This window comes from Cavia porcellus, unplaced genomic scaffold (genome assembly GCF_034190915.1).
Source record: "Cavia porcellus strain 051 isolate PalLab524CR breed Dunkin Hartley unplaced genomic scaffold, mCavPor4.1 scaffold_31, whole genome shotgun sequence".
Lineage (NCBI taxonomy): Eukaryota > Metazoa > Chordata > Mammalia > Rodentia > Caviidae > Cavia > Cavia porcellus.
This window is the reverse complement of record NW_026947514.1, coordinates 1,207,139-1,339,785: the sequence shown is the minus strand read 5'-3', so window position 1 is coordinate 1,339,785 and position 132,647 is coordinate 1,207,139. Positions and strand designations below refer to the sequence as shown.

Here is a 132,647-nt window from a genome sequence, read left to right as displayed (position 1 = left end):
CCCTGCGTTGCCCTGCTGTGTCCTCAGCCTCGGGTTCCTCATCTGCCACATGGGTTGAAATCAGGGCACTCTGCTTGATGGTGATATGAGGAGCCTGGCACGACCTGGGTCTGGCACTCAGGAGCTTGGCGGGCACAGAGTGGGGTCAGGTGTGCCGGCAGGTGGGTCAGGGGCTGCATCTGCACTGGAGTCCTGAGCTGACCTCTGCACCAGGGTGGAGGGCACAGGACTTAGGGAAGCTCTGGGGGCCAGGCACCTTGTGGGCTCGGGGCTGCAGTTGGCTGAGTGCAGGACTCCAGGCCAGACCTTGGCAGGAGGGTCCCAGCACTGCCTGACTTCTTCTGTCTGAGTTCCCCTGGGTATCTCCCTGCTCCTGCGGCCTGTCGGGACCTGTGGCTCCCAGGAGCTTGGACGCCTTCATTTCTGTTCAGAACTCCACCATACCCCTGTGCACTCTTCCAGGCCCTCACTAATTACTAGTTTGAGCCCTGGGAGTCTCGAGGTTGGCCTGGGCCCCTCTCCTGCTTCAGAGCGTGTGTGAGGCAGGTCCCCTGCAGCTGAGACTGGGGTGAGGTCCACACCTGTGGTAGCAGCACAGCTTTGAGAGGGCAAAGGAGGCACAGAGGGCAGTGGAGGTGGGAGATTTTAATGGCAGCCACTAGAGAGGGGATCACAGAATAGTGCTCCTCCCACCCCCATTCTCCAAAAGGGCTCCTTACCCCACAGCCAGGTCCTTATGAGCATCAGTGGATCAGTGCACAAAATGACCAATCAGAAGCTCCCCCTTGGAAAGCTGATCTGGGGTTGGCCTTGAGGGCCATTTCCTGGGGGCAGGGCCATAATGACCATGGAGGGACTGAAATTCCAAATGACAGCAAACCCAGTGTAAAGATCTTGACTGATTTTCTTCCCTGTATTATTTTGTTGGTTGGGTTTTTTTTTTTTTTCTGTATATTCTAGCCTGGCCTTGAACTCATTTTTTAAAATTTGATTTTAAAGAGAATACAACCAAACAAAATAAAACAGAATAAAGTCAATCAAAACAAAACAGTGAAAGTGATACAGGATTTCAAAACAAGATAATAGGAAATCAACAATGGCTACGATAATGACTCTTGTTATCTTCAGAACTGCTGCCCATACCATGAGACATCCTAAAATCAAAACAGAACTGAGTAAAAGCAATCCAAACAGAACACTGAAGAAAACAAAACAATAAAATGGAACAAGACAAAACAGTGAGAACAACATTGGATTTCATAAACAAGACAGAAGGAGATCCCCCATAGTTGCTATACTGCATACTATTATCCTCTAAATGGATGCTCAGACTGCTGGCTTCAGGCCTGGAAAGTCAGTCAAACAACACAAGGCTTAAGTTGTTTTTGTGCCTCAGTTGCTATCAACTCAGCCTGTGTTCCTCTGAATCAGCCGGTTGCTTGGGGTGGTGTGGGGGGGTTCTCCTTGTCTCCCAGCCCTCATGCCTGCTGGCTCATGGGAAGGGTAGATTGGCTTCCTGTTTCTCTTCCCAGCCTGCATGGCCTCTGCTGGCTCAAAGGAAGCTGAACTCAGTTTGTAGTCCAGGCTGGCCTCAAATTCCCGGTAATTCTCCTGCCTCCACTTCCTGAGTGTTGGAATTACAGCTGTGTGCCACTGTACCTAGCATTTTTGTTTTGTTTTACTGTGAGACAATGTCACTATGTAGTTTAGGCTGGCCTTGAACTCACTAAGTAGTCCAGGCTGGCCTGGGACTCGAGGTGATCCTCCTGTCTCAGCCTCCCAAGTGCTGGTATCGCAGACGTGCTCCACTACATCTGGCTGATTCACTGTGTTTCCGGTTGCAGAATCTGGCACCACTTTATCCCATAAAAGAGTATAAAATGTTTCCAGGAGCCTCAACAAAGGAGAGTGACCTTGTGGGCAGAGAAAGGCTGATGAAATCGGAAATAAAGACAAAAGGCAGACAGACTGGTCATTTCAAAGCTGCTTTCCTTGTAAGGTGGGGATGGGGAGAGAGAACAATAGAGAAGGACTTTTCTGGGTAAGGATTTAAAGCCCGTTGACCCAGGCTGTTTGGGAAACCCACCGGCACTTACTTCTCCCCACTCTCAGAAGCCCTGAGAGCCAGGCAGCTTCAGTACGGCCCCTCCACTTTTTCTTCTAGTTGGTTCTTTGGCCCCCACGTCCTCCTATAATTTTTACTTAACAATGAAAGATTAATATGTTAATATTATACTGTATATTAAAATACTTTCAACCTGAAAGTTTATTTTCTCGTGAGGTTGTTTTTGCTTTTAAGGCAGGTCTTGCTGTTGTAGTTCAGGCTGGCCTTGAACTCACTAACTCACTTTGTAGCCCAGGCTGGCCTCAAATTCATGGCTATCCTCCTGCCTCAGCTTCCTGAGTATTGGAAGGACAGGTGTGTACCTAGCTCTATCTTCTCCTGATTTTAAAAGAATCAAAGTCACTTCTGTGGGCTGTGCCACTGAGCTTGCCGGGCCAGGCACCAGCTTCAGGGCCATCAGGCTTCCCCGTCTAGATCTGGAGCCCTCAGATCTGTGCCTAGCTGAGAATGGTGGCCACTTCCTCGCTGGCAGTGACCGCTCATTTGTGTCCCCTGTTTCGAAGGTGTAGATGTGGACAGGACCAAGGATCTATGACAACATTCCCTGTGACCAGGGATCCATGTGCAGGGCTCCCAGCGAGAGAAGTCAAGCAGCTTCCTCCTGAGCCCAGCCCAGCTTCCCTTTCCTTCTACCCAGGGCGAGAGAGGAGCTGGGACAGGTAGAGGGCAGTGGGGACTGAGGGCAGGGACTCCCAAAGCCCCAGGTGCCCACCCCTGGCCCTAGGTCAGCTCCTCCAGCATCTCAGCCCTGTTCTGCATTTAGGCCAGGTCAGCAGAGCTGTCCCCAAGGCCACCTGCAGCAGGCGACCTTTCCTTTGGGTACAGTGGGAGTCCCGTATTTCATGGTTCTCTTGAGGGTGAGTTCAGGCCTGGGCCAGGAGCCACAGATGCTGTCCCTGTCCCTGGGTCCTTGGAGAAACCCCAGGCCCCATGGAACCCATCGGCCTTTGCCCAGAACCAGAAGAGGAGCAGGAACAGGAGGTCAAAGCAGAGGCTCCATCTGGCCAATCTGGCACCGGGCTTCCGCCTACTGGGAGGCTGCGCCCTCTACCCACTGCTCTGCCCCATGGTGCCCCCTGGTCCAAGGCATTAGGGTGGACACTGGTGGGGACACTGTGTTTCATGAGGTGGCCAGACAGGCCCAGGCAGGACGCTGTAGCCTGAGGGGCCAGGTGGGCTCCTGGGGTCTCTCCACCAGGGTCAGGAGTTCTGGCCAATGCCCAGAGGGTGGGCACTGAAGTGGAGAAGAGGAACAGGGATTTACACTGGCCCCGCTGGGCAACTGCAGCCTGCGGGACAGTCCAGTGCCCGGTTCTGGTCTCCCTCTGCCTCTTTCGTGCGAGCTTCGTCCGCCGCCTGGCTGGCACTGCCCTGTGGGGACTCAGGTTCTGCTCTCTCTGGCCTCTGCCTGGCACTCTTGGAAAGGACAGGATTCAGACCAGTAGGCCCGGGCTCCTTTCTGGCCAATTCTGTGGCCAGGCAATGGGGGTTCCTGGGAGTCTCAGCTCCTGCCTTCCTGTGACAGAGAGGAGGGAGGGGGTCGCCCCGCAGGAGGAAGGGCTCCAGGCCCAGTAGCAGAAACCCATGGCTCCCTGGCTGCTGCTGCCCACACTCAGCCCTGCCCCACTCCCAGTCCCCAGGAGCCCGGGGCAGGGCTCTGACATAGCAGCCTGAGGTGTCCTCCGGGAGGCTGGCAGGTGCTTCCTGTCCCTGTGCGAGGTCACTGCTTCGAGTCACCTGTCAGTCCTGGCCTCAGTGGGGCCAGCTCTCAAGTCCCCATCCCTCCTGCTGGCCTGGTGACTCAGGTGCTTTCCCTGCTGCTAAGGTCGTCATTGTGCCTGGGTCACCCCAGCCTCAGCTGAGTGTGAGCTGGGAGAGGGTGGGCTCTGTGGGAATTTGATTCCTGGGCTGGCCTTCTGCCCACTGTGCTCTGCGGGACACAAGTCACTCAGAACATTGTCATGTGGGCCACCCACGTGGCTACTGCCACCCCCTCTGTAGGCAAGGACACTGAGCCTGGTGTGGAGTGAGGCCCGCCTGCCCAGGGCCGCACCTTAGCGGTGGCTGGGGGCCTGGAGCTGGCGTCTGAATGCTGTCTGGGACCAGAGGCAGAGGAGCAGGGTGAGGGGCATCCATGGGCTGAGGCTGCTGGCTGCTCTGCAGAGCCTGTCACTTGCTCCCCTGCAGGGGCCTGCCGAGGGCACTGGGCCGGGTCTAGAGCAGCAGTGCCCTGAGTGATGTGGCCACGCTTCTTCCCAGCCCTCAGATGCTTCCCTGAAGGTGTGTCAGAGGGAAACTCCAGGGCCCAGTGTCCCTCGTGTGTGCGGCTCAGCAGCTTTCGTGCCTGCTGGGGCCACCCCTGGCCCCAGGCTTTCCTTGCCGTGCTGTTGTCCCTTCCTCCTGCCCACTCAGCAGCCTCTTCCCTCACTCTAAAGGCACCCACAGGAGCAGCAGCCACGCAGGCTGGAAAAAACCAAGAAGCCAAACCCGCACCTCTGTGAGCCAGGCAGCACGTGTGCTGGGAGACAAGAAGAGACCCCGCCAGCAACCAGCTGATCCCAAGGGACACAGTCTGAGAGGACAGCAAGTGAGGCACCAAAACAACTTAACCCTTGTATTGCTTGACTGACTTTGCTGGCCTAAAGCCTGAGCATCTGTTCAGAGGGTAACAATATGCAACAGAACAACTATGGGGATCTCCTGTCTTGTTTTTGAAATCTAACACTGTTGTACTGTTTTGTTTTGTCCTGTTTTATTGTTTTGTTTTATTCCCTTAAAAAAAAAAAACAACCTAAAGGCACCCATGGGCTCCACACTCCCTCGCAGCTCCCAACTCAGCTCTGGATTCCCGCAGTCACAGGCACACCGGGTGCTCCCGGGAGGCTGCTGGCCCAGGCTTGTTCTCCCTGGCGCCCTCTCAGACTGCATTTCCCGCTCGGGCTGCCTACACTCATGCTGCTCCCAGGTGCTGGTGTGATGCTTGGGGCTGAGTGACAGACCTGGTGACGCTGTCACGGCCCCCGGTGAGCAGGAGCCTGGGCTGTGGCTGGAGGCTGCAGGACAGGGTCTGAGTGGAGCGGTCTCCCTGGAGTTTGCCGTGGTGTGGTGCGGGCACCCTTGGCTGGCTCAGTCAGGCCCAGTGTTCAGGTGGGGGCAGGCTTGGGACGAGCACTAGAAACGCTCCAGCTGCCCATCAGAAGAACCAGTGCCTCTGTAAGGGCTGGCATTGTCACAGGGCACCCAGGGCCACCCGGGAGGACCTGGGAGGCCACGTGTGGGCTGCAGGAGCGGATGTTTGGAAAGACTGCTCTGGTCATTTCTGGGTTGCTGGAATACTGGTTTGCTGGCCTCTTTTCACTCTTGCTGTACATTTTGCTGTCTGGTTAATTAACTCTGAAAGAAATATTCCTTGATGTGTGGCTGGCAGAACCTGATTGATGGGTTTTAGGGCTTTTCCAAGGAGCCCCTCCAGGCTGGGCACCCTTGGAATCTTCTCTGACTCATCTTGGCTGACTGGAGTTCAGCCTGAGGCCAGCATGCATGCTTGCTGAGTGAATCAGTGACCTCATTGGAGGCGTGGAGATAAGAGCAGCAGGCCAGGAGGGGTGGAGCCCTCATTAGCCACTTAGGGTGTCACCTTCCTTGCACATCTGCAAGAAGGAGGTATTTTAAATTTTATTTACTTAAAATCATACAGTAACTCATAATACGGTCTCATAAAATTTTTTTTCCATCTTATAAAAATCAAAGCCTTCCCAGTAAGGTCCAGATCTCCCTCGATCAGTGCCCTCTGGTCACAGCCCAGGTGCTGGGTGGTCGCTGCTTGGGTTTGGCCTTCATTATGGGGACTGGGCCAGGCAGCAGTTACTGGATGTCTGCACTTGTGCAACTGTCAGGTGGCAGCTGTGTGCCCAGTGTCTCAGCTGGGCATGGGCACATGCTGTAATCCCAGCACTCAGGACTTGAGTTCGAGACCATCCTGGGCTGTTCAGTGTGACCCTATCTCAAAAACCAAAAAGGAGACCAACACAAACTCAGTGTCTTGCTGGGAGCAGGGTGTGAGTCCTGGGGTTCCCCTGGTCGCCACCCGAACTCCCCTCTCTGAGCACGGGCCCGTTCTAGGGGGCCCTGATGCACTAGCTGGGACTCACAGGGCAGAGGTTGCATGGCTCCTCCCTGTGGGGCTGGTCTGCTCTGGGCGCGGGGCAGTGCTCAGGAGCACTGACAGGCGGAGGAGTTCCCCGCTCTGTGCAGCCCTGTGTAGCCGCAGGCGGGCTCCTCTGGGCACCAGACTCCCTGCACCTGCGCTGGTGTCCTGGCCTGGATGCGCAGGGCTGGGTGATGAGGTTCCCGATCTCCGGGACACGCGGCCTTCCCCCCTTTCCACGCCAAGGGGGCCAGGTCTGATTTTCACACCCCGTGAGGCAGTGCCAGGTCTTCCGTGCCCTTGCACCGGGGCCAGGCTGCAGGGTGGGCTGACGGTGCTTACCAGGAAGGTCCAGAAGTCTCTCCTGCCAAGGTGCCAGTTAGGACAGGTGACAGAGGGGGAGGAGAGGGAGAGTGAGGGGGGAGGGGAGGCCCCCACCAGCCTCCCAGCCCTGCTTCCTGGAGGAAATCACCCAAGGGCCCAACACTTGGGGCCCCCCCAGCGCGCGGGCCTGCCCGGCTGCCCCTCCTCCACCCCCCACCCCCCGCCAAGGCCGCCGTGGGGGCGGGGCTGCAGACGCACCCAGGGCCCGCGGGCTGGCACCGCGCCCGGCCTGGCGGACCGCTGGCCCCAGCTGACTGCCCGAGGCCGGGGCTTATTCACTGCCGCCCGCAGAGGCGGTGGCCTGGTCTGGGGACTCGCGTGTCCTCCTGCGTGGCTGGAAAGCTTGTCTACATCCCCTAGGCTTCTTGGGGTAAAGCGGGGCCCCGGCTTCTGGCGGGGTGCGCGGGCGAGACCGAGACCTGTGTCCCCAGCAGGTGGCCCTCACACCGGGGACGGAGGCGCCCCCTGGCGGCCTGTTCCCGTTTGCCGCCCACAAGCCCAGGCCCTGGACTCCCTAGCCGGCCGGGGAGAGTCGCTGGGGAGCATCTAGGAAACTTTCATTCTGGCCCCGTGTGGCAGCCACACCTGTAATCCCAGCACTGGGGAGCTGAGGCAGGAGGATTGCTGTGCGTTCAAGGCCAGCCTGGGCTACAAAGTGAGCTCATGGCCAATGGCCAGCCTGACCTACATAGTGAAACCCTATCTGGAAACAAAACTGGGAGAACAACAAAAACAGCTTTCATTTTGGGAGCTGCCTAACGTTGACATTTACAGTAAAGCTCTAGAGAAGTAGGCAGCACTTACCTCTGTGTACTCTCCCATCATCAACTAGCTGCCACCCATTTCCCATCTTCCATTAGTATTATTAGTACGACTACTACTACTATTTAGCTTTTTGAGGCAGGGTCTTGGAGACTGGCCTTGAACTCACTATGTAGCTCAGACTGGCCTTGAACTTGAAGGCACCTTCCTGCCTCGGCCTCCTGAGTGCTGGAATTACATGTATGTCCACCACATTATTGTGAAGGCATTTGAGGAGCTTTTTGTTAAAAGTGTACAAGGAATTCAGTGCAGCCATGCAGGGTGGCCCAAAAGGTGTTTTAGCAAAGCTCCCAGGGGGACCTGGAGGAGGAGCCAGAGCTGAACACTAGGGGACATGGTGGAGGCTAGGGAGGTGGGTGCAGCAGGGACCCACCAAGGCCCACTGTCAGCGTGATCAGTATCTCCTACAGACTGAGCTGCCACTAAGTGGGGAGGGTCCCTGTACTGCACCCCTGCAGGGCCTGGAGGAAGGGGCTCCCAGCCCTGCCAGTCCCTCACTGTGGGGACAGCCAAGCCCCAGGGACGAGCCCTCTGAGCAGTTAACGGGTGGTGGCAAAGCCATGCCCTGCCCAGGGACTGAGCCTGCCAAGGAGAGCCTGGTGGTGGGGCAGCGGTGGACAAAGGATGCTTTGTTCTTCCTTAAGCACAAACACTTCCCCTGGCTGTTCACTCCGAGTGGCCTCTGGTATAATGTGGGGCCTAAGTTACTATTTAACAGAACAGGGCCCCGGGAGCTCTCCTTACCTGACTTCCTAGAGGGAAGGGGTCACTGGCAGGGGTGTTAACCAGATACCCCTTGGTGGCCTGGGAGAGCTGAGGGTGCTGGGACCAGGACCCTGAGCAGTGGACCACTGCGACCTTCCCCCAGGCCCAGCACCCACATCAGCCACTTTGGGGGAAAACAGCGTGGGGTGCCCCAGCCTCGGGGCCCTCAGCAGCGGCGCCATCCCCCAGAGGTGAACTTCTAGATCCTGGTTGTTGGTTGACAAACCACGACAGGTTGACATGCAGAGATTACATAAAACTGCTCCAGGACTGGGGTAGCTCAGAGGGGTGCACTTGGTCAGCGCGTGCAAGGGCCTAGGTTCTAAGCCCAGCAACAGCAAAATAAACACATAGAACCACACAAAACTGGGAGGTTTGGAGTCAACTTTCATGGGGATTTCAGTGATGCAGAGAACTGACGAGCAGTGCTGTGGGAGAGAGAAATTGCCTGGCCACTCAGAGCTCAGCCTGGGAGGCGGCAGCACGGTGACAGGCTGGCCAGAGACCCACGGCTGCTGCAGAATGTGCTGGGTTCCCCCACCGTCACCTTCTGTGCGGGTGCTGGACCAGGAAGACTGCGGGAGGGCAGTGTGGGCAAATGTCATGTAATCCCACGTACTGTGACACTCGACCAACAGGAGAGAGGAGCACAGTGGGGGAGGGGAACAAGAGAGACAGCATACCTGAGACCCACTTGGGCTCAGACTGGCCACAGCTGGGGCCTGGGGGGCCCGGGGCCCAGGGACTGTCTGGGTGCCCAGGGTCCTGGGCCCTGTAGGACCCCTGGGAGTGCCCTCAGCATGTCTGGGCCTTGGGTGAGAGCACCTCGGGCTGAGCGCCCCTGATCCTGGCATCCGCTCTCCTTCCAGGCTGGGAGCCCAGGGGCAGGAGGGAGTCGGGGCTGCTGCTGGCACAGGAGGGGGGCTAGGGGTGAGCATGGAATGTGGCAGAAACATCAGTTGACCCGTGTAGGCAAGCAGGTGGGCAGTGGTACGTCTGCGGCCAGTTCCCACCACAGGGTAATAGAGGAGAGAGGCACAGGGAGGCTGTCATGGGAGACCAGGCGGTAATGACAGCAGCTGCAGCTCTGCCCTGTGTGTGTACATGTGTGTGTGCACATGTGTGGCTGTGTGTGTGCATGTGAGCCTTTGTGTGGGCCTGTGTTTGTGCATGTGTATGGCTGTGTGTGCATGCGTGCGAGCCTGTGTGCGTGCCTGTGTGTGTGTGCGTGTGAGCCTTTGTGTGTGCCTGTGTGTGTGCACGCGTGTGAGCTTGTGCACGCACCTGTGTGTGTGCACGTGTATGGCTGTGTGCATGCGTGTGAGCCTGTGTGTGCACGTGTATGACTGTGTGTGCACATGTGTGCCTGTGTGCATGCGTGTGAGCCTGTGTGTGCACGTGTATGACTGTGTGTGCACATGTGTGCCTGTGTGCATGCGTGTGAGCCTGTGTGTGCACGTGTATGACTGTGTGTGCACATGTGTGCCTGTGTGCATGCTTGTGAGCCCGTGTGTGCACGTGTGCCTGTGTGCGCGCCTGTCTGTGTGCTGCGCTCCCTTGACACCCAGCTGTCAGGAGAGATTAAGCCCTGTGCCCTCTGTGGACACCGAAGTCAGCGCTGTCTCCCCTGTGAAAAGGGGTGCCGTGCGACGGACCATGAAGTCCCCCATGATCTACATTGTCTGGAGGTGATGGGGACCGAGCGTTCCAGGAGTGCTGTGTGAGGAGCCCTTAGAGGGTACCGTTGGGGAATGGCGACAGGGAGGGAAGTCCACATATGCTTGTCCAGACCTGTTAGCAACGCCTCCTCTTCCTGCGGCACTCTCCCCAGCCATGTCTCTGGCCCTTTTTTATTTTTATTTTGAGGTAGGTTCTTGCTAAATTCCTCAGCTGGCCTCAGACTTGCAACTCTTCCCCAGGTAGCTGCGATGACGGGTGCACAGCATCACTGGGACATTTGTTTTTTTAGACAGGGTCTCACTTTGTAGCCCACTCTGACCTTGAATTAGCAATCTACCTGCCTCAGCCTCCTGAGTGCAGGGATGAGTGTGGGCGATCATGCCCAGCCTTCAGGTACTTTTAATTTGCCATTGGTTGTGTGGATGTGGAGCCCATGGTTACAGAGGGCTGCCCGCAATTATTCTGGGCACAGCATAGGACTGGAAGAGAACCCCTCTCTTAGGAGGAATCACACTAGGGAGGAAGGCAGAATCCAGGAGGCCCTGCTGGATGCTCAAGTGAGTGTTGGAAAGCAGAGAAAGCCCAGCCTGCCAGCCAGAGGGCACTGGGAGAGGGGACACTAGGCTGGCCTGGGGCTGTCCAGGGCTTGCTGAAAGTCAAGCTTATACCGCACACACAGGAGCCCGACCCTGGGCTCTGGTCATATGCGGCTGTGCCCTCAGGGTCAGAGGACAGGGCAAGCATCCCCAGGCTGTGCCTCTGCAGCTGTCCTAGGGATGCCTGGAAGCCGCTGGGCCTTCTGCTTTGCAGGGAAGTGGCCTGCATTAGGGACACAGCCCCACAGAGGTGACAACTGGGCCAGGATTAGGCCCTGCTCTGGCTCCCCCAGGGCAGCTCCTCCACCTAGAGCTCTGAGCAATGCTCCTGGCCTGCAGGCCAGGCAGAGGGGACTGGACTGGCAGACACTGCACCTTCCCAAGAGGACACACTCCCTCCTGCCCGTGGACAGGTGGGCAGGGCCAGACTGCTTAACAGGTGATTTTGAGGTGGACCTTGGAAACACTCCACTCCCTGGGAGGGGTGCTCAGAAGGCCAAGGATGCTAGTTTCACTGGAAAAGTCACTTGGTCTCAAGGCCAGAGTGCAGATGAAAACACAGGCTCCTTCTCTGTCCCTTTCTGACAGAGAGGAAGGCCACCTTTCTAGAGCAGAGTGTCCCCACTGGGCCAGGGAGAACCTGAGCTCTCAGGGACAGCTCTCCATGTGTGGCTCCTCCCCATCCTCACAGAGGTCCCTTTGTGGGGTGAGGTGGTGGGCCGGCGCCAGGCTCCTGGACACTTGAGGACACTGACAGGTCCCAAGTGACGTCCCCAAGCCTCAGCAGCAGGGATCTCGCAGATCACAGGCAGGGGATAGGAAGGGCGAGGCCAGGCTGTGTCCTCACATCCCCTGCTGGGCATGGTGGCTCATGCCTGTAGTCCTAGCATCCAGGAGGCTGAGGCTGGATCCCTGTGAGTTCAAGGCTCGCCTGAGTTACACAGGAAGACCCTGTCTGGAAAGAAAGAGAAGGAGGAGGAAGAGGAGGAGGAGGAGGCGGAGGAGGAGGCGGTAGTGTCAGAGAGAAACAGTGGAGGACCATAGTCCCCAAGACCCACCCAGACACACTAGGGTATTCTACTAATCTGCTAGGTGCAATTCTCCTTCTCTACCCCGGCCCTCCCACACTTACCCCTCCTCTCCTCCTTCTTCTTCCCGGTCTTGGTCTCATTATGTACCCCAGACTGGCCTCAAACTCCTGGCAATGCTCCTGCCTCGGCCTCCTGAATGCTGGATTACAGGTGTGTGCCGCCACGCCCTGCATTCTGCTAGGCGCTTCTTAAGCCAATGAAGTTAATGTACAGATTAAGAATCACAAGAAGTCAGCGAGGCCTGTAAGGTGCTCAGGAGCCACAAGTGACCACAGGGGTCAGGATCACTCTGTCTGGGTCCTCCCAAAGTCCTGCATGCTGGGTGGGAAGCTGACAAAGGAGAGACGTGATGAGAGCGTAGCTGTGGCTCTGCCCCCAGCCAGCCTCCAGGTGAATCCTGTGCTCCGAATGAGGGCGTCTGCCGAAGAGGACTCAGCCAGGAGGAGAGCGTTTCTGGGCGTTCTGTGATCTGTGTCATCACACATGACATGCCCATGTCTAGAATTTCACATAAATGGGTGCAAGAGAGCACCTGGCCACTTCAGGCCAGCTTCTTCCAATGAGCACATGAGATTCACTCATGTTGGGCCAGACTTTTTTTTTTTTTGTCTTTTTCGTTTTTATCGGTACCAGGGATCGAACTCATGACCGCCTGCTTGCAAGGCAGGTGCTTATGCCGCTGAGCTAAATCCCCAGCCCCCTGGACCAAACTTTTTAAAAAATTTTTTTTGAGACACAGTCTCACACTGTACTCCAGCCTGGCCTCCAAAGCACAGCAATTCTCCTGCCTCAGCTTCTTGAGTGCTGGAATTTCAGGCCTGTACCACCATGCCTGGTCCTGGAAGGTTCATGTTTCAGCTCTTACATTTATGCCCATGATGTGTTTCAAGCTATGGTTCTTTATTTTGTTTTATTTGTGGTTCTGGGGATTGAACCCAGGGCTGAAAAACAGTTTGTTACTGAGCTACATCTTTAGCCCAGTTTGTGGGGGTGTGTGCGCACGAGTGTTTTGAGACAGGGTCTCACTATTGTAGTTTATGCTGACCTTGAACTCACAGTGACCCTCCTGCCTCAGCCTCCTGAGTGCTGGGATTACAGGTGTGCACCACACTCATCTGCCATCTTCAGCCCTTTTTAAAATTTCGAAACTTAGGTCTTGCTAAGTTGCCCAGGCTGCCTTGAATTGTGATCTCCTCCCTTGGCCTCCCAAGTGGCTGGGATTATAGATGTGTGGCCAGGCCAGACTATACGTCTTGTTTCGTTTCAGTAACCAGCCATCATGGTGCTGTGTGTTGGGATTCATAAAGACGAGCCTGCCGCTCAGGGGCTCACTGAAAATCAGTCAGCACCTGGGTGTGGGCCTCTTCTGACTCTGGCCCTTGGCTCTGTAGTGACCTTTTCACCACTTGCGTGTTGTTTTGGTTACTGTAGCTTCATGAAGTCTTGAGGTCAGGTAGTCTAACTCTTCCAAATACTTTTTTTTTAAGAAAATATTTTGGTTATCTGGATCCTTTGCACGTATAGATTAAGAATCACTGTGGCCATTTTTATAAGAACTTCAGGAGTCTTACTGGGCTGGTCTTAATTTATCAATGAATTTGAATAAGGCCAACAACCTATGCCTAACCTATGAACACCGCTTATTTCTCTCTGTTTATGTGGTCTTTAAGTTCTTTAGAAATGTTTTAAGGTTTTCAGTAGCCATGCTTTGCACAGTGTTTTTAACCAAGCATGTGTTCTATATAGTAGTAATGCTGTGAATGGAATTTTTGAAAGTTTCCCTTTTCTTTCTTGTTGGGGCCATTGAAGTTGAATACAGGTGCAGGGCTGTGGCGAGGTCCTGGCACGACTGAACTGAGAACGAGGAGACCCTCAGGGGGCAAGAGAGGCCACAGCTGAGGCCACCTGGAGGCTTCCCGGATAGTTTTCCTTAATTACCATTGCCTGTTGCGCTGAGGGGGCCTTGAACCCCTCCTGAGATCCTGCTCAGGTTTCTTCCATTGTCCACTCAGCTCCTTGCTTGTTCTGATTACATACGGGCTGCCCAGGGTCAGCCGGCCGGCTGGCTAGCAGTTACGAGCTCTGCTGAGGATTTCATTTGTCCTGCAGCCCCAAAGACCATGCTGTGTGTCTCACTCCTTTGAACCTGCGCCATGCACCTGTTTGGGCGATTGTGGTCTACACACAGACCCCAACTCTTTTTATTTTCTTTTTTTTTAAGACAGGGTCTCACTATGTAGTTCAGGCTATCCTCGAACTTGAAGTGATCCTCCTGCCTCAGCCTCCTGAGTACTGGGATTACAGGTGTGCGCCAACAAGCCTGGCAAGTTTCTGCTTTCAGAGTTGCTTATTTCAAAACACAACTGATAATTATATATAGCTACAGGGTTTCCCAGACTATTTTGAGTGAGCTTTAATATTTTGTGTCTTACAAGGAATGTGTCTATTTCTTGTGCCCTTTACAATTTCTTGGCATAAAGTGGCTCATATTGCAAATACTTTATATTTTGATGTGTTTATTTTTGGCAGTGTCGGGGGCTGAACTGAGGTCTGAGCTGTGCCCCCGCACTGGTTCTGTTTTTGAGGCAGTGTCCGTAGCAATGTGATGCTGTTTCTCTCACTTTGCCACTGAGTCTTCTGCCTTCGTTTTTTTCTTGATTTGTCTGGCTAAAGGTTTAGTCTTTTTACTGATCTCAAAAAACCAGTTTTGGGGTTCACTGATCTCCTTTTCGTTGTTTTTGATTTCATTGAAATATTTCATTGGTTTTTTTATTTCCTGTCTTTTGCTCTTTTCTTTTAGCTGTATAGCTGGGTGTCGTTTGATTGCTCTCGGCTGACCCGGAGCCTGGCTCAGCCAGCAGAAGTTGGGAGCCAGCTGTGTGAGACTCGGCCCCCAGGCTGCCGAGCTTGGGAGGACCGAGCAACAGAAGGCCCGGTCCTCTGGGCACAGTCCGTGCTCTGAGCCCGGTCCCCCAGCTGGCCTGGAAAGTGAAGTCAGAGCTCACCTCTCATTGCCTTCTCACCAGTATTAATAGCATAACTGTTTAACATAGTCACTACAGATAGCCCTTGTTTTGTCTTGCCAAGCGGTGGGAAACTTAGTTAAAAGAATTTTTTATGAGACAGAATCTGCTGTGTTGTCCAGGCTGGCCTTGCACTTGTGACCTCTTGGCTGGGCTTCTGATTAGCTGGGTTTACAGGTGCATACCACTGCAGCGGGCCAGGAAACCACTTTTTAACTGGCATCTCTATTCAATTAAACTCATTAAAAAAGCAGGGTACCACAACTGAATGCAGATGTCTTGTGCTCTGGGTGAATGATGTGGGGATGACAGTGCACAATGTATGCACCATTGTTGTCTGATTGACGTGTTTTGAAATTTTGAAAAAAAAAAACAAACAAACCAAAAAGCAAACCCAGGGTGGCTACTCTCAGTGCCTGGCCTGATGTCAGGTGTTAGGTGTAAGGAGATGATGTCATGGCCTTTACGTAAATCTGCAATTTGTGACCTCTCACCCTATGGCAGCCTGCAGGTCCAGTCAGTTTTGGATGGAATTTAGGTTCAACATAAATCTGTAAGTCACAGAATTACAGAGCTGGTGAACTCTGGGAGCTCACATTGGAGACAGGGAGGCAGAGGCCAGAGAGGCCGCAGCAGGGTGGCTGCCCTGGGAGCTCAGTGGCCCCAGCAGGCAGAGACAGCCACCTGCAGACCGATCTATTTACTTACTTGGCACTGGAGATTGAACCCAGGGAGCCCTGAGCTACCGGTACATCCCAGCCCTTAAAAAATTTCTTGCAGTGCTATGTGCCATGTCTGATGCTATTATAATGTTAAGTGACACCACTGCTCTTCTTCCACTGTCACTGTTCCTAGTCTCCGACAGTTCTCCAGTTGCTTGTAACACGCCAGCCCCCGCCTGGGACTGACGTCGTGCTTTTGCTGAGGTAGAAATGGCAAGTTGGGCTTCCTGTCAGGCGCTGTCCCTGGCTGACGACCTCGAGTCTTTACGAGAGGCCAGCAGCTACCTCACACCTCACGGGGCCTCCGGGCCTCAGCGAGGCTGTCAGTGGGGTCTGGCGAAGGACTCAGATGCCTGAGCTGCTGGGGGTCACGGAGGTGTCTGGCAGTGAATGAGCCTCTTTCCCTGATGTCCTTCCCTCAGGAGAGCCCACTTCTGCATGCCCCGGTGCCCCCTGCCTGCTGTCCGCCTCCCCAACTTGTCCTGGACCCCCATGCACTGCCAGGGCAGCAAGCACTTGGGGTGGGTGAGGCTCGCTTCCAGCAGCCGGTAGCTGTTGAGCTCTGCCTAAGACAGCCACTGACCAAACACTCACATTTTAAAGAAATTATTTGAATTTATTGTTTGCTTTAATAGGAAACATACATTCAAGTTTTTTTCTCAGCCAAAGGTTAAAAATGTTACTCACCTGATGAAAGCATATGGGAAACATCTCAAACTGCAATGCTTGACCTTTTTATTGCGGAGTAGAATTCATTTTGCAAACACAAAGATGGCAAGAAAAGATTAATGTGTTATTGCTACTGAAGGGAAGAAAACAGACCCAGATGACAGCATAGAAACATCACAAACGTCCCCTTAGAGCTGTGAGTCTAATTCAGCACGTACCTTTTGGTCCCTAAGTAAATGAGTGTTCTGCCTTTCTGGCCCCTCTAGGCTTGTTTGTTAGCCCAGGCCTGTTTCTACACTGCTATCCGAGAGGGCACCAGACATGAGGCTGGCTCTCCTGTGGCTGCATGAACAGGCTCTGCACTGCTGTGTGGCCGTGCCCAGTAGCCTACTCCAGGGCACAGAAGCACTGCTGAGGCTGGGCCGCACAGCGGTGCTTTGCAAACCTGCGTCACGGCACTGACAAAGGCTCTGCTTGCGTGGCTGGTTATTGTTTTTCATTTTTCACTGCAGGAAGCTGAGACGTGTATCAAGGTGGAGGCTCACGTAGCTTGCTCTCATGCATCTGCTCCCAGATTCCACATGTGAGTGAGTCGAATTTTTCTGTCATTTGATCCCACCAGTGGCTGTCTCTCGGCAGTGTTGGGGTCGGGCAGCTGGCACATCCTAGGCAAGTGCTGCACCACCGAGCTCCTTCCCCTGCCCCATCTGTGATTCGCTAGTATTTGCTGATGTATTTTACTTATTAGTGGTTTTTTCTTGACATGACACTTTTGGAAAGTGTCACTATGCAATTCAGGCTGGCCTTGAACTCAGTGATCCTCCTGCCTCAGCCTCCTGAGCCTTGGTGATGTATTTTATTATTTTTATTAGTGATGTATTTTTTAAAGTACTTACTAAATATCATTTAATACCCACATAATGGCATCCACATAACTGAAACTAGGCATCTTCCTCAGTGACAACACCGGTATTGTGGGAATTACTGACCTAATAAAATCAGTTCTGTGGTATCACTTAACTCCATCTATGTACAGTGCCCCTGTATGTACCACAGTGCCTTGAGTAAGGGGCTAAGCCAAACCCAGGGGTCTGAGTTGGCTGCTGGACATGGGCTGGGCCTCTGGTGTCCAAACCTGATGTGTGCCCAGGCTGGACCAGCCCTGAGATCTGCTGTGAGTGGACCGCCAAAGCATTGTCACTACATGTTGATGGCTCTCTCTGGACTCCAAACCTTGGTTGTGAGGGGGCAGTGTGCTCCCTGGCCTCCTGTCCCCAGGAGGGATACAGCCGGGGCCAGACTGTGGCCTGACATCAGGGTTTGGGTCCGGCTCTGCTGTTAACTGGCTGTTCCTTAGCCAGCAGTTATACCCTCCGTGCGAGCGCATTACCCCGTCTTGTCCTCCGTGTTGTCACCGATGCGCTGGTAGCCGTGTGAGCTCACAGTGCTCTGTGAGCTTCCGTGAGTCACTGTTAGGACCTGTTGGCTCAAGGTGCAGCCCACAGAAGGTGGCAGGAACCACACCCGCCACAGCCTCTGGCCGGAGGGCGCATCTCTGCACAGCATGACATCCAGGGATAAGCAGGAACAGGTGCCTCGCCTCCCCCACAGCTCAGCTGAGGAAAGCACACCAGGCGGGATGCTGTCACATGCACGTGTAAGCCCTGCTCCTCCAGGGGCTGAGGCAGGAGGACCTCAAGTTCAAAGCCAGCCTCAGCAACTTACCATGCTGCTGTCTCAAAATTCAAAACAGAAAAGGGCCTGGGACATAGCTCAGGGGTGGTGTTTGTCTAACAAGCAAGAGATTCTGTGTCCCATCCTCACTGCCACATAAAAGGTAAATGAATAAAATGAAATGAAAATAAACTCCATCTGCAGATGCCTGGGCTCTTCATCCCCGTCTGCCTGCCCCTCTTGCTCTCCTGGGACACCGCAGGAGCAAAGGGTGGACAAATGCATTTCTCCCCGAAGTTGGCTGTCTCCCCACCCTTCACCAGGGGCCCCATCGACGCTGCCCCCCCCATCCCCCCCCTCCGCGGCTTCACCAGCCACATCGAACTCCGGCTCCACCTACAGGCCACCTGCGGTACAAGACCTGTCCCAATGCCGCGCGGGACCTTGGCGGTGCTCCTCTGGCTCACGGCGGGCTAGCAGAGCCACCCTGATGCGCTGTCATCCACTACGCACAGGGGATGGATGCTTGCATGTGGTGATCAGTCCCAGGCTGTTCAGCTGCACCCACCGCACCCAGCAACCCCACAGCAGACGATGGGCACAGGGGGAGGGGGGCTCATCCCCACCTTGTGGAGGCGGCTGGGGCCCAGGCAATCCCTGCATCGTATGACAGCACAGGGACGCTTGCTGAAGTGAGGAAGGCCGCTGCTTCTGCTCGGCAGCTACAGTCCCACCACCCCGCTTTCCAGCTGGACTCCAGTCCAACCCGGCTTTATACTCTGTCTGTGGCTACGGGAGTCTGTGACTCCTTAGGTGGAGCTGGGAATTAGGCACCAGTCATTCCAAGTTGGCCTAACTAGACGTAAACATCAATTGGCTTTTTGTACTGTTTATTCTACTTTGCGATTTCCAGAAAAAATTTCCACCTAGAGCCCCGTGTGATCCAATGCTCTCTTATTTCCAAAGCGTTTCACAGGCTAAATGCTTTCCACCAGGCATGGTGCTGCACACCTGCAATCTCAGCACTCGGAAGGCTGAGGCAGGAGGATCGCCACAAGATCATGGCCAGCCTAGGCTAGTGAGTACATAGCTAGACTGAACTACATAGTGAGACCTTGCCTCAAAAACCCAACCCCACCTAAATGCTTTGTCCTCTCCTCTTATGATCCGGAGAATAATTCCAAGTTGGAACTTTACATAATTAACACCTCCATATCTCAAATGTAAGAGAGAGGCTCTGAGAGGCCAAGAGACCACACCAGAGCCATTCGTTAAAGGGACATTTATTGAACATCGGAACCCGACTGAGCGCCTGGACCGGGCACCTGCCCCGTGGTGAGCAGCTGCGTCTGGCTCCTCATTCCTGAGGCTCCTGCAGGAAGGTGGTGGGCGAGGCCGTGAGGACCGCTGCCCCACACAAAGGGTATGGCAGGGGACACAGGAAACAGTGCCGAGCGGGGGTGCATCGCACTGTGCATTTATTCAAGACAGTACAGCGACATTCTGCTGAAATTTACAGGCAGACCTTGTGCACTGGGGAGCGCTGTTAATGATGACCATGAGCGGGCGCAGGACTCGAACCTTTTGAAAAGATACATAATATGGATACAATTTAGGAAGGAAGCAGCAGACTGCAGCTAAATAAAACTTACCTTTTAAGCATCAACAAGTCAGAAACTGGGAACCACAATTTTAGTGCTATCAGAAATCACAGAGGGCTGCTCTCTCCGGAACACTGGCCACGTGTACAGGTTCCTGCACAAGGCATCCGCGTGTGGCAGCTCACTGGCAGGCCCTTGGTCTCTACCAAGGGGCAGGAAAGGTCTCTCCCCAAGCCCATGGAGCCAGCTCTGCGTGTGTGTGATACTCACACGACTAGTGTCTTTGTCACCGGGGAAATGAGAAAGAAATAGCCAGCACCAGAGCATGAAGCTATAAGGCGCTGTCACAGCTCATGACAAACACATGATAGTGAGCCTCGCAGCCAGCGAGCTCACCCGCCCTCTCCCTCCTTCTCTTTTCTGTTCTTTTGAGACAGGGTATCCCTGTTAGTTCAGGCTGGCCCTGAACTTGCAGCCATCTTCCTGCCTCAGTCTCCTTTGTGCTTCTTTCCTTCCTTCCTTATTCCTAAAAAGTTTTACTGACCGAAGACAGTAAACAGCAGTCTTTCTAAAAACTATTCCTTTCCTCTCCAGCAGGCATAGCAAACTCCCCCTAGAGTACATTCACTGCTTTTTATGTACTGGCGGAACTTGTATCAGTTCAGTTCTGAACAGTGATATAACCCGTCTTGAAAAGGTGAAATGGTATCCATTTCCAATCATTCTTTTTTTTCTTTGGTACCGGTAATCGAACTCATGACTTTGCACTTGGCAGGCAGGCGCCTATGCCGTTGAGCTAAATCCCTGGCCCTTTCAATCTTTTTTTTTTTTTTTTTTTTTTTTTTGGTCTTTTTGAGGCAGGGTCTCGCTGTGCAGTTCAGGCTGGTCTTGGGCTCACTTTGTAGCCCAGGCTGGTCTCGAACTCACAACGATCCTCCTGCCTTAGCCTCCCGAGTGCTGGGATTACAGGCGTGAGCCACCACGCCTGGCTCCTTTCAATCATTTTAAGAAGCAAAAAAAGAACAAAGTAAAACTTACCTTTTAGGGCTTTATTTCTTTTATCTAAAATAAAAAGGGAAAATTTGTCATATGAGTGCTTTACAAAAATGGCTTTAGTTGATTTGATTCAGTTAAGGTCCAGATTTCCCTGAAGGTGACATAGCTCAGGAAAAGTATTACACTTGTGAGAAGCTTCCAGAAGGTAACAGTTACTGTAGGTCCAACAGCCAAGAGGTGGTAAAGTGTCTACCATGTAAAACACAGTAATCTTACCTCTTTTCTCTCCTAATCAACGGCTCTGTGATACATGATTAGACCTTATTTCTGCTCCACTGAGAACCCAATGGCTATTCCTTATCTCCAAATCTTGTTATGAGGAAATTTCAAATGTTCAGAAGAGTTGAAAAGCACTATGCCTCAGGACAGTACACGCCTACACAGTTCAGCCTATACCTTTTGAGATGAAGGACACCACCCGTGTATGCAAAATATCACTGTCGCATGCAGGACCACTTAATTCCTGGATGTCAGTCTTGCTCTGCAGCCCCCTGCAGAGCCATGCACAGCTGGCCCACACTGGACCCACTCTACAAACGACCACAGTGCCTTGGTAAATGAATTGTGATTCTCTCGGAAAACTTTTCTTCTGGGTGCAAGTATATCAAACCCGCGGGAACTTACCAGCGCTTCTGATTTTATAAACAATGAAGCTCATCAACCCCATTCCTACCCAAATCTCCTGGTAGACTTGGGTATAGTATGGCTTCATAGGGACCCAGACATTTTTAATTAGGCTTTGCAGCATCTGAAAATGAACAGAGTGTTAGACATTAAGATGACTATTGTTCTCAACCTGATTGCTAGAGATTTTCATTTGTTAATGTCACTATTTGCCACAACAGGGAGTTGCTCTGGGGCTAGAGCTATTCTGCCCCCAGCTGGAAGGGGGCCTCTACAGCTTTTCTACCACCTGGGACTTAGGAACTTGTCAGTCCTTCTCCCAGTGCCTGCCACTATGATGCCCTCCCCAGCACACCAGCGCACTATGCTCAAAAGCACACCCTGCTGTTCAGTAGAACCAGCAGCAGCACATTAAGAGCAGCTGGCGTTGGAGGCTGAACACCTCGTGGAACCAACACCTGTGCCTGGTGCACTTAGACCAGCTGTAGCTCAGTTCTGGAGCCTATCCTTAAATACAAAACAGACGGCACAGAAGGAAGCCCCTCCCGTGAAAGAGCTTATTTAATAAGTATTTAATTATCGGACTTGATGGAACTCATTAAATGCTGAATTTATGGTTTGCTTTTCTGTGCAGGTCTCAATGCTTCTAATTACTTTTGCAACTTACCACCAACTCTTCAGGTCTTTTTAGACAGAGTCTCATGCCCAGGTTGGGCTTAAAAAGGAGATCCTCCCGCCTCAGCCTCCCAAGTGTTGGGGATACAGATACATATACTCCCGAGCCTGGCCCTCACTTTTATCTTAACAAGGCTTGGCAACATCAGGCGATCAGGTGGTCATTCCACCAGCTGTCAGGAAGCACAAGGTCCAAGCACGTCTCCTTTCACTCAGACCCCCCACTTTGCCTGCAGTGGGTTTCTCGACTCAGCCACCCTCCACTGCTCCACTCACTGCAGGGAACACACATAGGAGTCTACTCTCTTCAGTGTTCTCTGGGTTTCCACACGCCCTAGCACAGCACTAGATCCTTCAAAGGCTCATCTTATTCTAAGGTCATTGCCTGACCTCTCATCCTTGAAACTTGGGTCGCTACATCATTTATTCACTCAGCAAATGTGAACTGTGCACGTGCAAGGCACAGATAAACAGTCAGGACCAGCGTGCCCTGCGGTCACTGACGCGCTAGAACCCCGAGGTAAGAAGAAATTTAGAGCTGAGAGGAACGGGTTGGCCAGGGAGGCTGCCTGCCTAGAGACAAAGCTGGCCTGACATTAGCTAAAAGTTACCATGCCCCTGCTCCTCATCGTACAAAGAGGATAAAAACTGCAACCACCTCGATGGGCTGTTACGGCTCTTAAGTGAAATGCATCACTTCCTGCCGAGTTTTCATAGTATCTTGGATTAGTATCACGTACTCGTCGTTTAAAACGGTGTGGATGGACTGTGGGAGGGAAGATGGCCCGGATCGCAGGGTCGTGGGGGTCAAACCCGAATTTAGGTTTTTCTACTCCAAGACGTTCCTCACACTGAGCTTAGTAAGTGCTTCACACCTTATCCCGTTCTACTCCCTCCGGAATGGGTACGCGGAAAAAGGCGCCCCAGACCCTGCCCCGGGGTAAGCAGGCCTGAACTCGCAGCACAGGCCTCATTCCGAGGCTCCGCCTCCAAAGCCGGCGTCCGCTCCCGCGCTCTCTCGGGCTGAACGATGGCCCCGAAGGCTGGCCCCGGCGCTGGGGGCGAATCCCGGCCACCCCTCCCGCACCTCCCTTGGTTCCGCAGCCCAGGGCAGAAGCGTAGGTGCGCCGCCGACGGGCAGACTCGAGGTCGGCGCAAGCCTCCGGCCGCGCTCCCATTCCCTTTGCTCTGCGGACCTCCTCGCCCCGCGCCCTCTTGCGTCCCGGCCGCAGCACCCGCTCTCACCTCGGCAGGATCAACCGTCTAGGCCGCACTGTACCCAGCGCACTCTAGAAGGTCACTGACTGCGCAGGCGCCTCGAGGGGCCTGCCGGGAAAGCGGAAGGAGCGTGGCGTCGAAGGTCAGCGCGGCTCCCAGGCCGCGCCTGCGCACTACAGCGCCCCCGGCGGCCGCCCTGGGAGGCTGCAGGAATGGACCCGGGACTGTATGGCCCCAGTGGGCTGGGGATGGGAGCTTTGCGCTCAGCGTGGTGACACAGTGAGGCTAACCTCCAGATTCTACCAGGCCTGATGGGCTCTGCGGACTCGGGATTTTTTACTGCAGATACTGGGAAAGTGCTAGGCGAAAATCACGGGTTGTCAGCTTTAAAAAAGGACTCCTTGTTAAGAGTGAAGTCTCCCTCTCAGTGGCCTTACCTACTGTCTTTTGGATTGTTACCTTTTTGCACGCATATTTTCATGCTGCTCTTCTGTGCATATTAATTTTTCCAAACAGACGATGTAAACACTTCTGCAGGAGCTCCAGACAGAAGCTGGGCCTGTCTCAAAAGTAACCATGTTTACTATGGAGAAAGTGGGAGATCCAGCAGGTATCTAGAAAAACAAAATCACTTAGCTAATTGGTAAAAAAGAAAAAAAATAATTGGATGGGTTTAGCAAAAGATCAGACCCTGGAAGAGTTAAGAGTTGGAGTCAGGAGAGACAGAGCACAGCACAGAGAGAAGGCCTGTGGCACATCCAGCTGGGTTTTCTTCCTTTATTTTGTGCTGTGGATTGAACTCAGGGCTTCCACTGTGCAACATCCCCAGCTCCAGGTGTCAGTGGAGCCTTAGAAGGAAAGGGACAAGAGTTTTTTGTGTATTTTACAGACAGGGTCTTACTGTATAGTTCAGTCTGGCCTTGAACTCACTCTGTGGAAATAAAAGAGTTGGGGCAGAAATATTTAAAGAGATAATGACTGCTGAGAATTTCCCAAAACTGATATTTAAAAAATCAATCCAAGAATTCAAAACCCCTTATGAAAACCAACCAGGCAGATAAATAAACAATCAACACCTAAGCCTCAGAATAAAACATAGCAAACTAAGGACCAGGAAGGGGTGTAGTTCAGTAGGGCAGTACCTGCCTAGCACATACAAGGCCTGAGATTCAATTCCCAGAACTGAAAAAAAAAAATTAAATAACTGTTCATTTAGAATTCTACATATTCAATTCTGAATTAGCATTCAGTAAAGAAAGTGGAATATAGTTTTGGAGAAGCTAACAATGAGTGAATAATTACCACCAGATTCACAGTGCTTTCTTTGAGTTCAGATAAGAGAAGGACCTCAGATGGAAGGAGACACAGGAAAAAATGAAACATGGTCACAATGTAAAGAGGGACAATGCTACGAATGGAATGAAAGTGCACACAAAACTTGAAAAGCCTGTTATTTAAGGGTACTGGTTCTCCAAGTGTGGTGTTTGACAGATCGCATCATGTCCAGAGGGGCAAAGAACAAACTTTCTTAGTTTGTCACTTATTAAAAGCTTAATTTATGTTTTCTTCTAAGACAATCATGGAATTAAAAATCTATTTGTTTCCTAAAAACTGTGACTTTGTTTGGGTCTACAAATACCCAAAAGGTCACTAAAAGTAGAACAAAGCTTGACCCTCATTTTGCAAAAACTCTGGGTCACATTCTTCTCAGTTGTATGTATGGCACGTTAAGTCATTTAGGGGGAGTCTGTTTAGAAGTAGGCAACACCAAGTTTTATTAGCCCTAAATTTACCAAGCCTGTCTCATGTCCCTGCAAGACACGAGAGAACTAAAGTGATTTCCAAGATTCACAGGGACATACAATTGCCAGCTCTTACAACTTCCAGACCTGCTCCCCTTAGAGCAATGCCTGAAAGTCTCCAGCCTCTACCCTGAACTGGTCCCAGGAAAAGCAGACACACTTGACTGAAGCTGCCACACACAGAAACAATCATTTCATGGGAACAGAATCAGTTTCTTCTCCAGGAAGACTGCTCTGGAGCTAAAAAAACAGCACTCCCGTAATAATGGACCAGACCTGGCCCACCATGGTAACCTGTAGAACTGTCCTTTCTTTAATGAGTGGGCTGGCCTGGAGCCCTGCACCAAAGTGTGATGTCTCCAGCCACTCGAGTTGGGGCACTTCCTCTATTTTCTTTCATTCCAATTAACGCTTTAGCCTGTAAATTCACACTATCATTTTAGTTTTAATTTCTATTATTACTAAAGCAAGATCTGGGCACAGTGGTGTATACCTGTAATCCCAGTACTCAGGGGGTTGAGGCAGGAGGAGTTCTCTGAGCCTAAACTACTAACCAGTGAGAGCCTGAAGGCTTTAAGACCACTGGGCTCTAATCTCCTAAGGTTTGTTATTCACTAGGGTTCCCTCATGGGCAGAGTGATGTTTTCCAGAGGCCTTGTGACTTCTACTGTGGGGAGCACCAAGAACACTACTGAATCAGGTGGGGCATTCTGGAGTCACTGGGTCTGGGATTACACAGAAAGCGAACTGGTGTTTAGTCAGGAAGGCTAGAACCAGCTTCCAAACTGAAAAACATCAAGGCAGTGTCCCTCAAAAGGTCAAAGGGGCCAGATGTCTCAGAAAATGAGCAAACGTGGAAATGGTGGCAGGAAAAACAAAATACGAGTTCTGGAGTTGCTTCATGTGCTTTTATTATAGATGGCTAAGTTAGGTAGAAATATTATAGTCAGGCAGGGCTGGGCCCTTGGGAGAGTCAATACAGAAGGTGAAAAGACATTACTACTGTGGCCAGAGGCGTATCTGTGGGAGGCCAGGCCTCAAGATAAAGCCAGAAAGACTGGCCACTTGCTTCTCCAAGAGATAAGATAAATCGTAACGCTTGGTCCAATAAAGTCTAGATAGACATCATTCACCTTAGTGACCAAGACACTCGGGCCCATCTCTTCCTGAAAAGTTCTTCATTCTTTCTATGCTCACTTGTGACACGGCTTGTTTCCCATTGGATCAATTTACTTAAGTTACTACACTTGTAATCTTATTGGTCGTAATTTTGCCCCACATTGGACCCACCTTGTGACTTTGCTCTCTATAAAGCCTCTGTACAGTGGGGTCCAAGGCAACTGACTCATGTCCCCACCTGCCTCTCAGGAGCTGTATCTCCCTCCATAAAATTTCCTACTCTTAAGCTCTGTTATTCCTTAGACTCATTCTTTGATTTTGGGGAACACGAACTCAGCGTATCAAACATCTAACAGTTTTGGAGTTATATTTACTGAATATTACTTGGTGGCCCTATATCATTCTTGATGTACTTTATGAAATTTAGGATTATGTCTTAGCCTTCACATGAAGTATGAAGGTAATTTCCAACCCACGCTGAACATGCTAAGAATCTCCATGGCTTTGTGTGAGGAGGCTCTTTTAGAGGCAGCAGTGTCGGAAAGTCAGCATAGAAGACCCAGGAGTAGTAACAGAAGTTAGTGACAGGGCTACGATTTGGGGCCAGGATTCCTTGTTTCGACATGTGCAGCTCTTGAGGTTTTTGGGGTGAAGGACCACAAGAAGATGAGAAAATAAAGAGACAAAGCTGGGATCAGGTAGAGCCCTTACTCTCTGAATGGGGGGAAGGAACTGCCCTGTCCCTGTCAGGGCATTTATTTATACATTTAGCAACACAGCGTCACATGGTACCTCTCTGCCTAGCCACCCACTGCTTGGATTGTCTAGGGGCTTGGGGTTTTTCTGGGCTGTAGCAGCTTCTTTATGTGGCTTGCCTGGCCACTCTTTGTTCTTGGGATGGCCATGCCCCAGCCCTGCATGTGTGATCAATTTCCAACTTGAATAGCTCTCCACAATTTCTGGTTTGGAACATGGTTTGAGGCAACAGCAGCTCCCTACCTAGCCTGGCTTCTTCTCTCTGGGCTATTCTCAAGATGACCCTTCTCGGCCCCTTGGGGGCCACTTACTAGTGTGTAACTGACTGAGCTCCATGCCTGGGACCTGTGTGTGTTCTGGACACCCTGTCTGTCATCCATGTGGCTCTACTAGGCACTGAGAATGTGACAGTGGCTGGCGGTTTGTGTCTGGTGGTTCTGTTGTCTTTTTCCCTTTGTATGTCCTGCTGGTTGTTTCTCCCTGATCCTTCTTTTGGGGTGTTTCCTGGTTCTGCTTTCCACCCTTGCTCTCTTAGCTGGCCTGGACCACTGCAGCCTCTTTTGGAGTTTTACATCTCAGCAGCTTTCAGGCTGAACCTGGCCCAGAGTTACTCCATTGTATAAAGCACTAGGTGATCTGAGTTACTCCATCCTGAGCACAAATGTCAGGGCACTCCTTGTATGAACGGGTAAACCACCATCTCTTGGGGATACCACAAGGCACAAACTGGTAACTTATTCATGTTAATAAAAAGTTAACTTATTGAATTCAATTGGAAGCACATGGACATGGGGATATCAAGTCATAGCAGAAAAACCAGACACATGAACTTATCAGACACACCAAATGCAAATCCCTTATCCAAGAGATTTTTCTTGGTATTGTTTTTTTTTTTTATATACTGGGAATTGAACTCATGACCTCACACTTGCCACAGAGGTGCTTATACCACTGAGCTAAATCCCTGGCCCTGATTTTGGGAGTTTTGCTATACAGTTAAGGCTGGCCTTGAACTCATTACATAGCTCTGGCTGGTCTCAAATTCAACAAACTCCTCCTGCCTCAGTTTCCTGAGTGCTGGAATTAAAAGCATGAGCTACCACATCTGGCTTGGTACTGTGATTAAACCAGGGCCTTCAAATTGAGGTACATCCCCAGGGTCCCTCATCCCTTTTAAACAGGGTCTTGTTAAGTTACCCAGGTGAGACTTGATCATAGGTGTGTGCCACAGTGCATGGCTATCATCTGGGACTTATGAGAAACACCTCACAGCTAGCACAGTGGCACCACTGGCCCATCACTGGGTCATCTGCTTACCACAAGCTTTGCTCAGGAAAAGTGCCAGGCAAGGAACCTCCCATCTGTCCCTGGGGCTTCAGCTTGGGATGGTTTCTTCTGCTTATGATGCCACATAGCTTGCTTCAAATCGATACTTTTTTTTTTTTTTGTCTTTTTGAGACAGGGTGTCTTGGTTACTTTTTTCTTGTTGCTGAGACAAAATACTTCACATCCAAAGTGAGGGAAGAAAAGTTTTATTTAGCACATGGTTTGTGGAGGTTTCAGTCCCTGAGCAGCTAGCTGGGTCCAAGGCAGAGTGGCACATGGTAGGGGGCAACAGTTCAAGGTCACAGAAGACAGCACAAACAAGAGCAAATGGGGAAGAGCACAGAGAGGAAAATTTCTGTCCCTTGTATTCTATGTAGGCCACACCTACCTGGGTGTGGTAATCACACCCATAATCCCAGCATTGGACCATTCACAAACTCTAGAAGTCCATCTCCCTGACTGTATAAGGCTTGGGGGACATCCAGACTCAGAGCAGTCTCACTGGGCAGTTCAGACTGGCCTTGAGCTCACTTCATAGCCCAGGCTGGTCTCAAACTCACAATGATCCTCCTGCCTTGGCCTCCCGAGTGCTGGGATTACAGGAGTGTACTAACACGTGCAACTCAAACTGGCTTTTGAAACTGCCTGCCATCCAGACTGGATTTTGCCTTTGCTTAACAGCTTTGTGCCTTTGCCTCCACGTAATGCTAACGGGTTCCAGCCCATAGACTCCAATCTGTCCTCTCAGAGAAGTCTGCATGCCTTATCAGCAGCTGCTTTTTACTCTCTATAGGCCCCTTTAAACCCTGCACTGCGTTTAGCTCTTTATTAACCTTCTGTAACATATAGTATTGTGTGTAGTGTGTGACTTGAGTGTTACAGATATTAAAAATTAAGCCAGGAGGAAGGGTATGGTGGCACATGCTTAGAATCCCAGCACTCAGGAGGCTGAGGCAGGAGGATCTAGATTTTGAGGCCAGCCAGCGTTTTGTATCGAGTTCTAGGGCAGCCTAGACTAGAGGGAGACCTTGTGCTTTGTTTGCTTGTTTTGTTTTTACACTGGAATAAAACAAACCATGATTGCCTTTCTTACTTCTATCACGTGAGATCTAGAATATTTAACCAGTTAATGCTGGTGAGACAGAAGTAGCTTGTGAATTTACTGTTATTCAATACATTCTGAAGAAGGAAGCCTGGCTGGTCTATGTTAAGGTCACAGAGCACCTGGAACATGCCCCCCGTTCTGGTCCAGCTGTGTCTGCTTCTCACTGGCCACCCTGTGCAAGGCTTGCCAGCACAACCAGAATCGAGAGCAGAAGGTAGTGGAGGCCAAAGGTCCAGAAGTGTAGTTTTGGGTCTTTGGAGATGGAAATTTAGAAAGGAAGAGGATCCATGCATTATTTACATCTGTTTTGGCCCCCAAGACCTTCCAGGCCTCCACCCAGACCCAGGGCTTGCTCCTTTATGTCCCTGTGTGGGCTCCCTCGCCTTTGTTCCTGTCCCCCTGGGCCTCCTTCCTGCTTTTCTCCCATGAGTCCATTCAGGGGTTCCTAAGAAGCCCTCCCAACAGCCTTCCAGCCCATCTCCTCCTGCACGGGAGGGTTGAGGAAAGCCAGTGTCAGCAGCGGGTTGTGCACCTTAACCCCACCTGAACCCTCTCTGCGGGGTTTGGGCCTGCAGGTTGCACTGGACCAGGCCCCAGCAGGCACCTGTTAAACGTCCTGTCCCCAAAGGCCCACAACTACGCATCTAGACCCTTGGCCTCCACCACCTTCCGCTGGCGATTCCGGTTGTCCCAGCAGGCCTCGCGCGAGGCGGCCTTGGGAAGCACCCAAGAGGCTTCGCGCGGGCGAGGCAGGAGCCACGCGCCGGCCCCGCCCCCTCACGCCGCTCTGGCCGAGGGCCGCGTGCGGGGCGGGGCTTCTGGAACGGCTGCCTCCGTCCGTCCCGCGTGGTTTTTCCCGCCAGTCGGACCAGGCGGTTGAGGCGGCCGCTAGCATGCTGCGCCAGCTCACCGTCGACCAGATCAATGACTGGTTCACCATCGGCAAGACCGTGACCAATGTGGAGCTGCTGGGCTCGCCGCCAGCCTTCCCCTCTGAGGTGGCCAGGGAGGAGACGCAGTGCAAGGAGGCGCCCCCGTCCCCCACTTCTGCTTCTACCCCGCGGGGCCTCCGGAGGTGGGCGGAGCACCCTGGGAATGGGGTGCCCTGTGTGGGGTGTCCTGGGGGGCGGAGTGTCCTGGGGGTGGGGTGCCTCGAGGAGTGGGGTGCCCTTGGGGTAGGGGCCCTCTCGAGGTGGGGTGCGGGGGAGGCGGAGAGGGCCGGGCCGCCTCGTGCCTGCTGAGCGCGAGCCCTTTCAGCTGCCCCGGAGGCCACCAGCTGTCGCCCCACAGGTCCCACCCCTGACTCGCGCAGGCTGGCATTTCCCCACAGCAAGCAGTCTCCCCAGTATTCAGTCAAAAAATTCTCAAAAAAATTATGAACAGTGCCCGTAAGTTTGAAGCTGCTTTTAGCTTTCCAGAAGCACGGAGCAGCGTCCCCGTGTGACCCCTTTCCCTCCCACTTCCGGTGTCACTGCTGCCTGCGTCAGTGAGGAGCTAGTGCGGGCGACGGCAGCTTGGCGCTGACCTCGCGGTCGATCTGGGCGTGCGGACTGCGGCTTTGGCGATGGGTGCGGGGCGTCCGTCACCGTCCTGGCCGCCTTCGGGTCGGCCTCCCTGCCGAGGCAGCGCCTGTGCTGCACAGGTTCGCGCCCCGCCCCCCCAGCTGCTGGCGCCTGATTGCAGCCTCCGCCGCAGTAGCGCCTTGGCCAGCGTGCTGCGCAGCTGGAGTCACCGCAGTGTGTGAGCCGTTCGGATCGGCTTCGTGCGCTGCACCTGAGCGTCCTGTCCATCACACAGCTTTCCAGTCCCGCTGGGTGTACCACCCTTCCCTGCGGAAGCAGGTCGGGCAGCTTCCGAGTCTGCTGATTGTGAATAAAGGTGCTGTAGTCTAGGTGTGAGTTTTCGTGCGGACGTCATCTTTAGCTCATTTGGGTGAATGTCAAGGAGCAGGGATGCTAGGTTTTGGTTCCATTTTACTAATGCTCCTCCTCATGATTCCATGGCGTAAGTAGTTGCTCTGTTACTCTGCATGAATTTCGTGCAAATAAAAAAAAGGCAGGAGGACACGCCATCTGTCCTGTCTAGAACAGAGGTTTTAAGGAAACCCAGTATGAGAAGTCCCTCCATCTTGGAGCAGCTCGTCGTGTCCCTCCACTCAGTTTAGCACCCCGGGGGGAATTTGATTTAGTTCGTTAATTAAAAATTTTTTTTGAAGTAGTAGAGGTTGAACTAGGGAATCTCGACCAGCGAGTTCCAGCCCTTTTGTTACTTTTCATTCTGCGTGTTGCACAGGCCAGCCTGAACTTGCTGTCTTCCTGCTGTAGCCTCCCTAGTGGCCAGGATTACAGGTGTGCGGGTTGTGCCCAGCCATTGAAAAATGTTTAGTAGCCCTGGTTTTTTCTTTCTCTTTTTTCCTTTATTTTTTAAAAACATTTTTGGTGTTGAGGACTGAACCCAGTGGTTCACACTTGCCAGACAAGTTCTACCACTGAGCTAACTTCCCAGCCACATTTAAAAGTTTTTTTTTTTTTTTTTTTTAAAATGGGCGATTGAACTCATGACCTTGCCCTTGCTAGGAGGTGCTTAGGCCACTGAGCGAAGTCCCCAGCCCCTTTAAAATTTTTAAAAGTTACTCTTGTTAGGTTACATCTAATTAGGCCCAGACTGTGGATCAAGTTTTTGTGTGTTGCTGCAAGAGTTCTTTCAAGTGGAACCTTGGATCTTTGATAATTTTCTTCCTTAAAGGCATGGAGAGGACAAAGGAATCCCCTTGTGCAGCTCTAGAGTGGGTTTTTACAATACTTTTTTGCATAATTTGTTTCCTTGATTCATTCTGGTAAATGATCTTGTACCACCTCTTCTACTTATGTTCTAGTACGTCTTTATTTTTATTATATATTAGTAACATTTAACACATTATGGAAATTGACCACTTTTGTACATACAATAATGAATATATAATATTCATTTATGTATTAGTATAAATACTTTCTTCTCCTTCTGTTAAAGGATTGGTTTATTGAAGATCTTAGCCTTTCTGAAATAAAAATGAAGTTGTTATTTTCACTTAAAATATCCCAAATGTCAATATTTTTCTTACTTCTTTAAAACAAAACAAAACAATTTGTAAACTTTGGAAATCATTCTCCAGAGAACACTTTGTTAAGCTTAGTGGCCAAAATGTATTTCTTTAAATAATGGACCATGAGATAGGAATGTAATTATTACTGACCTTGTCAGAAACTAAAGTACTAAAGTAGAGATTAAAATGTTAATTTAAGCACTTGGGATTGGTTTTTAAAACTTCTAGTACTTGGGGCTGGGTGGTAGAATACTTACCTGGTATGAGTGGGGACTAGTTCTATCTCCAGCATTGCAAAAAAACAAAAACAACCCCCCCAAGACCCCCCAAAAGATTTCTATTCCTCTATCCCTACCTTTCCCACTCCAGAAACTGAGACTTTTGTAAAAAGTCAATAAAATTAATTTTAAAAAATCAATAAATTTTCAGGTTAATGAAGTGAAGACAAAATAAAAGCCCTATTTTGAGGGGCAGGTGGCACATGCCTATATTCTCAACACTTGTGAGGCTGAGGCAGGAGGATCACCATAAGTTCAAGGCCAGCCTGAACTACAAAGCAAGAACCTGTCTCAAAATTTTTTTTGTGTGTTATAAGATTCAACATGTGTAAAATTTCTTGGTAAAGTTGCCATGAACATTTTAATGAGGTGCTTAGTTACACGCAAACAGGTCCTGTCTGAGTAGTGCTGGCTGAGCACTCCTCAGCGAGTGTCTTTTCTTCCTGAGCTCTAGACAGATGATGCTTGGCATGCAGTTAGTACTCAGCTGTATGGTTTAGCTTTGGGTGAGGAACTGATTGTGGTGGCAGAGTCACCAATTCCCATATATCCCTGCAAAAAGTGTAGTTAACATTCTAAGTTAACCTATGGTGTCTGAGAAACAGATAGAAGCACACAGGCCTTTAAAAGGAGAGAACTTTCTGCCACGGAAGCCCTGAGATTTGCATGAATTGAAACAGTGTTTTTGGAAGGGTCTGAAGGGAAAGCGCAGGAGAACTGAGTCAAGCTGTCACTGAGTCAAGTGACAGCTTGAAGGAGCTGTCCGTCAGAATGCAGCCCTGCTCAGACCTTGGTTTTGGCCTTGTGGGACCCTGAGCAGAGAGCCTAGCTGAGGCCATCTGGACTTGTGAGATAATTTTTGTGGGTGTGTGTGTGTGTGAGTTTTCCAGTTCTGAGGACTGAACCCAAGGCTGTCTCCCCAGTTCTTTTTTAATTTTGAGGCAAGATCTTACTGAGTTGACTTTGAACTTGTGAGCTTCCTGCCTTGGCCTCCTAAGTAGTAGCTGGAGTTCCAGCATGTTCCCTGTACTTGGCAGTTTGTGGTGTTTTAAATTACTAGGTTTGTGGATGTTTGCTGTGGCTATATTGCATTTAGGTCACTAGCATGATGGTAGAGCTGGGGTTCAGACTGAAGGTGGGTAAGCCATGAAGCATGGCACGCACTGGGGGCTCAGATGGGACTTGATGTCTTTCTGGTAAGGGAGAGTGCCCCCTGAGGCTTGGACAGCAGAAGACGTTTGGCATGGGAGAAGGCGAGCTTCCTGGGTCCAGCTATCCTGTTTAACATGTGCGTGAGCCAGTCACCAGCATCATCCACGGAGCCAGTCAGCTTAACCGATAGTGACCACTAGCACTGAAAACAGTGAGCCGAACCAGCATGCATATTGCTCTGCACGTGTATGCTTGTGAGTAGATGGTCACCTTGGTTTGTTTCTTTCTGAAAACAATGTTGCTTAATTCCTGTAGTGGGCTTAGAGAGCTGGGAGTGGCAGGTGTTGGTGGACTGCATGTGAGTCCGGTGGAATGCTTTGCTGATTAATATTCCAGCAGTTGCATGGATTTCCTGGTTTCTCTTTTTCCACATGACACTGTATTGTAGTTTACATTGGACTGGTTGTATGTTACACTCTTTTGTCCTTGCTTTGCTGTTTCATTTTTTGTGATTAACTAGAAAAGTTAATATGTTTGCAATCCATAGCAATTATATGCATAGTGAGGAATTGGTACCACACACAACACGTCTCGGTTCTGACTTCCCCTCACTTTCCTGTCTCTTCACCTTGACTCATGGGGAAGACCTTGGTGCCATGTTGTGTTGCTTCATGTGTTGGCCCAGGGCATCAACTCTGGGTTCAGTGGGTCATGCTCTGTAGCCTCAGCTGTGGCTGGGAGCCACACCTCCTACCATCCTGCTTGTGCTGCTTCATGCCCACACCTTCTGCAGTGGAGCGTGTGGTGTCTTCATGGCTCTCATTAGCTCCTGGCTCATGACAGTCTTGTTTTTTTGTGTCTTTGACTCAACATCTTAGAATGAGGTTTGTTCCAGAGAGAGCTTCCACATGGAGAGCTTTCCCATCCCAGCGTCTGATGGTTTTTCTCCCAGATCCCTTGTTCCTCATCTCAGCTTGCACTTGCCATGTTTTCTGGAAGCAGAAGGCTGGCCTTGCTGGGCATTGTATCTGGTGGCAGGCTCTCAGCAGACTTTGAGGAAGTCAAGGAATAGCGAGGTTAAGAAGCTGACCCTGTGTATTTTAGAGAATGTGGATGTTTGATTCCTTTAAATTTTGTAGTGTTGCCTTTCAGTATTTAGTCTTCACTCAGATGTTAGCATAGCTCTGTTGCCCTCTGAGGATTTCTGTTTTCTTGTCACTGTACTGTAGTATGGATCTTACATGTCCCCAAAGGCCTGTATGTCGAAGGCTTGGTCTCCATAGCAGTGCTGTTGGGAGATGGTGGAACTGCTGAGAGGAGGCCATGGGAGGTGCCGAGATCATCAGGGCTGTGGCCTTGAAAGGGATCACAGGACTCATTTTTCTGGCTGTGAGCCCAGTGGTTCTACTCTCCATGTAGCTGCACTGTAGGGCGCTGCCCTGCTACAGGACTTCAGTATAGGGTCAGATGGTCATGGACTGGAACCTCTGAAACTGAGCTAAAATAAACCTTTTTTAAATTACTTGTTGAAGACTGGGCATGGTAGTGCATCTCTGTAATCCTGGCGCTCAGGTGGCTGAGACAGGAGGATCACTGTGAGTTTGAGGCCAGCTTGGGCTACATAGTGAGTTCAAGGCCAGCCTGAACTGCATAGAGAGATCTTGTCTCAAAAAAAAAATTATTCAAGCATTTCGTTGCAATGGTAGAAAGCTAACACAACCACAAAATCTATGTTTTTTTTTTTTTTTTTTTTTTATCGGTACCAGGGATCAAACTTACAACCACCTGCTTGCAAGGCAGGTGCTTATGCCGCTGAGCTAAATCCCCAGCCCCCAAAATCCATGTTTTTAGAAGACTTTTTTGTCCGTTTAATGGAAGGAATTTCGTGGATAATTTCTCCATTGGTTAAAAGCATTGCTGCGTTTCTCCTGTGTCTTCTGAGTACAGCCAGAGTAGAATGATTTGGAAGATAACTAGATGAGGTTAGAGAGATCATGGGCTTTGAGTTGTATGTGAAGTCATTGTAAAGCTTTGCCTTGCTGCTTTGTCTTTGGCAGTCCAGAGCCCCTGGAGAAGGCTTTGGGTCTGCATGGTGAGCTGTGATGTGGTGTGACATGTGGCTCTCACAGGACTGCTGCTGTGTGATTGAAGGGTGGAAACAGAGAGATCAGGGATGGTGCCACCTGTGCTGGCCAGTTTATGTCACGAAGGCTGCACCATAGTGCTCTGAGGACTCCTGTGGAGGTGTTTCAAATGAGATGGATGCTTGAGGTGATGGACTTTGAGTAGAGCGGGTTACCCTGGAGGATGTGACTGGGCCTTGTCTAACCAATGAAAGACCTGAATATAACAAGACCAGTCTTCCTTGAGCAAGAAGAATTCTGCAGCTCTCTCCTAGGTGTCCAACCTTCCAGCTCAACCCATGGCCTCTGGACTTGCACGTCTATAATCGGATGGGCTGACTCCTTAAAATAAGTGTCTGCCTGTGGGGTGTGGGTTTTGTTTCTCTGGAGAACTTTGACCAGTACATCATTCAGGCAAGAGAGAGGATGGTGGTTAAACTAAGAAGGGAGTAAAGTGGTAAGCAGTGGCTGAGTTTGGGATTTGTGCTTAGGTAGAACAAGGACATTGTTGCTGGACGAGTTACAGGACATGCATGGGGAAGTGTTCACAGGGGACAGGAAGCTTTTCGACTGAGCACCAGCTGCTGGCATCTATGAGGAAGGCAAGGTTTTGGGAGGCTGAGTGTGGTGGTGGGTACTATAGTCCCACGCAGGTGGACAGATCTGTCTGGAGTTGAAGAAAGCAGTCTGTCTACAACTAGATGGGTGGGGATTTCAAGCTTTGAAAGTCTGGAAACCAGTGAGATGAAACTACTCCTACTGTAGGTGCCAGATCTTAGTAGATGGGCATAGAGAGAGCAGAGGTCCAGGCCCAGGCAGGGTACTTGGTGTTTAGAGGTTGGTCAGATGGAATGTGCAGAGGAGCTGGGAAGGGGCAGTTGGAACAGTCAGGCGATCCAGGGAGTGGGCCTTCCTCCACACACAGCTAGCCAAGCATGGTGATAACAATGTACTTGTAATCTTAGCACTCGGGAGGCTAAGGCAGGCGGGTCTTGAGTTCAAGCCCAACTGGGTAGTTTACCAACTTAGCATGTCCCTGTCTCAGTATCAAAAATAAAATGTCTGGGGATGTGGCTTAGTGTAAAAGTCTCAGGATCAATCCTCAGTGGCACAGAAACAAAACAAACAAAGCAAGTAGACAGCAGCTTGCTTAGCACCCTGTGTGCTTTGCATTTTATGGGACTTGTTCGTTGTTGCCTCCAGGAGATCTTCCTGAGGGTACGGATTGTCACTGTATCACCATCACTTAGTGTTGTGCCTGGGGTCAGGGTGCAGATGTTCCAGTGAATGAGTTGCCCGAGTCAGGCCCAGAAGACTAATATGCCAGATCCTTGTTCCAGACACAAGATGGTTCCACTGTCTTGCTCCTCTGGCAGTGGTTGATTTTTCTAAGGGGTGTGTGTGTGCGTGTGCATGTGTGCATGTGTGTGTGTGAAGGGACACAATAAAACAGCATAGTAAAAGCCAGGATGTCCTGGTGAGTGTGCCACGTTTCTGGCATTAGTGTGGCTCTCAGCTTCTTCTTGCCTAGGCTATTACAAGCACTTTCCGTGTTGGCCTGCTGGCTTCCTACCCTTGTCCACTAGTAATCTAGCGCTTAGAAGAATGCCTGGTATAAGGAGACTGCTCAGTTAATTTTATTTATTTATTTTTGGTTTTTTGAAATAGGGTCTTGCTTACATGTGCAGGCTGGCCTTGAATTTGCTTTTGTAGCCCAGGATGGCCTTAAGCTTACGACAGTCTTCCTGCCTCAGCCTCCCAAGTGCTGGGTATACAGGGATGTGCCACCATGCCTGGTGCACTGTTCAGGTAGTATTTATGGAGCGAACAGACTTGAGCAGATGCTCACCCTTGAGGCTATTTGAATCCCCGTGTGCCTTTCTGTGGCCCAGGCTGCTGCTGGTTCAAGTTAGACTCAGAATGATGGCTTGCCATGCGGTGCTCCCTCAGCCGATGGCTTTTTACCGCCTTCTGCATTTTTCTCTGTCTTGAAGTTACTAACTTCATGGCTGCCTTGCAGTTTCTGCTTTTAACCTTTCCTTTCGTGTGGAGCGGTTCCATGAAAGGCTCCTTTCAGTACTGCACCCTGTGCAAATGTCCACATCCTAGAGAAGTTTCCTGCGGTCCTTAAGAGCTGAAGACTCCCTCCCAGCTTCTCTCCTGGTCTCTAGTATTTCGCCTCCTTTCCTCCTCTAAGCCTAAATTCCTGCTCGGAGTAATGGAAACCCAGTTCCCCTCCTCTTGCAAGGCTGTGGTCGCTGTTTCAGCTTTCTTGGTCTGAAGGGCACCAATGTGATGGTGATGTTCTGCTTGTAGACTTGGGTAGGTAGGGAGTGCTGTCATTTACCGAGATGGAAAATGCTAGTTGGTAAAGAATGAGAAGAGTTATGCTTTACGTATGCGGCTGGATTCTTTTGTTCTGTTTTGTTTTTTGAGACAAGGTCCCCATTCAGTTCAGTCTGGCCTTGAACTCACTGTGTAACCCAGGATGGCCTTAAGCTTGTGATGCTTCTGCCCCAGCCTCTCAAATACTGGGATTATTGGCGTGTACCATTATGCACAGCTGGATGTTTTGATGGTGTATGTACTGGTTGGTTCCTCTTTTGAATTTTAATCCTTCAGAAATGAAATAAATCTCTGTTTGGTTTGTTTGTTCCTTGAGACAGGGTTTGTGTAGTTTAGGCAGGCCTTGAACTCACAATATAGCTGAAGTTGGCTTCAAACTTGTGGCAGCCTCCTGTGGCAGCCTTCTGAGTGCTGGAATTACAGGTATGTGCCACCATATCCAGCTACTCTTAAATCCTAAGATAAAATAAATGTGCCATACCAGCCTTTATAATTTCTGTCTGAGCTTGTTGATTTTAAGTCACCTGTGAACGTAAGAGGGAAGAGTAAAGCTGGCAACTGGTTATTTGCAGTCAGCACAGAAGGTAGGTAGAGTCTCAACACTGCCAGTTCCCTTGCACTGGGCAAGACACTTTATAAGTTAGAGGCTGTTTTCTCTGCCAGTGGGAACAGCATCACTGAGTACCAGGGTTAGGATTAAATGTGAATGTATGTGTGCCCAGTAAATAGAAAAATTATTTTAACATAATTGGGTTGCACGGGTTAGTAATGCCAATGGTTGACAGCTTGCCCTGTCAGGTAATATGCAGGATGCTTTTACATGGGTTTACTTATTCTTAATATTTGCACAAATTTAGCTACTACGTTCACACCACTTGCCCCTGATACAGTGTCCTGAGCATTCCCAGTAGTCCTCCCCCTGTTCATTCTTCGTATTTTTGACCTGGATTGCTTCACCAGTTTTAGGTATTATAAACAGTCCAGTGCACAAAAACTTGGATCTTTAATATTCAGAAAGTTGCTTTAAATTTTCTATTTGACTTGTGAATTTTATAGAAATGTTAAAACTTTTTAGACTAAAACTCTTGCAGTTAACATTGGTTTTTAGGTTCTTTCAACAACAAATTGAGAGAGAGAAACTCAAAACTCAGTGTGTTCTTCCCTTCCCCTTGCAGTCTGGTGGTGGAGTGAACTCCACCCTGGTGACCCGGGTTGCGAGGCGCCTTCCTGTCCTGGCTGGGGGATGACCCCACTGCAAGCTTCCTGCCTATTTATTTTTGAGCTGATGTCTCACTGTACTTCCACGCTGGCCTCAAGCTCCTGGGTGCAGGTGGTCCTCCTGCCTCAGCACCCTGAGGAGCTGAGACAGGAGGAGCGTGCTGTAACAGCTGGTGCAATTGATGAGGGTTTAGAGCATCTTGTCTGAGTGTGGAGCGCTGCTTGCTCAGGAAGTGCTGACCAAGGGGTGGAGGGTGATTGCAGTGCTGTGGGCCCCTTTGGGGCGCATCATTCCTGCCTGAGTTGGATGCTGCCTACCTTAGTACTGGATTTCAGAGGCAAGCTCAAAGGGGCTTTTTAAACAAAATTTTGTTGTTGCCATGAAGGATGGTATTTTCTTAAAGCTCACATTTGCTACTTCCTGTGTTCTCTGCACAAGAAGCAGTTGTGTGCTTTTGAGACATTTATCTCCCACAGATGGTTTCCACTCTAAACAATCTTGCTGTGATTGAAGAAGCCCAACGTAGTCACTCATGAAAACAAGAGAAAAGAAGCAGCAGTGAGAGGTGTCTTTATTTTAGATGCCCTTAGGATTATGCTTCTTTTTTCCTTGCCTTTGAAACTTGGCCAGATGGACACTATTTATGACATAGTTGGCATTTAAGAACAAACAGAGCCGGGAGTGGGGGTGTACTCCTGTAATCCCAGTACTTGGGAGGCTGAGGCAGGAGAATTGTAAGTTTGAGACCAGCCTGAGCTACAAAGTAAGCCCAAGGCCTGAATTGCATAGCGAGACCCTGTCTCAAAAAACCCAAGAGCAAAACCAAACCAAACAAAAATGAAACAAACAAACAAAAAACCCACCAAAAATCAAACAAACAAATAAACAGAAAACCAAATTGAGACCTGCTGAAAGTGGTATAGAGCAGTGGTGGTGAACCTATGACCTGCCTGCTGCAGTGGGATGTTTGTATCATCGAAGGCTCTGAGAGGTTTGGCATCGCTGGAACAGAAGTAGTTGGCCAGGAGTACAAGGAGAAAAGAGTTAGAAGTGTGCTTTAAAAAGTTCATTTTTAGTTCTAATCTTGAATGTTTTCTTTTTAGATGAAAGAAAACCAAATCTAAACATAGAAAGTATAGATGTCCTGAAGGTGTCAAAGAGTTTTTGATCTTATCTGCATTAGGAACAGTAAAGACTCTTAGCTAGGCATGGTGGCACACACCTGTATCCTAGCATTCAGGAGGCTGAGGCAGGAGGATCCCTACAAGTTTGAGGCCAGGCTGGGTTACAAAGTGAGTTCAAAGCCAGCCTGAACTCTACATAGCAAGCCCCTGTCTAAACAGACAAGCAGATTCCAGCTCTTTATTAAAAATAAAAACCTAATATATAGTTTAACGAGGTTACAAAATGAATTTACATATATATATTTTAATTTTTTGATGTATTTATAAGTATTTTATTATGAGCATAGTATAGATTTAAATTACATGTCAACATTGAATGTTTTCTTTTTTAGACTGTTTGTATGTATTTTGAGATAGGATCTTGCTGTGTAGCCCAGGCTAGTTTCAAACTGAGCAGTCCTACTGCCTCAGCCTCCAGAGTGCTGGAGTTGTAGGCATGTACGGCTGTGTTGGGCAGATGTTTTTCTTTGATAGTAGCAGCTACTACTGGTTAATTAGAACCTTTTTTAAAAACTGAAATAGTATAGAGCTGTGCTTTTAAAATATTTTCCTTTAATGTTGAGGTAAAAGTTATTGTGATTAAAAATTAATCTGGGTGTCTAGATAAAAAACTGCTCTGTTTAAATTGAGTGCTATTTCCTCCTCACTGCCCTGTCTCTGTCTCCACTGGGAGTGACGTGTGACACTTCTTTCAGTGGTGTAAAGGTACAATTTACATCAAGCATTTATTCTGTATGTAGTTTTTCAGAATCAGAGTCAAGATTAGCTAAGTCTCACTCAGAATATATCAGACTTGATACTAAATTGCCTTAGTGAGATGTGTTTGAGGTATAACAAAATACTTCAGACATTTTTTCAAAATATTTAGGAAAATTTTTATTTAAAAGTGTATCATTAAGTGGAACGTTGCATATTTAGAATGGTTAAGACAAGACTGTTATTTAAAATAGGGTACAACCATAGGAATTTTAACTTCTGGCCTTGAAACAACAAACTTGAAGTTGTACTCAGTAAGGGCTCTGATTCTAAGTTGGTTGTAAAAATTGCTGGTGATTGGTGCCTTTCTAACTTGATGGATAATAATATGGTAGGTTCCATATTCTGTGTGAACATGGTGGGAACCTGTTGTTTGTGTTTCTGTCTACATAACTAGAGATAGTGGGTATTTCGTCTTTGTCTGTCCTCTGGGCATGGTCACCTGGCAGTGCAGAGGCAGAGGGACAGCCTGTCTCCCCGGACTCCTGCAGACTCTCTCCAGGACTGCCTCTGTCCAGGCTGCTGAGGAAGTCTTTCAGCACTTGCTTGAAGATGTAGATTATTTCCCATGGCAGTACGTCATTTTCTGCCAAAACTTCTCGAAATCTAGGGGGAAAGTGGGAATGATTATTCACTTCAGCAAACTTTTTTGGCATATCCCTTCATCTCCAAAATACAGCTTATATAACATAATTGTGTACTACTTACTCACCTTTTGAATAATGGCTCAGTATGTCTCTAGTTAAATTTTGGTTGTAAGTTTAAAAAATCTCATCAATGAGATACATATAAATATTTTGGCCCAGTTTATCTCTAGTGATTTTGTGATTTAGTACATATGATTAAAGAATTTACATAATAGATTGCAATTTTCAGCCTAAATATGTGAAGCAGTTAGACTTGGCAGTAGCTCATAACATAAGAAAAAGACAGTATTTTTACCTGCTGAGAATAGTTCCAGTTTGGCAAGGTTGAACTTGTGAGCAAAGAACTTCGAGTTGTCTTTGTTCCATGGCTGGGATAGTTGTGTGAGGATTCTGGTAGTTTCTCAGCCAGCTGTAATCCACACCTGTTTTTCTTACTTTTTCTTCATTTTCAATTTCTTGTATTAATCTCTCTCGCTCCTTTAGATGCCATTTCAATTCCCGAAGTAGAGTCTTTGTCACAACATCTGAGCCGGTGTAGTGTGTGGGTTTGTAGGAATCATTTTTTGGCCATTTCATCCAACCAAAAAGTGGCATTTTTAGCCTGTAGAGATAGTCTTACTTGTCTATTTGCACATAATTCTATGGTTCTGATGAGCAAATATTTGTTGACTTACAATGAAAGTGCCAGAAAAGTATGTGAATTTTTCATTGGCTAGATATGCAGGTCAGTATAAGATTAGAGCATGGATTAAAGTCTTTTCATTTTTAACTAGGTCAGTGCCAAAAACCAAGCTTTGAAAATACTTCTGTATTGCTAAACAGAAATTAAATATATAAAGTCAGGGATAATCTACAGACTGAACATTTTCTGAAAGTAACATTTTCTATTAAAATTATTAGGAAAATTTAAAATATTAGTGCATTGGAAAGTACATTTGCTGCTACTTTTGATTTATGCTTTGTACAGAAGGGCTTAGCACTTACCTGCCAAGCTGGTGAATCGGATGCAGGGCCGTTGCCAGAGTTGACTCGGATTGGTAATGAAGCTGTGGTTCACTCAGGCATCTCTCTTTCTCCTGGCTGTGTTCTCTCTCGAAGGAAGGAGCCTCCCAATTTACCCACTGAAACTGTAGTTGAAATAAACAACTTTCTATTTAGGAACGAGGTTGTGATGTCTTCACTTGGAGAGAATGCTCATTAATTCACCTTGTAAGTAAGCTAGAAGAAATGACAAAAATAACTTACTATTGAATCTTCACATATTTCATAATGGTCTACCTTCAGAATGCACTCATTCTTTTGAAAAAGGTGTCCCCAGCGATGGGTGCTGGTCCCAAGCACATTGGACGTGTGTCTGGTAATGAAATGAGGAACCCCGTCAGAAGCACCACAGATGCGCTCCTCGCGAAAGCGGCACTGTCGCATGATGTGATACGTGGCTGTGCATAGCTGTAGGTCACAGTTTAGTGCTGTATTTTTATGCCTGTAGAGATCTAAAAATAACCATGTTGCTTTTATTCTTCAGCTTAACTTCCAGGCCATTTAGAAGCCAGGTCACTGTCCCCTCTAATGAAAGCCAGAAAAATAGATCAGACTTGACTGTGTGCAAAATGCAGACTCTGAGGAAGCCTGCTGTAATTGAGTAAAACAGGCAAATCATGCTGATATCTGTCATGTGTAAATATTTAGCAAATACAACATCCTGTGTTCATTTTTGATGCAAAATAGTAAATTTATAGAAGAATGTTGAAATGCTAGAGGACATTATAAACACTTTAAAATGTACTTGGTAATCTGTTTAAATACATGATATTAAGGCAGTAATGCTTTATCAGTTCATCATAGACAACATGTTAGCATTTTGTCTTGGAGCTGTGGATGAAACTGACTCTGTGTTTAGGTGAGTTGGTGTGCAGTGGTCTTTATTGTGCTAGTTTTCTGTTAAGGATTTTCTTTTAGACTGGATGGACTGTAACAGCTCAAGTCTGATCTGTTTTTCCTGATTTCAGTAAAGAGTCTTTTCCTTTCTGGCCCTCTTCTAAGTAATTAGACAGTGGTTTTTTCTTTTATAATATTTGTTTTTTTCTGTTGCTTTTCCTTCCAATGAGCTGTGAAGAACAGATACTGTTTACATCAGACCTGTGTGCCATATGTAATCAAGAGTGATGTGTGTGGTCATCCTATAACTCCTGTTACGCATGTGCTAGAGGAAGACAGACATCAGGATGCATTAGCCTCAACTACAGGGTCTTTACATTAGATTGTATGTAGTTCTAGAAGGAAAAGCATGGATTTTATCATGATAGAAATGTCCTATGAATTTTTATACTAAAACTACAGAGAATATGCTTACTTCTTCCTACTTTTGTTGCTGCTTAAAAAATTATTTTGCTCTGAACTTTTAACAGAAAATATCAGAGTACATTGAATAAGGAACATAACCCAGCTTTACCTTCCAAGCCCTCTGCAGTTTGAGTTATCATCCCTTCTTGCCTAGTTTTCCCTCTTGCACTACCCCAGGGCTCCACTTAACTCCCCATTTTGCAGAAATTACTTTGCACACTTTAACTGTGGTTACACCGGCTCTTCTCAAAGGGCTGTTCTTTGTTTTCCTTGTAGCCACATTGTAATTCTCCTTCTCAGGTCCCTTACAACTCACATTTCAACTCATCTACCTTCTTTTGTTGACTCTGTTCTTCCTCTGAACTCTCCTGCTTCCCCTTTTTTCTCATGCTTTCTGATTCGTTGCTGCTCTATGCTGAACTGTAACTTCTGGCATTCAGTGGGTCAGCAGATGTTTCTGGGCTTGATACCATGGGCTGGAGGGTTACGGGGTGTGGGTGTGGCAGTGAACTTGACAGCTGTAGTCCTGCCTCGAAGGGCCTTCGAAGGACATGAGGAAGTGATTGTGGGTCACCATGTGCTACTTCACACACTCCAAGTGGCTCCCCATTTAGATCTGGAGGACAAGAAGGCCTTCTAGTTACGTACTGTCCTCTGGGCAGAGATGGGAAGGTCATTGACAGTCACCTAGACAGCTTCTGGGAGGCCATATGCTCTGCACTTGGCTTAGTGGACACCTGCCTGCCATTGAGACCCTTGCCCACATCTGACCTTCTCAGAACTTGTCTGTCTTCCTCATGCCTTCCTGTGAACTTACTTGCTTAAAACAGTTTTTCCAGGACTTGGTGTGCATTACTTCTATTGCTCCGCACTTTGCTTCTCTTTATCCTGAAATTGATAGGTTGAAGCAAAGACCAAGCATCATTCTCTGGAGCTGGGGATTCAGCTCTGCAGCGCAGGCCCTGCTTGGCAAACGTGAGGTTATGAGTTTGATCCCTGGTACCAAACCAAACCAAACCAAACCAAACCAACCAAATACCATTCTCTGTAGTATTTCCCTTACTGCCATATAGAAAGAGAACATAAGTGGTATTTGTAAATTGAGATAAGATATATTTTATTAATTTTTCCTGTTTATTAGGATAAAACCAGGTTAACATTGGATTTTATTTCACAAATATTTTAATAAGTTCAATAAATAAATTATTTCTAACGAATCACAACCTTATTAGAATATTTTGTGTGCAACATATATAAAGCTTAAACTATTAAACTGTGAAGTCATTTTCATTTGGTAGTTGTATTCTAGGCCATATCTTACCTAAATGGTATAATTTTTTTGATTCTTCATTTGCCAAGTGATTGATGTGTATCCCGTTTAGAATGTTTTGTGATGGAACTCTGGTTCCTGTCTAAATCCTGTGAGATTGCAGCCGGCCTGGATGTGTTCAGGGCCACAGTTCCAGCCTCAGGCTGGTTCTTACGACCCTTGCTGTAGCCTGCCTGTGTTCTGCCTGTGTTCTGCCTGTGTGCCCCCTGGTGGCCATTCTGCCTGCAGCTCAGTGCTGAGTCTGCCAGTGCTTGAGGATCAGGCCCTGCTGAGCAGCCCAGAGGTGAGCCCAGCATGTGGCAAACAGCCTCAGCGCTGTTTCCTAGGCTCTTCCCTTGCCACAGCTGACAGCATCCCAGGCGTCCCACGGCAGCTGTGTCCTGGGCCAAGCGGCGAGAGGCCTGGGAAAGGTGGAAAGGGCTTCCCACCTGCAGGTCATAGCTCTTCTCGCTGGAGAGGGGCTCAGGCCCGGTGGCACTGCTGTAGCTTTTGCCACTGCTGCAGTATTACTTACGGGTTGGGGGTAAGAGAATAAAGAGAAACAGGAAAACTGGTGGTCATCTTGATTTCAGGTTCTCAGCAGCCCCTTTGCAGCCCTTGAGGAAGAGCCATAGAATGCTCTTGGTGCTCTGCCTGGCTGATGACCTTGCTCAGGGGCGGGTGCAGGCCAGGAGACACCACAAGAAATAAGTGGCAGACTCCCCTGGTCTGGTGGGATGTGTGGCCGCCAGGCCTCTTCCCTGGTGTGTCTGCTGCTATTCCCTCTCCAGATCCCTTGGTAGCTGCCCACGCACCTCCCCAGGGCCCCGGGTACCTGCATCCTCCTACCTACAGTGGCCGCCTCAGACTCACTCTTGATTTCCCTTTGTGGCTCCCTCTGTGCTCTAACAGGTCAGCGTGCGCTGCAGTGTCCCAGGGCACTGTTTTGCGGCTCGCTCTGCCGCTTTTGTCCTCACTGTAGCTGCTGTGGCCTTGGGGGTGGTGGACTGGGAGGTGGCCTCTGATTCCTTCTAGCCTGTCCCCCTTTGCTCTGATCTTACATAGTTTATGTTTGATTTCATTCTTTCTCCACAGCTGTGTGTGAACTCCGTGAGGGAAGTCGGTGCTGGTGACTGCTCCATCCCCAGTGCCAGGAGGAGTCAGACTGGAGTCAGACCACAGTTATTTGCTGAGTGAATTAGCGATTATCAGTCAACAGAGTAATTGAAAAAGTGTTGACGCAATTACTTATGTCAGGCAAAAACAAACTCTAATGCAACAGCATTTTATTAAGGTTATTAATCAGAGTTCTCCAGGGAAACAGAACCTTAAGATTATGATTATTAAAATTGGCTCCCAAGATTATGGAGACCAAGAAGTGTCACAATGAGGCAGATACAAGCCAAGGAGCCAGGACAGCCAGGAGTATAATTAAGCTGTAGTTTGAAGGCCTGAGAACTCGGGGTAGAGAGTTGCTACTGTAGGTCCTAGAGCCTGAAAGCCAGAGAAACAGGTGCCCCAGTGTCTGAGGGCAGAAGATGGGTGTCCTGGCCAAAGAACTGAGAGAAATTCACTCTGTTTGGGTGGGTCCTCGTGTTGTTCACCTTTCCCGTCCCTGAGATAGAATAACCAGCATACATAGCTTAACGTAGGGGAGGGTGGATTTGGCATGGTGTCAAGGGATTCAGTACATGGTCAGCTGGTGCCAAGGTAGGACCATCATGGTAGGAGAGTGTGGCAGGGCAAAGTTCGTGGTGAACAGGAAGTAGAGCAGAGGCACAGCTCCGAAGGAAGGGTGCCGTGAACATAAGGACCCACAGACATGCCTCCACCACCCACCCAGGAATGTGCTCTGCTAGTCTCTAGGTCACCCAAGACACAGTTAAGTTTAATAACCACAGCCCTCAGGTGTATAGTGTCTTCTCAGCCAGATTGGTGAAGGTGGATCTTCTTTAGTCTGTTGTTTCAAATGCTAAACTCTTTTGGAAACACCTTCTCAATAGGGCATCTATTACCCCAGTCAAGTTAACATACAAAATTAACCATCTTGTTCTCAAATTTTAAGAATCAGTATCACTGAACCTGTTCCCTGACAATAATGTACTTAAATTTGTCATTGATAGAAACCATATAATTAGTAGCATGTAGCATGTTACATCAATCTGTAATCAATATTATGAAAATGTCCTCTTTCTCCCTTTCTCCTTGGAATTCTTTTTTTATTTTTTGTGGGGAGGGGGCATGGTACCAGAAATTGAACCCAGAGCCTTTATTCTGAGTTACATTCCTATGCCTTTTTATTTTGAGATTGGGTCTCAGAAAGTTACTGAGTTTCCCATGCTAGGCTCAAACTTGTGATCCTCCTGCCTCAGTCTCTTAGACTGTGGGGATTATAGGTATAAGCCATCGTGCCCAGCTCCTCCCTCGAATTCTTTATACCCTTTTAAACATTTTTTTCTACATCACTAATTAGTACCTTGCATACAAGTTAGGTGTCATTCATTAGAATGGCAATTTCTTTAGGGCATGGTATTAGTTTTGTTCACTGTGGTATTCTTTGGTGTCTCAAATGATGCCATTGGTGTAGCTGGTACTCAGTAATATTTGCTGAGTGAGCAAATACTTCCATCCATATCTGTGCACGTGCCTTGTGGTGGCTGGACTAAGTATGATTTGAAGAGAAACTTAGATATTAAGTGGTATACCGTTTAGGTTTTAGTAGATACTGCAGATTTCCCTTTAGATGGCTGTATGTCCATTACCACCCTCTGGCAGTAAATATTCTGAGAATATTTGATGTTTTTGTCAACTCAGTGGGTGAAAAATGGGTGCTCATTGTTTTACTTTGTATTTATCTGGTAATTGAATTTTAGCATCTTCTCATTTGCTTATTAACTACTTGGATTTTCCCCTATGGCTAAACATAAAATAATGATGCGGGAACTCCTTTGAAGACAGGAGTTTGGTCTTTTGGAAATGGCATGCTTACTGAATAGTCAGCTTTCTGTCACTGGTTCAAAGTACATGGACATGGGCAAGTAAAAGAAGAAGATACTTAGCTTGTGGCTTCAGAGATTCAGTCCAGGGTTGGCTGGTGTTAAGTGGAAGGCTTCGGCAGAGAAAAGCTGCTCACCCACATGGAATCGAGGAGGCAGGGAGCTGGAGAAGAGCCAGGGACCAGGTATAGTTCCCAAGATCACTTCCCCATTATGCCTTCCTCAAGCAGGCCCCACCTCCTCATAGGATGCTCAGCTATCAGTAGGTTGGTGCTTGACAATCCCGTCCCTCTCCAGAGGTCTTTTAATCCAGTCACGTAGACAGTCAAGGTTATGTGGCACTCTAACCTTTATTCCTCTTTTAGGTCCCTCAGCGAGAGGAGTTCAGAGGTAGACTATATTGACAAATACAGACAACTTGAAGCACAAGAATTTGACAGGTATGGCCGTGATCAACCAACAGGTGGGCAAGGTAAGCAACTCTTTTTAAATGCCTCATAATTGGCCGCAGTGGTGCTTGCCTGTAACCCCAGCACTATGGAGGCTGAGCCAGGAAGATTGCTGAGTTCAAGGCCAGCCTGAACTACAGAGTCAGACCTTGTCTCAAAACAGCAACAGCAAGGTTGGATGGTAGGAACAGCCATTTTGGAGAAAACAAGACATCATAATAGGTAGTGCTGATTTAGTATCCTCTTGTTTTGAAGTCCCATCAAGCTTTTGTTCTTCTGTCTCCATCGGTTTTAACCTGTTGTATCTTATTGGATTTTATTATATGTGATAATATAAACAAAAACTTTTATAGACAAGGAGATTATACAGAAACCATTGTTCATTTTCTGTTAGTTGATTCTAAATACCCTGTAATACTGTCATTCTCTTGAATGGTTTTACATTGTCTTGATATGTTTGATGCTACAGTATACAAAGTTATACCCAAAGATTTTAAGGAAAGAGACACTATGCTAACTACTTTTATGTCAAGATTATCTTGTGGTGAAACACTGTGTTGCTTAAATTGTTCTGTTCTGACCTGTGCTGTTTTGTTGTTATGCCCTCTTTTTTTTTTATCTCAATCTCCTTTTTATTATCTACTTTTTCATTTTTATCCTTTTAATTAAGGGAAAAATAAATAAAAAATAGCAGGATATATTATAGCAACCCACATTTATTTCCTATTAACTTGATTTGAAACCCTGTATTGCTCTCACCATCTTGTTTTGACTGATTTTACTCTATTCTGCTTTGCTTGATAGTACCAAGTTCGAAAGTATAGGCAACAACTATGAAGACAATAAGATTCATTATGACGCCCATTCTGGTTGATTATTATCTTCTTTTGAAGTCCTCTAATGTCTCCAATGTTTTGGTTTTATTGTTCTTGTTCTTTACTGTTTTGTCCAATTTTATTATAACTGATGATATAGGCAATTCTTTTTAAGATAGCAAGAGGCATTGTGGTAACCATTGTTGATCACCTTGTATTTTGTTTTTACATTATGTATTATGTCCATCCTTTTGATTTGACTGACTCTGTCCTGTTATGTCACATTTGGTTTTACTTTCTTCAAAAAAAAAAGTAATAAGAACTGTGGGAGTAATAAAACCCAAAATGTGTAATTGTCATTGTACAAAAGAAAGGAAAAGAAAGTGCTCTAAAGGATATAACTGCATGTACATTTAAGTGTATAAGATAGATAACCATATTACTGAATTTTGTTGGATCATTGAACAGAACTGTTTGCAGTCTCACTGTTTCAAAGTCCCCTCTATATGCTTTAATTTTGTAACCTGAACAACTATTTCTAAGATGACAATATGTAATTAGTGATTTCCTACTGTTTATTTTTTCTGAAATTCTGTATAACTTGTACCCTTTTTGTTTTTTTCTTTTTTCTCCTTAAATAAAATTAAAAAACAAAACAAAACAAAAAACAGCAACAGCAACAAAAGCCTTAAGTATGATGTGTGAGTGGTTCATACATTAAAACATTATGTGCTTAAAATGTGTAAGAAATAAGTATTTTGGTCAAGGTAAGAAATCTATACCACTTTTTAATACAGGATCTTTTTTGGAGTAAGTGTGCAGTAGCTTTATATATTTTATTTGAAAGCTTATAGAAGTTGAGTTTTTTATAGTAATAATTAAAACAAAATAGGAAAAAAAAAAAAGAGGTGTGTAAAGTAAAAAAGGTCCTGGGCTGGGGATACAGCTCAGTGGTGCAACACCTGCCTGGCAAGTGCAAGGTCCTGAGTTTGATCCCGGTACAAAAAAAAAAAAAAAAAGAAAGGTCCTTTGCACCCCTGAGTCCATGGCCCATTCTGGAGCATGGGGAGCAAGTTGCTTTCGTTATCGGATTGGACTTTAGTTACACCGTGAGTGGCGTGAATAAATGGAGTCTTTCCTAATAGTAAGACTCTGGTTTCAGATTGTAGCCTTTGCTTCTTTTGCTTGTGTTTTTTCTGGGGTAGAGTCTTTGATTGTTGATGAAGTGCATAATGCTACCCCTTTTTAAATCTAGTGAATGTTTTCATCCCTTTCTGGGCTTTTCTTCTGAGCCTTTAAAACACAGCCTCTTTGGAGGGTCTGAGAAGGGAAATAGTCCTCCTCTTCAAGGCAGGCTTCTTTCTGGGTGCAGACCATCATCCCATCCTTGGGGAAAGTAGTCTATAATTATGCATTTCAAGATTTAATATTATGGTTAAATCAGAAGTGCTGTAGTTAGACTTTTTTCTGTCATGTGCACAGTCTAGATTTCTTGTTTTTGATACTGGGAATTGAACTTGGGACGCTGTGCTTTCCAGGCAGCTATTATGCTGCCGAGCTAAATCCCTGGCCCTATGTTGTCTCTATTTTAAGATAAGAAATACTGTTCTTCATATATGCTGACAGACATACTGCTTGCTCCTCAGTTAAAATCCATTATATACCAGTTAGAATTTCTGACTGTGGAACTTTTCGGATAGGGCTGTGTGTGTGTGTGTGTGTGTGTGTGTGTGTGTGTGTGTGAGTGTGTCCTTTTTGAGACAGGGTTTTGCTATGCATTTCAGGCTGGCCTTGAACTTGAAGGGATCTTCTTGTCTCAGCCTCCTCAGTGCTGGGATTACAGGTGTGTGCCATCATGTCTAGCCTTGGTTAGGTTTTAAGTTTGGTTGATGATGATGTTTCATGAAGAGAACTAGCAATTTTTATAGTTTGTATTTTTTCCAGTTCATGTAAAATACTGATGCCAACAACCTAGAATAGAGACATAGTGAGAAAATGAGAACAGCAAATTTAGAGGTTGTGGTATTTCTCATGCTATTTTGACCTCCTTTTGTCCTGTGTGGGTTGTTGATTTGCCTTAGACCATCCTGGTGCTTTTCTTTTTGTTTGTTGCTAATGTGAAGCCAACAAAGCTACACAGTTGTGATGTCTCTGCTCTCTGGTCCCAGCCGCCCTGGGGCTGCATGCAGCCAGTGACCTGGAAGTGTCAGGTGGCGATCTGTGGCCCAGGGAGAAGGGCTGTGGACTAGACAGCGCTGCGAGGGCTTTGGGCAGTTTTCCTTGTACAGTTTCTGTCTTTAAGTAGCAAACCTTCAAAATACATGTAATCAAGTTATGTAAGACACATTACTCTTGTCAGAGTAACAGGATTCGCTTAGCAGTACTGTGAACCAGGGCTTAAAGTCTCTTAGCAGGAAGATTTAGCTACTTGTTTTTTTGTCTAAAAGAGCCATAATAGTTACTGGATGTGGCAGCAATGGCGGCAATTTCAGCACGCTGGGAATTTAAGCTCAGCTTGGGCAATTCAACTAATCTCTGTTTCAGATATTAAATAAAAAAGGTTGGGGATATAGCTCAGTGCAAAGGCTGTGCTTTCACTCTTCAGTACTGGGAACAAAACAAAGCAGAATACAAAAGAGCAGACATCACACTTTCCCGTGGATAGCTCTTCCTGCAGTCCTGCTCCTACTCATCCCCAGCCACTTGCTTTTCTCCCTTTGCCCCTGCTGTGAGTGGCTTTTCTTGAGTGGCTTTTCTCACAGAGGCCTGTGGTTTCTCCTCCATCACCTGACTGTTGTCAAGGCTAGGCATGCCCGCTGGGAAGGAAGGGGACTTTGCTGCTGGTGTTCAGAGCTGGCAGGAGTGGCGGATGACAGTGATGTGTGATGGGGCAAAGCAAACCCTCTTTCAGTGAGCTCTGCAGGGGGTGGAGAGGGAGCTGAGAGGCCTGGAGGACTTGGAAACTGTTGTGTGGACCCTTAGGAGCACTGCTTCCCGCAAAGGAGCAGGGTTTGCTTTGAGATCTGGCTGCTCTGGTTGTGAAACAGAACAAGGCCCACGCACCTTGATTCCAGCACAGGAAAAGAGGAGCTGGGGGAGCGGTGCAGTGGCAGAGTGCTTCCTAGCACTCACAAGGCCCTGGGTTTGACCCCAGCACATGTGTATGCATGTGCACAAGCCTGTCCTGAATATATATTTACTTATGGTATACAGGATAGTAGCTACATTTTAATTGTATATTATTAGGACAGTTCCAAAAGAAAGCTTGATGGCTGTGTTTATAAGGCAGGACAGTGGCAGGAGGAGCTGCTGGGGCAGAAGCAAAGAAGGGCGGGGAGAGGGAGGAAAGGCGAGAGGAACAGAGCAGAGAGTAGTGATTTAGCAGAGTGGCAGGAAGCCTTCAGAGTTTATTCTGGAAGTGAGGCTTGTCTCCCATCAAAGCCTCCTATCCAACGAACATTGCTGCTGCATCTGTCTGAGGAGTGTAGCTGAGACAGTGTGTGTGTCCACAAGAGGACCCTGCACAGGGAGAGCTGGAAAGCCTTCACACCCAGCAGCCTTTGCTTCCTCTTCACTGCACCTGTAGCTTGTAAGTTGAATTAGATTTGTTTTTTGCTATTGCTAATTTATTTCATTAGCAGAGAACATGCTCCTTTTTGGCATTGTTTAATCAAGTAGTGGGTCTTGCGTTTCACAGGTGGTCGCTGCAGGCGGTGCTGTGAACCTCTGGCATTGGTGGCTGTGAGGAAGAATCTGAATAGTCAGTTTGATGGTCTGGATCATGAGTGTTGGGCTACTTAGGGAAGTTTCTTTTTTTTTTTTTTGAATTGTTACCAGTACTAGGGATCGAACTCATGACAGCCTGCTTGCAAGGCAGGTGCTTATGCTGCTGAGCTAAATCCCCAGCCCCCTTATGGAAGTTTCTAAGAGACGACTGGCCCAGTTAGCCTGTGAAAATGTCTGGGTGTACATCTCTGTGGCCTGTACATACCATATGTACACATTAGATATAACATCAGGCTGCTTACTTTATCTTTTTCCAGATAAGATATATCATCATCATATTTATTTGTTTTGTCTGAATCTAGGTCCAAGACCATCTTCAACTAAATTAAGCAATGTGACATGTATCCCAGAGACAACTTACAAATATCCTGATTTGCCTATAAATCGATGTAAGGAAGAGGTAAAGTTATTCTTGTAAAAGTCATTTTACAGGGTGAATAAATGCCTGAGGCCCAACCTTGTTTTTTAACAATGCGGAAATTGCTAGGTGAGCACACCTGTGATGTGGAGGGCTCTGAGGCAGTAGAGGTGGTTAGCCAGGGGCCGTAAGGAGGTGGTTTGTATTTTTTTATTTTTATTTGCCGAGACAGAGTTTCTCTATGTAGCCCAGGCTGGCACTGACCTTGTAGTCCTCTTGTTTTAGCCTACTGACCGCTGGGATTGCGGCTGTGCACCAGCATGGTGTGTGGGGCTATGTAATGCCCGTGCTGCTGATTTTCCTTTGGGCTTGCGCTTACCGTGTCTAGCCTTCACCTGAGTGTGTCCCCTGGCATTGTGCTTGTCACCTGGCTTTTTCTGTCTGCATGTGCGCCCCACCCAGGAGAGCTTCCTGTTGAGAGGCTCACTGGATGGTCTTGTTGAAAAGAAACAGCGCACCCCAGCATCTCCATTGGTGTCTTTTCCTTTTGTAGGGCGTTGGGTATGGCTGGCAGGTGCTCTGCTGCTGAGCTGTCTAGCCAGCCTTCCCTTCGGTTTTCCTTGTGCTGGCATTCCTTTTTCCTGCTTGTTGATTGGTCAGTCATTGACACATCATTTTGTTAGCAATGCCAGCTCAGGTCTAGCAATAAGATGGCTGGGTTTTAATTAATTCATGCTATTGAAGACGGTTAAAGAAAATGGTTTCAATCTTTATTGCCTTATTCTAGTGGGAAAAGTAGTTACAGATAAAACAGGAAATTTCCAAATTTTATTTTACTTAAGATTAAATCATATAATGTTTATGAGATAGGTACACTTTATTAACTTTTAGAGGGCAATGTTAGAATTAGTTTGTGTTCCCAATCATATCTATTTCTAGAAGGAGAAGAGAACTTTAACTAAGTTTAGAGTATCAGTGGGGAAGTTGTGTGGGAGGAATGGAATTAGAGTTTTAGAATACTTTGTATAACCTGTAAATGGAAAAGTGGAAGTTAACTTTTTAAAAGTTTACCTGAATAATTTAAAATGAAAAACATTTTTGAGACAGAGCCTTGTTACATAGTTCAGGCTGGACTTGAATTTACTGAGTAGCCTTGGCTGGCATTGAACTCACGACAGTCCTCCTGCCTCAGCCTCCCAAGTGCTAGCATGACACATGCACCACCACACCCAGTTTAAAATGAAATTATGAAACTACTAGAATTATGAAACTACTAACTGTTTTCATGTTTTTCAGTAGAATTACAATGCAGGTTTGTTAGAAAAATTCAAAATAATAGAAATTTAGATTTAGAGACACAGATATCTAATTTAGTATTTTCATTTTTATGGAGGAAATTAAGACTAGAGAGTTGCAGTTAATTTGACCTGGCTTCTGCAGCTGTTAGTAATTACTGTAGTAGAACTAATTCTAAAGTAGCAACTGTTTGGTAGTCTCCTTGCTCTTTGTTGTGATGTTCAGGTCGTTATTTAGTCATTTAACATGAAGAAATATAAACCCTGAAGGCCTTTCTAAGATAGATGATACTTTTTAATTGCTGGTTTTGTGCCAATATTGAAAGAAAATTATTTTTTTAATTCCAGGTTATTTCTTTGATAGAAAGCAACTCTGTGGTCATTATCCATGGTACCACCGGAAGTGGCAAGAGTACTCAACTCCCACAGTATATCTTGGATCATTACATCCAGCGCTCCGCCTACTGCAACATTGTGGTTACTCAGCCTCGGAAGATAGGGGCCAGCAGCATTGCCAGGTGGATCAGTAAGGAGCGCTCATGGGCCCTGGGTGGCCTGGTGGGCTACCAGGTGAGACAGACAGGGGAAGCAGATTCGCTTTCTTGCCAGTTCCTTACTCTGGATAAGTTGACAGGAGGGCTTGACTTTTCTGTTGAAAATAAAAATGAAACCATTACAGAACAGTGACATAATCTACAGAAATAATGAAACCAAATTTATCGAACATAATTTCTTTCCTGGTTGATAGAACACAAGTGTGAACTCTCAGGCTTAAGGCTTTTGTAATTCCATGTGTTTGTAGTTGAGAAGGTGTCTTCATACACAGTGGTGTTACATGAAAGCACCATAAGCAGAAGTGTGACTTAGATAACCCGCTCCCCATGGAAATGTCATCTGGAGAACTTGACTTTTAATTTGGACTCTGTGTATCTTCTGAGATAGAGTAATCTTTATTCTTACCTCCCGTTATGAAATGGCCATAGCCTCTTTGAGTCATTAGTGGGAGCCATTTAAAGCTGAACTCTTGTCCCTTTTTCTTTTCCTTCCCTGGTGTTAGGTAGGGCTGGAGAAGATAGCAACAGAAGACACCAGATTAATTTACATGACCACTGGAGTCCTGCTTCAGAAAATAGTCAGTGCCAAGAGTCTGATGGAATTCACGCATATCTTCATTGACGAAGTGAGTGTCCTGCACTGGTCCTTGCTTTTACCACGATAGCAGCTTCCCTCAGTGTGACCTCTTTTGACAGGTTGGTTAGGACTTGGGTCTGTGTCTGCCCTGTCTGCAGAGGAATGTAAATTTTGCTTTTTTTCTTTGTTCTTTGTCTCAAATATGGGCAATATGTTGAAGAATGATTTAGAAAAGGCTCTTTGTTTAGAGCTGGTACAGGAAGGCTTTGGCCTCGGCTCAGATCTGGCACCCACCTGTGTAAGTGAGGTTTTCCTGGAGCAGTGTCACTCCCTAGTTTCTGTGCCTCTGGGGTTGCATAGAGCCCTGGAGGCCCCAAAGCTAGAGGTAGCCATTGTTCTGCCTTTTGTTTTTCTCTCTGTGAGCTGTAGCTCTGCCTGTGGTAGGACATTATGCAGGACTCCCCAGCCAGTGTTAGCTTGTTACTTCTTTATCCTTGTTTTGGTTACTTTTCTCATTACTGAGACAAAATAGCCAACACCCCAAGTTAAAAGAGGAAAGGTTTGTTTCACTTCACAGTTTGTAGAAGTTTCAGTCCATAATCAGCTTGTTCCAAGGCAGGGTGGCATGGCAGAAAGGCAGCATGGCAGAGAAACTGTTCCTGGCAGGTGAAAGGCAGCAAAAGCAGCAAGCAACAGGCAGGGACAACAGCAGCCTCTTTCTGTCCCTCGATTCTATCCGGACTGCCCTGTGGATAGCACTCACACCCAGGCGAGCACCGTTAATCCTGGTATCTCACTATGATTAGTCCAGTGTCACATCCTTAATCCCGACAATAACTCTAGATCCAGCCACTCCAGAAAACACCACCCAGGAGCTCATGAGACTTTGGGAAACTTCTAGACACCAGCCATAACATCCCTGTATTTGCTGAAATAACATTGAGCTTTTAGACCATGGCAGAGGGCTGAGGATTTAGCTCAGTGGCATAAGCACCTGCCTGGCAAGTGTGAGGTTGTGAGTTCAATCCCCAGAACCAGAAAAAAAGTGTTTGGACCCTGGCAAAGGGGTCAGCAGGTATGTAGGGAAGCCACGGGCCTCCAACCACAGGCAACAGGCCTGCCTGGGCAGCACTGAGTGAAGAGGAACCGTGCTGGGCCACACATGTAAATAGTCAGTATATGTAAGAATTTTCTTTATTTTCTGATACATTTTGTTGCCATGCAGGTATGTGCAGCCCTTTGGCTGCAGAGAGGTTAGCAGAGGGTCCAGGAACTTGACCCAGTGGTCTTCTCTGCTTGGGAAGTCTAGGCATATGTTGTTTACCACAGAGACCTGGAGAATCTGTTAACATTATGGAGAACAAGTAGGGATACTCAGCATGATTCTGCTCCAGTGCCAAGGCCCTAAAGAGACACGGAAGTGACTATGAACCACATGTACCCTGTGGTTTGTGGGCACATGCCCTTTGCTTCCTCTTAACCAGGAGCGTGGCTGTTTCTATGAAGAGCTACATTGCACAAGAACTGGTTTGGCCTCCTGCCCCCAGGAGTATGCTGAGCCTCCTTTCCCTCCATTCACTCAGAATGTGTGTTGCTTGATGCCACGTGAAGTGACCCTCTTTTATTTTGTAGGTGCATGAGCGAACTGAAGAAATGGATTTCTTGTTGTTGGTAGTCCGCAAACTTTTAAGAACAAATTCACGTTTTGTGAAGGTAAATAAGATTTTCTGAGTAACAGAAATACTTGAAATTTATCGTCTAGTTTTGTTTCTCCCTATTTTAACAGAAACAACTGGGCCCAGTCTCTTAAAATTGGCCCCCGTGTGTAGTGTTCTGGGTCTTGCTGTGGAGCAGACAGGAAGCTGTTCTTTTATGGATGCACTGTGGAATCCTTCTTGGTTATTATATCGTGTTCTGTTCTGCCACTTTTTCTAGACTGTAGAAAATGACCTAAGAATAGTTGACTATAAGGAAATGCTCGGTCTTAGAGCCCTGCTTTTGCTTGAATAAATACCACAGTATAAAGGGAAGCAAATTATTCTGAAATCACAATTTTGCAGATAGCATCAAAGTATGAAAGGGTGTTGAAGTTTGAGGACAGTATGTGCACAGCTATGGTAGGGATGTAGGTCCTGAGTTAACTGAAAGTCATGGAGGAATGGTTATTCTTTTTCACTTGCACAAAGAAGAGGAAGATGGGAGGCCAAAATAGTGAAGGATTTAGAATAATTATGCTATCTAAAAGGTCTGAACAGGACTGGGGATTTAGCTCAGTGGCATAAGTGCCTGCCTGGCAAGCAGGAGGTCGTGAGTTTGATCCCTGGTATCAAAAAAACAAACAAACAAAAAAAGTCTGAACATAATCACTCTCAATCCAGCCATGCTAGGTAGAGTTCTTTGGTAACCAGTTTTGGTAGCAGTATTTGGGAATGTGCGTTTATATTAGCATGGAATTGTTAAGCACTTGTTATTACTGGAAGGCCGTAGCTTTCTGAATCATGAGCTGTTTGGTCTCCTGGGGTGTAATCTGCTCGTTTGTCCAGAGAGAAATCACTCCTCTTCTGCCCCAAAGGTGACCGTTTTTACTTGGTGCTGCGTGAGTGCAGCCTGAGTGTGGCAGTGGTTGCTTTGCTTTTTTGGGTGGCTGTGAAATGTGTGACACAAGGGCTCTTCATTCCTGGTTAGGGATCTTGACTTTGAGATGGTACTGAAGATTGTTCAGCAATGGATTTCTTTCCTGATTGTCATTTTAAGATTTCTTTTTTACGCAAGTGGAGATAATGACTTGATTATGTATTTTTCAGTTGTCAGTGATAGAGTATGGATAGATTTAAAAAAGAAGTCTTCCACACTTTGAAAACTGTGGTGCAGAGTGCAGCACCTAGCAGCACCTAGCCAACAAGCAGTATCAAGTAGTTTGTCAGTTCCAATGTTTGTGGTTTATTAAAAATAAATATGAAGCCACGTGTTCAAAATATGGGCTATTATATGGTGCATGTATTTGGGATAAGTAATTAAAAGCAAGTTCTAAATGGCTTTGTAATGTTTTTACAAGAATGCTGCCACTAGAGGATTTAGATGCAAAAACAGAGACCCAGGGGCCTCAGGTGCTTTCATGCGTCTGCCTCCTCAGGTCTGCCCTGGGCTCCTCTGCCCAGGCCCCTCTTTGCCCCTACTTGCCTTCCTTTAACCTAGGCTAACCCTGTATTAGGACATCTTGGACAGTCTCCTCTGTCTGCAGGAGAGCCCAGGCTGCATGGGGAGGCCCAGTAGTACAGAAATCAGTCGGGCATTGGCCTTTGTGTGCCATGCTCAGCAAAAGCCCCATGGTGGTTGACCTGTTGTCCTTTAGGTGATGGCTAGGGATTTACATGCACAAGTTTCTAACCATGGAGGCAATAGGTAGTTGACTGCCAGCCAGAGAGAGCTGTGTAAGTGTGCCCTGTGTGTGAGCCTGGGGGCTACAGGTGCCTGGTAATGCCGCACTTTGGTGAGCATGTTTCCTGTGCTGTGGAGACTGTGCCTGGCATTTGTGGCTGACTTTCTTAGGGACACCATCTGATATTTGCTTTATTTTTTCTTCTGGGTGTGATTTTATTTAGTAATACAGAATAATGAGATTTAGGTATATTGGTAGATGCATGCAACATATTTTGATTATTTTCATTCGTGTTATTCTCCTCCTGCCCTGATCCCCATCTCTAAAAGTCTGCCTAGTTTTCTATTTCCCCTGCCTGCTTCTTTCTTTATATATGGCTCATATAAGAGAAAATGTGCAGTATTTAACTTTCTGACCCTGGTTTATTTTTTCCATGCGATGGTCTCTAATTCTGTCCATTTTCCTGCAAATGATATGATTTTGTTCTTCTTTATTGGACATTTATATTTATCATTTTGAGAATTCTCTGTTCACTTCTTTTGTCCACTTATTGATTAGATTTTTTTGGTGTTCTTTATATGTTTCAGGCATTAATCCTCTAGATTAATAAAAGGGTAGGTTGGAAATACTTTTCTCCAATTCTATAGGTTATCTCTTTACTCTTGATTGTTTCCTTTGCTGTGCAGAAGATTTTTAATTTGAAGTAGTCTGTTGATTTTTTGGTATTATTTCCTGTTTTATTGGGGTCTTACTCAGGAAGTCTTTGCTGTGCTTATGGCTTCAACTGTTTCCCTCTAGCAATTTTTCCTCCAAATTTCTGGTTTTATGTTTAGGTCTTTGCTTTATTTTGATTTGGTTTTAGTACAGGGTGAGAGATTGGTCTCTCGTTTGAGTCTTCTGTGCGTGGATATCCAGTATCCCTAGTACAGTTTGTTAAAGAGGCAGTCTTCAGTGTATATTTTTGAGTCTTTTGTGAAAAACCTAGTGGCTTATAGGTGCATGGGTTTGTTTCTGTGCTTCTGTTCTGTTTTATTACATGTCTGGTTTTATTTTATTGTATGTCAGCTTTTGTGCCAATACCATGTTGTTTTTGTTACTATGATTTTGTAGTATAATTTGAGATCAGAAATGGTGATGCCTACAGCATTTTTTTCCCACTCAGGATTGCTTTGGCAATTCTGGCTCTTTTGTGTTTCAATGTAAACTTCAGGATTTCTTTTAAAGTTCTGCGAGAATACTCTTGACATTTTTAATAGGAATCACACTGATTCTGTAGATTACTTTTGATAGCATTTTAATAACATTAGTTCTACCTATCCCAAGCACATGGGAAATCTGTGCATTTTGTGGAGTCTTAGTTTCTTTCTTCAGTGGTCTCTAATTTCTGTTATAGAGGTCTTTTGCTTTCTTGGTTAGGTTGACTCCTAGGTATTTTTGAAATTTATTTTTTGAAGCTAATGTGAATGGAATTGTTTCCGTGGCTTATTTTTTTTGGCAGGTTAGTTATTATTGTATAGAAAAACTATCTGCTTTTGTATGTTGATTTTATATTGTTGTTTTTCTTTTTGGCAGAACTAAAAACTTCAGTCAGTACTACTGGGCCTGCCTGGTCTTGCTGAGCTCTGGGCTGGCTCCCCAGGGCTGCTGCATAGCTCTTGGCTTGGGACGTCTCTGGTTTCTTAGGGTACAGTCAAGGTTTTCTGGATCTCTTGTTTTTGTCTTTGTTGGTTTACTCATTTTTCTAGAACACATTATCTAGTGCTTATTTGTTTAAATTCATTTACTGGTGTAAAAATTTGTTTTAGATAAATGGTTATAACAGGTTTTCAAGGGATGGGTTTTCTCATTTGCTAAAATAATTTAAGAAGAATTGTAAAAGTTGGTATCTCTGATCATTCTCTAAACTATAATAGATTGTATAACATATGAACTTAATTCAGATAGTTCATTTAGAAATTAGAAAAGTTACTAAATACATAGGAATGATGCAGAAGATATGCCTGGGATTGTAAGTGCTTTCATTTCAGTGATTGTGCATGACATCGTCTGTATGTTTGGCCTCTCTTCTCGATAGGTAGTCTTGATGTCAGCCACCATCAACTGTAAAGAATTTGCAGACTATTTTGCTGTCCCTGTTCAGAACAAGATGAATCCTGCATATGTTTTTGAAGTGGAAGGCATGCCCCATTCGATTGAAGAGTACTATCTTAATGACTTGGAGCACATTTATCATAATGGGGTATGTTGGAATGCATTGTTTGTTACATTGAGTGGGATTTTGTATTTCATCAGACTAAACCTGTGTACTACCATCTATGGCTTAAAGTCAGAATGGAGAGATGGGAGGGAAAGGGTATGGAGAGGAATAAAGAAGAACTCCTGGGTATGTTGTCATAAGCTATGAACACAATACATACATTTGTACTGTGACAGTGAAGAATTGGCAGAACATATGAAGAGTTGCAGTGGCTTTCCAATTGCTCTATGGGTATCACATTTAGAGGTCTCAGAAGTCAAAAGGTCAAAGCGGGTGTGATAGTTCTTCTTCTTGCCCTTGCTGGAGCCCAGCCTAGTACTAGAGGACTTGTTTAGCAGGTGCAAGGTCCAGGTTTGACTCGGCACTGTAAGAGAAGAGAAGAGTGCAGCAGAGAGCCACTTTGTCCTACCTCCTCTGTCCTTTGTCTGCCCAGCAAGAGCAAACTGTTGCAGGTTCTTTTTTTTTGTTTGTTTATGTTAAGTTTCTTTTTTTTTAAAATTGTTTTTTGGTCTTTTTCGTTTTTATCGGTACCAAGGATTGAACTCACGACTGCCTGTTTGCAAGGCAGGTGCTTATGCTGCTGAGCTAAATCCCCAGCCCCTAAGTTTCTTTTTTTAAAAAAATTTTTATTTAAAGAGAAAAAAAAACAAAACAGAAAAAGGGTACACGTAATACAGAATTTCAAAAAAATAAACAAATCATTAGTTAATAGATTACATATTGTCATCTTAGAAATAGTTGTTCAAGTTACGAAATTAAAGCATTCAAAGTGAACATTCAAACAGTGAGACTGCAAACAGTTCTGTTCAATGATCCAACAAAAACTTAGTAATATGGTCGTCTATCTTACTTAAATATACATGCAGTTATATCTTTTAGAGCACTTTCTTTTTCTCTCTTTTTTACAATAACAATTACACATTTTGGATTTTATTACTCCCACAGTTCTTATTACTTTTTTTTTGAAGAGAATAAAACCAAATGTGACAAAACAAAACAGAGTCAGTCATATCAAAAGGATGGACATAGTACATGATGTAAAAACAGAATACAAGGTGATCCACAATGGTTACTATAATGCCTCTTGCTATCTTAAAAAGAATTGCCTATATCATCAGTTATAATAAAATTGAACAAAACAGTAAAGAACAAAACCAATAAAACCGAAACATTGGAGGAATTACAGGACTTCAAAAGAAGATAATAGTCAAACCAGAATGGGCATCATAGTGAATCTTATTGTCATCAAAGTAGTTGCCTATACTCTCAAACTTGATACTATCAAGCAAAACAGAATAGAGTAAAATCAGTCAAAACAAGATGGTGAGAGCAATACAAGGCTTTAAATCAAGTTAATAGGAAATCAAAATGGTTACTATAATATATCCTGCTATTTTTTAAATTTATTTTTCCCTTAATTGAAAATAAATAAATAAATAAATAAATAAATAAAAAGGAGATTGAGATAAAAGAGGACATAACCACACAACAGCACAGGTCAGAACAGAACAATTTAAGCAACATAGTGTTTCACCACAAGATAACCTGACATAACAGTAGTTACCATAGTGTTTCTTTCTTTCAAATATTTGAGTATAACTTCTTATACTATAACATCAAACATATCAAGACAGTTTAAAACCATTCAAGAGAATGAAAGTATAACAGAGTATTTATAACCAACTAACAGAAAACGAACAATGGTTTCTATATTACCTCCTTGTCTATAAAAATTTTTGTTTGTATTATCACATATAATAAAATCCAATAAGATACAACATGATAAGACCGATGGAGACAGAAGAACAAAAGCTTGATGGGACTGCAAAACAAGATGATATTAAATCAGCACTAGCTATTATGATATCTTGTTTTCTTTAAAATAGCTGTTCGTACCATCACAGACAATAAAATCAAACAACTCAGAATAAAACCATTCCAATTAATGAATGAAAACATTATAAGGCTTCAAAGCAATATAATGGGGAATCATGATTACCACATACTGTTATATATTCATATCATTTCTTACACTAGGAAAACTTTGGTATTTATACATGTGAGTTTGATTTATTTCACTTATGAGTATGGTCTCAAGCTGTGCCCATTTATTTATAAATAACTCAATGTGATCCTTTGTTATAGCTGAGTAGTATTCCATTGTATAAAAATACCACATCTTTTTTATCCATTCCTCAGTGGATGGACACTTAGGTTGTGCCCAAGAGCTGGCTATTACAAATTGTGCTGCTATAATCATGGGTGCATATATATCACTGTGGCATGATGCTTTCAGTTCTTCTGGGAATATGCCTAGAAGTGGAATAGCTGGAACAAATGGGACTTCCAATCCCAGCTTTTTGAGCTTCTTATGATTCCTTGCACACATTTTTATCCCTGGGCAGAGAGTATGAGTATGCTGTTTCTCTCTTTTTCTGATGTGGTAGCATTTTGTGTTTACCTTGCTTTTTGATTTAATTTTCCGTATCTCTTCATATTGGTATGTAGTTTTCCTCATTTTCTTTTTAAAGATACGTAACATTTCTTCATGTGAATATATGATTTTTTTGGTGTTTTTTTGTTTTGAGACAGGTCTCTCTTTGTAGTTCAGGCTCGCCTTGAACTCATGGTGATCCTCCTGCCTCTGCCCTGAGTGCTTGAATTACAGGCGTTTGTCACCATACCTGACAAATATACCATTCTTTTTTGTTTTGTTTTCTGTTTCCAATATATCATTCTTAATCTCAGATATTTCTGGTCTTTAAAAGTGAATAACTTTACCCACATATAATTGCATGTGCATCAACATCTGTCTTGTATGTCAGAGTTTCTGGGCCTTGGGATTCTTGGTGTTCTGTGTGGCAGCTCATGCTGCACATTGTAGGGCATTTACTCCTGGCTCTACCCACTGGATGCAGTTAACGTCTTACACTCTTCTCCATTATGATAACTAAAAGTGTTTCTAGAGGTTGCTAAGTGTTCCCTGGGGAATAATCTCCCCAACCCCTGTGAGAACCCTGTGAGCCCCCTACGCTGTGTCTTCTAGAACATGCATTCCTGGAAGGAGAATTGCTGGGTCAAAGAATGCATGTATTTATAATGTTGGTGGATGTTGCACTCTGAGAGGCTGAGCAGAAGGATTGGAGGTTTGAGTCCAGCTCGGACAATTCAGTGACTTAGGCTCTGTCTCAGAGTATGAATTAAAAAGGTCTGAGGAAGAAGCTCACTGTGAAGGCCCTGGGTTCAGTTCCACTACTGCAAACAAAAGCAACCCAGCCCCAACCCCAGCTCCAGCCCCAACCCTGACAGAGACAAGATGGGACAGCAGCTGGCAGTGGGGCCCAAAGGGTACAGCTTAGTGGAGAACCTTATCTGACATGTGCAAGGTTTTGGGTTGCATTCCTGGCATCCACCACCACAGGTGCCTTCTTCTACAGTGGAGGTTTTACCTGACTTACAAATACAGATTTTCAAAGCAAATCAGGTCAGAGGCAGACCAGTGATAGTTATTAAATGTTGTACTTCTTTTCTTCTAATTTTTAAATTATTCCATCAAAAGAATAGAAAAACGGAAAGAATTTTATGTAAACACTCATTTACCTATTATAATCTTTTACTTGTAACACTTTAAAAAACTCTCCTCTGGGGCTGGGTATTTAGCTCAGCGGCACAAGCGCCTGCCTTGCAAGCAGGCAGTCGTGAGTTCGATCCCCAGTACCGATAAAAAGGAAAAAGACAACAAAACAAAACAAAAACCTCTCCTCAGGGCTGGGGCTATAGTTTAGTGGCAAAGAACCTGCCTGGCAAGTGCAAGGTCCTGAGTTTGATTTCCAGTACAGATGTAGGAGAAAGAAACTCCCAACCTACTAGATGTCCAATACAAGTTCATGTTCTCTAAAACTGAAGAATGAATTTTAGGAACAACAGAGGTTGAGAGCACAATATATTTATTGAAAGAAAACTTCTGTCTGAGAGAGTGCGACAGAAGAGGGTTCCAAGTAAGTTGCCAAAGACTGTCTTTTTTAGGGAATTTCATAGAGCAAAAGCCACAAAATGAAGCAGGTCTAAGGTGGGGAAAGCACTGGAACTCACAAGGTGGGCATAAGGTGGAACAGAGATTAATTGCTTAGGTAAAATTGATTAAATTGGGGACAAATGGGGAATTGAGTCATGTAGCAAGCAGGCATGCATAAAGAGAAGTGACTTCCTGTAGGGAGTTGGGATGGTGACTCCTGGCTTCCTTAGGGTGATACAGAACTAATTCCTAATGCTTATCCTTAGGGATATGCGAGTGCATTTGATTTGTCTTTTGTCTTGTGATCTGGTCCACAGCAGGAAGTGTCTGTCTCCTGCAAGTGTTGCAAGATACGTGGTCTTTTGCACTGGCTCCTTTGAGGGCCTAGCTCTGTCTTGACTGATTGCAATATTTCTGTTTAACTCAGCTGCCTGTAACAGTACCAAATCAATCAGTCAATCAGTCACCTCTAGGCTGTACCAGCTTCTCAGGCTTTGTTCCCTTTTTGATGACCTTGACTGTCTCCTGATCAGGTGTTACACAGGGTGCGCCTCTATTGGAATCTGACTTGTGTTTGTTTTTCTCTTGGTTAGACTGGAGACCACAGGATAAAGTACCATTTTTGTCACTGTTACCATGGTTTATTGAGGGCAGTTTTAACCTTGAGGTGCTGGCTAAGGTTGTGTTTGCCAGGTTTTTCCAGGGTAATGTTACTTTTGCTTTTCTTTCCACACTGTTCTTTAGAAACAGTCACCAAGTTTAGTGACTGTTAGGTTGGGCAGGAGGGAGTACTGATTTATGACATTTGGTTTTCCCGATCATGTGTGAGATGATGGTTTACTAGTCTTCCTTCAACAGGCTAAAGTTTAATTAATTCTTGTTTAGTTTTGTATGTCAGAGCTCACAAGTATTCAGACGATTCCTTGTGGACATGCCGAGGAGTGGGTCAGACCTGGGCTTTTGCTGTCTGAGCCCCTGTGGTTAGGACAGACTGGCTTCTAGGCAGGCAGGGACTCTGTGGCTTATGATGAGTATGTTTAGCAGGCTAGAGAGCACCCGGATTTAGCATTACCTGTGAAACATCCTGTCTGTGGTCCCTGAGAGGCACAGAGTAACTATTTGAGTGGATGAATATGAAAGACTGAGCACCATGTATATATGCAGACCTAGAGCCTTCTCCTCACTCAGCATGTACTCTACACGGAGCTGCACTTCCAGTCCCTATGTATTATTCTTAAGCTTATCAAATGGCGTTCTGTAGAGATTCTGTACGTGGTTTTCGAAGTCAGAGCACCCTTGTCCAGGTCCCAGTTGAATGTTTTTCCTCCTGCCATCACGCTGCTTCCCACTCTGTGCGAGCTGCAAGGGAGAGGCATCTTGTGGTGTGGAACACAGCCTTTCTGCTCACCTTTATCTCTCATCCCTTCTTCCAAGGGATCTTGACCCATCCATGTGCACCCTCTTCTACCTTAATATCATCTCCTTTGCTTATCCTTTGTTGTCCACATTTAAATATAACTGAGTCTCTTTCATCTTCAAAAGCACACTTCTTGGATCCTGAAGAGTCTCTGCATGCTTTGCCAGACTTCTTGTGGATCGTGATATCTGCTTCTCGTCACCCGTGGTTCTCAGCGGGCCTCTGCCCTCGGCTTCCTTGGCCTCTCTGATGTCTGATACTGCTGGTCACTGATGCTCTCCTGCATGTTTTGGGGCTGGTTCTGGCTTTTTTCTTTCCATGTTCTCTCATCTTTTATTTTCATCCATACACACTTGCAGTAAATAATTAGTTTATTGTGCAGAGTTGGTGTTGCAGAAAGGTACATAGAAAGTCAGCATGCAGGTGAGTGAAACTGAGGCACAGCCAGGTCCAGAAGTAGAGCGTCCTACAGGCCCCTGTTTGTGTGTTGTTTGGGTCCACACCCCTCCACCCTGAGGCTCAGCCCTGATGCTTGCCTGACAGGGGCTCCTTCTTATCTTTAGGAACTCATCCACTTCACCTGGACACTGGTTGTACCTGGCATCATTTCTTTTCCCACTTCCTGAAAGGCCTGCTGTCTTACCTCCTGCATGCGCCCCCCTGTTGGGGTGTTTTAAGGGTCCTCTCTAGTCTTGAGCTCTAGAACTCAGTGGAGTTCTTGTGATATACGTTTTGCACAGCTTGTCTGTGGGTTGGGGCTTGTGGGACATGCACCTTTTCCTTCTTTTTATGCAGTTGTGGTATGGTAAATTGTGGTCATTTGGTAAAGTGGAACTATTTAAGATGGGGTTTGTATATCAGGAATGTATCAGCCATTTTTTAAAAAGTGATTAATAAACAAAGTGAACCTGGCATGCTTGTATCACCAGAGTTATAGTATTAATGAGAAAAGGGTTGTTAGATGTTTTTCATTGATGTTATTAGTAAGAAGACTGGTACGTGTGATTAGATCTGTTTGAACCACATGTGGTTCCAGGCCAGCGGTAACTTGTTCAACAATCAGCTCTTTTTTTTTTTTTTCTTCTTTTGAGACGGGTTCTCACTATATAGTTCAGGCTGACCTTGAACTCACGTTATAGCCCAGGCTGGTTTTGAGCTCTCAAGGATCCTCCTACCTCAGCCTCCAGAGTGCTGGGATTACAGGTGTGTCCCACCACGCCTAGCCAAACAGCCCTTTTTACTCTTGGAAAAATTCAGAAAGGTTGTGGCTGGATTTTGTGGGATTTTGGGGTGGCTGCTTGGAGGGCATTGCAGAGATGCACTCATGACTGCTGCCTGTGCAGATGATGGTTTCTGCCCACCCGAGGACATTGTAGACATGCACTCAGCTGCTGCCAGGCTCTTGGAAAGCTGTGGATGCTGGTGGTTGCTTCTGCCTGCCGAGGCCATGGCCATCTGTGCTCGATGCCCAGTATTCTGCAGAGGCATTGAGGTAGATTTTAAGCCACCTGGGCCTGCTTTGGCTTTGTTTGAATTCACAATTAAAAGTCGTCCAGTGATCTAAGCCTGGGAAGACCATGTCCTCACCACGTGGCTGTTTCTGACAGCATGATGACGGAGATGTGGTCCTATCTTTCCTGGCCCTCCCCACATGTAGGGATGTTTAGACTGCAAGGCTGGCACCGAGCAGACAGGCACGGACTGTCCAGCCAAACCTCCTCCTCTCCCGACCTTGGGTGCAGCTGACCCTATGCCTTGAGGTGTCTTGCCAAACATGGCATCTCTGTTTGGGCTCTGCTCTCACCCTGCTGCAGGGACAGGGAAAGGTGGCTGCTGAGGACAGCACTGTATTTTTTAGGTGCCTGAGCCATGTTCCACATAGCTACTGGTCAAGCATTGGCTGCAAGTGGTGTTTTGCTTGGAATATTTGTTAGAGCATTATACCAAAGGGGAGAGTCACCCATCCAGCATTGCATTTCTTCTGTGACCCTGGTTTGGTGTTCCACCTTTTTTTTTCTGCTTTCAGCTCTCTCCCTGTCTCCTGGAGGAGCCAGCGATAACGAAGGGCATCTATGAAGTTGCTGTCTCCCTCATCCAGATGTTTGATGACTTGGAGGTGAAGGAGAGTGGGTAAGAGGCACTCTGTCTGTGCTTCAGTGTGTACATGACTTGAGGTCCTTGTCACTCACTTGAAGCTTGTCAGTGTTTTCCACAGTGTGAAACTGTAACTGCAGATACCTTTTTAGTATATGTATTTGAAAGCCAAACTAGTATTTTGCAAGTGTTTTACTGGAAATTCCTACTTAAAGTCTATCATGCTGAGTGCAGTTTTAGGGTTAAAAGTTAGACCTGTACCATGGAAGTAGCTGTCACATTAGTAAAAACTCTCAGAAGCCTGTTTTTGTTTTTATTTGTAGTAACGAATTTTTTTTTTTTTTTTTTGCCTTTTTGAGACAGGGTCTCGCTATGCAGTTCAAGCTGGCTTTGAGCTCACTTTGTAGCCTAGGCTGGTCTCAAACTGTCAACGATCCTCTTGCCTCAGCCTCCTCAGTGCTGGGATTACAGGCAAGAGCCACCACACCTGGCTGCCTTTGTTTTTATTTGTAGTAGCATGATATGTTCCTGATGCTCAACAGGCCTCTTTTATAGTAGTTGAGGCATTGATTTCTTGAGCTGGTTCTTTGAAACCTGGGACATATTTTTTCTTTAGAAGGATAGTTTTAGGTTGTAAGTGGTAGCTGGAATCTATATAATTTTAAAACCATTACAAATCTATTATTGAAACTTTATGTGCTAACTTTACTGCAGCTTCTTAGTAGTACTTACATTTCGAGACAACAGACAATGAACATGTAGATTCCACCTCTTTCTGGCAACAGGACTAGCTTGCTGCGGTGGCTGCCGCCTTATAGGCCAGCCATACGCCCCCAAATTAGTCCCTAGGTGTGAAACTTAGGCTTCCTTTCTTGGATCCCTTTTATTGTTTGAAGAGTCTGTTGGAAAGTGTTTTCACTGTTTATATAGCTAGAATTTTCTTTGTCTTGCTCAGTCTTAAAATATTTTTAAAGTGACTGAAATAATAACAAGTATTTACATACACAGCACAATGCTTTGAAGTATGTTTTGACATTGTGAATTCACTTAATCTTGCTATTTAACATATTCATTTCCCTGATTTTTAAAATTTAGTTTTATTAGATATGAGTTAAACATCCTATCTGAAATGCTTGGAATAAGTATTTCAGATTTTGGAGTTCCTTAGATTTTGAAATATTTGCATAGATTTTCTGGCTGAGCATCCCTAATGTGAAAGCTCCAAATCTGAAATGCTCCAGAATCCAAAGTTTTCAATACTGGTAGCAGAATTTTGGATTTTGGGGCATTTCAGGTTTTCAGGGTAGAGATCCCCAACCTGTATACAGTTCTAAGTTGCTATGTACTCCTCTCCTTATAGTTCCTTTGTCTAATTTTACTTAATAACAGAATTGAGCTGTGACTTACTATGAGACAGCAGAGTACACCTATTTTTATTGCTCTTTCTATGTCTTGATGATATTTCCCCATAACCCTCTGGCTTCTATTATTGCAGTGAAAAGTAACCCTTTGGTTTTATTGCCCATTCTGGGTAAATCTGTCTTTTTAGTCTGGCTGACTTGCAGTTAGATTCTTTGTCTTGGATGTTCTGCAGTCTCACTGCAGAGAGTAGTGTGGATACCTTTTATTTATCTTGCTTGAGTTCCAGAAAGCTTTCTGAGTCTTAAAAGTAGTGGTGTCTGTGATGTTGCCTCTGTGTGTGTGTGTGTGTGTGTGGACAGGGTCACTATGCAGTTCAGGCTGGCTTTGGGCTCACTTTGTAGCCCAGGCTGGTCTTGAACTTGCAACAATTCTTCTGCCTTAGCCTCCCGAGTGTTAGAATTATAGGCATGAGCTACCACGCCCAGCTATTCTTCTTCTGGTATTTTTTAACACTCACTGATGATCTTGTCTGAGTCCACTGTTATATTAATGGTGTTTTAATTTTACTTTGCTTTGTATTTATTCTATAAAGTATTTTCCTCTTATTGTTAGGTGAGTTGGAATACATTCCTAGTACTCAGGAAGCTGAGGCAGGAGGATCACCATGAATTTGAGACCTGCTTGTGCTACATAATGAGTTCAAAGCTGAAACTACATAGTGAAATCTTGTCTCAAGAAAATAAAACAAAGTATGATGGTGCATATCTGTAATCCCAGCATTCTGGAGGATGAGGCAGGAGGATTGCCACAAGTTTGAGGCCAGCCTGGGCTACATAGGGAAACCCTATCTCAAAACAAAAAACAAAAAGCAGAACAAAACAGAAAACCAAAAACCAAACCAAACTATGAATTACTTCTTACTACTCTGTCTTATTTTTTTCTTCCTTAAAAAGTTTCTTAGTGGTCCATGTTGGTAATGTGTAATGATTACATTCCTTGTGGGAGCTGGTACATGGGTGTAGCGCAGCTCCATTCTCTCTTTTCCCTTCTCTTCTATCTGTTTTTAAAGAATTTTTTCTTTTTCACTAACATCAGATTTATGTATTTTATAGGCTTTTGTCAAGTTAATTATAATAAACACAGCCAGTTAATAGGCTAAAAATATATAGAACGTATACAACAGTGATACTAAAGCAAGGTACACTTTTAAATACATTGAGCATCATGGATCACAGCATATTTTTTCTCTACTTTTTTCTATTTATTTTTTGGGAGACTTATTACATATTTTTAATTTCTTTTTCAGTGTACTTCCCAAAGCTTGTTTCTTTTTAACTTTTTTATTAGTGCATGTTTATGTACTCAGTGATTACATTCATTGTGGGGAGCTGGTGCATATGTAATACAGCTCAATTCTTTTTTCCTTTCTCCATTACATTCTTCTTTAAAAATATTGGTTTTTTTGCCAGCACCAGATTCATTTATAAGTTCTTATCAAAAAAAGTGTTTATCAAATTAATGATCATAGAGGCAGAGTAACAGCCAGACTGACGGTTTTTGTTTGCCTGGGGAAGTCTGTTTTCCTTTGCTGGTAAAGCATCACTCTGCTGAGTGCAGGCATGTTCCTCCCCAGTCTGTCTCGAGCACTTTGACTGTGCCATGCTTGTGCTTTCTGGAGTCCATTGTTCCCCTGTGAAGGTGGCTTACTCTTTTTGGGGTTTCATTTGTATGTGGTGTATCATTTTTATCTTGTTGCTTTCAAAATTTTTTCCTTGTATTTGACTTCCTTCCTTTTCCACTTTCTTAGTAAAGATAGTGCTTTTGGTAAGACCGGTAACCCCTGGGCAGTCTCCTAAGCCCATCGACCCCCTAACTGGTCTCCTTTGATGGCCTTGCTGTGTGGCCACCTGTGGAAGTAAAAAATGCACCTGCAGGTCACAGAAAGTACAACAGGAAGCTGGGGTGCAGGGAAGCACGCTAGAGTCCAGAATGGAGGGAGTCCATTCTGTCCCCTTTGTGATGGAATTGGTTTATCATCAGGGCTGGGCTCTGGGGGAATGACGCTGTGTTTAGGACTGCGAGTTGGCCCCCTGCAGGGTGTGTCATCAGCAGCAGTGGCCAGCGCTGGTCAGCTTTGGTCAGGGAAGGCGCATGTTGTTGAGTCGGGAGGCCCGCACATTGCTGCCCTGCCGCCGCGCTTTGTGCAGCCCCCGGGGAACTGGAGGAGGCTGCTAAAGAGCACACGGCTCTGGACCGACCATCTGCCTGTTAAGGTCTCCTTGCAGTGATCAGAGTAGGTGTATCCTTGATGCGTTCACTCTCAGACTCCTTGCCATCAGAATTCCGGCCTTGTCACTTCCAAGTTCCTGCCCACCTGGCCCACCTGCTGGCTTCCACCTGTTGGCTGGGACGGTCACACCTCGCGGTCACGTCTCCTACCTGAAGTAGTGTACTGGATGTGCCGCTTGGTGTCCAGCTTCCTGGGGGTGGGCCTTCTCTGGGTGGCGCTGTACAAACCAGACCTACGCTTTTAATCACGGCGGCTGAACCAGACGGTAGCTCCAGGAGAGGGGGCTGAGAAGCAAGGCAGGCACATGGCACACTGAGCCAAATGCGTTGCCATCAGTAGTACACCTCGCGGAAGCTTTCTCCTCTGCACTTACTGTTCCCAGGCCAGGCTGGGTTGCTCTTCCTTGGCTTTGCTGTGGCTGCCTCCGTAGTTCTTATTAAGTCCTCTGCAAGGCCTCCCTGACCATTCCTTCTGAACAGGCACTTAGTATGGACCCCTTCTCCAGCTCTTTTTACTGTGTGCTTCTGTTTGTTCCTGCTTTAATGTCCACTTGGTCATTGTCTGTCTCCTGGTAGGTAGCTCGTGGAGGAAGGAGAGTTCTAATTTCACACAAAAACAAATGTACTGGCAGTAGTAGGGCAATGAATGAATGCTTTCTGCAAAAAAGGTTTCTAATGATAATTTGGCCTCTGATAACTGTTCTCATTATTTTAAATGTGTTCGGTCTGGCTCTTGGGTTATAGTAACTGAAGTCCAGGAAAATGTTTGCAACCAGGGCATCCCCCCAGGTAAGCAGGTGGAGTCAAGGCCTCTTAGTGCTGCTGGGGCTGGGCACGGTCCCTTGGGCTCACTTCCGTGCAGAAAAGGTCATCACATGGCATAATGTGCAGGGACTTTCAGCAGGGTCACAGCAGCAGGGTCAGGGTTCTCGTAAAGGAGCAGATGTGTCTTTTTTTCACTTTTGTGCACCTTCATTTTGACAGGAACAAGACATCAAGGCCCCTATCTGTGTCAGAGAGGAGCAGTGTGTTGGTGTTTTTGCCAGGTATGAATGTTGTATATAGTCTTACAGTCTAGATTTATAGCACTTCCTGGTACCAGTAAGGAAGCAGTGTTCTTCATGTCTGTTTTTTCCTTTCAGACACCGAGAATGTAAACAAATGTGGCTTTCAGTTTGATTTCCTGCTTTAACCTTTACATTGTTAAAAAGATTTCTTATTGTGTCTTTAACTTTTTTTCTTTATGAGACAGGATCTCGCTTTGTAGTTCATGATGGCCTTGAGCTCACTACATAGCCCAAAGTGGCCTTGAACATGGCAATACTTCTGCTTCAGCCTCCGGAGTGCTGGGGTTATAGGTGTGTACCACCATGCCCAGTTGAGAGTTTAATTTTTTGTTTGTTTGTTTGTTTATTTTTGTCCTTAATTTTTACTCCTTAGGATGCCTTTATTTCTTTATTTTTTTAACAAACCTTTTTTATTTCAAAGATAAAAACGAAAAAAAAAAGAAAGAAAAACTACAACATTTCAAAACATGGCAATCGGGGCAACAGTGGTACATACATTGTGTGTTGTCAGCTCCAAATCATTTACCCAGGGCACAAGACATCTGCATTCAATTGTCTGAACAATACCAGTACAAATCTTTCTCTTCAGTGGACTTAGAGAAATCAGTAGTATAACTACCTTAACTATTTTTTTATATCCATGTACATGTCCATATTCATGTTGTTCCTTTCAGCTTGTCACACTAATGAAATAATGCGAAGTTTACACGTGTGTCTTACTTCACTGATGAGTATGTTCTCAAGTTGCATCTATTTACCTATAGAAGTCTCCAGTTGAGAGTTTAACTGTTTACTGGTTTTTTTTTTTTTTTGGTACCAGGGATTGAACTCACGACTGCACGCTTGCAAGGCTGGTGCTTATGCCACTGAGCTAAATCCATGGCGAGAGTTTAGGTTTTTAAAGGCAGTCTTACCACCTTCTAAATTTTCATTAAGGCAGTTACTGATGCTTTGTTAAACTTGCATTCATTTATTTGGTTATAAATGTGAGGTAATTGTTATTAGTCTGCATTAAATCTTACTTGTAACAGTAAAACATGTTGTAATATAATGGGAATAGGTTAGTTTTTGAGTTCTTTCTTAGAATTGTTTGAAAAAATAGTCTGTTTTCCCTTTTTGAAAAGATTTGTGCTCAAATGTACTTCTTCAAAATGATTTTTAAATTAAATAGTATAGTTTGATGAAACATGACAACAATTCAGATCTTTTCTACTAGTAGTTCATGTATAGAATAGATTGGCATTTGTACTTGTGATGGAGAGCAAAAAGCACTCATTGAGAGGAACATTTAATTTTGGAATGCAGCATGTGAGTTTCAGATGTCAGTCACTTTTTCCTTAGAATATGGGTTCATTATTATTAGCCATTAGCTGACAATGGGATAGAGTTACAGTTGTATCCATAAGTATTATCAAATGACTACTATGTACTATGTTCCTCCTTATTGTAAAGAAAAAAATCACCAAAGCAGAACCATATTGTTACTCATTTAGAAATACCTAAAGTAAGAGATAAACACCTTTCCCGGCAATACTGGGGACTGAGCCCAGGACTTTCACACTGAGCTATATCCTCAGCAAGAGAGAGACAGACAGACAGAGACGGACAGAGACGGAGACCTTAGAAAATGTGTACACACTTCAGCAGTTCACCATACTAATAAATATCTGGAAGCTAATGGTCATCACTTTGAGTACCTCTTGTAATTGTAAAGGCCAACTGGATCTTGTATTAATCTCATGATGTCTCAGTAAATTTAGTATTAAAATATTTATACAAGTTTTTCTTTTCCTGATGTATACATTTTTTGATGAATTCTGTGTATATGGCAAAGTCATACATGTGTGTGTATATATATTTTTTCATTCCCAGTGCCTCATGTATACTAGACAAATAAACTCTTTAATACTGAATTACACTTCCAGTCCCAAAATATTGGTTATTTTATCAAGAAGAGTTTGTACGCTCATTGTAAAAAATTTGGAAAATCAGGGCTGGGGATTTAGCTCAGCCGCATAAGCACCTGCCTTGCAAGCAGGTGGTTGTGAGTTTGATCCCCGGTACTGATAAAATAAAAAGAAAAAGACAAAAATTTTGGAAAATCTGAGGAAAGAAAAGAAATTAAAACTACTCATACATCAAACATCTATATATAATCACTGCTGCAGAAAGGAACACACTGGAGGAATATGACTTTTTCTGTATTTTTTATACTATTTTTGGGGGGCAGATTTGAGACAGGGTCTTACTGTGTGGTTCAGGCTGGCCTTGAACTTGCTTATGTAGGCCAGGATGGCCTTAAACTCATAGTGATTCTCCTGCTTAGCCTCTTGAGTGCTGGGATTACAGGTATTTGCCACCAGACCCAGCAGCTTTTTCTGTATTTTTAAGCTACTAGTTAAAGTCATTGTGCATTTTTACTTATAATTGTGATATACTTAGGCAAAAAGGAAAAAAAAAGTCAAAATGAATTGATGGAGAGTTCTTGAAAAAAGATGTCATTTTATCTTAAAAGTTGGTTTTTGGCAATAAATACAAATCTTTACACCCCTCCTTTTTTCTCTGTAGGTCTAGGTGAAATCAACTATATGCACGGACTTCTCACAAACATGGTTCACAAAAGGTGCGCTTACAACAGTGCAGCCCTGTTGCTGCTATAGACCATTACTTCATTTGCTTTACATAATTCTTTTTTTTTTTTTTTGTCTTTTTCCTTTTTATCGGTACCGGGGATCAAACTCACGACTGCCTGCTTGCAAGGCAGGTGCTTATGCCGCTGAGCTAAATCACCAGCCCCTATTTTACATAATTCTTAATGAGTAGTTACTTGTTTTTATAGCACATGTATTGTGTGATATTTACTTTAGTAATTTTTTCTTAGGTTACAAGTCTATCCACTCCATTCCAGTGTGACTTTAGAAGAACAAAATAATATATTTTTAAGTCCGGTCCCTGGCTACAGAAAGGTAGGCAGGCTGGGAAGACAAGCGCTACGCATGTTAGGTGATTTTCTTTGGAAACTGCGCTTAGACAAGGTGCTTCTTTCTCCATGTAATTATGACTGGTGGCGTCTTACCCAGTACTCACTGGTGAACTAACTGGCTGTGACTTGTCCTATTTTATAAAATGGTTTGCTAAAAGGTATTGTTTTTTCTAATCTTATGGAAAAAAGGTAAAACAAAATTTCATAACAAAATAATAGAATAGCAATTGTTGATACATTGCGTGTTGTTTTCTTTAGAGTAGGTGCTCCAGGTTGGTCTCACTTTGCAGTGCAGGCCGGTTGTGCTCCCTTGTGCAGCCCAGGCTGTTCGCCCAGGGTGTTGTTGCTAGTGGGTTTTGATGTCTTCTCATTATTCTTCGGTCCCTCAAGTTTTGGAACGATTCCAGTGCCCTGACACTACTGGGTGACTTCAGTTAGAAGCTGTGGTCTACGTCCTGCCTGAGGGGTTGCTGATTTCCTTAATCTCAGGTTGTGTGTGAATATCGAATGAATGTTGGAGTTGTCCCTATCCTTCAGAGCTGCCTAGGAGGACCAGGGACCAGGCCATGAACTTAAGCCCCAACTCTTGGTTCGGGGAGGAGGTCTGGAGCGTCAGGGAACGTATCACTGGGTGGTATTCTAGGGCACTCGCAGTGCCTTGCTCTGGGTTGACCTGTTTGGCTTCTTGCACCTGGTAATTGCAGGTAATTCCAGGACCCCCAATACTTCCACAGTAGGTCAGGAGGAACTCCTTGCGTTTATCTTGCTTGCTACTTTTAAGCACCTAGCATGTTGTGTATGGCTTGTTTTCCACACATCATGGGTTTCCAAGTCAGTTGTGACCTGCATAAAGTGGGGAAAAGGCTAATTTCAAAGTTTGATTAAGTTTAGTGTTTACACCAAGAAATTTTTAAGTAATTTTCAAGAGGGAGTTTTTGTTTTGCTTTAACTCTGCTAATGATGTCCAGAACCAGATGGATGATGTCAGCTTCTTTTCTTTGGTATTTGTCAGATCATTCTGTCCACCAACATTGCAGAGAGTTCTGTCACCGTTCCGGATGTTAAGTATGGTAAGTATGGTAAGTATGGTAAGTATGTAAGTATGTGGTATCGGGAATTGTCCTCTTCCTTTTGGCCCTGTGTCGAGGAGAAACTGGAGAATCCTGTCAATTCAGCATTCCCTGCACTGAGCAGCCACTTCACTTGCACTGGTGCTGATCTTGGGTGGGTTGGAGCCTTTTTAGGCCCTGTAGCAAGCAGAGCTTCAGAGATGCCCAGATGGAGTGCCGTGGCTAGAGGGAGGCAGGTGTTGGAGAGGACCTGGTAATCTCTGTTCTTGAAGGCAGTTTAGAAGGATATTGTGCCAGCTCCAGAGCCCAGCACTGCACCATTTAGGCCTCTGCATGTGTGTCCTTGAGAACTGGGACTGCTCCACTGAGTCCCCCAAATTCACTAATCTTGTTTGAAAACTAAACAGTGCTTAGCAGTGTCAGGTTGAGTAGGACAAAGTCCCCATCCTCATGTTGACTACATTCTGGTGGGATAGACAGATGACAGGCAGTAACACATATAGTTTCAGGCAGAGATAAATATTAAATAGGGAAAAATCAGGAGAAGGGTTAGCATTGTAGAGGAAAATGGTATTTTATATAGAGTGATGTGGAAATGTGTCCTTGAGGAAGTGACATTTGAACAAGAACTTGAATTGAGGAGGTGGCTGGACCTGTACGTGCACCTGTACAGCCAGCAAGAGAATCACAAGTCTGAGGTCAGCTTGGGCAACTTGGTGAGATTCTGCCTCAGAATTTTAGTAAAAGGGCTACAGGTGGAGCTCAGCAGCGAAGCACTTGACTACCTCATAGGAGGCCCTGGGCTCCATCCCCAGTATTAAAGTGGGGAGAAAAAAGCAGTGAGCCATGAAAAATGTGATTCAGACATGGGGAACAAGATTCACAAGGTAGGAGGGCGAGCTGGCAAGTGTTCTGTCCCTGTGCAGGAGGCACACATGCAGGGATGGAGGTTGGGAAGATAAGGGAATGAGATAAGTTCACATAAGTGGTGAGTGCAGTGGTGAGGGGTGCAGGGAGGGGAGGGCAGGAGAGTGAGGAGTGCTGGGCAGGCTGTGACCCCGGAGTTGGCCTGGCCAGGAAAGCTTGTCCCAGGACATGGAGCCCTGTCCTGCTGGAAGGCAGGGAAGGAGGCGTGTGACTCGCCAAGGCAGAGTGGAGGTGGAAGAACTCGGCCACAAGGCTGCCTGCAGTGGGTGGTTGGTGCCCTCAGTCAGCGAGGAGGTGAGCACAAGCCAGGAGGGAAGGTCAGAGAGTCCGTTCAGGTTCTGAGGAATAGACTGCAGTGAGGAGAAGGAGAGCAAAAGGAGAAGGGGCATTTCTGATAACCTGGGTGAGAACTCGTGGTGATGTAGCTTAAGGCTCTGTGGTCTTGGTGGTCCTGGAGGTGCCTGCACCTGCCGGGTGAACCGGAAGGCCCGGCCCTCAGCGGAGAGAGTGTGAGAAGCTGCAGCAGAAGACATGCAGGTGGGCAAGCTGTCAGGAGGGAGGGGCCAGTCGTGTTCCCCTCGGCACCCCAAGGCCGTACAGGCTACACAGGCCGGGCAGATTGTCAGGTGCCTCAGCAGAGTAAGGTCAGCAAGGAGGCTGAGCTACATGCAGCAAGTCCCCCAGACTTGTGGTTGGGTGACCAGGAGGGAAGCAGGGTGGGGCTGAGGGCAGCTGACAAATGGTCATTTTTGGGTCCCAGGAGGAGGATGGCTAGGGAAAGAGAAGTTCCTGCTCCAGATCACTGTGGTGGGGCGGGGTGTATTTTGAAGGAGTGGTGATAGTAAGGAGTTGTGAGAGCATGTGGAAGGCAAGGGTGTTGGGGAGTGGGGCTTTAAGGCATAGGGCTTTGTTTACATGGGTAGTGAAATCTCCAGAACTTAGGTGAGGGCAAGTGCTTGGAGCGGACCAGGGAGCTGGGGGCTGGGGCAGGCAGCACTGGCGCAATCCGAGGAGGACAATAGCAGTGAGAGTCCTGAGGGTAGAGGGCAGAGAGCCATGTCACAGAGAACAGCCACTGTCCTTGTGCCTGCTGGCTACTGGCCTTGGAGCACAGAGACCAGACGCGTTGTGCTAACCCCCCTCTCCCACGGACACAGGCAGAGAGAGAGACAGACACAGAAACAATTTGAATCCTGGCAGCCCAGGACATTAGCTGCTTTTCTCTGTTTCTGCCCTGATGATATTCTTTTTGGGTAATCATAAACTTTGGATTTGGGCCTCCCTGTTGGCTCTTCTTAGGGTACGTTAGGCGTTAGGGGTTGTATATTGTTTGTGCGCAGAGACCCCAGTGTTTAGTAAGAAAGAGACTGTGGCCTCCCTGTCTCGTGTCGTAGTGATCGGAGCACATTCCCAGAGAGTCCCATGCCTTTGTGCGTGTGGTGCTTTACCACTGTGCTTTCTGAGTTGTTATACAAGTCTTGTGTGGTATTAGCATGGTGTTTACACTCCTTTTTCTCAAATGACAGTTATAGATTTTTGTCTGACTAGAACCCTGGTTTGTGATGAAGATACCAATTACCAGAGTCTGCGATTGAGTTGGGCCTCCAAGACCAGTTGTAACCAGAGGAAAGGTAGGTGTCTGTGGCAGAGCACGCTGCGGACTTGCAGGTAACACAAGGCACAGTGGACAGTGTACTAAAAATGTGAGCCTTGCACTGTTACTTGTGTACTTTATTAGGGCCAGTTTTAAATTTAAACATCAACCTCTCATGTCGTCAGAGTGTCCCGTAACTCTGTGTTTCCTCTTGCAGTGTATCTTGTGGCATCCTTGAGTATAAGGGACAGAAGTGCTGTCATCTCAATCCTATTGTTTTTCAATAGTGATATTTAAATTTTTTGCTGCATTGATAGCCAAATGCATCACTTCATTAAATATTGACAAGCCTTCCCGTGACTTCCTCCGAAGTTTGGTGACCCTAGTGTACTTTTCCTAAATGGTTTCCGCAGGGGCTTAGCACTTGCTTTGTCATCAGCATGTGTTGCTCAGCAGAGATGACATTGTGGGGTCGACTGGGGGCTGGGTGCTTAGGCTGCAGTGGAGGTGTGTTCACGGCGTGCCTGCAGGGATAGCATGCTGCTGGAGGCATCACGGTGTCTAGGAACCTGCTGAGAAGTGGTTGTGTTTCGTAGAGAACCTTCTGGAGGGCGGGTAAAAGACCATTCCAAGTGTACCCGTTGGGAAATAGAGTACCACATCCAAAATAAAAAGCAGTGTGTGTAAATGCTTACAATACAGCAGCCACTATTCTAAGTGGTTCATTTCTTCACTTAGTCCTCAAAACAAGCAAGAGGTGAGTGTGCAGTCTCTTTATTAATTCTGCCTTCTGAAATGCGAAAGAGTAATTGCCCGGTTCTGTGGAAGGGAGGAGCTGAGGTTTGGGAATCTGAGAACTCTGCTTTGGTCCTCATGGTTGGCTGCTCTGCTGTGTGGTGCTGGTGGAGGTGCTGCTCCAGCCTGGCCGTGGAGTGCATCTCGTCACTGCAGAGGCCAAAGCTGGGTGCTGTTACACAGATGGGGAAGAACATTCAGCAATGGCCATGCCACCGCGTCTTACCTGCTTTTCTGACCCTGACGCTCTAGAAAAAACAACTAGAAATATGCAGGAACATTAAAAGTAATTTTATGGGGCCAGTTTTGAGATTATCTTTTTCTGCCTTTTTGTATGTTTAAAGTTTTTATAGTTAGAAAAATGTTTATTAGGGCTGGGGATATAGCCCAGCAGCATAGTACCTGCCTGGTAAGTGCAAGGTCATGTATTCAGTTCCTGGTATCAAAAAAAAAAAAAAGTTTATTATACAATTTTCCTTTGTAGAAAGTAGCAAAAATGTGCCCCTGAAGTCTCATGTGCTCAGAGGTGAAGCTTTTGAAAGGTAGTCGGGTTGGAGGGTGCTGTGAGGGACTATTCCATGGGGAGCTTATGGCCGCATGTGCTCTGGGGAGGTGGGGTCTGGGTGGAAGAGTGGGTCAGTGGGGTGAGACTCTTGGAAGTGCTTATTTGTGTTCTGGGTTCTTCTGTTCTCTCTGCTTCCCGGCTGTCCTGAGGTGAGTAGCTTTCTTCTGCCCATCCAAACATACTGATTGCCTTGAACCATGAACCAAATTAAACTTTTCTTCCTTTAAGTCGAACAAGGAGTCCAATTCCAGCTCTCCTGTAGGTCACGGAAGTGGATATTTTGTGGTGAATGTAGCTGATTCGAATGTCTCGGGTGGACTGCGGACTGTGATAGTGATTTCTAGTTGTCTGGAGCCTGGGATGATTCCTCTGGAGGGATTTTGCCTCCTGGCTACTGGTCTTTTATCCTGCACTTTGTTGAATTCCTTATTTAGTTATAGGAGAGTTTTTGTTTTTGTGGGTGACTTGGGATCTTCTACTTAAACCTACTTTTATTTGCAGACAGGGCTGGGAGGGCATAGAGGAGGAAGTCCAGACCCTTCAGTCTTTCCCCACCTCACAGTGGGGAAGGACAGCTCCTGGGGCCACCCTGTTTTTGAAAGTTGTATGTTTATTGAGCTCCCACCCCCAATTCCTTGAAAAGTTTCATTTGGTTGTGGCGTGGGCTCTGAGGGCTGAGCTTGGCTCTGAGATTTTGCATGTATACCTGCAGTCACATGGTGTGGAGCAGCTGTGTGGAGGGACACTCGTGCACAGGTATCGGGACAGACAGCAGGAGCAGCTCCTTACATCTCTGACCAGTGCACATCCCCCTGGATGAGCTGTCACTTATGTCAGCTGCATATCTTCTACTGGGTATTAACATGAACCTGTACATTCACAGGAAATGTGCTATTTAAATTAAATGTGGTTTCTAATGTATATGAGGCCAAGGTTGTTTCCCACCTCCCTTTCTCTCTTTCCTTTGCCCTTTCTCCTGCCTCTTCTTTTCATGTTCTCTTTTTCTTTTCTTTTCTTTTTTTTTTTTTTTTTTTTTTTTGTCTTTTTCGTTTTTATTGGTACCAGGGATCGAACTCAGGACTGCCTGCTTGCAAGGCAGGCGCTTATGCCGCTGAGCTAAATCCCCAGCCCCAATGTTCTCTTTTTCTTGTGGTATTGGGGATTGAATTTGGGACCTTTACACTGAGCTACACCCCTAGCCCATTTTTATTTTTTGAAACAGGATCTTGCCAAGTTGTCCAGACTGGTCTTGAGTTTGACGAGGATGCTCCTGCGTCAGCCATCTGAGTGTTGGAATTGTAGGCCTGTGTTGCTATATTGGCTCAAGTTTTTTTTTTTTTTTTTTTTAAATAAACACACATTGGAGCTGGGTGTGGTAGCACACACCTTTAATACCAGCACTGGGGAGGCTGAGGCAGAAAGATTGCTGTGAGTCGGAGGTCAGCATGAGCTACATAATGAGTTCAAGGCCAGCCTGAACTACATAGCAAGACCCTGTCTCAAACAAACAGAAATATACATTGGACTTTATAATATTCATCACTGAGCAGAAGTTAGAACTTAATCTTATTTTAACTTACTCTTTTTCTGGTACCAGGGATCAAATTCATGACCTCGTGCTTGCTGGACTGCTGCCTATGCCACTGAGCCAAATCCCTGGCCCTTAACTTATTCTTTTGAGGCTGTTCTTATTTGAACAAATTCAGATTAACTTATTACTTTGCATGCTGGCTTATTCTGAAGTTGTGAGTGACGAGTCTGGTAGAAGATAATTCTACTTTCTTATTGCTGTCTGACAGCTGGGCTCACCTGTCCCTTCGAGTTCCAGTAATTGATACCACGTGGTGCTGAGTGTTTCTCCTTTGCAGGCCGCGCAGGACGAGTGTCCAGAGGGCACTGTTACAGACTGGTGTCCCGGGATTTCTGGGAGAAGTGCATCCCCGACCATGTCGTTCCAGAGATGTTGGTAATGTGCTTCAGTCTTTGTCAGAGTTAATTTTTTATAGATAAGCAATTTACCAAACAATTCAGTGTAACTTTAATGGCACGTAAAGGGTCGCTGACTAGGGCGTCAGATCACAGTGCTGGCTCACCCCGTCTGACTTGGCAGCGTGGGAGAGTGTGTCCCGGAGGGAAGCTGCTGACTTCCTAAGTGCTGCTGTTCTCTCTTACCTTTGCAATGGATAATTGTGGGTCAGCTTTTTTCTTTCTTCTGTCCCTCCTCTTTCTTTCTCCACTCTCTTTCTCTTTCTGGCCCCTTTCCCTTGTCTTTTTCTTTCTTCTCTCTCTGCCTGTCTTTGCCTTTCTCTTCTCTTTTCTCCTTCTGTCTCACCTTTCTTGTTTTTCTCCTTCCTCTCTTCCTTTTCCTTCTAGAGCACCAGTCATGTGACTAGTCTAGCTTCGCTCTCTTCTTGTCTCTAAACTGTTTTGTTCTCCTCAGCGCTGTCCACTAGGAAGCACAGTACTCAAAGTGAAGTTACTTGACATGGGTGAGCCGAGAGCTCTGCTAGCCACTGCCCTCTCGCCGCCTAGCCTGAGTGACATTGAGCGCACCATCCTCCTGCTGAAGGAGGTAGGGCTGTCTGGAACTTTATGAATGGTTGAAAAGCAAAATGTTTAGTAGGGGAACCTAAGTTTCACAATCTTGGAGGTGTTGTGCTGTTGTGAATTGTCAACATGTGCTTGGAAAAGCCTCCCCTGCCTGAGGAGTGACTTCCAGTCCTGTGCGTGTTGTTTAGACCAGCTCTGTTTGGGTCTTCCTGCGAGCCACTCTCTCTTCCTTTGCTGTGTGCCTCTGGCCTGATGCATGCGCTCATCTTCCACTATCCCGTGCTAGCTCCACATGTCCCCTTTGTTCTGGCTCTCCGTCCTCTGTGGGGACCCTGCTCACCCTGCTTTGGACTCTGTGACCCACTCCTGACTCATGCTGTGCTCTGCCGACATGCAGTCCCGGTCTCAGGATCAGCAGTGTCCTTGTGTACACGCTTTCCACCCTGGGAGCCCAGGACACTGCTGCCATCTTAGCCTCAGAAGCCTGCATGGGTTTCCATGCAAAACAGTTTGACGAGTTAAGAAAAGTGGTTTTTTGCCTAGTTTAAGCTTTTATGATGAGTGACCCTGTGGTGTGGATGTCGGGTCATTTACTTATACTGTGTATGCTGTATTTGTTAAGCTGTGAGCTAAGAGGACATTTGCAAACCTATTGTTACCCAATACCATACCTTTTACAAAACAGTGAAATTTAGGAGAGCAAATTAAAAATGTTTTTGTGGGCCAGGAGTGGTGGCACACACCTATACCCCTAGCATTTGGGAGGCTGAGTCAGAAGGGTCACCGTGAGCTCAAGCCCAGCCTGCTCTACATAGTGAGACTTTGCCTCAGAAAAATACTTTTATGTGTGTGGTACATCAACCTTGCATAAGTTGACTTTGGTGTCTTTTAGAATATTAGTTACCAAATTTGGCTTTTATTTCCTGTTTTGCACTTTCTGCCTTAAGGATGAACAGGGCATGAATGGATGGGTACTTGCTAACAGGACTAATTATTTTACTAAGGTGGGAGCACTTGCAGTTAGTGGGCAGAGAGAAGATGAGAACCCGCATGATGGCGAACTGACCTTCTTGGGAAGAGTATTGGCACAGCTCCCTGTCAGTCAGCACCTGGGCAAACTCATAGTGCTCGGACATGTGTTCGGATGCTTGGATGAATGTCTCATCATTGGTAAGTGCATGCACAGGTGAGCCCGAGGGGTTCCTGGAGCCCCCTCAACCTCTTCCTCTCTGTATTTTCCATCAGCCGCAGCTCTTTCACTGAAGAACTTTTTTGCGATGCCTTTTCGGCAGCATCTCGATGGATATAGGTATTTATCATTCAGATTGTAAGGGGTTGCTTGGTCTCTATGCTGTCGAGTGATGCTTCTCTTCTCTGTGTGCAGGAACAAGGTGAACTTCTCTGGCAGCAGTAACAGTGACTGCCTCGCACTTGTGGAGGCATTTAAAGTGAGTCTCTGCACTGCGGCGAGGCAGTGCCCTAAGTGGACAGTGCGTTCCCATCCCAGAGCTGTAGGGGCGGAGAGAGTTTAGGATCCTTGACCTCAGGTCTTAACAAACTGTAGGAAAAAGAGCTGGGTGGGGGTGGGGGCCAATTTCATGAAATTGATTGAAAACATTAAATCAGTAAATTTTCTGTGCTCAGTGTGGAGCTTTAAATTTTAATCCGTAAGCCGTTTTGAAACTGGTCATTTCCTTGTAGATGTGGCAGGCCTGTCGACAGCGAGGAGAGCTGCGGCATCCCAAGGTTAGTCTCACTCTCTTGTTGTTTACTTGTAGACAGCTGCAAGGGATCAGATAGCCTGGGATTCTCTCCCTACTTCATCAGTGCGCTGGACTTCATTGGTCCTAACGCCTGAGCTGCTATCTGAGGGACAGGCCTCGATCTGTTTGCAGCACCTGTGACTGCTCACTGCCAGCCTGCAGGGCAGCAGTACCACACACCTACAGCTCCCCTGGCTCACCACCCTGTCTGTGGTGGGTGGGTGCATGCCGGTTCAGATTAAGTACCCTGTAGCCTTTGCTGCTTTTAACTTACATGATATTTAGTCCAATAGTCTTCATTTTATTTCTTCTTTTGGGTCACATTTGTTCTCTTCAAAGACTGTGGCTCGATCTGGCTGGCTAGTTCTGTTGTGTGTGATAGGTTTTTTACTAGGGAGCATGTGCGCTGCCCTGTGAAGATGCCCTTTCGTCTGGCCTTGCAGTGCATGTGTGTGATCCTGGCTATTTGGGAAAATGAGCCAGGAGGAAGTTAAAGGCTGGCTTGGGTGATTTAGCAAGACACTGCCTAAAAAATGCCAAGATGGAGCTCAGAGCTACAGCACCTCCAGAGCATTTCCCAAGTAGCTCTGCAAGGACCTGGAGTCAATCCTGAATACCAGGTTAAAAAAAAAGTGGTGGCCCTTAACACAGCCATCGTGTCTTCCTTATTGGTGTTCCATCTGTCTTGTGTTTTTACCAGCCTCGTCAGGTTGTGTCTGTTTTACTTTTTGGGACAGGTGAATTCATAAGAAGAGCTGTCTCTATACAGGGTTTGAAGCTGGTACCTGTGTTTTGTAGCTTCAATGTGAGTTAGAAGAGCATGTGCCGTGGTCCCTCGAGGGCACTACTGAGCGGCATTAGTTTGCATTAATCTGGATTTACTAGGCAAATGGAACGCTAAAGTATTACCTTGACATTGAATATTATGCTTTGATGTACTTAAAGGATGAACTCGACTGGGGACGATTAAATTACATTCAAATCAAGAGAATTAGAGAGGTAAGTCACAAACTCCGATTAAATGGCCCAAGAAACTGAGTTGTCAGGCTGAGCACCAGCAGGAGGAGCAGTGTCTTCACCTCTATACATGGCACCTGCTTGTGTACCCTAAAAGTCAGGCGATGCTTCCCATGTATGAACAAGGAATGGGGTGTTACCTTGTCAGACCCCTCTTCCCGTGTCAAGATAAGCATGTGGTCTTTTCACTGTTAACTGAATGTTACAACAAAGTACATCGCCAAGGTTTCCTACTGTTGATCCAACCTTGTATTCTTGGACTAAACCTCCTTGATTGTAATATTTTTCTGTCAAAACATTGCTGGCTTTTGACCACCAGTGTTTTATCTAGAATTTCCACAAGAGTACCCAAGTGAAACTGGCTGGTGGTTTATGGTGTTAGTGTGCACTATGTGCACACGCGTGTACGTGATACAATCAGGCTTTGAAATAGAGTGGTTCCATCCTGGCAGGATGAGTGTCTCCCATGCTCAGGAGTAGCCTAGCTTGTGTAGTAGCTGGGGGTGTGTTTATTTTAAATCAATAGGACTCATCTATAAAAGCACCTGGGACAAGCTTTTACTAGTAGTGTATGTTTGTGATGATCCATAATAATTAGTCATTTTGGGACTTGTACATATACATAGCACATCTTGGTCCTTTTTACTCTCACACCCACCCTCCCCTCTCCCACTGACTGAGGAGCAACTTTTAAAAAAATAATATTTTAAGTTTCCTTGATAGTAGTTGGTCCTTTCTGGTTTCTATCTCTTTTGAAGTTATTCTTGGTTAAATATATTTTTATTCAATAATTCATTTTATGTAGATCTTCAAGTTATTGGTTATGCAGTTATAAGCAATCTACTTATTTTAATTTCAGATTCGTGTCCAGGTAACAGCTTTCTCATAGGAGTATCGTGTGCTTGGGTATTCTCATTCTTCCTTGACCGTGTGAACGCTTTAGGGATCCCCAGCTATACCGTCAGTGTCAGGGGTCCATGTGCTAAGGCTTTCCACAATGGGCATGTCTTTTTCCAGAGTCTTACACAGATTTCAATGTGTTTTTCTTAGGTGGCTGAGCTATATGAAGAGCTGAAGAGCAGAGTCTCACAGTTCAACATGCATGTGGACCCGAGGCAGCCCATCTTGGACCCAGAGTACCCGTATAAGCAGCGCTTTATCCTGCAGGTATGCCCATGGGACTGCACGTGGCCTGTGGTTGAAGAGGGGATATCTACTGCTACCAGCCTGACTTCAGGGCAGGTTTTGAGAGTCACACTGTGTTGAGAAAGTGGGAGTGACTCCTGTCTTTCCCTTTGACACCACTGGTGTCAACACCACTGGAGCTGGTGCCGCAGACCTGCTTCTCCTTCTCCAGTGTGTTTCTGGGGAGCACCAGCTGCATAGTCACTCCCAGGGAGCTCTCAGAAAGTGAAGGTGCCCTCCAGGTGGTCCCATGCCTGCAGCTATTCCCTCCCATTGCCCTTGCAGGCAAGGGTGGAGAGGCAGAGCTGTGGACGGAGCCTCACAGGCGTTCTGTAGGAAAGTGCGTCCTTGCAGTGGCAGGTCCTTGCAGGTTTCTGAGTTGGCTGGGGCATACAGAATTGGGTTTGAGGCAGAAACCTGTGAGCTGGGCATGCTGGGAGTGCAGATGCTTTCTAGGGTAAAGTGGCTACCAGGCTGGCGTGCATATTTTGACCGATGAAGGATCTCTTCATGAGTGCCTTTTAGATGTGAGCATTAGATGCCAGCCCTTGCCAGATGCCACACTGAAGTTCCGTCTACACACCTGGGCAGGAGTCTGACCCATTGGACTGAGTGTCGGGCCAGGGTGGAGAATGTGAGCCAGGGCCTAGGCTTTGTGCATGTGACAGTGTACCTTGCTCAGACCACCATTTCGTGAGCCTCACTCTAAGAAGTGAAGGAAGGGTGCCTGTAGGGTGTGCCCTGGGTGTGACTTGCTTCATGGGTGAGAGGTCCCGTTTCCACGCAAAACAGGATAACAGTCTTTAACTTGTTAGGGGCAAGAATACCTGACAAAGCGACACTGTTTCCTCGTGAACTTGAGCTTCTCTTCTAGGTCGTATTGGCAGGTGCTTTTTACCCAAATTACTTCACCTTTGGACAGCCTGACGAGGAGATGGCAGTGAGGGAGCTGGCTGGCAAAGACCCCAAGACAACCATTGTGGTAGGTGCAGAGGAGCGGCTGAGTCATGTTCCCGCAGGGTTTGCATAGAGCGTTGTTTCTTTTTGTAAGTGCCATCCGGTTTCTTCTGTTGTGAGGACCTTGTGTGTTGGCCTTGCAGATGCTGCTCTCCAGGCCTCAGGCTTTCCCTCCTTTCTGACAGATGCAGGCTTATGCGAAGGCCTGGAGAATGGTGTGTTCATGGCAAGGCCAGTTACAACACAGACCGTTTCGAAGGGTTTAAGATCCTTCTTCGTAAATTTGAGGACATTTTATTAAATTAACAACTTAATTTTACACAAAAGAAAGTGGCATTGCTTGGTGGCTTAGTCTTGTGGTTTAAACCAGTGATCCCTTAATGTTTATATGATTCACTTTAAAATTCAGATTGGGGCTTCCTTAAAGTCTGAGCTGGAACGTCTAGCCTAGAAATCAGCATTTAAATGGCCTGTGCTTTGGACAGCTCCACTGAGCAGCCACTGGCACTGACCAGGGGACAGCACCCTAGGCCATTTGTTCACACCCTGCACAGTGCCATTCCTACCTGGGGTGAAGTGTCTGGGAATTGGACCTGAGCAGCCTGCTTGGCTGGTGTAAGCCTGGGTCTGATCTAGGGGACGAACAATATGTGGGGAAGTTGCTCCCACCATGCAGTAAGCGCTGGTGGCTGCCTGCTTGTTCTGAGCCATGTTCCACCTCTCCTGTTGCCACAAGGGAAGGCCTGGAGCACTGGGGGGTGCTGCTGGTGTAAGCACGAGGGTTTTACCTCTAGAGGCAGCCACTGGCTTCTGTACTGGAGCAGCGTGAGCTGGGGCCAGCGCTCTTGTTGCTCCTCAGGGCTGCCAGAGGCCTTTGCAGCCTTCTTGTCTCTCCTTCCGCTTGTGGTGCCCTTTCTCAGCTGTGTGTTATGGAGGGGCCCTAAGGTCCTCATCTTAGACATTGTCTCCTTATGCCACCAGCTAGCCAGTTACCATGCATTCTGGGAGCTAAAAGCTAGTAATTGGGCATCATAAACCTAAGTCTGAACTGGTTTGCTTAGCACTTCTGTGAGAAGCTATGTACAAAATACTTTCTGTCTTCTCTAAGCTTACACTATCCCTCGGAGTTGAGAGTTTATTGTCATCCTAATGTGACAGCCATCTCATAATTTGCCTAAGGAGCCACGCAGCTTCAGGGAAAGATGAGGTGGGAGTGAATTTGTTCCTGCATCTAAGCTGCATCCTCATTGGCATGGTGCCCATTGCAGCTCCAGAGGGCCCCAAGGTCAACAGGGCCTGATGCCAGGCAGGGGCCCCCATGTGGAGCCAATGCCCAGAATGTGATTGACCCTTGAGACAGGCAGAGTGCCTGAGGTCTTGACAAGCAGGCACCATTCCTCTGATCAGGAGCATGTTTTCCTTAATCAGCTTCCCAGTAAGTCTTATTTAGAGATGTGACATTTTACAAAGATGTGTTTGGTCAGCTCAATTATTTTAAGATAAAATGATACAGAAGTAAGCAGAAATTTAATTTTGCTGTTAGACAGTTTTCATTGTTTTTTCTTGCACAACCGTAGGGTACTGGGTTGAGCCCAGAGCCTTCATACTGAGCTACATAGCCAGCCCTTTCTAAAATTTTGAGATAAGGGTACTCAGTTAGAGTTGTCTAGGCTGGACTCTTATCTCCCAATCCTTCTGAAGCTGCAGATGCATGCTAGTTTAGTGTGGGAAGCATTAATCATTATTGAACATACTAATTACTAAGTCCTAGTTATGATTTAAAAGCCAAATTTTAATGCACTGACAGTTTATCTGTTATGGTGAAAGACAGTGAACTGTGGTTTTGCTAACTAGGATGGTGAGCAGCAGCTCCAAGATCCAGTATTGGGACTGGCCCATAGTCCACGAGGGACACTGTAACCACCATGCTGTGCTCTGTCTTACAGTTGAAGCACATTCCTCCCTGCGGATTCCTGTACTATAAACAGCTGCAATCTCTCTTCAGACAGTGTGGGCAGGTCAAGTCCATCGTATTTGATGGTGCGAAGTAAGTAGCACATTTTTGTAACCAGCCTTCATTCTAACAGGGCCCGGGGTAGTGTTTTAGCCATTGTAGGGTCAGGTCTGAGGCCCAAGGCTTGTGTAAACCATCTTGGTGGGCCTTCCTCTAGTGCCTGGCTAGGTCCTCAGTCAGTCGTGGGGGTTGCTCTGGGATGGAGGGTGGCTGATCATAGTTACTAGGATGTTTTTGTCCCAAATCATTTTGGGTAAAACACTGTCAAAGCTCCATTCATACGGCCCTATTTTATTAGCAGGTTGAGAATGAATGATGTGATGGAGAATCACTGGGAGTTATTTTCAATGAGAAGTGCTTATGCTAAAAAAGATGACAGTTTTTAAATTGATTTTCAGTTTTTAAAGTTAGAAATGTTTTTCACATGTTCTGTCCATGTTTAAAATTTTTTTTTTACACTTTTTTTTTCTTTTTTCTTTTTATCGGTACCAGGGATTGAGCTCACGACCGCCTGCTTGCAAGGCAGGTGCTTATGCTGCTGAGCTAAATCCCCAGCCCTAAAATTTTTTTAACTTGACAAAGCATTATAAGTCTAGTTAAGGAGAACACTTTTTCTTTAATGTCCATTTTACTTGAGTTGAACATAATAAATACATTTCAATTTGCATTAATTCACTCCAACATTTTAAGTTCCATTTCTATGATTAGTATATTGATTTTCTTTGTAGGCGTGTGAATTCCACCCCAGGAATCCTCCCATAATCCTAACAAAGAAAACATTTCTAAGTACACTCAACAATCATAGGCTTTTCTTTTTCTTTTCCTTCTGTTTTTTTTTTTTTTGAGACAGGATCTTGCTATATAGTTCAGGCTGGCCTTGATTTCAGGCTGAGATGCAGGTATATGCTTGGCCAGCCTTAGAGATTTAATAAATTAAGCTACGGTGTTGGAAGTTTTCTGATGTATGGTGTGAACCACGAGCAGTTGGAATTGTCATCACACCTGCAAAAACACTGGCCCTGGCTGGCTCCTCACAGGCATGCTGCTGTTTGGAGCATCCAGAGTCGGGGTGACCATCCCTGGGTGTACCCCATGTTCTCAGGGTTAATCTTGATGGTCAGAAGGTAGCAGTCTCTTTGTTCAGTAATCTCTATCTGGCTTAGAGTCTGTGTTTCATATTTTTCCTGTCTTAGGCTGGGGATATAGCTCAGCGGCACGAGCCCATGGGAGCTGTGGAGGGTCTCCCAGATGCAACTTTGCACTTTGTGGTGGGGAGTGACATTAGCGCCACAAACATTGCCTGTTGTGAAATGTCACAGGAGAGGCCCAGAGTTAGGACCAGTAATGCTCCTCTCAGGCTGTGGGTGAGCAGGTCCTGGGGCAGGTGGAGGCTGCCAGTGGGACAGGGTGGTTGGGGCTGCAGCAGGAGGAGGGTAAGGCCTGACTCATGGCTATGGAGAGCTTGGGACTGAGCAGGCCTGTGGCAAGTGGCTTGGTGGGAGCTGGGTGGCCAGTGTCAGGTGAGTCTGATTTGGGGTGTCAGGCTCCGTCTTCACAATGGTCTTTTCTGGCAGACTGATGAATAGGAACGTGAATAGGTGGACCCTTGGAGACCCCCAAGTATTCTGCTCTTATTCATGTTCTGTGGGACTTGTGTGGGTACCTGAAGGCAGATCAGACTCGGGAGAAAAAGCCAGTCTGGGGCAGTGGAGATGTTGGGGCCAGCCTGGGGCTAATGAAAAGGAAGAGGCAGCAGTTGGGGTGTGGAACTCTTGGGTTTGGCTGTTGATTGCCCATGGGGAACAAGGAGAGAATTGTTGAGGAGGCTAGGGCTTCCAGGGAAGGCACACAGGCTCGCCACAGAGCACCCAGAGGAAAACACTATGGAATTGAGAGCTGGCAGTGTGCGCCAGAGTTCAGGAGACGTTGTTTCTAAGGAAAGCCTCAGGAGCCTCCAAAAGGGTGATAGAAACAGAAGTGCACCATTTACTATCTGATTATTTAGGTACAGGTGACCACAAATGGCGTTTTTTGATAAATTTTATAACAAGAAGCCAGAGATTTAGCTCAGTGGCATAAGGCCTGCCTTGCAAAGGCGTGGTCGTGAATTTGATCCCGGTACCAGAAAAAAAAAAAAAAAGATAACAAATTTATTCAATAATTTTTCTGTGTATGGTATATCTTAAAACATCCTCTAGTCTCGTTCTGAATTCTTTTTGCATTATTGTCTTTCTCTGAACAGCACGCTTTACACTGTTATATTGGCCTTTTTTTCTGTGGTTGCTCTAATTTCAGTAAAATGTCTGCCCACTAAACTTAATGGTGAAGATGTCAATGATGGATGTTCTGCCTAGTGTTTTTTTTTTGTCTTCTTTCCTTTTTTATCGGTACCAGGGATCGAACTCACGACTGCCTGCTTGCAAGGCAGGCGCTTATGCTGCTGACTAAATCCCCAGCCCCTGGCTAGAGTTTTGTTATGTCTTATTTTTCAATTATTTGGTCCTATTAGACCTAATCTAAATAGTAAATGACTTTAGTCCCCTCATTTGGAATAAATAACAAAACTAAATGAGTTCCACATTGTTTGATCTAGAAGATACATAAGTATTTCATGATAACTTTTTTCCTCACTTTTTTGATTACAGGGTAGCTGTTAGATGTAGGTCAACTCGGGCAAAACCATCCATTGAATTGCTGTAATCACTGACCACTACTGCAGATTTTTAGTTTCATTTCTTCTTTCAAGTTCTGTCATTTCCGCATTATGAATAGTTGACAAACACGAGACGTCTTTTTTGTCTTTCCATTTCATAACATAGGCCTTTCCTCCCTGATCTGCTAACATTTCTCCTTTTTCACTTTTGCCTTTCACAGATCTTTTGGCACTTCTTCCCTCTTCAGCCTCAGTGTCCCAAACATGTTAGTTTTGAATCATAAAAGAATATCACTGAATTCTAGAGAAGTGTAAAAATTATAACTAATGTACTTTCAATAAGTTTTTATAGATTATAACACAAAATTATAGGTTCTTTTTCACAAATAAACACAAATTAATAAAAGAAAATAATCAGAATTTATTATTAGATTTTGCTAGAAAAAAGCATCAAGGTGAATACAACATTCTAAAATTAAAAGGATGCAAAAAATAGTTGGTGTAAAACAAAATAGCAGCTGTATACATGCCTCTCATGCACGCAAGAACTGGCTGGCTGAAGTGATAGCGGGCCGTGCCTGAAATGGTGTACAGCCAGCACGCTGCCTGAGCGGGCTGAGTGAACTGGGCAGTGCTGGACTTGGGCGGCGGGTAGGAGGGAAAGCCATGTTTTACCTGGTGGTGAGGGGAAGCCAGGAACCTGCCGGGCGGGGTGAGAGGGGGACCTGTGGGTATGAGAGGAGGAGAGGAGGGCTTGGGGGGCGCAGCTGCCGGGCTGCTGCATGCACCCCTCAGTCCTATGCACTTTTTGCTCAGAGCCCTTCCATGTCACCCAGAGTGATGCGTGCCCATGACAAAGTGCCACAACGTGGCTGGGGGGGGGGCTCACTAGTTGTCTACAGGGCTCCTTCAGTGGCACATATCTCTCCTCCATCCCCCTGGGGCCTATGCCCCCATCTGCCCTGCTATGAGCCTGCTTGTGGCTTTTTTATTTATTCCAGGAATAAAGTGTGTGGGTGTCCTTGCTCGTGCTCAGTTCTCATTTCCCCTAGAGGAAGGGACAGAGGAGGACCCTGAAGTATGTTAGGGGCGTGGGGGGTGGGCCTCTGTCAGTGTTAATTGGCGATTCACTTAGTGGTTGTTTTGGGGGCTCACAGGACCACTGCACAGTATCTCTGTGGTTTTCTGTGTTTGCTTTATAGCATGACAGTTAAAGCAGACCTTGCATTGTAATTAAGAAAGTTAAGATGTCTTGGCTGATATGTCTATGTAGATTTAGTATTTATTCTACAGTATCCTGTACAAGGATGATACCTGGCTTCAAGTTAATGAATTGTCATTGTAACTTTGATTTTCCCTAGTGAAATTTTCTTTAAATCAGTCAATCGATGTTTTTTATCAATTGATTAGGTCAAAAACTTACCGAATATTGCAGAGTGAAGTCCAGTGAGATTTTTTTTTGCCAGAATTGAGAGAAATTAACATGTGATTGTTTTTAAAAATCAGATGCCTGATAAATTTATTTTTATTTGTTTGTGTGGAACAGAGCCTTTGTGGAGTTTTCCCGGAATCCGACAGAGAGATTTAAGACCCTTCCTGCAGTGTACATGGCAGTGAAGATGGCCCAGCTGAAAATGTCCCTGGAGCTCAGTGTCCATGCTGCTGAGGACATAGAAGGGAAGGTGCAAGGAGGGGTGGTGTCGAAGCTCAGGAACACGAGGTATTTCCAGAGGCCGCCGTGGCAGCAGCTCGCTTTGTCAGCGGCTTTCTCAGCACTGTCAGCCTCGCCTGTGCTCGGTTGCAGGCTCTGGCTTCATAGTCAGGTGTCTGCACTGGATGTGGTTTTGTCCCCCATGTGCCGACCGAGTACTTTACTTAACCTTTCCTTGCTTTTCACCTATTTAATAGATGTGCCCATTGTACATGGCTATGGAGAGGACTGAGTAAAAGCATTCACATAGTTTCCACTTTATTGTAGAGATTAAACCCTAATGTAAACTTTATTTCTTCCTTCCTGTGTTTATTGTTTCCCTTTGAGAGCTCTTTGTATGAAAAGCAGAGTTTGTCTTGGCCTTACCAGGGCCAAGGGTGGACGCATAGTGTGCAATTGGAGCGCCTGTGCTTGCAGCTTGCCCTGGTCTCCACTTCTGGGGTGCGGACTGGGACTGCTGCCCTGGCTGTGTGTCTCAGGGTGGAGTGTCTCAGGGCGGGGCAGTAGACATGGTGCTCCCAGCTCTTCTTTGTAATAGGTTCCTTGCCTCCTGGCCACAGAGGTAGGAAGTATGATTTATTGCTTCTCATACATGATCTGTGGGATTCTAGGGTGAGTTTGGCAGGGGTCTGAGGAAGCATGCTCCACCTGCTGTCATCCAGTGCTCAGTGTTTTGGCTTCTGAGCCTTCAGCAGGTGGGGGGCCGTGTCCTCGAGAGACACGAGAAGGCCATTCTGTTTCGCAGAGCCAGCTTCAGCTCAGTGCTGAAGCCTCTCACGTGTGAAGGAGATAGTGGATCCTGGTGCTCCTGCAGTTCATCCCTTCATTTAGAATGAAAGTATGCTGAAGGGAAAGTTTCGTGTCTACCCAGAACTTTGGATATGGAGGGAATTTATTGTCTTACTAAGAGATGGATGACATTCCTTGGGCTTATTAGACATTTGTGTGTGTGTCTCATGACATAGCATTGAGCCAAGTGTGAAATTTCACTTTTCTAAATTTAGACCTGCTCCTGAGATCACAAAGTAGGAAGCATTGTAGGTCCTAGATTGAAAACTTATGCCCTTCCAAAGAAGATACTCTGGAAGAGTCCTGGTTTTTCCAGTGTATTCCCAAACAGTAATGCATAATTACTAGGATATATATGTATTCCTCCCAGGGAAGCTCAGGATGCCACCAGAAATTCACTTTTTAGTTTATTGTTTTGAGAGCTGGGCAAGTGTATCCCATCACTCTGGAGGCTGAGACAGGAGGATCACTGTGAGTTCCAGGTCAGCCTAGCTTACACAGTGAGACTCTGCTTCAGAAAAACAAAGAAAGGATCCAGGGTTCCAGTTATGTCCTTCAAGGGCACATCTGAGTGCCCTCATGTCCTCCCATCTTGGCTGTCTTAGTCACTTTCTTGTAACTGGGTCAAAATACCTGACCCCCACAGTTTAAAGGAGGAAAGGCTTGTTTTTGGGAGTCCTAGATCGCATGATGGAGGGGTGGGAGAGGAAAGTGAATCCCATCCTGGTGGCCAGGACACAGGGAGCCAAGGTTCCTCAGGAGCTGGGAAGTGAATCAGGCTCTTCTAGTTCTGCCACAGGGGCTGGAGTCCACTGGACAGCAGGGCAGCAGCCACCCATGGCCCAGCAGGAAAGCCCTGCCATGGGTATGTGTGGCCTCGGGGAAATTCTTGATCCAAAGCTCTCCCACCTCCCAGCAGGCTGTGGGCCTTCAGGAGGGACACCCAGAATCAACACCATAGCACAGACATGGATATTTTATTAAAGTGCCTTTTGCTTATGGAAATACAGTCTAGGTCAGTGATAATGTTATACAGGTAAGGGTATTTTTTAGTAACTCTTTGATTTTTATTGCCTTTTTTTCTTTTAAACATGTGTTATGTAGAGTGAATGTAGACTTCCAGAAGCAGACAGTGGATCCTATGCAAGTCTCATTCAACACCATGGACAGGTCCCAGACAGTTACAGATCTCCTCTTGACCATCGATGTTACAGAGGTAAGAATGATGTGATTGAGTTTTAGAAACATTGCGTATGTCTATGAAAAAAGCCAGGCTGGGGATTTATCACAGTGGCATAAACAGCTGCCTGGCAAATGCAGTCATTAGTTTGATTCCCAGTACCAAAAAAAGAAAAAAAAAAAGTAGTATGAAAGTTGTTGTGAAAGTTGTTAGCAAACATGAGTAAACTTGAATTATTGCTCTTATTAAATTGGAATGTATCCAAAATATAAAATGAAACAAATATTTATTCTGTAATCAAAGTTAATTTGTATAATGTTGAGTACGTTTAACATGCACCTGAAGGGCCATGATCCATTTGTGTGTCTCACTGCTAGGAGGCTCCGAGCTGGGGCTACAGGACTGAGCATCTTATGACCTCTCTGGCTTGGACCACCAGCCCTACATGTGTGACTATCCCCCTGACTGAGTGGCACTGACAGTGTCACATGGACCACTGGTGGTCCAAGCCGGCAAAAAAGTACTGAAGTAGACATATTTAGCATGATAGGTTTTAAAAATATTAATTCGCATAATAATATGTGCCTGTATGATTCAGTTTATATCAAGACTAACATTGTCTCCATTGTTATTTGGGTTTGATTTTACTTTTAAATTTTCAGTTAAGGGGCTGGGGATTTAGCTCAGCAGCATAAGTGCCTGCCTTATAAGCAGGCAGTCATGAGTTCGATCCCTGGTACCGATAAAAACAAAAAAGACAAAAAAAAATATTTTTTTTTTCAGTTAAAATACTTGTATGCTTTGTGGTAAACCTGTAGCTATACCCACTGGGAAGCTTTATTTATAAATGTGGATTCCTGACAGCCTGGGCCCTTGAGGTCTGTGGTAGCATAGGGCAGAAGCTGCTTGACGAGACTTCCACTCTTGCATGCCAGGCCCCACCTGCCAGTATGGGCTGTGCACTGATCCTCCTGGCCCTCACTGGCCTTGGGGACAGCTGAGGCCATGTGCTACTGGCCCATCATCTGGACTAAACAGTCTTGCGAAGTGCTGTGTGACCCACTCCTAGGCTTCATCCCTGCCTGTCCCTCTGCCCCTCTTCTTTTCAGGTGGTAGAGGTGGGACACTTCTGGGGTTACAGGACTGATGAAAGGAATGTAGAGCTTCTGCAGAAGCTGACTGCTGAAATCAACAGGCTGGAGCTGGTGCCGCTGCCAGTCCACCCACACCCCGACATGGTCTGTCTGGCACCTTTCATGGAGTTTGATAAGAAAAGCTACTTCAGAGCTCAAATCCTTTATGTTTCGGGAAATTCTGCTGAGGTATGTTTTTTGATAGAAAATCACTCAAAAAGAAAGACAGACTCTCAGCGATTTGTATAAAACTGTTTGAGAATACAGATGGAAATGAGGTATCCTTGCCACTATAGGAGGACTGCAAGGTAAAGCAGCAGGTCACCCAAATTCTGTGGCTGTGGAATTAGAGAAGACCACTGTGTTGCCGTTGCTCAAGTGGGACATTGTTTTCACCCTGATTCCGAGCATTTCTTTTCTTTATGTTCTAGGTGTTCTTTGTTGACTATGGTAATAGGTCTCACGTAGACCTCGATCTCTTAATGGAGATTCCCTGTCAGTTTCTTGAGCTTCCATTCCAGGTAAGGTGGAGGAGATCCTGGGGAGTATGTGTTGACTACTAGAAGGGATCTGGCTGGAGGCCTGGGACTCCCCTCTCACCTGAACCATGGGACAGCTGAGCTCAGACTGGGAAAGGGACCGTGCCGCACTAGCTGGATTTGGTCTCTGCTCTCAAAAATATATATTGCGGGCCAGGGATTTAACTCAGTGGCACAAGCACTTGCCTGGAAAGCCCGGGGTAGTGAGTTCAATCCTTGATACCAAAAAGAAAATCTATGTATCTATCTATATTTATCTGTGTGTTTCCCTAGGTACTTTGGCTATTACAGATTTTGAAGTATGGAGGATTTCAACCTTAGCATAAGAACAGTTGTTTGAATGCGTTTTCTGATACTATTTCTAAGCCTTCGAGTTGCGTTGGCTGGAGCCAAGGTGGGCTGCAGCGCCCTTGCTGTCAGGTTACACAGCCTTGCGGGTGTTGGTAGCCAGGCAGGTTTCCTTAGCTGGGAAGCCTCCCTTCCCCAAATTGTTGTCAGGAGTTTTGTGAGGACTTGAACAAAGATGCATGAAGAAGGTCACATTTATGCAGAATGCTTTGCTTATTTATGAAACTGTTTCAGTGTGTCTCTCTGTCCTGTAGGCACTGGAGTTCAAGATTTGCAAAATGCGGCCCTCGGCCAGGTCTCTGGTGTGTGGTAAGCACTGGAGCCGCAAGGCCGGCAAGCGGTTTGTCTCGCTGGTGCGCAGATGCGCTCTCTTGGTGAAGGTCTTCTCGGTCGTGCATAGCGTCCTGCACGTGGACGTGTACTGCTGCTTGGGAACACTGGGCACCATCAACATCAGAGACATTCTCATCAGCGAGGGCCACGCCGAGCTGGCAGAGGAGTCCTACGAGTCCAAAGTAAGCGCCTGTGTCCTGAGGAGCACCTGTGGGTGGCTGTGTGTGTGGGGCCGAGGTGCCTTGCTTCTTCAGAGGCCAGCTGCATGGGTGGAGTCGCCCTGTGTTATGTGATGTGCCGTGCCCAGATCTGTCTTCAAGGTTCCCCGAGACTAAATTGTGGTATTGTGGGGAGGTATTGTTTTTGTTGATTTCCTATTCAATTTGTTTGTTTTCTCCTTGAAATGGAAATCAGATTTGAAAATGTGTTTCATATTTAATGGATCTAAACATTATCTCTGATTGAAATGATGAATATTTATTTTAAGCCAGACATGGTGGCATGCACTTGTAATCCAAACTACTTGGGAGGCTAGGCAGAAGGATCATGAATTTGAGACCATGTCTTAAAGTAAAATAAAAGGGCTGGAGATATACTTCAGTGCAAGACCCTGGATTCAACCCCCAGGATTGAAAGGAAACCACAGCAAAAATGAAAACCAAATACATTTATTTCAAGCATTTCAAAAGTGTTAAACTGTTTCTTTTAAAATCAGCAATAAACATTGCTCTTGGTCAGAATGTGTCAGAGAGGCTACTTCTGGGCCTGATACTAAAGGTCTGTCTTTGTACTCCTGTAATTTGTGCTGGAGATGAAGAATGCTGGAATTGGAAAAGGACAGTCTAGTAAAATACTAGCTGAAAAGCTGGTTAAATTCTCCACTTAATATGTGAAAAGCAGGGATTATGGTAGTATTCCTCGGTTAACCAAATGTATATAAGAAAATTCTTCAAGCAAAGCTTCTTCCTAAAATTCTCTGAGGGCTGAAATTAATACTTTTTTATTTCTTTTGCTTTATTTTTAAAATGAACTTTATAAAATTGTCTCCCTATAACTTGATATAAAGGTCAGAATAAGATTATGCCTAGGAACTATTTTGACTATGTTGGGATAATGTCATTTAATTTAATGTAATTTTTTTCTTTTAACAAAAGAAATTTCTGGTTTCATTCAGCAAAGCCATGAAGTTCTCAAGGGCCTCTTTTCCAAATCAGTAGAAAACGTGGTGGCTGGATCTGTGCCTTCTCCCGTGAAGGAGGATGAGAAGCGTCTGATTCAGATCTTGCTGGAGAGTTTCTCCTCCAATAGGCTGGGTGCCCCGAACTGCAAGGTGATGTGTGCTGTTGGAGCTGTTTAAAATATAAATGAAATGCTTAGTGCCATTGTATGTTACAGGCTGGGAGCTGGGTTCGTAGTTGTGATGGTTTTACCATCCTGGTTTTCAGTGTTGTGATCCACCCCAGGTGGATCTGGAGTCTGGTGCCCAGTGGGGCTTAGAGGAAAGCTCTGTCCTGACCGGTCCTTGTTTTGTCTAAATCTTCCCTTCTGAAGTGACGGAGAATACTGGTTTACCCCTGGAAGGAAGCACAGCAGCTGAGTTGCCAAGCCAAGTCTTGTTTCCTGCTGCTTGTTTCCAGTTCCTCAGCAGCACACACTGGAGAGGAGAACGGGCTGGCCGGTCCCTTCCTGTTCAGGGACACACTTTTGTGACCTCAGCCCTTGGCTGTGTGGCTGGGTCTGCTGCAGTTAAACAATTGGTACTTTGACAAAGACATTGGGTAGTGTTTTCTGTGTACATATGGGGGAATCAGTTACAGTGTGTAACAATGCCTTCTTTCAGGCACTTTATTCTCACTACATTTTGAAGATGCTATGATTGAAATGCAGTGTTTGAAGGCAGGAGCTGACTGTGGGATTCATGCTGCCGATACCTTGCTTGTTGGTCACACTGTGTTTTGTGTGTGCAGACCATACTCCATGGGCCTTTTAACCCTTATGAACTGAAGTGTCATAGTTTGACCAGAATATCCAAATTCAGGTATGAGTAACTTCCCATGAATTTTTTTTCTCTGCTCCTCTACTTACATACTTCATCAGAAACTAATCTGTCGTCATATATAAACTATTGGAATGTTTTTTAAAAATCTCATCCTAATTTTCTTTTTAGCCCCAAATCTGAGGATTTTTCTGTCTTCCCTGAAAGCCATTTTCTGTTAGTGTTTCTTTGGTGTCTTTCTCCAAAGCCTCCTTATCCTCTCTTCTGATTACAGCTGTCACTCAGCAGGTCTGAGTGATATGGGGAATCAGTAGTGAACAAGCATGGCTGTCTTCGTCACTAGGATTATGGGCAGAAAAGAAAAGGGCTGATAGTAGCTGAGGGTGGTGCCAGGATCGCAGTGGCGATCACAGGACATCGTGGAAGTGCCTGGGACACGGCCCTGCCACACTGGGAAGACCATGGAGGTTTTTCAGAGGAGCGGCAGGGAGGTATTAGGAAAGGGAGAACCCTGGTTTCTGGGTAAGTGCAGAGGCCTGGATTTGAAAGTTTGGACTGGTGAGGTTGTTGAATAAGTTTGATTTGAGAAGAGAGTTGGGTTGGGGCAGAAGAAGGCTGTAAACCTTGTAGCAGATGAAGGCAAACTTTCCAAGCCATGTTTTTTAAGACTCATGTGAGCACAGTGGGAAGCCTTGTTGAGTGCATTTAAAAATGATCACCGGCTAAACCCTGGCTCCTTTGAGTCCTTGAGAGGCAGCTGCAGCCTGGAGGAGTTGCTGGAAATGCAGAGCTCGGATTCCCCAGACCTCTGAGCCAGCATGCGCTGGCGAGCTCTCTGCAGGGCTGCCTGTGTGGCTGGAGAACACACTGGCTTCAGAGTGGAAGGGCGGGCAGCTCTGAGGTGGCTCACGATGCAGCAGGGGCCTTTGAGGGTGGAAGCCACAGGCTGCAGCTCGATGAGGGACTGGAGGAGTGAAGGCTGCCTGTGGAGCTGTGCCTGGCCTCTGCTGAGAAACCTCATCCCCTCTGCTGATGCAGTGCAGGGCAGAGTTGGGCAGAGGAGCAGGTTTGGGTGTCTATATGTGGGATACCTAACATTCTGTGGAGCTCAGGAACCCCATGGGGACAGTGGCCAGAGGGCGGGGTTCAGGTGAGTATGCTCCAGCATGGGGCTCACAGCATCTGCATGCGTGACTTTCTGGGGTCTCTGTGGCCTGCGTGGGGCCACTCTTCTAGGTGTGTCTGGATTGACAAGGAAAGCATCAACTCGGTCATCATCAGTGACACCCCTGCAGACGTGCACCAGAGGATGCTGGTTGCAGCCTCACTGTCGGTGAATGCAACTGGTAAGCCAGGAGCCTCAGTTTACCTATGTCTTCCTCTTCTTTGTGTGCATATGCCATACTTTTAGGCTACTTTCTAAGTGCATCAGCTGATGCAAGTTAAAGCAATAGAAGGTGGGCTTGGGGAGCAACACCTGTAATGCTAGCATTTTGGGAGGCTTATTAGTTAGAACCCAGCGTGGGCAATTTAGCAAGAGTCTGTCTCAAAAAAAAAATTAATAATGTTGGATATATAGCTCAGTGTGAAGGCCCTAGAAACATCCACACACGTGGTTCATTGTTCATTTTCCTTTTATACAAAGATGTGGGAATTAATTAACCTCTTGATCATTCACCCATTCCTCCACACTTGGCTGCAAAGGAAAACAAGTCTTAGTTCTTGATCTTGGAAAAACTCAGTCCAACGAGGAGAAGGCAAAGAATAACCGAATGAGTTCTCAATGAGATTAATGCCTAGGTGTCCTTGTGTGTCTGTGTGTAGGGTTTGTGGGATCCAAGAATAGAGAGTGCTTTCCTGGAGCAGGGGGAATGGCAGGGACAGGCTCATCTGGAGAAGGGACCAGCTAGGAAGGAGTGATGTCTGAGCAGCGTGTGGGGCAGCCTGAGCTGACTCGTGCACTGTGCACAGGGTCAGCCATGCTGCTGAGGGAGACCTCCCTGATGCCTCCCATCCCGGGCCTGCCCGCGCTCCTCAGCATGCTGTTCGCACCAGTGATGGAGTTAAGGTAGGCTCGGGCTTCCGCCTTGCCCATATGCAGGCTTGGATCGGTGGGAACTGGGTGGGGAAAGGGACCCTCACCTTCCTCCTTAGGTAAGGATTTGGCTTAGCCTGGTTGGGACTTTCTGTGCTTCACTGTGATTCGCTTTCTTGTTATTTGTGTCCCTTGGCCCCTGGTTCATGATGATTGAATGCCTGAATGTCTTAACAAGTGACACTTGTGCAAGGGAAATCATGCTTCTTATTTTGAAGCTTGCTATTTCTCTGGGCTTGCCATATGTGTTCTGATCCTCTCAGAGTGCTGTGCAAGCAGCCCCACCCTCAGCAGAAACACTGAGGCAGCCCTGTGCTGTGTGGCCCAGCTGTGGTGTCCGGTGGCCAGCCATGTGCCGTAAACTTTAGATTAGAAGACTTGCAGCTTCAGAAGGGCATGAGGATGTGAGCCCCTGGCGTGAAGGAACATCTGTGCTTGTGCTTAGACTTCTTTCAGAAAGAAACTGGAGAGCTTGACTAGGTATACAAATACGATGACAGGCTGTGAAGGCTATGAGTGGGCTGTGAATGGGCCCAAGCTATCTGGTGGCCCCTCTTATCACAGGCACCGAGGCCAGCGGTGGAGTGCCTGCGGGACTGATGGGAGCACTTCCTGTGCCAGGGTGTTGCAGGGGTTTCCTCCAGAGGCTTTGGTGCAGAGCACAGTGTGAGGAGGCAGCCACACGGGCTGGTCGTTTCTCCTCACGATCACAGGGGTGATGGGAGCTGGGGCTTTGTGGCTGCATGCACAGAGTGTCATGCCGCAGCTTGTGGGAAAGGTCCAAATCCAGGGAATAGCTCTGCTGGATACATGCTGGTTTACACCATGGTGAAAGCTGAGAAGTGCCAAATGGAACTGTCGTGTATCATAGATCTTTTGTAGCCGTCTTTGAACCCTTAGGTGGCCATCAGGAATGGAAGAGGGGCCTGGTAAATTTTTGTCTGAATTCTGCCCATTTGTTGAGTCTCTAGCAGTCATTTTAGAGAGACTTTTGGAAGATGGGGGAGAGATGTGGTTTGAGATGGGCATTTTCCTTTCCTTGCACCATAGCTGCTGCTCCACCTGGGCAAGCAGGGGGTTAGCCTTCCCTGGTGTGTGGAACCTGTCCCTCCCTGTGCCTCAGGGGCGTTCCCCAGAGGGGATTCCTCATGCACCCAGAGCTCCTAAAGACTGTGCCATGCCACGCGCACCCTCCTATTTTTCCATTGGTGACCCTTCTGCAGGGGAACTCATCTCCTGCCCCAGCGGCATTTGGCCACCACAGCAGAGGCTCGCAGGGGCCTCTGGAAACAAAGCCTGCAGCTCTGGCCAGCTCTGCTGCTCCACCAGGCTGCCTCTGTCCTGTCACAGTTGATTCCGACTTCAGGACTTTTTGCCACCTCCAACACATCCTTTGCATCATAATTTCACCAATAAATGAAAAATTAAGTTCTTGCCTCTGTTTCTGTGGAGGAAGGGAGGTGAGGTGTGCACTGTCCCCACTGGTGAGCCAGCAGTCCCACAGGGTGACTCTGCTCTCTTGCTACTGGCTTGGTGACTGTGTTTCCCTCACTTCCTCAGGGCTTCCAGCCTCACGTCCCCTGGGTGAGTGCCCTTGAGAGCTGGGACCAGACCTGGATGGCTCTGCCTGTGAGTGTGGGTGCTGGGCTTTAGCTGCCTCTGTTCCAGTCACTTAACTGTGCTTGCTGCCCTGCTTCCCTATGGTGTTTCCCTGAGCAGCTGGAGCCCGCGTGATGCTGGCACTGTGCCTGCCAGAGGCTCCTGCCTGAGGTCAGCTGGGCACTTCCAGCCCAGGGAATGTTCTCATCAGCACCTGATGAGAGCACCATCCACCCCTCCCTTGGCTGTGGGGCTGGCATGGGCACTGTTGGCACCAGGCTGTCCCCACAGCAGGGCCATGTGACCTGCTGGCAGTGCTCAGCCTGAAGTGGCACTGCTTCTAGGAAGGCACCAAAACAGCAAGGATAGAATATTCTTTCCTGACAGCTAATAAAATTTAATGAGTGGGTTACCGGGATTTCCACTGTTTAGACAGATGTTCCGGTTACTGTGGCTGGAGCACAACCACAAAATGTTGGGTAGCTGGATGTGGGGACACACCTGTGATCTCAACACTTGGGCACTAAGGCAGGAGGTTTGCTCCAAGTTTGAGGCCATCCTGGGCTATGTAGCAAGATCTTGTCTGAAAAACAAATAGAAGCCAACCATGCAGTCTTAGGAGGTCCCCCGAACACAGCAGTCTGCTTGTGCATGCGGCCCCTTTGAGAGGAGTCATTTCACCTGGATTATGTCTTGCTGAGCTTTGCTTGGCATGTGCCTTTGTTGTTGTTATCATGATTTTGCAGTTTCAGCTTCAGTCAGAAGTATGCATCAGAGATGAACTAAGTGTGTTTCTCTGATTTTGTGACCGTTTCTTAAATTCATGTAAGTATTTAGGATTCCTAGAAGAGAATTAGGCTCACTGTGTATTAGTCAGCTGGTACAGCATATGTGAGATGAATCAGGTTAGGAGGAGGAAGGGTTGTTCTGGCTTACAGTCTCAGGCTTCGGTTCACGTTCCCTTGGCTTCTTCACTTCCAGCCTGTGGTGAGGCAGAATGTCAGGCGGGAGGGCCTGGCCAAGCAAGGCCGCTCACTGCATGGTGCCAGGAGCGAGGGTGGGCTGGGGTGAGGTGCCCCGATCTGCTTTCAGGGCGCGCGCCCAGGGGCCTGCCTTCTTTCCACGAAGCACCTCCAGTACACCTGCCAGTGGCACCATCAGCTGGGAGCCGAGATGTTTGGAGCGGGAGTGGCTCTGGGGACACTTAGGACCCAAACCATGGCACTGTGTGGGTGACTTTCACTCACTCCAGACTTCAGGCAGGTGGAGAGCACCACCACCTTTGTGCGGGTCCTGTCACACCACTCTCCCTAGGGAGCCCGTGGAACTGCAGTGCACCTCGAGGGTGAGGGCAGCCGCTAGCGAGGCGAAGGTGCTGGTGGTGCTGCGGGGTTGACAGAGCGGCCTCTCATTGCTCATCACTGTGCTCTGGAGAGTTTAACAAGAACAGAAAGGACAATAACTTATTTTAATAGTGTAGAGGAACTGTTACTTAGAGATTCTTGTATGTTTTGTAATGTGAATACTCAATACCTGATTTATAAATCTGAACTTTAGATCTTATCTTTTGAGTTTAAAGTAAGATTACCTTTTCAATTTTATTAAAGTGAAAAAAGGGAGAGAAACGGGGAATATATGTAGACCTATGTATGTACATATGTATGTACACACACGTGTGGTGAAGAAGAAAATCGTTTTGCCTATATATATTTTTGAGATAGGGTTTCTCTATGTAACTGAAGCTGGCCTTGAACTCAGGGTGATTCTCCTGCTTCAGCCTCTAGAGTGCTGGGAATACAGATGTGCACCACCATACTGGCTAGGTTTTTTAAAACATAACTTAATTAATCTGAGGGTTGTGGCCTGTGCGTATCATCCCAGCTACTTGAGAGGTGAGGCAAGAGGATCCCTCGAGCATAGTTCAGGCCAACTTGGGCAACACAGGGAGGCTCTATCTCAAAAACAAACGTCACCGGCCTATAAACTTGCAGTTGTGAGAGGATGAGTTGTAGAAGCTGAGGCACACCCAGCGTCTGCCTGCTGCTCAACTGAGTTCCAAGAGGATGGGTCCTGTGGGTTCTACACGCACACCAAATGGTGACTGTGTGGTGGTGGGTGTGTCACAGGCTCAGCTGTGGTAAGCAGTGCATGGCATGGGTGTTCTTATCAGTCATACCACAATAAGGCGGAAGAAAAGACTGACTGTTCCCAATGAAATAGCAAAGCAAATCAGCAGAACATTTTCAAAGACTTTCCGGGCTAATATCTATTCATGTAAGGACTTGTCAGACCTGTTGTGGGTTGGGACCTTGACCTCTGAACTGGTGCCTGTCAGCTGGGTGTGGTGGCACATACCCGTTGTCACTGTACTGGAAAGGCCGAAGCAGAAGGATCATTTGGATTCAAGAGGTCAGGATCAGCCTAACCAACACAGTGAGACCTGCCTCAAAAACATAACCCCCAAAACAAAGGAAAACCCCTCATTCCTGGAGAGCGAGGACTGAGCAGCATGGGGTACTGGGGCTGTGAGGGCAGACGGGAGGTGGCATTTGGAGGGGCCCCTGCAGGAGAGGTGGCAGCCTGTGCTTCTGGCTGCAGAGAGGACAGCAGGGAGGAAGCCTTTACCGTGGCTCTCAGCCTGGATGGTGTTCAGAATGCAGCTGGAAGCTGTTGCAGGCCTTTACACAGGGATGCTATACTGCTGGATTTGTTTGAAAAACTCCACTGTTAGTTATGTAGAAAAAGATTGGCAGAAGCAGTGGAGGCGGGGAGATGAATTGGTGTTAGAGATGTGGCTGGTGAGAAGTGGCTGTGGTTTGACAGACTGGTAGCAGCAGAGGTGAAGCGGATTGACAGATGGTGAGACCTGAGAGAGGGCAGTGGCAGGTGACACTGTGGTGGGGCGGGGAGCCTGGGACTTTGCAAGTAGAAGTGTGGAGTGTGGAGGGGAGGGTGGGCAGGCAGCCTTCAGGCTTTTTCTGCGTGCTGGGCTTGGTCACAGGCGCAGACATTGGATGACTTCCTCAAGAGACCTCTCTCATAAGAACTCAACCCTCGGAAGAAACACAGACACTACCTGTGATAAAATAATCTTTCCTCATTTTCCCTGCAGCAGTAAGAATTAGAAATTTAATGTTAATGTAAATACTTAACTTTCTGCTGTTTATAATATATATTTGATCTACATTTTTAGTGTAAAATCCAGAAGAAATGGAAATGGAAGTAGGATGGCTTATTGATTGGTTCTTTAATGTTAGAATGGTGGTTTGTCCATTGTTTAGTGGCTAACTCCTCTGAAAATGTTGAATCCAGGCTCGATCAGGAAGGAAGATGCTACACAGGCGTCCTCTGTGGTCTGGGCTGGAACCCAGGGACAGCGGCTCCTGTCCTCCCGGAGCACGACATGGAGCTGGCGTTCGACGTGCGGTTTGGCGTGGAGGATGTCACTGAGGTGAGGAGCCCCTCATAACACTGGCACAGTGACTTCCTGCCCTCACTCTGTGTCTGCGCCCCTCTGGGGTGTTGTCTGCAGAGCTGAGGTGGCTGCAGGAGGGGCTCCTGTGCTCTGGGAGAGGCTGCTGCGTGATGCTGGTGTTCTGCCTCTCCCGTGTACTGCCTGCTGGCACAGGAAGCTTTTCTGAGCAGTCAAAGGGAACACTGGGGCAGCAGGAGTCGCTGGTTGCTCTCTGGTGCCCTCCCCGCTGGTTCACAGAAGTGAGGAAACCAGGTTCTGACCCAGGTTCTCCCACAGCGGGCTTTGTTGAGCCTGGAGCTGGCTGTGCATGGGGCCCCAGAGCAGCTGCTCATGGTAGGTCTGTCATATGGCTGTTGTACTCCAAAAATGAGCCTCCCAAAATGGTGTCCAAAAATGGGGCAAGATACATTTTTTAAGAAAAAGGACTGCTTTTATTTAACCTGTTTCCAGGGACACAGTGCAGTTGGAGTTCAAGAAGCTGTGTGTCTGGCTTAAAACTTTTACAGACTTTTGTAGAAGAAGCAATTACAAAGTGAATGGCTTATGTGCATGGATCAGGAAATGAGGAAATCCTTGGCCAGCTGAGGAATGAGGAAGACCTTTGTTTCCCTTTGCAGAGGGGAGCAATGGTTAACATATCAATCAGGTCACCCAGGAAGATGGCGCATACAGAACAGTATGACTGCACTACAGGTTATAGAAAATAGTTGCGTTTGCCAAGGGAATTAACAGGTAATTTGGTCATATAACTTGGGCAATGGCAAACATAACACAAACATAACGAAGCTCATTTTGTTAGTGTATAACAACCGCTGGGTCAAGATGTCCCCCCTCCCTGCCCCCAAAGCCTCATGTGGTCATAGGTGGGGCTTAGCAGAGGTGGTGGATCTAGAGTGTGTGACTGGTTCATGATGTGATGCTAGGGTCAAGGCTGGGTGGTCACTGAATCAGTCTGCTGGCTGGTTTGGCACTGCCCTAGTCCCAGTAGCCCGGATATGGACAGAAGGAAGTCTGTCTTGCCCCTTGCTTGCTTGCTTTTGCTGCCTGCTGCTTGCCACAAACTGGTTTTCCTCTGCAATGACCCTCTGCCAAGCCACCCAGCCCTAGAACCAGGTGATGGTGGACTGAAATCTCTACAAACTGTGAGCATCTAAACCTTTCCCCTTTTACTTTTGGATGCTGGATATTTTGTCTCAGCAGCAAGAGAGAAGTAATTAAGACAGTCCACCACCATGCCAGTGGGATGTGACAGTGCCACCAGTCCCAGGCTAAGCTTTCAGATACTTGTGAGTCAAGTGGACAAACCAGTTGTGTCTTTTCAGTCTAGAGTTTTCTTTCGCCTGTTTTCTGGAGAGAAGGTCTAAGTTGCTCAGGCTGGTCTTGAGCTTTCAGTCTTCCTGTCTCAGCCTCCTATGTAGCTGGAATTGCAGGTACTAACATACCTGGCTTGAATCTCATAATGAAAAATATGTGCTTGTATTTTGTGTGTTTTTGTTTTTATGTTTCCCTTTTCTTATAATTTACTTTTTTGCATTTTGTAAAGTAGGAAGAAACAAATGATCATTTTCCCTAAATAATTAGAGAAATGCTACTTTGGAGAATTCAGCCTCCTTTCCTTCTCAGGAATCCATGGCGAGGTTGGCACAGGAGCAGGGGTGAGGAAAGGAGTTAAGGGGAGCGCAGTCCCCGCCCAAGGCAGGCCGTTTGTGTTCTCTGGATTCTTATTTCTTACTTTAACACTGAGATGTTGACTCTGCTTTCATATGAAAGCATCTAAGGGCTTACAGATATTTCTCAGGGGCCAGGAAGGGTGGGGCACACCTGTAACCTACACACACCAGGAGCTAGAGGCAGGAGGATTGCAAGTTAGAGCCCAGCCTGGACAACTGAGCAAGGACTTGTCTCAGAAAATATAAGAGGCACAGATGTTGCTCAGCGCAAAGGCCTGGGTTCAGTTCCCAACACCACTAAACAAAGGAACAGAAAACCTAAAAATCCTCTTAGAGCACAGACTTCATTGTAAAACGTGAAACTAATAGTTCCAGAAGTAAGTACAGGAGACATCTATTTGAACTTGACATCGGTTTGTAGAGACAACCCTGAAAACAGTCTGTCAAGGACAACTGACAAGGTGCTCTGCAGAGGTCTGCTAAGATGTGAAAAGAGAAGACCCGGAGCAGGCTAGGACAGATGGAGTCCGGTGTCTGATCAGGCTGCCTGCCCACAGTACACGAGGAGTGCTTCATCACTACTGAGACAGAGGCTAAATGACGTGGATGGCAGTGCACAAAGCAGAGGGCTGTCAGCGTGGCGAGTCACGAGGGAGCACAGTGAGGAGCACGCCAGCTGGGGGTGACGACGTGACACAAAAAGATTTGATGCAGGGTTCTCTGCACAGGAGTGTAGCCCGGGGGGTCCACATGGATAGGAAGGCGTGACGGCGTGACTGAGCGGGGCAGAGACAGCTCTCCTCTACGGATTCCAGGAGGGGGACGGGGAGGCACCTCAATCCCAAGGGCTTGGTGAGGCTTGGTGACCATGGTCTGTGGGGGCACTCACAGCAGAGGAGGCTGGTAGCCTCGGCTTCCACTGCATGCCACATGGTCATGTGGCCTCATCCTCAGTGATGTGATGGTGGCAGCAGGCACACCTACAGAATGTGACGAGAGGGCACCTCTGGCACAGGAAAAACACCAGGGAAACCAGGACTGGGAAACAGTCTACAGAACACTGTGCAGGAGCCAGAACCGCCAAAGCCCTGGAGACCAGGACAGGCTTCTCAGGTGCCTTTCCTGGTCTCCAGGACAGGCACGGTCCACGTGGTGTCTGGATGTGTGTCCCGGGACGGAAGTGGGATACAGATGGAAAATGGGTCCGGCCCAGTCAGCGGGGGCTAGTTAACAGCAGTGTCCTGGGGTCAGTTTCCAAGGTGTGACTGACTGGAGCTACAGGAACCTTCCTTTTTTGTCTTTGTAACTCTGAGGTAAACATACAGCAACTGACAGGAGGTTGATGATAAAGCAGAACCGTGGCACTGTGGTCATGGGTGTCGTGTCAGGCTCCCTTGGAATCATTGCCACAGAGCCAGGGAGGACACACGCCCTCATCCAGCAGTGTTACCTACAAGGGTAAGTCTGTCTGCATAAGGCAGGCTGGCCGGGTGTGGCAGTGCGCACCTGTAATCCAGTACACAGAAGGTCTGCTGTGGGTTCCAGTCCAGCCTGGACCACATGGTGAGACCTTGTCTCAAATAGCTAAAAACAGATGAACAGCGCATTGAATGGTCGACTTTTCTTGCTGATTCCTTTTGTTTTTGCTGTTATTGCCTAAATCGTCATAGTGATTACTATTTCCCTTGTTTTGACCAATGATAGTCACAGACTGTGACTCTGAAAGCTAGGACTTTATTTCCTGTGGGATGGGGCTATCTGAGTATTTACATTACCGTTCATTTACAGATTAATATTCTCAGGACTGCTATCAATAAGCTAGTGTGTGATGGGCCAAACGGATCAAAGTATCTGGGGCCAGAAAGAATCGTGCAGTTACAGGACAGTGCTCGGCAGAAGCTTCTGAGGTAAGCTGCAGTGAGATGTGCCATTGTTCAAGAGGTGTGGCAGGTGGGTCCCCTGAAGTGAGGCCCACTGCTGCCTTGCCTCTCTGTAATTCTCTAATGGGACTGGCTGACCTGTGACAGGGTCTGCGGGCTCTGCCCTGGCCCAGGTGGCGTCCGCTCACAGCTCCTGTCCTGAGCATGACTGCCCGGTCCTGTGCCTTTGCATGCTCCCAAAGTTTTACTGAATGCTAGGCACCGTGAATAATGTAACAACTTTCCAGAGTCCATGGTGCTCCATTTCCTTCTGTTTTTAAAATGTGCTTTAAGTAAAAATATCATAAAATTTTGACTTTTTTTTTAAAAAATGCAGTTCTAATTCTGAGGAAAATATGTAGAATTAAAATTTTTTAGATCATAGTAGTGTACATTATACTAATGTATAATTTTTGTGTGTGTGTGTGGTACCAGGGATCGAACTCATAACCTCACACTTGCCAGGCAGGCACTTATGCTGCTGAGCTAAATCCCTGGCCAAAAAGTCCAATGTACATAGACCAACGTGTTTTTTTTTTTTTTTTTTTTTTTTTTTTTTTGGTGCTGATGATCAAACTCACAACCTCAAACCTGTGTCAGGCAGGTACTTGTGCCACTGAGCTAAACCCCCAACCCCTAATGTATAATTAAGACAACTTGATTTCCCTTTTTTGAATTGTAGTTTGTTCTGTCAGATGAAACCTAGAGAGAAAGTGATCCCTAAGTGGCATGAAAAACCCTACGAGTGGAACCAGGTGAGGAGCAGCTGCTGTGTGGGTAGGGTGGCCCCTAGGCTGAGGGTGCCAGCGCAGAGCCTGGGCTAGGGTGGGCAGAGCCTGCCATGATCAGGTTTTCGTGAGCTGCAGGCTCTGTTGCTGTCCACCAGCTCGGCCGCTAAAGGGCAGCTCCATGGAGGGCTGGCTGTGGAGCAGTGGACATGTGTTGCCCAAGTTCTGGAGGCAGGATGCCTGGGGTCAGGGTACTAGCAGGGCTGCTCCTCGCCGTGTCCTCTCATGGCCGGATGCACCAAGGCAGCCAGTGGGCTCTCTGGTGTCCATTCTTAGAAGGGCGCTTATCCCGTTGGGCCCCCTCCACCCTCACCACCCAGGGACCCGCTGCGGGCCCCTCTCTAATCCACTTCCTCCAAAGGTCAGCTCTTCCCCATTGCCGTGTGGAGGACACAGTTGGGAAGCAGGGCAATGCCACCTGGGTGCTGTGACATTTCCAGTCTGTGAGGCTAGAAGCCCAGATGAGCATGGTTTCAGCAAAGGAGCACAAGGAAGAATTTTAAGCTTGGATTCTGGAGCCGCAGGTGTCAGTGTCAGGAACCCAGCTGGGGTGGTGGTTCCTGGTGCGTTTGGCAGTTAGGTGAGACCGTGTGTGCACTGGAGCTCATGTCCCCCTGAATTTAAGGTCCCTCTCCTGGCGGGGTCCCGTCTTCCCACTCCAGGCCACACAGTCTATCCCTGGAGCACAGAGCTCTTCTTCACACGGCTTCCACACCTTCAGGGTGAAGCTGAGGCGACAGCAGCAGGTAGTGTGAAGCAGTTCCATTTGGCGCTGGGTGCCGTGTAGCAGGCTTACCTGTTTTGAATAAATACCTGCACCCTAGGAATACAGGGAGGTTTTCAGCCAAGCGCACCCTATTATTACACACAAATTTGAAAATAAGCTGCATAGTCTGGAATATCAGAGTAGACAATATCTATAAGTGGTTTTAAAAAAGAGGAAGAGCCAGGCATGGTGGTGCACATCTGTAATCCCAGCACTCAGAAGGCTGTGGCAGGAGGATCGCCTTGAGTTGGAGGTCGGCCTGGGCTATAGTGAGTTCAAGGTCAGCCTGAACTGGTAGTGAAGCCCTGTGTCAGAAAAAAAATGGAAAATGAGAAGAATACTTTTTGTTGTCTTACGTACCATGCATGTGCACACATAATTATGTTTGTTCAGAGCCTATGCAGCCCACTGCAGAGTCTGACCTGTCTTTTGCCTGTCCTACCAGGTTCACCCCAAGCTGGTCATGGAGCAGGCTGACTGGAAGGGACGCCAAGGGAAGAATACCTTTCTCTACCAGCTCCACAAGCTGGTTGTGCTCAGCCCCTGACATGGCCGCTCAAGTGGAGTCTCCCTGGGGGAGATGTGGAGGCCGCCAGAGCCTCAGTCTCAACACTGGCACCGTGCCGCACACCCTTCTCCTGGGGCAGGGCGTGGAGCTCTGTGAGTGGAGGGTGGAAAGAAAACCACTGCCTGCAGTGTGCTGGAGGAATTGCTCTGAAAGCAGCCCTGGCAACAGCAGCCCCTGCCTTCCATTCTGAGAGCGGATGTGTGGACCCGCCTGCTCCTCCTCGGGTTGCACGCAGGACAGGCGGGCTGCAGGTTTACCACAGGGGTGCATGCTGTGTGGAAGCCAGGTGGTGTTTTCTGATTCTTTTGTTGTTGTTTCCCATGAGGACCAATATCTAATTTTGGTAAGATGAATCTGTTTGGCACTTGTGAGGTTTTTAGTTAAGTTACAGTTCTTGGTTCAGGTTTTGGAATCAGAAATGATCTGACAACTGTTATATTTGTGTTAAATCAATAAAAACCTAAGACAACATTTCTGTGTTCAACAGGTTTTGGTCAGAGGTCAGGATGTAAGGTGTTTTGTTCTAAAAAGATCATTAGAAGAGGTCTCTGTTTAAAAAATCCATGAGCGATATTACTCCATTAGAAAGTCAGCCCTGGTCCCTAGGCTTGGTCTGGAGAGTGGCTGTTGAAAACAGGTTTAGCAGCGCCTCAGGCAGTTGTAGGCACCCCCTTCCCGACAGGTGGAGCTTCTGAGACAGCCCGAGGAGCTGCGGAAGCCAGGCGGGTGCCACGTGGGGAGAGGGTTGGGCTGTGCTGTGGCTGCCAGGCAGCACCAGCTGTGTCTCTGTCTCACCATCCTGACTGAGGATCACACCTGGGCCCAGTCTTGTTCTGACAGAGTCCTTCAGTCTGGGACTGGGACAGTGTTTCCTGGTCTTCAGCAGGAGCTGGCAGCACCAGGTTGGCAGTGCATGTTTTCCGAGCTCTGAGGTGAAGAGTCCTGGTCCTGCAGAGAGGGCTGCCCTGCCCCGCCCCGCCTCCTTCCGCTCAGGGGCCTTGGCGTGTGGTGGGGGATAGACTGGCACTCAGCATGCCTTCTGTTGGCTGCTTCGTTGCCATGGCAGAGGGTAAAACATGAAATAATGCAGAGGCTTACTGATAAGAAGGAGCCCTGCCCCAAGCAGGACCCCCCCCCCCCGCGCCCAAGTAGTTTGATTGCTCTGCTTTTTCACGGTTCTGTAGTGGACATTCTATTTCACTGCTGAGTAATGGATGAAACTTAGCCCCTTTGTACCACTCTCCCTCCCTCGTCCCCCAGCACAGTCACATTTGTATTGAGTCATCGCACCTGGTAGCACTCACTTTGCAAATATCAAATGTTCTTTTCTGCAAAGCCAAGGAATGTGCTTCAATTCCATTTCCTTCCTTCCATGATTTTTAACGGGTTGTTACCTTTTGTTTTTGGTCTTTCTGAGATGGTCTCGCCATGCAGTTCAGGCTGGCCTTGAACTCACAGTGATCTCCCTACCTCAGAGTGCTTGCCGTTTGTTTTTATTTGCAAATTTCTCACCGTGGTTTTTTTTTCGTGTGTGTGCCAGGGATCAAACTCACAACCTTGTGTGTGCCAAGCAGGCACCTACGCCGCTGGGCTAAACCCCTGGCCCCACCGTGTATTATTTTAAAAGAATCATTCATGTTCTTAATGGTTCTAGCACAGGATGCAAAGGAAACTTTCAGAAAGCATGTATAGTGTCGCCTGGCCCAGCCCCTGCCCCTCGGAGGTGGCCACAGCATCTCCACACATTTCAGTGCTGCTTGGGAAGTTGCTGTGTGTGTGTGTGTGTGTGTGTGTGTGTGTGTGTGTGTGTGTGTGTGTTGTAGGGACCTGGAAATGGGTAGGGGTGCAGTGCACATTGGAGGGAGTGGGGAGGTAGAAGGGGAAAGGAAGAGGCAGTGGAAGCCAAGCTTCCTAAAGAAGAAAGGGGAAGAAGGGCTGAAGGGAGGGCAATGGGAGAGAACGACTCCACACTGCCGGTGCACAGGTACAGAGTTCCTCTGATGAATGTGATCATTACGAGTATCAAAGAGTACTAATAAAGTTAATTAAAATCACATTTTTAGCCAAGAGGGGAGAGAGCAGCACACAGAGATGTGGGCATGTGTGCTCCTTGTCCCCTCCTCCAGGGCACTCTGGCCACCTTTGGATCCACCGTCATGAAGGCATGAAGGCCATCACCAGCCGTGCCGCACTGCTGCACTGGAAGGTGAGTATTGAGAAACCCTTTGCTCACAGCTCACTTCAGTCCGTGGGACTGGGTTCTGAGCTGCAGAAAGTGGGCTCAGTCCATCGGTGCCCTGTGGGCCGCTTGGCAGTGCCCTGGCCTCCAGCACTCAGTGCAGGCAACAGTCCTGTCCAGCTGAGGCTGCACAGCTCTCTCCAGATCTGGCTATGCTGCTCAGAACCGCTTCTGCTGGGCAGATCACACACCCGGGCTTCCCTGACCATGGCCTGTGTGTGGCTGAGCTCCCTCAGGTGGCACTGTCGAGCCACCCTTGGCGTGTGCAGTGGGCTGTCCCTCGGCGTCGCTCTGTCCCATCCTATTTTATGAATATCTGTGTGTGTGGCTGGTCCTCCCACCCCTTGGCAGCTGTTTGAGTTGTTTTGGATTTTGATTATTTTTTTCTTTTTCCTTTTTCCTTTTTTTGGTACTGGAGATGGAACTCATGACCTTGTGCTTGCCAGGCAGGTGCTTATGCCACTGAGCTTTAATTAATTATTTTTTTAAAATTTCTTTAAGGAGAAAAAGGAAAAAAAAACCCAAAAAGGGTACAAGTAATACAAAATTTAAAAAATAAACAGTAAGAAATCACTAGTTAATAGATTACATATTCTCATCTTAGAAATAGTTGTTCAAGTTACAAAATTAAAGCATATAAAGTGGACTTGCTTTGGTTAATCATTAACAAAGTATCTCTGAGCAAGAATGTATCATAGGGGCTGGGGATTTAGCTCAGTGTCGTAAATGCCTGCCTTGCAAGCAGACAGTTGTGAGTTCAATCCCTGGTACCGGTAAAAAGGAAAAAGACAAAAAAAAAAAAAAAAAAAGAATGTATCATAAATTTTTACATGGGTATATGTTTTATTCTTGCAATTCAATTCCTAGGAATAGAGTTGTTGGGTCAAATTTAAGTGTACGTTTAACTTTCCGAAGGAATTGATATTGGCAAAAGAACAGACAAATAGAACAACAGAAGAGAGGAGGGTCCAAGAATAAGCCACACGTATATAGTATATATTCTTTTCAACAAATATAAGAAAAACCTCAAGCTCACGTTCCCATTCACATTTTCCTGCAACACAAACATGGGAAAATTAAAACTTGAAATGAATCATGAACCTAAATGTAAAAGTTAAAACAGTAGGACTTCCAGAAGAAACCATGGTAGGTAATCGTTGCAGTCTTGACTTAGCTAAAAGTTTCCTATAAAGCACACAAAAAGAGCAACCACAGAAGAAAAATGACTATGTCAAACATTACCAAAATAAACTTTACTACTCAAAATACACTTGGAGAAAATAGTTTCAGTATGCATCTTTGAAAAAAGAATTTGTACCTCAAAATCTATCAAACTCAGGACAGCCAACCCCATTCTGAAAGTGGAGAAAAGACTTGGAACAGAAACCTCACCAGAAAGATACACAAATAAAGGTTCAACGTTGGTCTTTCTCAGGGAAATTAAAATTAAAATCACAGTGGGACATTGCCAACCCAGGACTGTCATTCAAGATGGTGACTCCTGGGACCGAGTGTTGGGGTTTGGGGCAAGGAGACGCTCACCGCTGACAGAACTGCAGGATGGCAGGATGGCACCACTGGTTGGTGGACGTGAGTATATGCAGACAAGAGTCTCGGTTTCCAGTTAAACAGAACAGTAAAATACAACAGTAACAGGACAGCAGGAAATCCACGACCATCACTGCACTGCGTATTGTTATCCTCTGAGTAGTTACCGGCCTGCTGGCCCTGACCTGCAAAGTCAGCCAAGCAGCACAGACGTCGGGCTGCTTCCCTGCATCAGTTGCCATCTCGGCCTGTGTGGGGTCGGGCTGCTTATGGTGGACGAGGAGTGGCGGGGGATGGAGATGGCTTCCTTGCTGCTTCTCCAGGCTGGCAGGGCCTCCGGGGGTGCAGGCAGATTGTGTCTTTCGAGGAATTTAATTTTAGAAGTCAGACAGAATTGTTAATAATCTTTTATATTCTTTCAATGTCCATGGTATCAGTAGAGATGGCCCCCTTTGCATTTCTGTTTCTATTTTATTTTTTTAGAACCAGGGATCAAACAATCTCACTTTTGCCAGGCAGGTGCTTGTGCCACTGTACTAAATCCCTGGCCCTCATTTCTGTTTTTAATAACTTGTATTTCTTGCTTTTTCTTGGTTAACCTGTCTAGTTTTATCAATTTGATTGACCTTTTTAAAGAATCTTTTAATGAAATTGATTGTTCTCAAATCGATTTTCAATTTCAATTTTATATTTTTCAATTTCACAATTTTTGTTGTAATTTTTATTGTTTTCTTCTGTTTAGACTTATATTCCTCCTTTTCCGAAGTTTCCTAAAATGAAGCTGCTGTTGTTTGTTTGAGGGGCTGGTGCTGGAGATTGAGTCTAGGGCCTCACACATTGTAAACATGTGCTCTACCCTGAGCTACATCCCCAACAGGAAGTATAAATTCTTGATGTTAGGCCATGCCCAGCATGGTGGCACATCACTGCCCTCTTAGCATTCTGGGCAGAGAAACTGGAGCCTAGCAGGGGCAGCGCTGGGACTTGCTTTTCTCTACGTGTATTCAGTTCTATACTTCTGTTTTCTAAGTAGTCCTGTTATTGCAGGCCCTAAATTTTGATGCATGTATTTTAATTTTTATTTAGTTCAAACTGTCTTGAAAATTTTCTTAAAATTTTGTCTTTGATCTGTGTTTTTAAATCTATGTGTTATAGATTATGGGATGTTATGGGATTGTCTAGCTTTCTTTCTGAGTTTCTAGTGCGATCCTGAGTGGTCTGGAGCGTAACTTCTGTTTACTGAAGCATGCTTCCTGTCCCAGAATGCTGTGGTCTTGGTGACCGCTCTCTGTGCACTGGAGGAGGTGTGTCTGCTGCTGCGGACAGTGCTCCACAGATGTCGGTAGACCCAGCTGACTGATGGTGGTCTTCCGTTTAGCTCCTTCTGATTTTCCTCCTACCAATCTGTCACATTACTAACGCATGCTCAAGTGTCCAATTAGTACTTAGTGAACTGGTCTGTTTCTCCGTGTGGTTCTGTCAGTTTGTTTCTTGTGTGGTTTTTAACACTCTATCAGCCATACATAAATATTCAGGATTGTTACATATTCTCTTTGTCATTATATAATGTCTCTCCACTCTCTCTCTAATTTTCCTAGTTCCGAAGTCTGTTCTTCTAATGTGACTACCCCTGCTTGCGTTTAGTTTTTGTCAACATGATACATTTTCTTTACTCCCTTTTAACTTAAAGTGAAATATGTGTGATTTATAACTGGCCACTTTGCAGGGTACAGTGTGGTGGCATTTGTTATAGTCACAGTGTTGTAGAGCACTCTGTTTCTCTAGTTTAAAATATTTCCCTGCAGAACACCTGTTGCCCGTTAAGTGGCCACTTCTCATTTCTCTCTCCTCCATCCTCTTATAGCCACTGACCTGCCTCCTGTTTGTGCGGATTTGCCTGTTCTGAAGAGATCACCTCAGACGACCCATACAGCGTGGGACCTTTTGTTTCTGTCTTTTCCCCCACTGGGCATAATGTTTTTGAAGTTCATCCAGGTTGTAACAACTATCAGTGCTTCGTTCCTTTTTTAGCTGAACAATGCTCTTGTACATATCACAACTGGCTTACTAACTGATCTGTTGTACATTTGGGTTGTTCCTTTACCTCTTGGCGGTTACAAATAATGCTGTGAACAACTGTGTACATCCTTTGGTGTAGACAGAGGGTTTCACCTGCCTTGTAGCTAGGAGTAGAATCATGGGTTATATGGTAACTCTGCTTAATGATGGAGAATCGGGCTCTTCCCACGGTGACTCTGTCGCTTTATATTCCCAGCAGCAGTGTATGGAGATTGCTGCTTTTCTAACGTCTTGCCAATACTTGCTTCTTTCCTTGGTTTTTTTTTTTTTTTTTTTTTTTTTTTTTTTTTTTTTAGACTGAAGCTATTCTAACAGGTGTGAGGCAGAATCTTATTGTGTATTTCATTTGTGTTTCCTTAATGGAGAATGATGTTGAACACCTTCCTTACGGCCATCTGTGCCTCATCTTTGTGGAACTGTATGCCGAGGTTCCTCTGTGGCAGGTAGCATTCTCAGTGCATTTGGCAGGGGTTGGCTTCCAGTGCAGCGGTGTCGGGAGGCAGGACCCAGCCGGGGTGACTGGGTTGTGAGGGCCAGGCAGGGGTTGGCTATCGCAGCTCACTGGAGTACGAGCCCCGCTTGCCCATTTAGCGTATGTGTTATTGGGAGAACTTGTTGATACATGAAGTGACAGACAGCGTGTACCACAGAGAAAGAACTGAAGTGCTGCAGGCAACTGGTGATGTTGGAAGCTGGGAGAAGGGACAGCCAGGAGAAATCCACCCAGAAGTCCCACCTTCATGATTGTCGCTGCTAAAATGACCCTCTTGTGAGGCTTATCTGGGGGACAGTGGCTCCGGGAAAGAATCCACTGTCGCAGCAGCTTTCATTCGTAAAAGGGTAGATGGAACTCACTTCCTACTGAAAGAGCATCAATCGGATGAAAAATCTTTTAGAAAATGTAAACAAATGAAGAAGAAAAAAAAGGTAGAAGCTATTTTGTTTAGGAGACTGAGCAAAAATTAATAGCGATTTAGTGAAACTCATCACAGAAGGTACTTGTTCAGTAAAAACTATTGTCGATACAGTGCCAGTTAATATATTTAGCTTTTTATTGTATTTTTTTTGTCTTTACCGGTACCGGGGATCGAACTCACTACTGCCTGCTTGCAAGGCAGGCACTTATGCCACTGAGCTAAACCTCCAGTTTTTTAAATTTTATTTTATTTTATTTATTTATTTATTTGTATTTTTTTTGAGACAGGGTCTCCATATGTAGCTTAGGCTGGCCTCAGATTTATAATCCTCCTGACTCAGCCTCTAGAGTGCTGGAATTACAGTTATGTCCCACACTGTGCACTGTAACTGACTGTATTTTAAATTTACAAACACTGTCAAAACAGGAGGACAGAATTTTGGAAATACAGTGCCTTGTAGCTGAAATTTCCCAATCTACTTTCTGTCTGCAGATGCACATCCGGTCATCCCGCCGCTTCCCCTTCTGCTGCACCGTCACTTCCTGGCAGTCCTGGCCACCCTGCTGGCTTCTCTTTCCTCTGGGCACATGGTGTTGCTTGCCCTTGGACCCTGCCCGCCTTCTGGGTTCTCAGTGACTCCTCTTTCTCATCAAGCCCTGAAAAAGGTCACTTCTAATGTCAGGCTGTCCTCGGCCACTGGACAGGATTAAGTACCCCTTCGTGTGTGATCAGAATCTGCTTATCCTGCCAGACAAAAGCAATCCATTTACTCAGCAGCACGTTCTCCTCCTGGAGCATGCCCTTGACCAGTACTGAACTTCCTAAGATGGTAATTTTCACATGTGTTGTAGGGTGTGGAGGGCACAATCTGCACTCCTTAATTTCTGAGTCTCAAGCACCTGACACCTAATTGATATGCAGACAGGGTTTGAGTAGAATCCACAATAGCTGGGGCGGGGACCCCTGGTCTGCGTGGCATCTGTCAGGGGGAGGCTTGAAGAGCCCTTGTGCAGGAGCAAGCTTCATGCATCGGGGGCAGGAACTCTGGGGTGGGGCATGGAGCAGTGGGCCAGGAGGGTGAGGGCAGGCCTCTGGTCCCCAAAAACTCAGCCCAGCCTCCCTCCATGTCGTGGAGCCTGTTGCTATGGAGATGCCAAGCACTGTACTGAGATGTGAGAGAGACCTGCTAAACACAAAGTGGGTTTCTGAGTTGGCATGACAGCAGTTCACAATGATCAGCAAGTGTGGGAATAAATGATTGTAATGTAAGTAAATACCAAGAGAGGAAAACAACTTTGTGTACCGTGAGCACGCAGCAGGCACTGGGCTATTGGACAGGTGCTTAGGGACCAAGATAGCAGCTCACAGTTGAGCCAGGAGCCATCCAGGAGACCATGGAGGGGACTGGCAGGGCAGTCACTCCCACCAGCCTCGAGGCAGATAGTGCCCCAGGAGCCTTGGGTGTGGCTTTGACCTGGTCTCTGATTGGTGAGTGGGGTACTCCGGCCCCTTTCCCAGGGCGTTTCCTCAAAGACTTGGCATTTCAGTCTGTCAAGGAAGACAGAGGCTCAGGTGAAAAGTGGTTAGGGATGGGGCACCACAGCCTGTTTGAAAACTGTGTGTGGAGACCGTGGGAAAAGCATGTGGGACCAGGCAGTGGTTGCGGGGCTGGGCAGTGTCCTGTCCTGTCTGCCCCGCAGCCCTTTATCCTCTCCCTGGGGATTGCTGGCCCGAGCACCCCAACTCTGGATTGCTTCTCCTCCTGTGGTAGGGACACGGATGTACCAAGCAGCATAGTGATGGTGTGCACAGAAGTGCGAGGGGAATTACTGATATGATGGTACCAGGTAAGCTCACTACCAACCTTTCATCAAGGCCGAGTCGGAATCCACCAGGTGGGATGCAGGAATTAAACATAACACAGCCAGTAAAGCCAACCTAATATATAAGTAGAATTCAACATCCCATTAGTTGAAAGTATATTTTTCTTGAGTTTGTCTGTATACAAATAGATTGCAGCTTGGCTACAAAGAAACACATTTTTGAAAAATGAGAGTATTTTTAAAAGGCACATTACTTTGGTTACAATCCATTAAAATTAGGTGTATATAATAAAAAGGTGACCTCCTATCAAGTTTTAACTGCTTGGAAGGTATTATGGTTTGGGTCTAGAAGTCCCCCCAGAGCCTCCTGGGGCTTTTTCAGAGGGGGCTGGACCACAGTGTGTGATGAATGGGTTCACAGTGCAGTGCTGGGCTCCAGGGCACCAGAACTAAGGGTGTGGTGCTGCCCTCCCCAAGTGGTCTGGGTGAGATAAAAGGGACAGAGAGAGTCTGCTCAGGTCCCTTGTCGCTTTCGCTGTCCTTTCCTGCAGTGAGCTCTTTCTCCTCTGTGATGCCCCGCTGCCATGCCATCCTGCCTTGGAGCCAGCCAACTATGGGCTGAAACCTCTGTGAACCGTGACCTAAATAAACCTTTCCTCCCTCTGACTTTGGGTGTTGGGTATTTTGTCTCAGCAATAAAGTAACTAAAACAGAAGATAAAGGAAAAAACATGGTTCTAGATAATTCTTGTATCAGAGAAGAATTAAGAATATAATTAAAAACTAGTACAAGATAGTAAATAGATTTCAGTACTACAAACTATAAGATACTTGGACTAAAAGAACAAAACAAAAAATCACCAAATGTTCCTAGGAAATTAGGGAAATTTTTTTCTAGAAGTAGAAATGTATTAAGTATATAGAACCAGAAAACAGAAATTAGTCAATATAAATCAAATACTGCATCCTTAAAAATAAGATAATGGGGATGTAGCTCAGCAGCAAAGTATCTGTCTGGCAAGCATGAGGTCCTGAGTTCATTTCTGGGTACTCAAAAAACCAAAAAATAAGACTCATATAAGTCTGATCAAATCAGCGTGGCAGCGGGTTCAGCAGGGAAAAGCTGCTTACGTCATAGCAACTGGGAAGCACAGAAAAAAGCCAAGGCCAAGCGTGGTGGTGCATGCCTGTAATCTCCGCACTCCGGAGGCCGAGGCAGGAGGATTGCTGTGTTATAGGCTAGCCTAAGGTACATAGCAAGATTCTGTCTCAAAAAAACCAAAAAGAAAAGCCAAGAGCCTGGGAGGGAGGCACAGGCTACCCTTGGGCTGTGCCCCAGGAAGCCGCCTCCAGCCAGATACCACCTCTCACAGCAGTCAGCTGTGGACGCCCCAGTGGACTAGCCCATCAGTGAGCACAGTGTCCCCAAGATCCAGTCGCCTTCCTGGAGTCTTTTGGGGGCTACCCCAGATATAAATCACTGTATGGGGAAGCCTAGCATTTCCTAGTAAAACTGTGGTAATAACCACTGTGTCACGTGAGAACCACCTGTACCACCTGTCACGAAAACCAGAAATCAGCAGCAAGCGCTCTCACATGTGGCCAACACTAAAGCCATTTTAGTGAAACTCAGGAACTGGTGAGGGTAAGGAGGGCGCTGTCACTGATTTAACAGTAGCTTGGAGGCTCTAGCAGGTGCAGTAAAGGAGAAGCAGTTGACACAATAGTACACAAAAAGAAATAGAAATAAAGCATTGCGCTGATTATGATGCTTCAGCTTGAGTCAGCTTGATTGACTCCTAGAGCAGCGGTGGTGACCCCGTGGCCCGCGTGCTGCAGTAGGCTGTTGGTTCACCTAGAGGATTTAGTGAAGCACGCTTGTGAGTGTGTCTGGGTAGTCTATGGAGAGTGGCCATGGGTGCTACTGTGCTGGTCCCTTCCTCTCTGGCACTATTGCCCTGCTCTGCCTCCAGGATACCATGGACTACACAGCTTTGCTCTGCCACGCCCTCTGCCATGACTGAACCCCCTGACACGGTGATTGAAAATGAACCCCTCTTCTCTACGATGCCTGAGTCAGGTGTTTTGTCCCAGCAATACAACAGCTGACTAGTACCCTGGAGTGGCTCCTCCTATGCCTCCTATGCCCAAGACCACACCAGCACAGTGATCACCAGGAGGACTCACAGGACTTGGCCTATAGTGTTGCTCATGGTTAACGTTTACTGCAGCAAAAGATACAAAGAAAAACTTGCATAGGGAAAAGTCACACAGGGTGAAGTGCAAAGACAGCCAGGTGACAGCCTGGAGTCACCTCTGTGTTGTAGTCTGCCAGCAGGTCACAGTGGCACAGTGGAAGTGTGTCTGGGTGGATACAGACTACTCAGTCTGAGCAGACCCTAGGCACTGGGAGCCAACCTAGGCAGCTAGAGGATGGGAGATGCCTCCTCACATCCGGCTCCCAGCTGCCTGCCAGGGACAGCCTCACAAGCAGACCTTTATAAGAGCGGTGGCCCAAGCTTGCTTTTGAATTCCGTGCACAGCCCAGAGGAGCCACTGCCAAAGCAAGACACAGCGGGAGGCTTCTGGGTACAAGCCAAGGTGAAAACCCACAGCCTCCTGTGCTGCAGCAACAGAACCCAGGGGTGGGAGCACCCTGTGTACACAGTGAGAGGAGACAAGAGCTCTGGAGTGAAGGCCTATGACCTGCTCCTACGTGGAGAAAACAGATCTTACTGGAAAACAAAATCTGAACAGAACGGATTTCACACAGTTAAAAAAAATGTCGATTCTTGCAAGTTAATCTGCAAATGTAATGCAGTTCCAATGAGAACCCCAACAGGGTATCTTTCTGGAATTGGATAAAGTATCTTGCAGTTTGTAGAGATGAATAAATGCCTGAGAGTAGAATCTTGCTGAGGTATATTTTCATTGTGTGGGGCTAGGTTGAAAATCAGAAGCTGTGTAAGATGATACAAACATTTCTGACTAAGCATTAGAAAGATTTTGCATGGAAAACATACTGTCATGGTTAGATTTCTCCTTGCTGGGACAAAATGCTGTACACTAGCAAAAAGAGCTTTGTTATGTTTGTGTTATGTTTGCTAATGCCCAAGTTATATGACCAAATTACCTGTTAATTCCCTTGGCAAACGCAACTATTTTCTACAACCGGACACCCAGGGCCACTGACCACATTGTTGTAAAATAGCTGTAGCGCCGTCATACTGTTCTGTATGCGCCATCTTCCTGGGTGACCTGATTGATATGTTAACCATTGTTCCCTTCTGCAAAGGGCAGATGTTATCTAAAATTAAGTGCTGAAATTGGCTGACAAAGGACTATAAAATCCTGGGAATCTTCTCTGTCTTCAAGCAAAGGGAAACAAAGATCTTCTTAATTGTGCTTTCTATAAGAAGTCTGTCAAAATTTTAAGAGTTTTAACTTCTTTTGGAAACAGATCTGGCAACATAAGTGAAAATTAAAAACAGGTGTATTCTTGATCCAGAGAGCTCAGGACGGCTGTCCAGGGCACGGCTGAAAAGCAGGCATGCTGACCATGCTGCAGAGGGAGACAGGCTGAGATAGGCACAGCCACAGAAGGGCGAGTCCGGGGGTCACCTCGCGCACTTCCCAGAGGGCTAGGGGTGGGGCTGGGAGGCACCAGCGGTGTGCACATTGCCCCACCAGAGACAGCACAGCCAGCAAGTTCCCACGGATGCATCTGTGTCCACGTAGAAGTGCACGGGGCAGGGGCAGAGTGTGCGCTAAACAGTGCTCTCTGTCCCGAGATAGGGAACAGGGTAGATAGTGAGTGGGAGCTCGGCCATGGGACAAAGATGTTAGCACTGCACACACAGATTACGTTTATCCACTCAGATGGGCTTAATTCATGAGTCATCAGCATAGAGGAGTCTATCCTGGGTTTTTCTCCCTCTTTTAATAACAGAACCTGGCTTATGGAGAAGGTGGCTGGTGCCTCTTGCAGCCCAAAAACGAGCCCGCCAAAATGGTGTCCCAAAAATGGGGCAAGACACATTTTTGAAGAAAAAGCAGCGCTGTTTTATTTAACCTGCTACCAGGGACACAGTGCAGTTGGAGTTTGCAAAGCTGTGTAACCCGCTTAAAACTTTGACAGACTTTTGTAGAAAGAGCAATTACAAAGTGAATGACTTATGCATGTGGATCACGAAATGAGGAAATCCTTGGTCAGCTAAGGAATGAGGAAGATCTTTGTTTCCCTTTGCAGAGGAGAGCAATGGTTAACATATCAATCAGGTCACCCAGGAAAATGGCGCATACAGAACAGTATGACTGCGCTACAGGTTGTAGAAAATAGTTGCGTTTGCCAAGGGAATTAACAGGTAATTTGGTCATATAACTTGGCAATGGCAAACATAACACAAACATGATGAAGCTCTTTTTGTTAGTGTATAACAGTGCCTAGCTAGGAGACTGCATTCTGGGTCTCTGCAGCTTGGTTTGGCTGTGTGAGTAGTGCTTTCCAGTGGGTGAAAGCAGGAAGATGCTAGCTAGATCTGGTGGAAGCTGTTTAAAAGCAGCAGGGAGGCGGCGAGGGCCTTTTTGTTCTTTTTGCTTTCTTTCCCTTCTCCCCTGGGGTGCAGATGTGCTGGCTAGAGCTTCTGCAGCCACCTTCAGCTTTCAGGGCACCTTGAGTTTGGACGCCACTCCCAGAGGATGGCAGAATCTGGGTTTCCATCAACCACAGGCTTGTAAGCTTTTGTTATGCTTGGTCTGCACTCCATGCCTCAAACCTACAGTATATACTAAAAAGAAAATTAAAATTAAAATAGCACACATTCAGTTGACAAAGTGGTAAGCTGCACAAGCAAGATTAAAAATCCAATTTAGAAGACAAAGCAAATGGAGATCTAGTTAAGTGCAGGCATGGCCCTGGCTTCCAGCTATTTCTTCAGGCTTCCTAAATTCAGAAAAACTCGACCTGGACCAGCTCTCCACTGCCACCAGCAATGGTCTGGGCTCTGAGTCATCAGGGCTCAGGTACCTGAGCCTGCAGTGAGCATCCTCTCTCTTGGCCTCCCAATAACCCTCCATGGAGGGGACCCCAGGCAGGTGTCAGACCCACAGGCCCTGAACTGAGAGTCAGAGGGGAGGAGGGCAAGGAGGCAGCGATGTGGACAGGCACCACAGCGACAAAGGGGGCCGGGAGCGCTGCCCACTCCTGGGCATGTTCTTGATGACTCTGCGAGCACTTTTGAATTGGGATAATTAACATACTGTGTTAAGCTGAAAAGGCTTCTCTTAAGCAAGAGAGGAAAATGCCGTTTGTCAGAGAACTAGTGCAATGTAAAAAGAGCGCACACAGAGACTGAAGCACTCTGAAGTTAGACTTGCTTCTTGAAATTAGAAAGTGACACTGTCGCTCATACATTGCTTTCTGCTGAAATCGTTTCACGGTGAGCTATTTTTCTTGGATTTCAGGGACCCACTTTGTCTAAGGAACATTTTCTGTCTCTCAAACAGAAACATCACTGAGAGAACTGTTGTAGCCTAGTTCTAACCATTGAGCCTCTTTCTTGTTCTGTATGTGCCGCACCCTCCCTCCCTTTAGGTTAGGTAAGTTTCCATTTCCCGTAAAAACCTTAACTTTCAGTCTCTTGTACCTCCCCACCCCCTTCGGCCTATCTGTAATAAAATGTGCTGTTCCTTAAGAAACGTTTAACTACAAGGAAATTACAGGATGTCTTTCTAATCTAAACTTGCTTGTTAGTCCAACCCTTACGTGAACCTTGCTCTTCCCAAGAAATGTAATCCCCGTGTTCCTGTTCTGTAGTGTGCCACAAACCCGTCCCCCTCCTTGCATTGTGAGACCAGCAGCTGTTTGCGGTTTTACAAGATAAAAACCCTGCCCTTTAGCTGTCAGGTGCGCAGTCTTCCATATTGGCTACTGGAGGCTGCGTCGCCAGGCCTAGCCTAAAATAAAGCCTTTTGCTCCCTAAATTTTAATTTCTTGCTTCCTTGGATTTTATTCTGGGGTCCGAGCTATCACAAGAACTGCACTGCCATCTAGCCCGCCTCACCCAGAACCGCAGGATCTGCCTCATCCGGTCTTTGTAGGCTGAACGTGATGCTTTTCTAAATCTTAGCATTCAGATGATCTATGGTTGCTGGCACCTCAGAAATGAAGGGGAAAAAGCCATTGAGACATTTCTGGGGATCACAGTAAGACACAGACCAGGACTTCTGAGCCCACATAAGCAGGGTATGAAGTTTGGGGAGATCTTGGGTTACTTTTGTTGTTTGGTATTTTACTGATTCTTAAGGTTACCATAATAAAGTAACTTTTGATTTGGGGTGTTATAAAACTAAAAATAACACTGGGGTAAGAAACAGGACTTTGGCATTGATCATTATTGTGTGTTTCTGCTTTTTCCCCCCAAACATGAAACCAGAGGCTTTCTCTCCTGTAGAATGGTCTAAGACTGCAAGGTCTAAGGATTTGCCTGCAAGGACACACAGCTCTGAAAGACAGCACTGTGATTTGGGCAGCTTCTCTCAAGGGGGTGGGGGTGGGGGTGTGGCCTGGGTGTTTCCACCCTGCAGACAGTTCCTATGTGATCAGCAGCCCTGGGTGGCTCTCACTATAGATGAGTGTGGGTGAATGCATAGAAATTGACAAAAAGAGGGTCACGCAGAGTGTACTCCTGTGCCAGGTGCTTTTGCTCAACTAAAGGTTGTTGTGATTTTTTTCACACCACTGTGTACGTTAGTCATCTCTCCTAATATTATCCATTCCCTTACTAAGAGGTGTATCTGAGATGGTGCTTGGAGCATGCACGGGTCCCTCACGACACCTCCCCTTCTGTTATGGTTTGAGTCTAGATGTCCCACAAAGCCTCATGCAGTCATGGGTGCCGGCTTCTAAAGTCTGCAGATGGCTCAGAGTCCAATGCTGGGGTTATGGGTGTGAGTGCCACATTCTACATATGATATAAGGAACAGAAGGAGTCTTCTCTCCATGCTCCTCCTCTTCTTGTTGCTTGTGCAACATTCCCTGCTGGCATGAACTATTGCTCTCTGCCATGTGGCACTTTGCCTTGGACCCAGCTGATCATAGACTGAAACCTCCACCTCCACACACTGTGTGCTAGATAAACCTTTCCTTCCTAAACTTTGGGTGTTGGATATTTTGTCTTGGCAATGAGAGAAAAGTAACCAAGACACTCTCCTCCCCCTGTACACCTTTGTCTTTTGGGACTGGCGAATTTCACTCAGCATGATGTCCTCCACGCTCCTCCATGTGGAGGCAGTGACTGGATAATCCACCTTTCAGTGTGCTCTCCATGCATGCGGGGCTGCACGTCTGGGTTCTTCCGGGAGCTTGTAGCCATGGTGGGCTATAAACACGAGTGTGCAGAAATCTTGAAACTCCACTTGGTCCTTTTGCATGTATACTCATATGAGAGTATATGCTGGATCCTCTGGTAGTAACCTTACTTTTTTTTTATTTAAGGAGAAAAAGGAAAAAAAAAACAGAAAAAGGGTACAAGTAATACAAAATTTAAAAAATAAACAGTAAGAAATCACTAGTTAATAGATTACATATTCTCATCTTAGAAATAGTTGTTCAAGTTACAAAATTGAAGCATATAAAGTGGACCTTCAAACAGTGAGAGTGCAAACAGTTTTGTTCAATGATCCAAAAAACACTCAGTAATATGGTTATCTATCTTATACACTTAAACATATATGCAGTTATATCCTTTAGAGCACTTTCTTTTCTTTTGTACAATGACAATCACACATTTTGGGTTTTATTACTCCCACAGTTCTTATTACTTTTTTTGAAGAGAGTAAAACCAAATGCGACATATCAGAACAGAGTCAGTCAAATCAAAAGGATGGACATAATAGATAATGTAAAAACAAAATATAAGGTGATCAACAATGGTTAGCATACTGCCTCTTGCTATATTTTAAGAAGAATTGGCAGTTATCTAAACAGTAAAGAATAAAATCAAAGCATTGGAGACGTTACAGGATTTTAAAAGAAAATAATAGTCAACCGGAATGGGCATCATAATGATTCTTATTGTCTTCACAGTTATGCCTATGTTGGGCGCAGGCGCTCAACATACCATACCCCACCCGGGACTAAGGACCATGCCAGCTTCTGCAATGCGCTACGTCCCTCTTTAAATTAGCCAACCCGTGCGCACCCTGTGCTCACTCCGTACTCTGTGGCAACCCCTGATTGGCCACAGCTGGGTATATTAGCCAGAGCCTGCGTCCCATTCCCTCCCTGCTTCCTCGTGGCAGCCTGTGATTGGTCACGGCCAAATATATAAACCAGAACCCGCGTAAATAAAGCAGCAGTTAACTGTCGCCCACAAGAGCGTCTCCTGTTTCATTGGGGCTGCGCCGGTCATGCCTGTACTTTCGATCTTGGTACTATCAAGCAAAGCAGAATAGAGGAAAATCAGTCAAAACAAGATGGTGAGGGCAATACAGGATTTCAAATCAAGTTAATAGGAAATCAAAGTAGGTTACTATAATGTATCCTGCTATTTTTTATTTTTCCCTTAATTAAAAAGATAAAAAGAAAAAAGTAAATAATTAAGAAAGGGGATTGAGATAAAAGAGGGCATAACAACAGAACAGCGCAGGTCAAAACATAACCATTTAAGCAAAATAGTGTTTCACCACAAGATATCCTAACATAACAATAGTTACCATAGTGTCTCTTTCCTTGAAATCTTTGAGTATAACTTCTTATACTGTAGTACCAAACCTATCAAGACACTATAAAACCATTCAAGAGAATGATATTATTACAGGGTATTTAGAACCAATTAAAAGAAAATGAACAATGATTTCTATATAAACTCCTTGCCTATGAAAGTTTTTGCTTATATTATCATATATAATAAAATCCAATAAGATACAACC

At 46.5% G+C, this 132,647-nt stretch overlaps 3 protein-coding genes across 5 annotated transcripts; 1 reads left to right on the top strand and 2 right to left on the bottom strand.

Annotated features, from left to right (window-relative positions):
- Positions 1 to 18,965: 18,965 nt before the first annotated feature.
- Positions 18,966 to 23,067, bottom strand: Atp5mj (ATP synthase membrane subunit j). Of its 2 annotated transcripts, none has more exons than XM_003463107.4 (4): positions 22,900 to 23,067; positions 20,980 to 21,103; positions 20,338 to 20,361; positions 18,966 to 19,279 (listed from the first exon to the last, which is right to left on the bottom strand). In XM_003463107.4, exons 2-4 carry the CDS (start codon positions 21,101 to 21,103, stop codon positions 19,245 to 19,247), a joined length of 183 nt encoding a protein of 60 aa, XP_003463155.1. In that variant the 5' UTR covers positions 22,900 to 23,067; the 3' UTR covers positions 18,966 to 19,244. The 2 variants fall into 2 exon arrangements, with proteins under 2 accessions (XP_003463155.1, XP_063097595.1); XM_063241525.1 differs by lacking the exon at positions 22,900 to 23,067 and adding an exon at positions 22,742 to 22,864.
- Positions 23,068 to 29,810: 6,743 nt separating this feature from the next.
- Positions 29,811 to 115,273, top strand: Tdrd9 (tudor domain containing 9). Of its 2 annotated transcripts, XM_023562078.2 has the most exons (36): positions 29,823 to 30,055; positions 48,781 to 48,887; positions 53,768 to 53,865; positions 55,467 to 55,688; positions 56,176 to 56,298; positions 57,882 to 57,962; positions 61,703 to 61,867; positions 69,344 to 69,447; positions 74,047 to 74,108; positions 76,698 to 76,752; positions 77,011 to 77,095; positions 78,125 to 78,182; positions 80,636 to 80,740; positions 83,932 to 84,029; positions 84,504 to 84,635; positions 85,618 to 85,783; positions 85,859 to 85,922; positions 85,998 to 86,061; positions 86,315 to 86,359; positions 87,322 to 87,375; positions 88,444 to 88,560; positions 89,453 to 89,560; positions 91,482 to 91,582; positions 95,749 to 95,922; positions 97,807 to 97,918; positions 98,992 to 99,204; positions 99,447 to 99,536; positions 100,157 to 100,417; positions 101,410 to 101,565; positions 102,203 to 102,273; positions 103,468 to 103,577; positions 104,203 to 104,299; positions 109,238 to 109,376; positions 112,859 to 112,977; positions 113,672 to 113,744; positions 114,989 to 115,273. In XM_023562078.2, exons 1-36 carry the CDS (start codon positions 29,874 to 29,876, stop codon positions 115,088 to 115,090), a joined length of 4,113 nt encoding a protein of 1,370 aa, XP_023417846.2. In that variant the 5' UTR covers positions 29,823 to 29,873; the 3' UTR covers positions 115,091 to 115,273. The 2 variants fall into 2 exon arrangements, 1 of the variants encoding a protein (XP_023417846.2); XR_010044985.1 differs by lacking the exons at positions 113,672 to 113,744; positions 114,989 to 115,273 and adding an exon at positions 105,887 to 105,955 and having other exon boundaries at positions 29,811 to 30,055; positions 112,859 to 112,877.
- Rd3l (RD3 like) lies at positions 41,226 to 43,240 on the bottom strand. The gene is made up of 4 exons (XM_013144970.3): positions 43,013 to 43,240; positions 42,752 to 42,894; positions 42,063 to 42,368; positions 41,226 to 41,726 (listed from the first exon to the last, which is right to left on the bottom strand). Exons 1-4 carry the CDS (start codon positions 43,190 to 43,192, stop codon positions 41,429 to 41,431), a joined length of 927 nt encoding a protein of 308 aa, XP_013000424.2. The 5' UTR covers positions 43,193 to 43,240; the 3' UTR covers positions 41,226 to 41,428.
- Positions 115,274 to 132,647: the final 17,374 nt, after the last annotated feature.

Coding starts and splice junctions, on each gene's coding strand:
- Atp5mj (XM_003463107.4), bottom strand. CDS start 21,103: ATGCTGCAAAGCCTAATTAAAAATGTCTGGGTCCCTATGAAGCCATAC. Junction 20,362..20,979: donor TTATAAAATCAGAAGCGCTG/GTAAGTTCCCGC, acceptor TTTTTATTTTAG/ATAAAAGAAATAAAGCCCTA. Junction 19,280..20,337: donor AAGAAATAAAGCCCTAAAAG/GTAAGTTTTACT, acceptor TCTTTTCAAAAG/GTTCGAGTCCTGCGCCCGCT.
- Tdrd9 (XM_023562078.2), top strand. CDS start 29,874: ATGCTGCGCCAGCTCACCGTCGACCAGATCAATGACTGGTTCACCATC. Junction 53,866..55,466: donor TAAATCGATGTAAGGAAGAG/GTAAAGTTATTC, acceptor TTTTAATTCCAG/GTTATTTCTTTGATAGAAAG. Junction 61,868..69,343: donor AGCACATTTATCATAATGGG/GTATGTTGGAAT, acceptor TTCTGCTTTCAG/CTCTCTCCCTGTCTCCTGGA.
- Rd3l (XM_013144970.3), bottom strand. CDS start 43,192: ATGCGACAGTGCCGCTTTCGCGAGGAGCGCATCTGTGGTGCTTCTGAC. Junction 42,895..43,012: donor AAATATGTGAAGATTCAATA/GTAAGTTATTTT, acceptor TTTCAACTACAG/TTTCAGTGGGTAAATTGGGA. Junction 42,369..42,751: donor CCGATTCACCAGCTTGGCAG/GTAAGTGCTAAG, acceptor CTATCTCTACAG/GCTAAAAATGCCACTTTTTG.